Source organism: Haemorhous mexicanus, chromosome Z (genome assembly GCF_027477595.1).
Source record: "Haemorhous mexicanus isolate bHaeMex1 chromosome Z, bHaeMex1.pri, whole genome shotgun sequence".
NCBI lineage: Eukaryota > Metazoa > Chordata > Aves > Passeriformes > Fringillidae > Haemorhous > Haemorhous mexicanus.
Genome location: NC_082381.1, coordinates 57,934,313 through 58,078,491, shown reverse-complemented (window position 1 = coordinate 58,078,491; position 144,179 = coordinate 57,934,313). Strand labels below are relative to the sequence as shown.

At 37.8% G+C, this 144,179-nt stretch overlaps 2 long non-coding RNA genes across 4 annotated transcripts; one reads left to right on the top strand and one right to left on the bottom strand.

Annotated features, from left to right (window-relative positions):
• Positions 1-40,676: 40,676 nt before the first annotated feature.
• On the top strand, positions 40,677-77,158 carry LOC132322261 (uncharacterized). 3 transcript variants are annotated; one of them, XR_009485061.1, is made up of 5 exons: positions 40,677-40,844; positions 42,101-42,214; positions 56,249-56,429; positions 73,528-73,737; positions 74,077-77,158. It is a non-coding gene; the product is annotated as an uncharacterized LOC132322261 (long non-coding RNA). The 3 variants fall into 3 exon arrangements; XR_009485063.1 differs by lacking the exon at positions 56,249-56,429; XR_009485062.1 differs by lacking the exons at positions 42,101-42,214; positions 56,249-56,429.
• Positions 69,501-73,652, bottom strand: LOC132322262 (uncharacterized). Its single transcript, XR_009485064.1, has 3 exons — positions 73,520-73,652; positions 71,442-71,537; positions 69,501-69,592 (listed from the first exon to the last, which is right to left on the bottom strand). It is a non-coding gene; the product is annotated as an uncharacterized LOC132322262 (long non-coding RNA).
• Positions 77,159-144,179: the final 67,021 nt, after the last annotated feature.

Below are 144,179 nucleotides of genomic sequence, written 5' to 3'. Positions count from 1 at the left end.
GAGGAGGGATAGGCAATGATCTCTTCTCTGTGGTGACCAGTGACAGAATCCAAGGGAATGGCCTGAAGTTGTGTCAGGAGAGGTTTATGTTGAATATCAGGAAAAGGTTCTTCATCCAGAGGCTGGCTGAATATTGGAATGGGCTTCCCACGGAGGTGGTCATGGGGGAGAGAATTCAAGAAGAGTTTGGACATCATTTTCAGACTCACAGTGAGATTCTTATGGTTGTCCTGTGCAGGGCCAGTAGTCGGACTTTGACAATCTTTAAGTCCCTTCCAACTCAGGATAATTTATGATTCTGTTTTCCTAACAGTTTGGAGAATTAAGCACTAGCCTTCATTCAGGGCAACAGAAGAAAAGCCACGTCCTCTGACAAAAGCATAAGGACAAAACAAATTTGTAGTAAATACAATGAGGAACAAGTCCTGTGCAGCCTCCTGTTTTTGTTTCTTTTCTAGCCAGTACCAGATGCCAAACTAATAAAGATGGGAACATACAAGAGCGAGCAAGTTTAGCTTGGTCAAAATTCAGTTCCTCCCATTCTGCCTAGTGGCACCCTCAGGACTGCAGTGCTATGGTCCCAACAGCTTGGCATCAACCAAAGATATAAATGTCACTATAGGACGTGACGCACACACACCACTGTTCTCAAAGTGAAAAAAGGGAAGTTTTCCAAAAGTGACCATGGATTGGAGGGTGAAAGTGCCACCTCTCCAATGACACTGGACAAACCAGCAGTCCATCAAATTTCTCCTCCTCCTTAAAAGAATGAAAAACAATAAGTTTTTTACAGAAAGCGTGTGAGAAAGTTTGTTACAAGAATGTAAACATCAGAAGACTTAGAAAATCTTAAAAAATCAGGGCAACATATAAACACTTTAAAATACTTAGAATTATACATACTGAAAATATGCACCATGAAAGTAATAGAATTGCATATGAGTGTGCATTGATGGAAGCAATGAGATGAGTTTGACTGCTCATGTAGGCCAGACCCATTAGGCAAATACATAAAAAGAAAAAAATGCACATCGTCTGACTTGAAACATAGATTATATAGTTCATGTCGATGGTAAAGCCAGTTCAGTATTTTAATTCACAAAAACATGAATAAAACATAGTTTTAAAAGATAGAAAGTAGAGTCTTCTTATAATTTTGATGGAAAGGATTTTTTAAGTAGAGAGTTACTGACTGGTAAGTACAGATACAACCAAATATTGAAGGCATTTGGAAACCTAGCCCAGATGCAAATTTTGTCTTTGTGTCTGTAACGATGTAACTCAAAAGTGAGAAAAGAACATCACAGAGCCTGGAGGTAAGGTAGTAATAGAAACCTGGGTGTGAATTCTGGGATTCTGATATGTGTTTTCACACACATACTACTTTTGAGGGAACCCCCATCTTTATGTAAATGATGAATTCCTAAAATGCGTACCATATGATTTACAGAATAACAATGTCCCGGTTTTGCATAAATTAAACAGCAGATCCTGATAACTAAGCTTTCCCATTTACATTATGCCTCAGTTCCAAATCCATGGGATATAAATGAGAGCAGCATATGGTCCAGAATGGGAAAGCTGTGGGACTTTCATGTATGCGCCATGGGAGCAAATGGCTGTCCCACAGATGGTGCAGTATTTAGATGCATCTCCTGTATGATGGATGCCAACGCACAGGAGGATGAAGCCATGAGTAGCCTCTAGAGGTCCCCAATGGCAGGCATGCCTAGAACAGATGCTAGAGCTAAACAAAAGGTTTGCAAGGGTAGATCTTTTTATATCTTGGCTTTCTGTTTTCAGTGCTTGTCTGTATGTGGACATTTATGGCATAGCCGAATGATCTTTCCATAAAGCTGTAATATAGTTAGAATTTCTCTGTGACAGCAATAATGATAAAAAATAATTTTATTTCAGATTAATCTCTTCAGTTTTTACATGATCATTGCAGGGACAGACACACTTTTTGGAGTTTGTTTTTAACTCTCTTGGCCTGGGCCTGTGAAAAGAAATTCACAAAGCAGAATAGATGATAAAGAAAGGTCTGAGATGCTACTTCCATATTACAGAGACCTCCATAAGCACAAATTATATACAATGCCATTAACATTGACAGGGGTGAACATTTAGACACAGCCGACAGGAACAATATCACTGATAGGAAAGTCAGAAAAATCTTTATGTGAAAAGTAATTCAGTCCACTGTTATATTTTTAAATATCAGGTTCAGTTATGTGGAGAAGAGTTTGTGCAGTCTGCTTCAGTTATGTGGAGAAGATACTGAAAAGAAAAAGAACTTTCATTTCTGCTCTGTATTTACTTGTGAATCCATAGCCAGCTGTAAACAACAAATGAGTTAGCCCACAGGGATCCTAGCACACTGGTATGTGTCCCATCAGCTATAATCAAAGCACACATATAAAGCAGCAGAAAATTGTCACAACAAACAGATAAGAAAATACTTATGACAAATCACAGCACTGAACTTAGTAAAGCAAGGCACTCAAGGGTACAAAACTCCTCTCCCTGGTCCTCTTCCCATGGCTAACCATAACTCCCATACCCTGCCTGCCCTGCACGCATTTTCCTCCTGACCCCTCTCCCATTTCTTCCTCCTACAGCCATGATCCTTTGCCCTCCAGATGCTTTCATGAATACTTTATAGTGTTGCTGGCATCAGGATTCTTACAAATGACTGGGAACTTGATATCCTTTTGAAAATGCCAGCTGGGCAGCAAGGGGAAGGCTTCCATATGAGTTTTGGAGAAAGCAAGTGGTGGGAGCTAGGCCAGGAACAGAGAATATTGATCCTTCTCTATTATCAGGATGAGGATTTATGGATCAGAGCCTGGGGAGCAGAAAAGAGAGCAGACACGTGCTGAAGTAGGCATGGGTGCAGAGATGTGGCAGCTAACTCCATATAGTGGGTGTGATACTGTTGGGAAATGCTCTCTGCTGACTCTGCTTCAGACCCCAAAAACTTCTCCCACATGCTTCACACACACATGAAATATGTGTCTTCACAGTTTTGTCTCCTTATCCTTCTTCCCCCTCATTCTACCAAACAGTTTTCTTTCATAACAAAGTTAGCGTCAGCAAACTTCCTTATAAGAATTCACTTCAGCCCTTCAAAAAGCTGTGCTAGCATTTTCTAAGGATAAGGGTCAAGAAAGAGCAGGGATAGATCAAGAATTTTTTTGCCCTTGTCCAACTGTAGCTAAAATCCCAGTTCATCCACACCACATAAGATGGATAGATGGAAAATTTTATAAAATCTTGCTATGTTTAAGATCACAGAACAGATGTGGATCTCAGATGTCTAGCAGGTTCACTGCACTGTGGGAATCCAAAGAAAAGAGGTTTTTCTGTGTGGTCATTCTGTAAATCAAGGGCAGACTGTATGTATGGTATAAAAACTTAATACCTGAATTCCGCCCCCTGCTCCCTCCCTCCCCTCCTTGTCTTTCCTTTATCTATCTCTTTGTTATGTTTTTTTTTTCAATTTGTGTTTATAGTTAATTTTATTAAGGACATTCTGCTTCATCCTACTTTTTCAGATGTTCCAAACATCTGGCAGGTTTTTTTATTCTATTTTGCTTTTTCCCCTCTTAAATAGTGTTGAATCATTTTTCTCAGCCTTTTGTTAGTCTTTTCTTCAAAGTGTTTTGAGATTTTTCAGAATTCTTCTTTTCTGTGAAGACCTTTTCCCCATTTCAATTCCATTTTTGAGAGGGGATTAGTTTGATCTCTCTTCTTCAACCTTTCATTTTTTTGTCCTCAAAGTCTCACTAAATTTGAAATCTCCAGCCTTTATAGAGATTGCCATTATTGAAAACAATGTGTCTACACAGACTGAAAATTACAGTCATTCGCTGGGTATGGATCTGTCATTAAGATGCCATTTGGTCTTCAGCAGATCCATAAACACCCATACATACTAGCTAAATAAACACATGACATGTATAATGTGATTTAGTGTTCCATATTTAAAAATTTCACAGCTAAATGTGCATGACTGTATAAAGTCAACTGCCCTCTCCACTTTGAAAGGTGTCTCCTAGGGGACCAAATATATCCCGGACTAGTTTCGTAAGAGTCACTGAAGTAGCACAAAAGAAAAATCTGGCAGAGAGTATTCTGGTAGACATCAAAGACCCATAAGAGATCTAAATTTGTGAAGTACAATGAGAGTTTAAGAAAAAAAAAATCCTTGCATAACTGGTTACTATTTTTTCCTAATTATATAATTTGAATTTATATTATTATTTTTTACTGTTACATTTACTCAGTAGAATCTTCTACTCACAAAGTTTTACGCACAATGCCAGACAAGTTGTATTTGATACAGGGAGTGTCTTGAGTCAATTTACTTAAACATTTAATCACTAAACCAACTTTCACTATTTAAAAAAAAAAAAAAAGGTTGAAAGGCTAACTAGATTTCTAGGCACTCACAATAAATTTCCAAATGAAAAATGCATCATCTCTTCAGTTACAATAGTATAGATCAAAATTATGACCCTTTTCTTCCACCAATTTAATTGAAAAGGCAATTAATCAATTAATCTTAGACATTTTTTTCCATTTCTTTTCTTTGGATGTAAGATCACCTAAAGTTTGATAACTTCAGGAAAGCCAGAACAAGCAACTTTTTTCTTAGTGTAGAAAATGTCCTTTAATAGCTAAAACACAATAGAAAAAAAAAAATCTTTCTAGTCACGAAAATGTAGCAAATCAGCTCACTTCATTTAAGGCTCCAAAGTTTAAATTTGACCCACTAATTGACATCCAAGTAAGCAATGGAGGAGTTTTATTTGGAAATACACTTGGAAAGCATTCAACCCAGTTTTGGCAGCGATAATTTCACTGTAGTTTGGGGAGAATTTCACCTTCTCGGACTGTGCAATTTGCTGGCATTAACCCAGAAGTAATATATCAGAATTACACGATCTTGTTCTTAAACACATTCAATGAGTATTTTGGGAAGAGTCACTAAAAAGACACACAGTATCTCTTCTGTTTTGCATGTAGTTTATTATCTTTGGTCTCAAATGTAAAATGTCAAAGTCTTAAGAAAGACTTTTCAATCAAGGAAGTATTTTTTCACAATTATAATACAGAGACAGCACTTGGAGTTGAATTTACAGTTCACTCACTGCTGCCTCTCTCACTGGAATTATCATGGTCAGAAATGACTTCCAAAAAGAATTCCATCTCTGGTGTAATATTTTTTTCCACATAGTTACACCAGCTCCCAAACTCCATTTTCTTTTATTTACAAGAAACATAAATAATGTATTTAATAGTATCAGTCACGGAATCATACGATCACAGAATGCTTTGGGTTAGAAGGGACCATAAAGGTCCCCTAGGCCCAACGTCTGTACTGTGGTCAGAGGCATCTTCCAGTAGAAGGATCATAGAATCTAATTGTGGCTGAGGCTAGCCAGCACCCCTAGAGAGAGCCCAGTCCCACCTCTCCTTATTAGAGGCAGAGCAGAGAGCCTAGAGCAGAGACAGGTGCAGCATGTTGCCCAGGGGTATGTTCAGTAGGGTTTGATTATCTCCAAAGACAGAGACTCCGCAGCCTTTGTGGGACCTTCATCTGTGTTCAGCTGTGATTGCCATACCAAAAAAAAAAAAAAAAAAAAAGTTTTTTTTAAAACTCACATTTAAGCAGTATTTACTGCATTTCAGTTCAATTTGTAACCATCACTTCTCATTCTGTCACTGAGCAAAACTGACAAGAATCTGTCTCCATATTCTTGAGTGCCCCATCACACATGTTATACACGTAGATTAGTGCCTCCTGAGTCTTCCTTAGGGTAAACAGTTTCAGAAGTCTCAACCTGTTTTCATATGACAGATGCATCAGTACTTGCAAATTTTTAGTGACCTTTAGTGACTGTGATTTCCATAGTATGTCTATTTCTTTCTTGTACAGGAAAGCCCAGCACTGGACCCAGCATTCCAGAGAGGATCTCACATTGCTGAGTGGAGAAAAAGGATCACATCACTTGGTCTGTTTGTAACATTTTTTCTAATGGAGTTCCAGACACTGTCAGATTTCCACACGGGAAGGGCACGCTGCTGACTCATGGTCAGAGTATTGTCTACCAGGACCTCCTGTAAAGTAGCTTCTGTAAAGCTACTTTCCAGCTGGTTGGCTCCCAGGCTTTATTGCCAAATGGAATTATTTCTTACCAGATACAGACTTTGCTTTCCACTCATTTAAATTCATGGAGTTCCTTGAATCCCACTTCTGCAGCGAAGTTTCCAGGTCCTTCTGCACGGCAGCAAGGACAGCTGATGTAACTAGCAACTCTTTCTGGTTTTGTGTCTTCAGCAAATATGCTGAGTGTGCACTATGGGCCATCATTAAGGTCATTAAAACAGTTATTAAACACTGTTGGATCAACAAGTGACTCCTGTAGGAAACCTGTAGTGATTATCCTCCGGCTGGAGTTCCTGCTGCTTTTACATCTCTTTGTAAAGAGATTTTGACAGCTTTCAATCCACTTCACTGTGCATTTATCTAGCCCATACCTCCTCAGCTTTGTCAGCATTTTCTGTGATAGTGGCAAAACCCTTGTTAAATCAAGCTTAATAACACCTACTTCTTGCTCCCCCTACCTCCCCCCACTGGCCCTCATCCATAAAGACTTTTTATCATTGTAGATGACTACGAGAATGGTGATCTCACTTTATATATCCAAATGGATTTCTTCAGATACCCTGCTTGTCCTCAATACGCTTTGAAATAATTTTCAGAATTTTTAGTACACAATCTTCTCCAGGATTAAGGTGAGACTGAGTAGTGTTTCTCCAGGTACTTCTTCTTGCCCTTCTTGAATACAGGGGTGATATTTAATTTCTTCCTGTCATAAGGGATCTTTCCTGATCACCATGACCTTGCAGAGACAACCAAGAGTCATTTCACAGTGACCTGGGCCAGCCCTGTCAGATACATTTTGTGAGGTCCCAGAATCTGTGTATGCCCAATTCACTTAAATATAACCCAGCCAGATCCCCCTCCAGCAAGAGTAACTTTTCTTTGCTCTAGATTCATGTTTGTTGGTTTAAACTGACTGTTGCTTAAACTTTAAAATATTTTTCAGAAGGGATTTGGTCAAATGGGTCAGTAATTTTAATAATCCCCTAGACACAACACCCCTGCATCACTACTTGAAAAAATGACACTAAAACTTAGTAATACTACTTTTGCAATTTTTGGACAGAAAAGTTAAGAAAACTATTTTTTGGGACAAGCAGGAAGAGACAGGTTGGCTGAATGTTAAAACTTTTGAGAAAACCAATAGCTTAAAAAGTCCTTCATGTGGAGGTAAACATTTAAATCAATGAAATCAGAATGCAGTATTGAACAAATTTGCATCACTGCTCTTTATGAAATGGACTTTTCTCAGATATCCAAGATAAGTAAAAAACTTTTAAATATCCAAGTTGTATTTAAGCAAGACTCTGCAAGTAAAAAATTCTTTTTGAAAGCTGTACCTCCAGGAGTAGGTCAATACAGAGTCGTAGATATGTGTTGATCTGGTTCCCATCCATGCAGGAAGAGCTCACTTGGGAACAAGAAGACAGTGGATACTGCCATCAAAATTTCATCTTCTGCCAATACTAAGATTTTTTTCTACAGAAACAAGGTCTTATTTTGAAAAAATAATTGTCTTTTAAATATAAAAACTTGCCTAAGACAAGATAAAAAATAAGTGCCCCAAGCTTGAAGAGTATGATAAACCTATCCCAAAAAAGAAAAAAATATAATATGCAGAGCTTATAACAATGAAGCTTCCAATAAAATAAAACTTCTGTGCATCTGTTAGTGCCGTACGCATTATCCAATGTGGAATGAAGAACCACAACATTTATGCCAGACATGAAAAACTAGCTGAATCTCTGGAAATATAGCGCATAGGCAAAGATGAAGGATTAGATGGAACTTCACTGTCTGGATCAATCTCTTTTCTTTCTTTACATTTAAGCACACCACTAACTGCCATATGATATGTAGCTCAAAGTAAAACGAACAGTAAAAAAGTTTGATCCATATCAGCTGGCAAAAAGTTGGTTTTATGCCAACATTAGTAGGATGTGCAGGAGCTGTGTTGGGATTTAGTGGCTCTGCAAAAATATCTGCATGCTGAAAACATCAACTCTATGGAGTTATCTGCTTCTGCTGGGTGTTACCTGTCCGGAAACAAATGCTCACCACCCAGAAATGTACTTTGCTTTGACACAATTCAGGAAGGAATGTTCTTTGGGGAGAAGGAAAGACGGAAATGATCTGGGAAACAATGATAAACGTTGAAATCAACCATTAAATCTACATACTTATAAATATACTCAGTGTGAGATCAGGAAACAGGAAATGTGCATAGTGTTTATTGCCCACACACAGCAGTGAGACCAGCTGCCTACATGTCCTGGAGTGGTCAGGATAATCCTGTAATTAACAGTGCGCTTCAATAGGGAAAAAAAAAAATCTAGTCATCTCATTCTTGATGATGGATGTGTATAGGAAGAGGGCAGCAAAGATAATTTGAAGATCACTATTAGGAATTTCTGAGGAGCTGATTCCATGCCATGTTCACAAAACAGTTTTGCTGCGCACAAGCATATCCTCGAGCGGTCCAGATACCTTCTAGAGGTCCTGTGTCAGGACATCCTGTTTCTTAACAGCAGATATACAAGCTGTATTTCTCTTAGAAACCAAGATATTCTACTGTAGAATGTAACACTGGACCTAATGCTACTAGTACCTGGTGCCAACAGAGATATACAAGTCTGATAGCGATATAAAATTATGATTAACTCTTTAAAACATTATTTTTATGCTGCCACCCCTCACCATGAATAGAAAAGGATTTCTGAGATCTCAATAGCCAAAATGATGGAGATCACAATAAGGGGAGATCCCTTTTGTAGGGATGGCAATGCAGAATTCCTGTCTGGAAGACACAAAATTGCAAAACCATTACAATTTTTTTTGTAAGTGTGTAATGGATACTCTATTCATCCTCTGTGCATTACGGCTTCTAAGATGTATACTTTCTTCAACTTTAAAATTCAATATAATGAGACAAGCCTTTTTAGCGAACAGGAATTAAATATGCAGAACAGCTAGCAGGTTATATCCTCTACTCCTTCATTCATACAGACAGAAATGTTGCCACTGAGTGACAGAACATCTTGGCGTTGATTAAGGATCATTTGACTTTAGAAAAATTACTTTCACTAATTTTTGCTAGATATGAGAGAGAGAGTGGTTTGATGGCAGGACTGCATAAGAGAAAGCATGGGTTCAATGATTCATGACAAGTGAGACTTACCTGCAGTATTTTAAAGTGAACAAAATCAGTTCATGCAGAAACTGTCGTACCCATTCCTGCTTTTGTAAGGCTTTTTTTGAGTTAGACATCTCAAAACTCACATTCTGTAAAACATATGGTAGTAATGATTATTTATCTATCAGAGAGCAGCGCTACAAAACAGCCTCACTGGTTTGACTAAGCCAAGCTCTGAAAATGAGAAGGAGGGATAGCATTTCTGATTTTAGGCAGAGATAGCCTTAATTCCCTCTCTGCTTGGTTTTCACTTAACCCCAGATGCTACCTTAGAAGAAGCGCAGCCCAACTCCTCTGATGCTGAACAGCAGATGAGCTAGTGTAAAGACATAACCTCCAAAAAATACAAATCCTACCTTTTTTGGGGTAAGTGTCAAATATTGGTGCATTTTCCAGATATATTCCATCCATACAGTTAAAATCACTACACGATATTTCACTTTGCTCTGACTGATGGTGGGAAACTTAAGTTTTTTGGGGCTCCCCTCTACTTCCTACACCCAGAGAAGACAATAATTTTGCTGTTTATCCATCTGCCTTGATGCTGTATTTTGTTCCAGACTTGTGTTCATGACATGAATGTCAAAACCATGTCATTATGACCAAAAGCAAATGAACAGTGCACAAATTCTCAGTGAAGTTTCATTTATATACTGTAATGGAGACTTGAGTATTTAAAAATACTATGCTGTACTCTGCTCCAAGTGCCTGCTAGTGTAGAAAGACATGAAGGGTTAAAAATTTCTCCTTGTCCTTTCAAAAGTTCTGCTTTGTTTTTAAGCTTAAAATAGCCTCCAGTTCATCTGTCTCCCAAAAGAGAGCTGTTTGCAAACAACCCTTTCCTTTTATCCCTGTCTATTGCCCTGCCTGCACAGACCAGAGCCTTCATTCGCCCAGCCAAGGCAAATGGGTTGCAATTCCCCTTGGACTTCATCCACAAATCCCCTTAATTGGCAGGAGAGATTGCCATTGAGTGGTGTGAAGGACTCTTTCCTCCACAGGGGTTGATTGTGCTGCCTCCACAGGACTACCCGCACCTGCCAGCCGACAGAGCCAGGAGCCAGCTTTGGTCATCATCAGATAGGAGCCTCCTGCCTAGTTAGAATACAATGCTTTAAAGAGCATGTAGAAGACTACATGGAGTGCCCTTGAATACAGCATTATTTTTTTGTGACGAGCGCTCTTGCTCTTGGCACTCAAAACGAGTCAGCCGTTGCAGTACAATGTCCTTGGATGGACTGCGTGGACTAAATAGTGAGTATTTAATGCTACCTAAGCCTGGTGTCATCAAGGGACTACAGCCGCAGTAAAAGCAGGGAGTAAATGACAATGTGTCAGAGGTCAGCATTTTGTCTTCCACATGTATCACCCATAAGAGCATCCTTTGCAGTCCTCCTAGCTCCAGGATGGTAACTGCAGGAGAAAAGCTTTGTCCATAGAGGTATATAACCATGGGGAAAAGCAAGCCAGAGAAAAACGCTCGGCAGCATCGCTTTCTCAACTGGAGGGTACTTACCAGCAGTGAATGTGAAGAGCCATGTGGGTTGGCAGCAGTCAGTTCTTGCTTTCAGGACCATAATGTTCAATGCACAATAGTAACTCTTTTCAAGCTGGTGCAGCTGTTCAGCTCCATCAGGCACCTACTGAGTTGAAGGGTAAGTGCTCTATTTGAACACTGAAGTCTCCATTTCGAAAGGCAAATGAATTTCCTGAAACCTGCAAAAGCCTTAGCAAGTCATGCAAATACCATACATGAGTTGGTCATGGTAATTTGAACACTTAATTTGGATACCCGTTTTCTCAATTTAAAAAAAAAAAAGGAACAAAAAAATCCCTGTATTCCATCTGTCTCTAACTAGCTAGCCATTTTCAGTCTGTTTATAGGTCCACAATAAAATGTGAGCTTGGAAGGCAAGTGGACTAACCAGCTTTATAAGACTAAATAGAAACAAGCAAATACTTTGTAGAAAAATATTCATTTGGCAAATTTCTTACTTCAGCCATTCATAAAAGTCCTGTAATCATATGGGAAAGTTCTGGGAAAGTTTTCCCAAATTATTCCCTTGTGTAATTCTTTGCACTTCACCTGACAGAAAGTAGTTGGACTCTATAACTTTAGCAATGTGAAATTCAAATTGTCCTGTTCAGGTTTTGTCAGATGTACAGGAATTACACTGAGGAATATTAGCTAGCTCAACTCATCCTTCAAATTCTCCATTTAAACATATTGCTGGATGGTGGAAGACTAAGGCTAGCAAGGTATCACAGTCTTGAGTCCGTGTGTTTGGATGGTTTCTAGCAAGACCACAGATCCTATTCACAGTGCAATGGCCACGACCCACTTTCAGCTGCCTTGCAATTCATGCAGTAATTGTGCTAATGTCTAGCTTGGCTGCGGATGGATAACGGAAAGGAACATCTCACCTGGCAGTCAGTACCCCTGAGAGTAGCCATCAAACATCACTGCCTTAGCTGAATCTCCTGTAGCAGTGGGGTTGAACTAGATGATCTCCAGAGGTCTCTTCCAACACTAACTATTCTATGATACTGTGATATGGCTCAAACCAGTTCTTGCACTTTGATGGAGGAAGAGTTACATATTTTAAAAGTCATATCTACTGTTTATTCTTGCATCTACAGCCTTCATATTACTCCACATGATCACTGATGAATATGTTAAGTCCATCTGTGTACAACCATCACAGGAAAGATTTCACATTTGCAAGTTCAGTTGTTTTGGTTACCTGGAGATACTCACTTAAAATGTGTAGCTTCCAGCAGTAATCCGAGGCAAAAAATGAACAAGGAGTGCAAACGGCAAGCAAGGTAAAGTTGAGAACAAATTTATGTGTAATGCCCATGGGTACTGGAGAGAAATATTGGCCTTATCCCTCGTGTCGACACACCAGTCATTCTTGAAGCCGGAGTTAAAGCTCTCACTTCTCAAATGATGAATATTGAAGCTTCTTTTCCATGTGTGAGCAAGATCTCTTTTAGGACAATTTGAAAATTAGCAGAATGCTGCTGAAGACTGTTGTTCTGTTTGACCACTCACCCCAGAAATATTACATACAATGTAAGGTTATGTAAGGTCCCAAACAGGCTCATTGCACAAGAGAAAATTTTATCCAAAGAGAACAGAAGCTATGAATGCATGGAAAAAAGTGCTTCTGCATAGTTTGTTCTCTGGACTGGATGTAATTCTATCGAAATGTAGCAGTCTTGTGAAGAGAAATTAGGGAAATCAGTTTTGGTGGGGTATTTGTTTTGTTTAGTTTTACATCAGAGGACTGTTTGCGATTCCAGGATTCTATGAACATTATCTCAGCAAAAAGAGCATTGAGAAAAAAATTTCAAGTTGGCGCAATGGGTAACTTTAAACATGAGTGGTTCATAATTTAATAGGATGTTAGCTATTGAAGGAATTATTTTCTAAAACTGGTTTTCCCAATGAGATGTGATTTTATTTTTCTTGTACCGTGAAAAAGAAGGAAAGGAGGATGTGGTCACAAAATCTTCCCTTGAGAATGCCCAGTAACTTATAGCTCTACTTCTGCAAAAACAGTCTCACTCCATCTGCACAGTTTCCACGATGCCAGTCACAGCTTATACAATTTATACTCGTATCTTCTCTATCTACATTATATATGAGAAAGGAGGAAACAGGTTTAGAAATGCAGCCGTATTACTGCAAAGGGAAGAAACTCCTTGTTAATTGACCAAGCTCCTAGCTAGGGATTTCAGTTGTGCTTAAAACTCAAAAGAAGTTCACCTTTTTACACCTAGGTAAGAAATTATGTAATATGACAGCACAGTTCTGTTGAAAGTCATGGGTAATAGAATAAAAATAAGAATTGTAAATCTTTGTCAAACTTCTGTTTTAATCATTCCATTATCTCCATCTTGTCCTAATGTTGAGTTACTGCTCGGCCAATACTTACACATACATGCAGTCTCTGATGAGGTCTTCAATCATATTTCAAGAGGCCAATGCCCTCTTCAGGGCTTTCTTCTTAAGATAAGAAGATTAAGATAAAAAGTTCATTCACTAACACAGAGTAGTGCCACAGTTTCCTTGCAATTTGGAGGAAATAATATACTGCACTCGTCTCATAGGTAAAATTAATCTTTATTAAAAACAGTTGGGATTTTATTGAATATAAATTGAATATCACTTAAATAAAACAGTTTGACAGACGACTTCATAACATTTTCAGGCTATGTCAAAATATTTTGCAGCTACAGCACTACTGTAGCTGCAAACTCTACTGAAGATATTTGTATATATGAGAAATTACATTTATAATCTCATTATTAATATTGTATGGGCAGATACCCATGCATGAAGACTGATTAACCTGGACAAATTCCTTCTGAAGCTTAATAATAACAGCAATTTTATGTAGTTGTATTTAATGTTGTAGTTGTGTTTAATGTTGACTGAAACATGCAAGTTTCAGCCATCCATTGACACATTAACATCTGAAACTTTGGCTGGACAAAACCCCACAATTCAGTCCGTTAAATTCTGTGTTTGATAATTCAGACTTCAATCTTTTCTTTATTTCTTTGCTACAGCCATTCAAAATATCATTCAAAAAAAAAAAGAAAGAAAAGGTTCTCTTAAATGTGAAGACAAACATTGTAAACATCTGTGAATATTTGTTGCCTTTTTAACAGTTTTGACTAAATGATTAAAGGTGAAAGATTAATAGATGAGAAATTGCTTCTTTTTCTCTCCCTGCACTAGATTTCAGTTCAGCAAATCAAACTAATCTATTTGTCCTGCTGTGTCACTTCTCCATTTGTTCATCAGTATGTCAGTTACACACTATTTAAAATATTTATTGAATAAAGATCACCCTGGGCCACAGCAGTGTGTGAAAACTTCAGTCATTGATAAGAAAGAGATAAAAAGCAGGTAGTCAAGGACTAAAAATCATATTTTTGTAACCTAAGTAAACCTCTTTAACCTAAATTCCTTCTGCTAATAACGTGCAGGAAAAAAGTTAGTTACTACTTCTATTGTCGTGCCAGACTCAGTGGGTGGTTAATCCTAATTTGAATTTTAATTCAGTTTGAAATGAGTGTAAGGAGTGTGAAATATTGGACTAGAACAATTTATAGTGAAATAGAAACTCCGGGGCAGCCTTCATCTGCACATGCTTTTATCTGGATGCAAAAAACATTTACTCTTTATAGAACTTTTTTTTTTAACTTCATTTTTCTTCACAATATACAGTGATTATTCTAGAATGTTACAGAATCCTTAATACACTACTTTTTAAAAGAAACATGCCTGTTTCAGAAGCAGTTAAACACAAAAGTGTTTGGAGTTATTAAGCACAATTTTTATTTCTGTCTTACTTTCCTGTACTTTGTGTGTGTGATTTAAAAGACAGGCACTTTGTCAGAATTGCAATTTCATTTTTAAATAAGAAGGAAAAGAAAATAAAATAAACTGCTTTGAGTACTATGCCTTACTATTGTGTGAAGGAGCAGCATTCATCAGTGTGGTATCCTAATTTCTTACCTGCTTAGTTTTGAGGCATGTAAAATCATATCTGATGCTCCAAGACACAGAAGGCAGAGCAGTACAGTTTACAAGCTGCTTGAGAATTAAGTAGTCTTTCCTAGACAGTGTCCAAAGACAGCAAACAACTATGATCATAGTCAATGTACTTTAACTTGGTAACTTGGTTAAACAGTATAGAGACATAAAGGAACATCTTATTCTTTGATCACATTATTTTCAAGCAATGTGGTTGTAACACAGTAAGAATAAAGTAAAAAAAAGAATAAAGTAAAAAAAAAATTAATATGAAGAATTAGTTTAAATTTTGCAGGGCTCTTCTAAAAGTGAAGGTTTGGAACAGTACCCTTGTCTATTTTTTTTTGTGCTGTGGTCAATCGGATTGTACAAGTAAATCAAGCAACCTAATAATAAATGGAATCTATAAATTGTATGTCTGCTTGTAAAGTAAATAAACACATAGACACAACCTTGCTGTTTGATGCTGTGAGAGAAAGCAATGTATACTTGTGCACTCGGCCTAGTTTTCAGAGCCAGTGAACATCCCATTGAAACCTGCTACAATCCACATGAAGGAAAATTACAGGTGTCCACCCCCCATAGTCATCTGTGCCAGTAGCACACTTCTGTTGTACAGGAGTTACTGGAAAGCATCATCAAGGTAGACCAGACTGCTCATGATGATTATGAGGTAGCTCAGCTTTACAGGGAAGATGTCATTTCCCTGGGAGGATTCTATACCAGCAGCTCATTGCATTGCATATGCACTCATTAGGCTAAATTTTCATGGTAGACAGCACAAAACTAAAGGTGAATCTCAAGAGATGAAGAGTTCCTCATAAAGAACATGGTGTTGGGGAGCACATGGCCAGAAAAGAAACGAAGCTGATACTTCTTTTTTCCTTTTTTCCTTTTTCCTCTTAAAAAACAAAACCAAAATCAAACAAAACCCCCAAACAAACAAACAAAAAACAACCCCTCTCCCCTTTCCCCCCCCAAAAAGGCCTCATCTCACCAGGACAAAAATATGTAGGTTTGTTTATTATCCAGCTTCTGGCACAAGGTGGCCCTGGGGAGCAGGACACAGCTGTGTTGCACAAGACCCTGAATGCAAGCACAGCCCACCAAGTGCTCTTACTTTCCAGGAGCTCTGGCAGCACAGTCATTTATAAATCTACCCCTCAGCAACAGTTGTGTGTAAGGCAGGAGCATCCTGTCAGGGACATATGGGCTGGTGATGAAACCTGGGGATGCAATGGTCCCACACACAAACCGCCAAAGGGATCTGCAGGGAAACTCACCTGCCCCCTGGCTTGAGCTGGATCCCCCACACATCCCACTCCTGACCAGCCTGTCTGGTCCCAGCATTTGCGCACAGGGGTCTTTCTTCCCATAACTGACTTCTCTGACCTCTGCTCTTCCTTGCAGCCTGAGCACTGCCTTTGTCTCAGCTCTTATCTTGGCAGTCCCTCGTCCCTCATCCTCACACTGTAACCCACTGACTGGAGTTTCCTGTTTTCCACCCCTGCACACAGCAATCTCTGCCTTATCTCCCTGCTGATTTCATTCTCAGCTCCATCTGTTCATTTGACATTTATGAACCTCATCAAGCTTTTGTTTTCAGACCCATCCAAATTTAAATACCTTCCATTGTATTTGTGCTTGCTTGGTTCTCACATTTGTCACTGGGATGATAACTGTGCTGAATAACCTAAATCTGGTTTTAAATTTGGTTCTGACTTCAGTTTTTATCCTTTTCAAAAAGCCTGCTGTGCTGTCAAAGCCTCACAATGAGGTCCCCATGGCTAAAACAGTCCTTTTTTTGCACAGCCCCTGTCAGGCATTCTCCAGATTCATGAAACTTCTCATATAAGCATAGCTCCTCATCTTACCCCTGTCTTCTCTCAGCCGTAAATTGTATTTATTTGTCTTCAAACATCATCTGATTTTGTCAGACTCTCTCTTAGTTTCATGCATTTATTGATTTACACTCCTGTGAGAAGCATTTTTTATTGTTCAGGATGATTCTGCCATCTCTAAATTCCACAGGAAACCTTTTCTTCACCTGGCTTTCCTTCTCAGCAGAGGACAGGTTTGAAAAGGGAATACATTTTTTAAAGGTATATTTTTTAAAACATATATTCCCTCCTCACTTATGGTTATATCACTTGGATGCTTTACTCTCATCTGAAAATGTCTCGTTCCTCCATAATTTTTTTCTATAGTGAAGTGTTACATAGATAAAGGCAGGAAGGAAATATACCTAACTTAATTTATCCTTATTTTTATCTCTAAATCTGATTTAAATCCCTCAGTTATTAAATCGGCTCAATTCCAAGTATGCCACCTGCACAGGATACTACGAGAAATATGTTGCAATCAGAAGGCCAGCTCAGGAGCTGAAACTTAAAGAAAAAAATATCCTACAATTCCCCTGGCCCTGACAAACCAAACCTTGAAAGCAAGAAAACCCCATTTCAAACATACAAAGTGTAGCCTAACATTGATATCCTAACTTTCTAGATAATTTAAAAATCCACACTCTCTAGTCACCTCACTAAAGCATCCACAGAAAATCCATACCTCACTGTTGTGGGCTTTTTTGATCCATAAACTAGCTGGGATTTTTTTTTTAAATATTATTCTAGGTTCTTAGATTAGAGTCTTTGGCAGCATGCAAGTATCCTTCTGACTAAAGCAGCTATTTACTTCCAGCCTTCAATTTTTTGGGTTCCTGTGTTCCCTACAAATACCTGCTTTGTTCTTGTCCAGATGATTCTCTAGACAGACACTTTTCCTTCCCAAATACCTAGTAATGGTTCAAATAGGTTTAGTGAATATTTTTATCTTAATCCAAGGAATTTTAGTTCCATTGTCAGTTTCACTGCTTATCACTGAATTTTATTTAATGCATCTATCTTTCATTATTTTTAGGACTATTTAATAGTCTTCATCAAATAAATCTTCACTTCACCTCACCTCACTGACTCTTCACTTCTCTGATTTCCCAACATGCTATCAAAAAATTTTGCATTTAAAGATGTTTTTCTACTTCTCTCATATTTTCCAGCTTAGTCCACAAAGTGATCCAAAAATAGCCAAAGAATTTTCACAAACTGCCTAAAAATCAATGACACCCATTTTGCCAGTCCATAGAATGAAATTATGATTACAGCAGATACTGCTACACTATAAAGTCAAGGGAACTCAAAACTGTAGAAAATTAATTAACAAAAGTATCTTTCTGAAATTAAATATGACAAAGAACCACAAGAGTAAGTAGAGACAATGGCATAGTTCTGAACTTGTTATTTCATGACCAACACGTGAGCAACTAGCAACACCTGTATTAATAGCACAGCTATCTCGGAGTGACTTCTGACTTTTCCGGGGTATAACATGGGGCAGCAGGATAGATTTGTGCAATTAAAATGCAAACACCTGGGCTGACTTTTAAAGACCAGATGTGCTTCAATTAAACAAGCCCTGAGGTTTGCTTAAAACTAGCACCTGCTTCCTGGTTACATGCAGTCACCTGGATTTCTGTGTAAATTTTAAGTTTCGAATGTCTTTGGCTCTTTTTGAACGGGAAATGCCTCTGTTTAGGTACTTCTTTGCAAACAAGTCAAATTACCTTTTCTGCAAGGTATGTTCCAAATTTAATTCTCACCCTTCAGCTTCCTGCAGAGGTTTGCTCCTAGATGTTGTAAAATAGCCAAGAGCTAAAAGCTGCCTGCTGTGCTGTCCCTCAGTACCTAGTTTTTGATACTTTTAGTTGCAGTGAACAATGGCAGAATTGAAAGCAAACCTCTAATGAGTCAGCGCAGCTGGTTAAACTACAGCATCCCTTAGGCCATGGGAAAAAAGGCAAAGTTAGTAGCTGTAATCTAGTTTCTCTTGGCACCTTGCAGACATGTTCATAGGCTCTGCCTGGCAACTCCCTGGTTTATAACAAAACGGATTTTACTTTGGGGATGCGCACATATGCACCCTCTGAGTAGGGACTCCCTCATGCCATCTGTTGTGTGTCAGCTGTACTGAACTAGCATGCACCAAAAAACTCACACATTTTGAGACTTGCAGGTAAGATAAAGCTGACAACTGCCTCCTGATGAGCAGATTCATAATTAGAGGAATCGGGCTTTCCATAGACCTACAAAGTGAGCTCCGTTGTTCAACTTAATAAAGCTCAGGTTCTGCATCCATGCTGCACTTAAAAATCTATTCCTATAGAATAGGAATTCCTTAAAAATCTATTCCTATATTATATTTGCCAGGTAAGAAGTAAGCTGGACAATATCTCAGTGAGCATCTCTTTCATATATTGGAAGAAATTATGATTTCTGTGTAAATTACTGTCTGCCTACTTTCCTTTCAACCTGATTCAATGGTAGCTGATATAGACAAGAGTTTTAAAAACATCATTTTCAAACAAATTAGTGCTCAAGGGCCTCAGCTAGATTAGGAGCTGTTTGATTTTAGGGTGTTTTTAATGCCTGGTGGGAGCTATGACAAAGGGATAGGGCAAAAATGCAGGACTCAATTTTTTTTTCTGATAGTCTTTTCAATAGTTAGTGGAAAACTTCACAATTGGCAAGCATCATAAGCCAACTGGCCTAGTAAGTGGTCTAATACAACAGAGCAGAAATATCTCAGTGAATGAGCACTTTACAGGGCCTGTCCAGTGGCAGAGAAAAAACTGCAAAATAAAGCTGCAGCTGTATTCAGCCTGGTGAGGCAGGCTGAATTTTTATACGGAAGAAACTTCCTAGAGACTTCCAAGGTAATGCAAAAAGTGAAAGTGTCCTTGATTTAAAGCAAGCAGCTTGGGCAAGTGGTTCCTCAAGGTGCTTGTCTCAACTCCCTAAAGCATTGTGTCACTAAATAGGTTGACATCATGATTTTCAAACTATCTTAATTTTTATTCTAACTCCTTTTTTGATTGTTATTCTCAAACAAAAACAAAGCAAAACAAAACAAAACCCTCTTATGTTTAAACACAGCTTAGAACAAAATGACTCCTGAATCTGTAAAAATTGTTTTATCTCCAAGGCAGCCAAACAGCAGGATCAACAAAGCAGTCCATGACTATTTTTGTCTGGGTGCCTGTGGGGAGAACAGATATTTGATGATTTGCCTGGAGCATCAGAAGGCTTAGCATCAGCTTTCAAAGTATAAGATACACAGAGAGGGACATGAAATATTCAGAGTATGTTAGACTGGTCTTCTGCAGTGTCTGATGGAACTATGGGCAAATGGATCATTCAGTTTACCCAAAGGTGTTAGCTTGCAGAAGCCAGAAGGAGCTGACATCACTTCTTGATGTAAAGACTGAGCATAAGCATGAAGATGTTATGGTTCTCCATCTACAGCATTTTCAGAAGGCCTGACTTCATAGCTAGTAAGCTAGTAAGATAGGTTTTTCCCCAGCTGGTCATTTCTAGAAGGCAAATAACTTACCTCAGCAGCACTTGGTGAATTACAGTTTTTCCTGCTAGTATGTAAAAGACATACACATGACATAAGCATGCAGTTTTATATTCCTAAACACACAGAAAAACATCTATAAGAAAGAATGTGGAGCTAATAATGAGTTTAATTTGGTTTTCTTTTTCTTGTTTTTAATGAGCATGGTAAACCTCAAAAACACAGTACCAGAAACATCAAAGGAACAACAGAAACAATTTTGTTGGTATTTTGATAGCGTAAATCACAGAAATATGACTGAAAAGATCCTTTATTCTATTAACATAAAACCCCCCTTTTTTGTGCTAAGTCACCCGAAGCTGTAACTGGTGAGACTGTGCTATTCATCTGGATTAAGTGCCTCACATTGCTTTGTCTTGTTTGGTGATGTCTAGTTTAATTTTAGGGAAATTTTAGGGAAAAGGTACTCAGGTATTTAATGCTAGGATGCAGGTTCTCCTTTATCAAGGAAGCATCTGAAGAAGTGGACATAAACTCACCTCTTCTGTCTCTTTCCAGCACAAAGTTTCTGGTGACCAGCCCAGGCGAGAGGCAAGCTCTGCCAAGGACCCTCCTGCCACTTCTCCCAAGATATTTTTCTTCAGCAGCACCCTGCTGATGCTGAGGGCATGATGCAGTTTGGGGTATAGGAACAGGCCCTGCCCTCTCTTGTGGGCAAGACACTGCCAGCCACCAGCACCGTCCTCTGCTCCTCTCACATCCCCATGGACTGTACAGAGGTGAACACAGAGAAGAGGGAGAGCAGATAGAGAAATAATTCAGAGAGGGAAATAAGATCCAGTACTATGAAAATGGAGAAGAGAGTCATGTGGAGCTCTTTGCTCCCACAAAGCAAATTCCAGAGATATGAGCAAGAACTGAGTCTGCTCAGTAATTGGCATGCACAAGTAGAAATTATCCAGTGGAGGCCAGGTTTTACAAGATGCTTAGGTGGCCACAGATGCTGATAGACATGTAGCCCCTGATCATTGGAAACATTTAGTATTTACCTGTCTCTAGTAAAATTAAAAAATCTTAATTGAGTGTCAGTATCTAATTTATTTCTGTGGGTTTGGCCCTTGTGTCTTTTCAGAGAGGAGGCCCTTATCTTATTCCTCAGGTACATACCTTTACGAATCTGTCCTCACATGTCTAAGAAAAGATGTGAAACACAATCAACACTCATTTCATTTCCTCTAACCTGTATCAACAAGTCTTTTTTTGACAGTTAAAGCCCAGAACTTGCATAACTGTAACTTTAAACCTGACTGAATTGCTAGTAGGCTGCTACTTTTTAACCTCCACATTTTAAATTGGTTCTTCTATGAGAGTTACTGGCACTGGTCCATAGTTTTTCCTTCTGGATCTCATTCCCCTCAGTAATAATCCTTCCTCTCATATTTTTGCCTACAATCAGGACTGGATAATCTTGCTTTATATTTTGAAATTAACCACCAGTGACATTTTTTAAAAAGGGAGCAAATGTACATAAAATACTCAGACATCTGGATCTGAGAGCAAGAAGTCAGTGTTGCCTTATGATCACATGTAACTGTCACAGATCCATCTTACAGAGCACAGTTTCACATTCTGCATGTTCTCCAGCATGTATGAGCAGTCCAGTGCCTTTTCTTTCCTTGTTGTCAAAGCAACACACAGGTGATTCCCTAGTTTGGTCTTGCTGTGCTCATTTCATTTCCAATGTAACTTCATCCCACCATTCCTCTGTTATTGTATCCTCTGTTATTGATTCAGACTTTGATTTGTCTTTTCTTAACTATTGCAGAAGCTGGCATTTTGACAGCCTTGAAAATCATCAGTTCAGGGAGTAACAAGTGCAGGCATCACTGCAAATTTTCCCAATCCTGTTCAAATAGGATACCCCAAGTCCACAAGAGAAACCACTCTCAGCTCTAAAAGCTCTTTCTTTGCTCAAATCATTCAGGTCTTGCATTCCTTTTTAAGGCAGCATGCAAGCATAGACTGGTTAATGGTGGCTGCAGCAGTACCTCTCTGACAGCATCTTGACATGGGCCACATTCCTGATTTGTAGAAGCCAGCATCTGATGGCAATATATGTTTTTGTCACAATTGCCTTAGTTTGAATTTGAACCAAAGACCTGGAGATGAAAGGCAATGTTTTAGCCTCGAAACATTTAGTGCACCTTATCAGGTCTCCTTCTCACTACATATTTTCTTAAATATTTCAGGTTTTTTCTTCAAAATTTTTATTCATCTTCCTTGAACCAGAATTAGGCTCCTCAATTGAACACGAATTCCTCTAGAATATGACCCACATATTCCAGACTCTACTGCACCTTTGGAACTCTCTCTCTTGGTATCACTATGCTTTCCACGGACCAGAAGAGTTCCATGTCTTTTCTGTTCTTTTCTACTCTCTCTTAGTATAAAACATCCTATAAAACTAGTGGGTTTGGCGTTAATGGGTACAGTTTGATTCTGACTCTCTTTGACAATGCTAATAAACTTCCTGGCCATGTGGAAGGTCTGACTGTATTTCTTCTTGTCCTGCTTGAAATATGTGCCATAATATTAAATTAAATAAATATTGTCTCTGTCAGTAATACATTATTTTAATGGCAGGCTTAGCTATACTGAAGTATGATTTAACAGCAATGAAGGCACTTATAGCATCCAGCCTTATTATGAAACAAATTAGTAGCTGTCATAATGGTATGACATTGACTCCTTTAGACGGGGTCCTCCCCACTGTGTTTTTTTATAAATTCCAGAAATAATAAAAATAATAAGAAACAGCTTCTAAAATTTGCTAACTTCAATTTTTTTTTTTCTGAATGCACTAAGTACACTAGCAGACAAGATTTTTCTGGCCCCTCTTTGTCAATAACCTCATTCCAAATTAAGTGCACCATAGATATTTTTCTACATTTTTCTCTACTAGTTGCTTGAAAAAAAATAAAGTCAGCAACATATTTTACTGTATCCAACCTATTATAATTCCCCCAGTTACTCAGCTATAGCTTGGCATGTCAAGGACATGTGAGTCTTGAGCTCTCCTGACCACAGTGCACATGATTAAAACCAAGCAACACGATAGAGTGTTGGAGAGCAGTGAGCAATTGAAAGACAAAGCCTGTGACATCTGGCTGAACATGCTGTCCTTCTGGTGGAGATAATTTATGGTTTGTTTTCATTTCTTCACTGAAGTGCCATGGTGTAACCTTTCTGACCTCACATTTATGGGATTTCTGGTAGTTCAAATCATCATCAGGCCTTCATAAATGCTCCCACAAGTAACAACACAAAGCAATTCAACAGGAATTTATTGAGGAATTTTGATTAAGTCCTGAAAATGGGAATGGATTGACCTTTGCAAAATTTTAGCTGAGAAGAAAAATTTCTTGAATCCTAAGGCTTCTGATATTTTCCAAGAAATGTGACCACATAAAAAATTCAGTTATTCCCTAATGCTTAAGAATCATTCACTTCAGACATTATATTATTTTTATGCATGATGCCAGGTCAATATAAAATACTTGTGCAGTTATTTTCCTTTATAGTTTTCTTCTTCCCTTCTTTGAGGATTTCCTTTGAGTTTTATGTAGAATGTGTGTGGGTGCTGCAACTGTTATAACAATCATATTTAGTAATTTCTTTTTACAATGTTATACACAAGCTGCAAACAAAAGAGTCATTGATTCTTAAAAAGTAACAATTATTGTCTGCAAACTCTGAGTATTATTATTTTACCCATAGAATACAAAGAATTTAATCATGTATTCATGTTACAGGCAATAAGATCTGCTTTCTAAGGAGACAAACTGTTTAATATCAAAGTTAGATGATATAATGGAAGGATACAGAGCAGTTTTTCAATATTATCTCTTTAAGATATCAAAATCCCAGACAGGAAATATGTCTTAAATTATGGTGGGTTTTTTTCCATAGGTACAGCAGAGTGTAAGAGTGTTGTCCTTGTCTTGCTTGCTTTCTTCCCATCAAATATCTGAGGCTTAATGTTTTTATCATCTTAAATCATTTCCAATATATTAATATACTGCATTGATCTACCATTCATCTGATTGTTGAGAGGAGGACATTAATGGTTTCCATTAGTCCATTTTCTAATTTCCATGTGTTCTGATGATAATAAATCTTTGCCTCATCCGTTTGCAAGGAGCAGCTGGTTCCAGCAGAATGGACTGCATTGCAGATAATGGAGGTTTCTAGAAGGAGAAAATAAAGCACAGAGCAATGAGTATCTCTTCAGCAGGAAGAATGGCAGGTTCTTTTGCAGAATACACTCATGAGAAAGGGGAGGATGTGAAGACAGGCCACAAGGCTCACAGCTCTACAATGTGATTGGAAATCCGGGGACCAGCATCAGCCTTGTAAAATCAGAGAGGAAGGGTGAGGGATGCGGCTCAGTGTCAGGGCTCAGCAATGTGTCTCTGACATGGGAGGCTGCTTGAGCCTGGGCTACTCAAACTGGGCAGAGTCATCACACACCTACCTGAAAACTACACTATGGAATGTAGCTGTAATTCCTTGTGTATTTGTAGTCCCCTTGTTGTTGGCTTTGAACTGTCTTATTTTAGGACTAGCACTGAGTTTTCACATTTTGTGCAGTTCCTATATGTTTTCAGAAGAAGAGTGGGCATAAAGTTGAGTTCAGCTAATTATACAAGGATGTTGTTGATTTGATAGACCAAAAGAATAAACAGTGCATGTATTCACAGGCTTGCACAACACCAATACCATTAATTTCTTATCTTCCTTGCTTTTTCTTTGCCCCTCAGACTTGATCTAGGTATCTTCACTCCCTGGATTTCCTGCCAAAACCATTACAACAGCAGTAGTTAACGCATCACTATTCCAAAATCTTATTTTCCATTCTAAAACTTCAACACCCTGGAAAAACACTATGCTTTGGAGCACAGAGGAGAAAATTTGGAATGGTCTGTGAAGGAAAACATCTAGGCAGAAGAGCAATTTTGAAAAAATTGCACATTTTGTTCTGGAAGAAAGCAGTGATGTCAGACTGAGCTATAAACTCCTTGGTTCAGCCATGGCATCCTCTACTCTTTCACCCTGAGAGAAGAGCTGCATACCCAGGACCCCTCAGAGGGACCAAGGAGGCCCTCAGTGACTGAAGGAACCCCTGTGGAACCTACCTACAACAGGTAGGTTTCACAGGGGTCCCAGTGTCGAGGCTTCTGCCTTACAACAAGACAGCCACAGAACGAAGTGCCCGGACTCTTCACCTCATTGCCTTTTCTTAGAAGCTCCTCGCATTTCAGACATTTTGACAGGTGCTCATTTTCACTAAAAATGCATGTATTAAGTTGTGATAATGGTGGGAAGAAGGTGTATAAAATTGTGTCTTCTCTTGTGATCAGATTTTGTTCATTTTCATGTAACCACCACATGTTTAAATAACTGAATTCTATACAGTTCTGTGAATTCTGAAATGTATAAGAGTAATGTAGGCAGGGTGGGAATGAGGCTCATAAATAATGCAGGTTTCTGTTGCTATCTGGGAGCAGGACAGGAATATGCCTGTTTTCTTCACACTGTTCAGAAAAAGTGTTGCATATTGTAGTGTAGTGTAAAAAAAAAAGTAGCTAATGAATCACCAGAGCTGTTCCATGTACCAGACTTCTGCATTATAGAAAGAATCCTTCTTTGAAAGAGAATGGATTAGTCTGATCTGCTCTGTATCTGAAAAGCAGATGCCACCTCTGCTTCATCTGTTTTCATAGTGAAGGCCTGTGGCAGCAACGAGTAAAGTAAAGATGATTAGAAGAGCTTAGAGGTAAGATCCATGGAATCATAATTCTTCCTTTAGGAGCAGATAGTAATAAAAGCTCATGAAGTTGTTTTCCTTGGCAAGATTTCAGTGTTAAGTCTCTAAAACATAATGATTTGATGGTCATGACTTGGCAAGTCATCCTTAAAAGTAACTCATGGTCACACATATTGCTCAATTTGAACTTTGCCTGACATCATTAGTTTCAAAGCTGGACATAATATTCAGGATTTCAGAGTTTATTGTTAAGAAGAGGAAAAGAAAAAGAAACAGCCTTATCTTTAAAGAAGGCGTTCACCTACATCACAGAGAGAACATGCACACATGCAAACCTGCAACAGAGAAAGTAAGGGTATTAAGTAAGAGGCAGGAATTCTAATGCAAAATAAACTGTCTCAAACAAAGCATCTGCTGAACGTGGAGTGTTCATTTTGCCAAGATATTTATTGGAAGAATTATTTTAGCCATGGTGTTGTACACAGTGTTTTAGCTAACAAATTTTAAAATTGCTTTGAAGTGGATGGGAAGAACACAGACAATAATGCCAAGAAAAAATAATCATGAACTTGGAAAAGTTTTCTACCCCACCCTCACCATGAGTACTTCAGGAAGTTCTTGACATATTGTCAGACTCTGAGGACTGCATCTTAGTGAAAAAGCTGGGAAAGAAAGAGTAAGGAAAAAAAATCAGTAAAAGGATAAATATAAGAGCAAACAACAAATGTTTAGCAGCCCACTACCTCCTAGGGCAGATGACAACCTATGTGTGGCACATAATACACCGCAAACTGAGCTATTCCTGAGTTTAGCAGCTGAAATAAATCACAAGTGCAAGCAATAGAGTTGCCATGGCATAAGAAGCAAGTGCTATATTTTATGAATTGTACACTAATTTTAAAAACAGTCTTTGATCTATTTTAGCTTGAGGTGTGAATGCCTAGACTGAACAAACACTGTGAGCTCTGGAGCACCCTGCAAGCATATAGAATCTTCTTGGGAAGAAGTCCTGTCAAATGAATGTGTGAGCTTTGGGGGGGTGCTTCTAAATCAATCTTTTCAATCTGATGAAAAACTGTGGCCTTTCCCAAATAATTCTGTGTGGCAGTCATAGAATGATTGCAGAAATGGTTTCTTCTAAATGCTGTAGTTAATATGTGTTCAGCAGAAAGAGGAGATTGTAATTGCAGACTGAAGGAAGAGAGTAGTGAGAGACACAACCTGGGAGGTGACGTCTTTCCTGTTGCTGGGGAACAAAAAATTATTTGCATTTTTTCCTGACGCTAAATTTTTACTGAAGCTTGAAGAATTAAATGTGAAAAAAAAAAAAGGAAAAAAAAGAAGAGACATGAGACATGAATAGTTCACATTTACTATAACTTTACAAAATTCCGCAATGGATCATGTTGATCAAGGTTTATGTAGGGGTGACAAGGACTAATTAACCAGTCCAGCCCAGTGTCATCACCAAAAAAAGTGGAGAAAGATACTGAGGAGAAGATGGGGTGGGTGAAGACAGAGAAAGGGGGACTCTGAGGAGGAACAAAATGACCAGATTTGCACTGGCAAGTGAGATTCTTCACAGAATGAGCAATGGTGTTGGCATCACCAACCAAACAGCAAACAAGCTTCTTAACACCTGCTGATTTTAAAGTGCCTGAGTAACCTTGGGAAGCTTTGACAGGTTACTTGACATTGTAAAATATTGCTGCTTAGCTTTTGAGCTACACCTCTGCAGGGCAAGCATGAGGAACATATCAAATAAAGCTTAGTGGGAATCGATACAAAGTTGATTTAATGTCCTTGGGCTTGAAGGGGTAGTCTCAGTTCACCATTCTGCTCAGCAGAAAGTCCTACAGCTTGTGGTCACAGAACAGCAGAAGGCTACTTAGTTAAGCCTAAGTCTGTCTTTGCCAATGGCATGCTTGTTTGTCTGCCTGTAGCCATCAGGAAGTTCTGATTTTATTTAGCAGCAATGGATCTCCAGTCAGAGCCATATATTGATTGAGCGTATTCTTTGTGCTATAGTGAAAATTGTGACCCACATCTTATGATTTCAGTGGTTGGAAATAGACTTACACCAACTAAACCAATAATAATTATGCAATTAATAATTATGATCATTGTTCTTTGCTTTACATTATATTGAGTTTTATTCCATACACTCAGTTTCAGCATTTCTCCATGACTCTGTTTGTCCTTCCCTCATTGGTGTAAAAACATTTGTTCATTTCAGTTTGAAGGCAAACTGCAAACCTTAGTGCACACTGTTTTTACCCATTACAATTGAATATACTTCAAAAATCAAAGATGGATGGTGCTTGAGGAACTGTTCAAAAAAGAAAAAAAAAATAGGATTCATTCTCCATTGCCTTAAAAATCAGGAATCCACGCTACTAAATGATAGATTATGCACAACATGCAAAAGCTTTAAGTAGTAGAAGAAAGGGGTTACCAGTGATGAAAGAGGTATTCTCAGGAGCAATAAAGATTCTGGGAAGGAAGTCAGAAAAGATTAATTTCTAGTATATGTATGTAGTATGCATATGTGTAGTATTTGGAGTGTGTGAGAGGAATTTGCTTTCATATCAAAGGTACCCTGCACTTATGAACTGCTTGCAGATCTTCAGAAAAGACATACATCTGAAAAGAGCCTAGAAGGAGAGGTAGGAGGAGTTAGAGATTTTGTAGCACTAACCTTAAGGAAAGAACTTGTAGAAATATGGCAAAATTTCAGCTTAATGGAAAGAAGCAGTAATGTAGTAAATACAAAGGAGCAATAAAAATTCACTTGATGTAGATAGGTGAGGAATGGGAGCTGTTAGGCAGTTTATTCATCATGGTAAAAAAAAATGTCAGGTAATGGTGCTAAAGGAAAAAAGGAAATCAAGAGCATATGCTACGAAAGGAAGGATATGTTACACTAAACAAGAAAAATATCTAGCAGTCATAAGAGTGTGCCCTCTTTCAATTCACAAACAACGTCAGAAAACATCAAAAAATGACAGTGTGACAATTGTGCAAACTTCAGGAGAGGAAAAAACCAAAACAAATCATACCTGTTCTCTGCAGTTTTTAGTTTAAATTAAAGTAAAATAAAAATCCTTAAGAATGAAACCTGATATTGCAAAAAGTACCTTATGAGTACAAATTCCTTGAAACACACCTACAAATATACACACACACGAAAAGTCATCCTTCACTGAGTATATCAGCTCAATCTTCAAACTGCGTGGATGTCTCCTAGGGTGTTCCAACACAGATTGCTGATCAAGTGTGATAGCTTGTGTATTCTTCACACAGAGGCTGGATTAGAATTAGATTAACAATTTCATTTACTCACATGGGGCTGTATTACTTCCTCTCCTTCCAGATGGACCTTTACTCACACAAGTGTGCTCTGATTGGCTCGGAGCCAGTTTGTAAGAGGTTTTATTCTCCCATACGTGTTCATAATTATCACACAGGGGAAAGTCCTCCTTCTCTTAGCCAAGTTGTGGACTTGCAACTGTGGCAAGTTCACAAGTTCCCATTTGTGAGAGAGTCTTCAAGAGTTCCTTTCAGATAAGTCTTCTCTGTTAACAGTTATTCCCACATAGAACAGGGTGGAGACATGTAGGTGTGTTTTAGATCTACTAGAATTACACCATTACCGAGGGACAAATACCACTGCTCAGGGATCTCCCCTGAGGAGCACAGCATTAAAACTGGGACATAGCACAGACCCCTAGAGCAATGTCAGAGCAACACCCAACCAAATCCTGAAGGACGTGCAAAGAAAGGTATGCAACTCAAGGGCTAGTCACACAGAAATGAAAGTCTGATATATTCTAATATTGCAAGTATTATGCATTTGTTGTGCAGCAATAAATAACATATGAAGAACATCTCAAATGCCAGATGACTGTGACAACTGCCGCTGATTCAAGGCAAGACTTTGTATGAATGATGAAACCATTGGGGAACTACTGCAGCTGAAATAAAGAAAACTGGAAAGTCTATAGAGGCAATCTTCTCTAAACTCCAAGTCATCCAGATTTTCAGGAAGAGAGTCAACCTATCACAAGACCATCTTGAATAAATGGGAACACATGGCTGAGCCGCAGTGCAGATGTTCTATGCCCAGAGTAGGTGGAAACAAGGAAAAGCAGTAAGGGAGGACCATGGAAACATTTTCTAGGCATGCAGAATATTGTAGAAAAGCTGAGTTCAGCTAAGACTGAAATTGCCAAAGGACACCAAAGGCAGAAAGACAAACCTCCTTGCACAAGCGTATATAAAGAATAAAAAATAATCTTGTCATCATGAGGTAAAATGAAGCGCTAGAATTAGTGACAGTGGTCACATCAAAGGCTGAGATATTCTGTATTCATTTCCTTGGCCTTCATGGAAACAACATCCCATGTCTGCTCTGCCAGAGCCCCCAGGAAGACTGCTACCAGCAGTGCATGAACATTAATTCTCAACCTAGTTTGGCTATTGTGGTAAAAGGCAATAAAAAATGTTTCTGTACATAAATTCACAGTAAAAGAAAAGTCGAGAATCTCTATCCCTTATTTGGTTGTGTTAGGAAACAGTGACAAGGGATTAGGAAAAGGCTGAGGTACTGAATGCCTTCTTTTCCTCAGTCTTTTATGGTAAGAGCAACTGTTCTCTCCAGCTCACAGAGCTGGAAGATATAGGGAGCAGAATGGAGCCCCCATAACCCCAGGAGAAATGGTCAGTGTCCTGTTACACATACAAGTCTACAGAGCTGGATGGGATAACCCAAGGGTGCTGAAGCAGCTGCCAGAAATGCTCACTGAGCCACTTTCAGTCATTTCTCAGTGTCCCTGAATAACTGGGAAGGCCCCACTTTACTGGAGATTAGCCAATATGATGTCCATCTATGAGAAAGACCAGAAAGAGGATCCAGGGAGCTACATGCCTGTCCTTGGTGCTGCAGGAAGTCATGAAACTGATTATCCAGAGTGTCATCAAGTGGTAGATAGATGTAGAACAACCAGACAACCAGGTCCAGCCACCATGACTGTGAAAAGCAGGTCCTGCTTGACCAAGGCAATCTCCTTCTATGGCAGAGTGATTCACTTGTTAGATGAGAGAAGCGCTGTAGATGTCATCTACTTGGACTTCAGTAAAAAGTTTGACATAGTGTTGCACTATCTGTTGGAATTGTGAGACGGCTGGACTGCTGTGCCCAGCAGTCTCACGATTCTTGTCTTTGCCTCCTTTGCTTTGTCTGTCATCATTTTCTTCCACCTTCTCCTTATGTTGTTCAGCAATAAGACAAGCACTAGTGCTGAGATGAATCCTAGGAAGACAAGGATTGACACATGATGGATCAGAACAGTGGTCTGTTTAGACTAATTTGGTTTTTTTTGAGAGCAGGGAGTAATATGTGCTTTAGAGGAAGCTGAAAAAAGCGTAACCAAGGAGAGATTTTTTTTTTTTATCTACTGCATGTGGAGCTCCAACTAAAGTAAACAGAATGTGTACATACATGATTTTCCAATCAAGCCTCACTTCACCATGGAGATATAAGTCTTAAGTGCAGTGTCCTTCATTAGATCCCACTACATGTAGAACATTTAAAGCTGGTCTTCAAAACAATGTCCATAAAATTAAGCATGTCTTCAGAAATAAGAAAACTTTCAAATAAGACGTGAGCTTTCTGGTCCAGCCAGCCTCAGCAGAATGTGTGTGATTTCAGCTCTTTCAAAGACTCATCCACATCTATTTATGTATTAAAAAGAAATAGAGAGGCCTATGCTCAGCCACCCAAATTAGCCATTATTTTTTATGTCTTCAATACCTGCCATGACTCAAACTCACCAGTACCTGTAAACCCTCTTTTTTTTTTGATATGTGTATAGATATTTTTCCATTTTTCCCTACCCTAACATCTAATCAGCCAACTATCTAATACCAGGTAGAGCACTCCTCTAGATGTAGATGGGTCATCTGTTTTATACCAGCGTTCATTCTGGTTTCGCTGTTTCTCTTCTTCCCTCTTCTTACAGTGTGGAAGCTAAGGTGAGGTACAGCAAAATTCTTAGTTAATTCATAGTTCTTTCTTTGCAAGTTTATCCTGGTAAATACACTACTCCATTGTATACAATCCCTTAGTTTTTCATGTCTGCAATTGCCTACATCAATACCATTCTCCATCTCCTCTTTTAAAACTTTTCCAGTGCAAATGAGGGTGATGGCAAAACACTCGTGTTTGCAGGTGAAAAATGACACACTTTACATTAAGAGTCTTCCTCTTTTCTATCAGCTTGATGCAGCCTTTTAGAATTCATTCTTAAAGTTTTAAAAAATGCTGGAAAAAAAAAAAGAAGGAAAAAGGGTTTCATTTCATTGTGCATTTAAGTGAAATCTTTAAACCCCTTTGCATTATTTTATCACATCAGACTTGTCAAGTCACACTCATTTGAATGAGTGAGATTTGAAAACTTCTGAGTGTTATGTTACATTTTCCATTGATATATGCCGTGAATCTTTACGGCTCCATGAAAATGAAGCCAAAAGCAAAAGGAGACAGCTCACTTCAAATGAGTGAGACTGGATAGGTCTGTCATATGTTATTTCAGGTGCTCAAAGGATAGCAATTCTACGCAGAGATGGGTGATGGGGTTGACAGGTTTGCATGGATGTAGATAAAGGGAAACTTAATAGCAGAGACAGAAACAAAAAACAATGATTCCAATAGAAGAGTCATATCCTTTGAAAACTAAATTGAGTCTCATCCCATACTCAAAAAAATTGAAATGTCAGAGGTGAGGGCCCTTCTGGAGGTGCTCTTGCACTCCTGCAATGAAGAACTCTGTGCAGGAGAAAGCTGGCATCGCTTGCTCTGCAGGTCATTCTCCTTGGCTGGAAGGGGGAACTGTGACCCCATAGCCACCTCCTCCCCAGTGCACTAATGCTGTCACAGATTCTCCTAATGAGAAAATGTCTGTGTGGCAGAGACACTTTGCACATCTTGCTTGCACATTTGTTCAAAAGCCAGCCACAAACTGGACCCTGTTCCTAATTTTCAAGAATATTTTTCCTCTGATTTTGCGTGCAGAAGTTGAGTTTATAATTCTATATCTTGATTTTATAGTGTTCAAACAGTCTTGTACAAGTTTCTCAGAGGCTTTTCAATGGAGATTTGATTTCCTGTTCAAGTGAGGAGAAGAAATCTGGTACAAGACACCTTCCAGATCTGCACTGTGTAAGGAAGAGCCTCCAAGTTGATTTTTTTCTAGCCGAGGGAAAAGCACTTCAAAGAGCTCTTTACCACGTGCATGGCGTGTTTAGCAATGCACAGCTCGAGCAAAAAGGCTGATGTGAAAGACGCCAAAGGGAATCTCTTGCATTTAATGGGTTTGCTCCCACAGACTACGTGCCGGCTGCGCTCAGAGGGCGCCGGGACGAGCTCCCAAATAATCCCTCCAGGATCGCCCAGCCGCTGCACCGCCCTGCCGGCAGCAGAGGGAGATGTCGGCATGCCTTTCAGTAGAGGCTTGTCTCGGCTGGGACTTGCACTTCATTAATTCATAGCTTGAAATCAAACCAGCGTTTAAACTGCGCTGCTATTAACACGCAAGGGAGGACATGCAGTGTGGAGAATTTCCACTAAACTTGCTACACAACCACAATTTTTGTGGGATGTTTTTGGATAGTCAGTAAAACAGAGATACTCTTACAGCAAAATATTCTCAGGAAAGAGCTCACTGAAGCATTTGTTCAGCTTTTCTGAGACTGAAAGCAAATAAAATATAATGATTTGTAGGAAGACAGAATCAAACTTAAAATGCACATTTTTTTTGTTTGGGTATGTAAACCATCGTAACCATTTTTATGGAATAGAGGCATGAGGATGAGCATTTTTGAGTGATATAAATACAGTGGATAAGTATATGGGCGTATTTTGATGCCATGGTTGTGGTGAGATAAAACTTGATCAGTTTTATCTTGGAAAGCAGCAATAATAAGAACAATAAAATACAATCTTTATTCAGTTTGACATAGCCAAAGGGCCAGAGAAGGTATATCAAATTTGTACCAGATGAGAATTTTCTCTTTGCATCCAGATTTCATTCAGAGGAAGAAAACACACTAGTATTCTCACTTACTTTTCTGTTTGGGAAGATTATCTGCTGGCTTGGGATGCTGGAACTAGAGCAAGCATTAACTCTTGTACTGCTTTCAAGAATTAAGTGGAAGTTAGATTTGGTTTCAGATACCAGGTAGAAGGAGAAATAAAGAATTGGTTCTGTTTTGGCTGAAGACAGTTTCCAGTAGGGAGTGCTCCACTGAGTTGATAGTGAAGGTAAGTGTGAGAAGGGTGAGGGGCTTCTCTGCTGCTCCAAAGGAGGAGAAATGCCTTACATTGATAGCTCTGCTTTCCCAGCCACTCTGCAGATTTGCTTACCATGCTGTTCAACTCAGTTACTGTAAAACATGGACAAAAACTGGGAAGAAAGAAATTTAACACTTTTGTCTGGAAATTGTTTTGCTCATACTGTTAAAACTGATTTTGAAGGCACATTCCTTAACTTTGGGGTTACTCCTACTGATCACTATTAGCTTCTTGGATTTCCTTTAAGTGTAAAAGAAAGAAAAATGTTAGGCATTTCTTCCTACTGAATTCTTTGGAGGGGAAAAGGATAGAATTACCTAAAGATACTTACAGAGGTATCACTCTGCACTGATGCAAGAAGAACATGTTATTGAACACCCAGCTCCTTGGGAAGGTGGTACTTCAAGCCAATTAAATTATATCCAAGACTTACAATTTAGGCACCTACACTGAAGCACAAATCTGGCTTCATTCAAACTATGCCTGCCACTCCAATAGGGTAGGACAGGCAGCACAGGGCAGTCACACAGCCCAGGCTGCCTTGGCAGGTGGTTCTCACCCATGGAGGGCAGCTGCTGCCAGCAGCCAGAGTCAATGGGTGCTGCAGGCAAAGATCTAGCACAAGTATAACCACAGCTGGAATGGCAGGCAAAGTCCCCTCCCTCCACCCCCTCTGCCATGTTGGGCTAATAGCTGGTTTTGGAAAATGGTGGTTGCATGAGCTTAGGAAGCACAAGAGCTGTTCTTTTTCTGCATTCTGGTATTTCACTGAAAATTACAGCTGATCTAATTTTTTTTCCATTTTGTCAATGCAAAACTACAGCAGCTTATCCAAAATCCACAGAGATTCTCCAAAACTTATTATGATGCAAGCAAGCAAGAGCTATGGTAGGACCTGAAAGCCTACCAGGCAGCAAAAAAAAAAAAAAAAAAAATTTATACTCTGCCATACTATGAAGTTCAGTGGCAGCCTCCAACACAAGAGTGTGGGAGAAAATGTGGAGTGACACACAAACTAATGTCTAAGAGAAATGTGAGGGATACAGCCATACAGCCTACAGATTTTTTAAAAAAGTATCTAAAATGTAGGAGCACTGTGAGGAAAAAAAGACGGAATTATAATGAGAAAATTCTCTGCATTTCCTGGATCAAGTTTTTAAGTGGAAAATTGTAGTCAGAAGACATTGGGGTGAACTTAGCATTACATATAGCATTATTTTAATGTTAGCTTTTTTTTTTTTTTTCTCTTTTGAATAATAATATAAAGTCAAATTTAAATTGTAAATAGTATCCAGATACTACTAGTTTCCTGGCTCCAGTTCTTCAGCACATATGGCAGAAGCATAAGCTTGTGCCAGTCTGCCTACTTTGGGTAATTTTGCATGCAAATAGTTTAGTCCCTATACCGAGGTGCTAGAATGTGTTTAGTACACTTGAAAATATTTGCATTGCAAAGGAAGAGCTAATCTCCTGAGAAAAATCAAATTGATATTTTATATTAAGGGACTGCTTTGGACTTTGTGTGGCACTGTTATATGGAAAATTATGTTTACAGTACAGCTAGAATTTTTAATTGACCTTCAAGAGAGAAGGACCAACTACTGCTTTGCCAAATTTGAAAGCTACTGGAACAGTCTCTACTTGGCATTCACCACAATGCCCCTTTTCTACTCCTGAATCTTTCTGCTAACAATTTCATAACTTTGATAAAACTATTACCCATAAACAGGTTTAGCACTGATTGCAATGTTTTATATGTACTCAAGTGGTTGGAAAAAAAGAAGCAACTCTTATTAATGGTGTGAATAATTAGCACAGCTGAGTCTGTTCTAACTGCTGGAAATGTCTGCTCCATATTGGACATATCTAGAGGCTCCACTTGCCACTTCATGACCTTGCTTCCCATCCAAAGCAATGGAAATATATACATTCCCATACCAGTAAGCTGATATTCAGATGTATATTCCAACCATCTCCTGGCGAACAAACAAAAATGCCTTTCTGTTACTGAAATTCATCTCTGAAGATATTCATCTTTGAAGCAGGATGTGACAGGTGAGAGTAGCACCTAACACAGTGCTGGTTCATCTACTCAATCTATCCTCTTTGCAGCCTGTCCCTGTTGTATGTGGCTGGCTGTCATGACACAGGACTGAAACAACTCAGCTCATGCAATTTGTTAAACTCAGCTGGTACTAGCTGGACTCCATGGCATTAGTGATGCTGAAGTCATGCTTCCTCTGAAACTAGTCTTTCAGGACACTGGAAACAGGTCTGGATTCCCAAATATTTTGAGTCCCACCACATGTATGCTGTTTGTCAAGAAGGAACTTAAAAGGTGTTCTTTCTGAAAGTATAGCTGTACGTTCAGCCACACATTTCTACAGTTTCAGCACAAAGTGTACATGAAAATATTTTCATGAATATAGTTTCTTATGGTTTTGTGGGGGAGTTCAGTTTTTGAATTAACTATAGTTTATATAATTGCATTACTCGTGTGTAATGCTATTGTATTTAGAGAAAAGCTGATGAAGTCACAGGTAGGCTTTTTTTTTTTTCTTTCTTTCAGCCTGAGCACAGATTTTATTGCCCTGTTTGCTGATCCACATGCAAATACAGCTGTTTCTGCTGCAGGAAAAGCTCTTCTGGGGCCTAATTGTGCACTGCCTCACACAGCTGTCAGAAGCACTCAAGAAAAAAGGTGTAAGCGTCTTTGGAAATTCCTGAAGAAGAAACCCTTGACATGGCTGATAGCCTGGGACAGAGCAGGAGGGTGAGGGATGGTGAAGTAGTCAGTGTAGCAAGGTGGATGACTTCAGGGTCTCTTGCAGTAGGTCTATAAGCAGCAGAATTCATTTGTGGTAACCAAAGCTGTCCTGTATACCTTATTTTTTTCCTGGTGAAATATTGATCAGGCAACTGATTATTTAAGTCCCAATAATTTTAAAATGGCTATTGTAAATGTCTGTCAAACTCCAGCAGGTCCCATGAAGGCCTGTTGACTTTCAACGTGTGTGAAAAGAATTTAATCTGAACTCAAAAGTTGCGTAGATGCACTCTGTACCATGAATGAAGCCTTTATTTAATTTGAATTAGCAATTATGTTGTCTCTTTTTAGTGTTTGCTTAATAGTTGTAATAGCTACTAAAACAACTTTTAGACTTTTTAAAATTCAGAGATTTCCATTATCTTTCTAAGGAAGTAAGTTTTCTTGTTCTGTGTCATTCACAATTCAGACTAAGTCACCATTCATTGCAATATAATTACCATGTAATCCTCCAAAAATCCATTAAATTACTCTATTAAATACCCCAGGTACAAAACTAATATCAAGTTGCAATTTATGGGTCTTCAAACCTTCAAATTCTATATTTGAAGTCCTCTAGCTTTTTTATTTGACCTGCCAAAAGGAAAACTTTACATCCAAATTTCGAATATAGTTATTTGTGATATATAAACTTTTGCCTCCCAAGTTTTTAATTGAATAATGCTTAGATCTTTGTTTTGATACCATTTCTGAGGTGTCATGCTTGCTAAATGCTGGTGAGACAGGCAATTTGGAGGAAAACTCTCTATTAACTGCCTGCCACTCTTTGGCTGTGCCTTGTTAAGACTTCAGAGCACTTCTGTATGAATATGGGAATGCTCAGCGGACTTTTGCCACCTATTTGTGTACTAATGTGAATTATTTGACAAGAACCCTGTCATGCCATGAGAATATCCTTTCTCTTGCTATTTCATCCTCAGAGCTCTTGCAGGTGCTGTAGTATCACTGAAATAGCTGCCATATCACATGATTACTTTAATGCTCATTTCTATTAATGTATTTCTATTTGCTGGTGAGTTTGAGTACAGTTGGTTTTAAATATGCCATGTGCTGGTATGACAGAAGGAGCCACAGGGCAACTTCAGGCTCCTTGTCTTCAGGGAGGTTTTGGAGCTGTGCTCAATTTCTAGTTATCAACAAATAAATTCATTACCAATGATTCAGTTCAAGGTGTTGATAATCTTTTTTGTGTGATTTTTTATGCCAGAGGAAAAAAGTTGAATTCTGCATCAGCCAGCAAGTATCTCCTTCTCAATACTAGTAGCACAGTTGACTACATACTTTGTAGCTCTATTAGGCTATCAGTAAGTCTCTGAATAATACCAGCAAAGAGGCACTGGAAATAAAATAATAGTGACAGCAATGAAAGCAGCTCAGTCTTAGATCTACATGTCAGGCTGGCTGCAGATACAGGCCCCTGCTCTCTCAATTTCAATGATTATCTTTTCAGCCATATTTCTGATGAAAACGGAGATTCTCAAGTACAATTATTCCAAAAGTTAAAATAAAGAAAGCTGCCATTTGAGCAGCTGCATAATGACATTATGGGTCTTTGTATGAACTCATGTGTTAGCATAGATACTTCCATAGGAACATTACCTCATCATTGGTATGTTCAGTCCCATACTAACAGTATGATACCTGTCTGTACAGCAAGGTGCCAGGCTAACTACAGAAACAGTTTGATGAGAAGCAGCAGTGGTTGATTTGTGAGCACTGAAATGCTCTCTCTGATTTGCAGGGGACCAGCTGGTTAGAATCTGAACTGAACCAAATAATGTGCACTTTGGTGCACACCATCAGCTGTGCTGCTATTTGTTCTTCCATTATGTCAGATCAAAGGAAGCATGGTCAAACATTCTAAATATAGATCTGGGATCTTTTCTTTGTCTCATGTTATTCTTTTCTGTTGTTGTCACTTAATTTCCCAATTATATCCCTTCTATGAAATGGCCTATGACTGGTTTTGCAGCGTATTGTGAGACTTGCTTAGTTACATTTGTAAAACACTTAGAAGATCAAAACTCAGCAATAACAGCAAAACAGTCCCAGGCTTTTCTAAGGGAAAGCAAAAGATTCTGGTCCAAGCCCTATGCTCCAGCTAATTTGCTCTGATTTTCCACCACAACCTTTATTTGACTTTAGTTCTTCCTGTTGTCAGAAGCAAACCTCCAGAGGTGTCCAGCCAGCTGGAGCAGCCTGCCTGGGAAAGAAAAGAAATATGGAGCCAGCTGAATCTTCACCTTCAGTATTTGCTCAAGTAAAATCACGTACAGGTTTTACAAAGTCTTTCTTCTTTCAAATATATTATGATCCACCATAAGGTGACAAGAGAAGAAATAAAATAATTGTTAAAAACAAAGGTAAAAAGAGGTAATAGTTGTGAATGGAGAGTATGAGAAGGGTGGAGGAGCAAAGAAAGACTTCTTTTAGAAGGGAATATGCATCTTAAAATTAAAATGAGGTAGATAGATAGCTGCATGAAGCTGCAGGCAATGTGAAGTCTCCATTTCAGCAAGCCACACTTTAGCCCACTGTGCCTACACATTTCTCATTTAAAATAAGTAATACCAGATGGGATTGTAATAATTACCTTTCTTAAGTAATGCTCTGCTGTGTTTGGAAAGTTCTATCAGAAAGACCAGCATCCTCTAAGCATCCAGGCCAGTGAAAAACACTGTTTGCATTCCACAGCTTTATGCAGTATTTTGTTTGTATGGAGAGTGCTGTAATTCACAACTGCCTGGCGTCATCAGACTCTGTTTCAACTGACAGGCAGTCACAGGTATGTGTGCCAACAGAACAATAAGGAGTATGAACACAGAACAATAAGGAGTATCTGTCTTTGTCTGTTTGTGAAACTCCTGTCTGTTAGCAAATAATTTATTTTGAAAAACCAGAAATGAGGTTTCTGCTTCCTGGGAGATGCTAGCACATCAATCAATCCATTAGATATGTAAATAAAGCAATAACTGAAGAATAAATAACTTCTAAAATCCACCAATAAAATCTTCAAATATTTATGTTACCGGAATGAAATGACTAATGAACAATTTGGAGGCTACACTATATCTTCAAACATGGAGGGGGAAAAGATTTTATAAAAAGGAAAAGAACAGCAGCATCAACTGTAAACATTTCATCTCTCTCTGATCCTCCAAATCTTTCCTTTATTCCTCTTACTCACAATCTGTTGTAAGAAAAAAGAAAGAAACCCCCCCCCCCAAAAAAAATCTTTCCACACATTTCCTCTAGCATAGAGAGTGGGAAAAATAGCTGCCTTCACAGCTGATGACACCCTTAACTCCCTGTACTTGTTTGCCTAACCCAGAAGCACATGAGCCTCTGGAAGGTACAGCACACAGCTCTACACATAGAGTGTCCAGCTCTCCTGGTGCTGCAGCATTCTGTCCCTCAACAGCAGACACAATAGATATATGAAACCCAGCCTTCTGAATGATTCTTCCCTTATGTTGGGGGAAAAGCCACCAAAGAAATCATACATTTGCTAGTAGGTAAGTGCACAGCAATTCCTTTTAAGGAGGGAAGTCAATTTAGAGTTCGAGCTTTTTGTTTCCATGTACTAATCATTGGCAACTCCACTAGGTATATTTTGTGCATTGAAAGCCCTGAATGAATCCTTCTCATTGATTATTACTGCTATGATTACTGTTACTGTTGATAACCTTACAGCTTTTCAGCTTTTCAACTGGACTGTGCATCCCTAGTCCCATTGACAAGATCACATACTCGAGAATGCATTTCTTATGAGATGGGATAGTTCTAAGAAAGGCAATAAGATACTTAAACTGAAAGTGATTGCAGTTGCAAAGTTGAACAGAAGCCTAAAAATGAGGTTTTCATTCATATCATGATATTCTGTAGCCAAGACTTTTGTGGATTGGACCCTAAATTGTTTTAGTATAGCTTAAATACTCACTAATTTAACACCATTTAAATTGGCAATAAAAACACCCCCAGCTGTGTTGAGCTGTCATCCTGTTTATGCAAAATAGCTTCAAATCTTAATACTAACTATACTAAGTAATGCTACTGGGATGAAATTGATAGTGAATGTGCACAGCTTATTTTTTTAATATACTATGAGGCAGCCTAGCCAAGTGTTTTTTAATTACTAGTACTACTTTAATGTCACATAGTTATTTCCATAGTATAAACACTGGAGGGGAAAGTGCTATTTCTGCAACAACTTTGAAGCAAGAAGTCTTTGTGGTTAACCATTTCCAATTCATTCTGTACTCTGCCAAGATTTAAACAGCGCCTCTTTACCACCTTGCAGTTATGTACCTTCCTTTGCAATTTGCCAGGAGTGTGCTCTTATATAATTGCTTTCTTTACAGTCTGACTTGCAGGTTAACCACAATCACCTAACGTTAAGGGTGGAGGTAACATTCAGTGGATAAAGAGGGGAGGGGTACAAGAACTCCTATGCCTATCCCTGACAATCAGTCACTGAAGCATTTAATGGAAATTCTGACATCTGAGTCAATACATACCTGGGACCCTAAATAATGAAGCACACCTTGAGTTTTCCAAGTGGCTGGAAGTATTCCAGAGGAAGGCTAAATACTCTTAAATGAAACAATCCACACTCGGCAGTGTACTGCAATGCGAGATTTAAGTTCCTTGCTTATTCAAATGCTTCACTGACCAATTTTGCATAAAGGAGCAGAGATCTTGATGTTCTACCAAGCCAAAAGGCATCTCTTCAACATCTCTGGCTAACATATGATTATTCTACATTCTCCAGAGACTGGGCCGTTGCTCACTGCAGTCACTACCGGGAGCTGACAAATGCATTACATTGTAATACTCAACACTCAGAGGGAATTGCCCCACTTTTGCCAAGATCCCCATAAAAAAGGTAATCAATCTCTGTGATGACTTAAAAAATGAATTACTGGCACCAGTGATCAGGACTTCCCTGGTTCTGCTATAGCATATTTATAGATACTCGATATGCAGAAAGAATCACAGAATCATAAAAGGTCCTGGAGGTTGGATGGTCCATAGAAGGTTCCACAAGGATTCACAAGGATCATCAAAGTCCAGCTCTGGCCTTACATAAGACAGGCCCAAGAGTCACAACAAGTGCCTGAGAGCATCATCCAAACATTTCTTGAACTCTGTCAGGCTGGTGCTGTTACCACTGCCCTGGGGAGCTGTTCCAGTACTCAGCCACCCTCTGGGTGAAGAACCTTTTCCTAATACCCAGCTTAAATCTCCCTTGACACAGCTCCATGCCATTTCTTTGAGTCCTGTCAATGGAACACAAGTTCTAGAAGCCTGTGAATTCTCAAACAGAGAGAGACAGAGTGATGGGTGAAGAGAGAAAATAACATGTTTTTATTATTGCATCTCAAATGCTCTCCTTTTATGTTTTCCTATCTGTTTTCCTCTTCCTTTCTCTAGTGATGTAGTCACACCTTGACCTTTTCCCAGGCTGAATTCAGGCACTGTTTTAATGTATAGGTAGCAATAATTTTATTAATTAATTTTCTTAATTACTAACCAGAAAACTTTTTTTTTCTTCTTTAAAATATGTGGAAATTTGTCTGCAAGTCTAAGGACAATGAGTTACAGGAGATTCCCAAAATTCCTTTTTCATCCAAACAATTTCTGCAATTTTGAGTGGCACCATGAGCATGGACATGGAGATCAAAATCAGAAGTTTGAATAGCTGTGTAGGAATTATGACTGTCATGGTTATAGAACCTTGACAATACCTTTAGGACCACCAGCAGAATATCTACTTTAAGGACGTTGTTAAAGGATGCTTATTCAACTAATTCCTAAAATGCAGTATATGTTACAACTTTTCTATATACCCTGGTTTTTTCATCTCTTCATATTTAAGAAAGCTTTGACTGATAATCCAAGTTAATTTTCAACCCACTCTCTCTCAACACCCTCTCCTCTCTTCCCTCCCCTCTGTCCGCCATCACCAAAGCTACTGATGACAGCCTTTTTTGTAAAACCATTTATGTACTAAAATATTATCATTGTGTGTCAGATTCTTCTCAGGTTTTCAAACTGTATTAAATACATTTTTCAACTCTTTTCCTTGCCTTTCATTCTAGTCATCTTTTTTTGGAAAACAACAGTAACTTCTTTTTTTCTGTTCAACAAATTCTAACTTCATGTAAGTGCTACTTTTATTAACTTCACTGTGCTTATTTTACACCAAAATTACATACTGAAATTGAAAAGATAAGCTATTTCAGCACGAACTCTGATAATAACAAATGCAACCAAAATATTGTTTGGGTTGTTTTTTTCTTTTGGTATCAGCATGAGCAGCTCAGCATTTAGATAAAGAGCAGAACACATAGACATATAAGGGGTTTTAAAATATATCTGACAGAGATTTTCATATGGCAACAATAAAACAAACCTAATCCAAAATTTATAATGGACTGTTAGGTAAAATATTGCTTATTGGAGGCAATTTAGACACCTGCACCAATAGAATTTTAGTAAAGTAATATGTGGACACAAGTGCTTTGAAATGAATCTCAAACCCCATTTTCTAGAGGCAAGAAACATTTTTGAAAATGTTACTCCAGAGAAGAGAAGGTTTAATAAGGTTCAGCTACCAATTTTCTCCTTCCAAGAATGCTCTGTGTTTGTTTATCCAAATGCTAGCATGATTCTTTGTCACAAGTCTGTCACAATCAGAAGGACCATGTTATAACTTGCAAGATGTATTAACACTCACAATAACTGCAGTGAAAACGTTCAGCCAAAGGCTGTCATAACTGAGCCACATTTGTGCTCCAGCTCCTCTTGCCAAGTGTGGATGACCTAATCTGCTTTTGCTTAGTTTAGCTTCCTATTTCAGATTTCCCAGAATTTATGCAGGAGAAAAGTTCCTAATAAGAGGCTGCACTTATGTGCTGTCATGAAGTCTTATAAAAACATGGTTCCCGAAAAAGGGAAAATGTGTTTTTTTGTTGTAGTCCACAGATGCGGGTGCATTTGTGGTGCTATGCCTCCTGGAATACCTATTTAAAATGTATTCCTATAGTGTTTGTCTTGACCAAATACATCACATTTTTGCAGTGCCTGAGGTGTCAGCTCAGTGACGTAATTGAGCAATCATAGGTCAAATGACTGTGGATGCACACAACCTGTATAAAATATGAAGTAGAAATATACAATACAGTTCATCCTCTAGATTTCTCTTGTACGGAGCATTTACACCTTTTTTCCCACTGGAAGTTCTCCCAATTTCCAGATATGTTTTCCTTTTGTAATCACTCCCAATTCATACTGCTACATCCAAGAAACTACTTCATTTTAAGAATGGAGTGTTTCTATAGAGATCTTGAGAAGACAGATCATGCTTCTTGTTCCCATTAGGCCACTTTCTTTGAGACAAAGAAAAAGTTAGTGTTCTTGGTACAACAGAATCCCAACATTGGCATTCTGGTGTGTGTGCCATTTTAAAAGCATTTAGTGATAAGCAACAATAAACCTTTACTGGCAGGGAAGCAAGTCTTGCAACAGCCATGAGATAGTAAGTTTACTTCTTTACACCCACATCCTGTTAAGGGGAATTACTTCAGTACTTGTCTTATAATTGATGCATTTAATGTTGTTTACATTGGAACACTTTCTGACTGATTTCTTAAACTTGAATTTGTGTATAGAAGAGCAGATATTACTCTTTTGCTGAATAAGGTTAAATTTAAAGTGAGTTGTTTGCAGTTATAAATGGAGGTTGATACAGCTGATACAGATTTATCTCCTGCCAAACTAATGCCTGTGAGGTAGTCTATATGGATAACACAAAGTACTGATGAAGCTACTTTCTTTACCGTTCTTGTCTTTCTGTTTGCAGTAGACACATGTGCCCTACAAGACAGTAAAAATGTAATATATTCTGTTTTGGATTAACACAGATGTATTAATAGGATAAATAGTTCCTGGTCTAATACCTCTGACAAACCCTTTACTCTGGAAGTGTGAAATTAAGTACTTGCCTTAAAAGCCACTACTTGTTTATGCCAGTTTGTGAGCACAATAAAACCTTAGTATTTGTGGATAAGTCCACCAGAAAAAAAAACCCAAAAACAAAACAACTTTTGTAAAATCTCAAGGGAGGATTAGAAATATCATTCATGTAAAAGCTTTCATCATTTATATATCTACTACAAAACAAACACATATATTAAAGAACAGTATGAATCTTTATAAAACACAGTAAAGCTGAAAAAAACTACCACACTGAGAACTGAAATGGTATAATTTGTTTGATAGCACTCTGTCTAGAACGTGTAGAAAAGATTTTTAAAAAAGTCTCTCTTCATAAACTATGGATGAAATGGTTTTTTATACCTCTGTCACTGAGAAATCCACAGTACAGAACTTCTTTTTCTGGTGTTGAATGTTTTAGTTACATTTTTTAAACCCATGCTGTCTCAAAAAGATAATTACTACTGAATCACTAAACACTACCCAATGGAGAATGGTGACTCTTGGGAAATTGTATAGCTCCTCACTTACTTGCAAAACAAAAATTGATTGTTCACTGGATGGAAACTGAAGCTCCAATTTTCTCTTAATTGCTTTTATTAAATGGGCAGGTGGAGTTTTTAATTTCTTTGAAAAAGCTACTATAAAATCTTTATCACTCAAGAGTAGAATGAAGAAAAATGTGATTGCGGGAAATCCATCTTTTGGTATTAGATGCAAATTGATTTATATGTCATGGAGCAGGATGAAGGAAGGGGAATATTCCTTCCTTCCTCCCTCAACCATGAATTCTAATTTCCATCATACCTTACTTTTTGCATGAGGTCAGTAGGTCAAGAGTCTCAGCTTCCACTCAGCCCTCATCAGACCCCACCTTCAGCTCTATATGTAGGTCTGGAGTGCCCAGCACATGGTCCAGAGAAGGGCATGAAGATGGTGAGAGGGCTGAAGCAGTTCTAATAGGGAGACAGGCTGAGAGTGTTGGGGTTGCTCAGCCTGGAGGGGAAGGCTCTGGGGAGACCTCCTGTGGCCAGTAGTTAAAGGGGGCTTATAAAAAAGATGGACTACAACTTCCTACTTCTTCTGGAGTGATAGTGATAGGACAAGGAGGAACAGTTTTAAGTTAAAGAGAAATTTAGATTAGATATCAGGAAGGATTTTTTTATTCAGAGTATAGTGAGGCACAGGAACTGATCATCTAGAGCAGCAGAGGATGTCCCATGCATGCAAGCACTCCAGTCCAGGTTGGATGGAGCCCTCAGGAACCTGATCTGTTGGGTGGCATCCCTACTCATGTCAGGGGCTTGGAACTAGATGATCTTTAAGGTCCCTTCTAACAAAAGACATTCTAATATTCAGTGATTGCTCAATATGTGTACTCCACCCTTATTAAAAAGGTGTAACAGATATTGGACTCACTGTAAAAAAAAAAAAAAAAAAATTATCTCTACCCTGAAAAGCATTGCTTACTTCCCTAAATGCTTGGGTTCTACTGTAGAGCCACGGTATTTAAGAGAGATTACAACAGGCACAATATATTCTAAAGAGGACAAATTGAAAAGAACTGTATTTTTCCCAGTGGATTGTGATGTCTAAATTCAAGTTAAGATCTGGGAAGGGGTGTTTTGTTTTGAAAGTCAATGATTCCCTCATGACTAATTTATTACTGTAATGCTCTGTGCCATTGAGAAACTGATGTCGTACACTGGGATCATCAGGGCAGTACACACTGGCTTATTTAAGTTGGTTATATCTCTTCAGATTTCATTAATTCAGCAATAAAAATGTCATAAAAATAATAACAATAAATCTAGACAGCTTGCATTTTAGAGGAAAAATAACAGGAAAGTGTAGGGTGAGTCCACCATTCGCATGTTAATTTTTATGATGTCATAAATTCATTCATAGTGATCTGCAATGGCAACAAACTTGATGTTCAGTAGGGATTGATCCAGCAATCTTCAAAGGAGGACATTTTTAAAAAGAGCAATACATATTTTCTGTATATTTCTCAATAGAGCATTCTATTCTTTGTAGGGACCTAAGAAACCTAAATTAATTTTTGTGGCAATAAATCTACTGATAAATCTATTGATAAAGCACAATCTGAGTAATGGTCCAACTATTCTCTTGTGCTTTATAAAAAATTCTTCCCTGCCCATCCATGACTTTGGATTTATGAAACTGTGGCAAGCTGAAGGTAAGTTCAATAACTAGGTGCTTTTTGCAGCTGTGTTAGGAGAGTTGATTCTGTCATGCAATGTTGCTTCCTCAAGCATGTGCCTCTACTATGAATCATACCACACATACTTTCTGACACAGAAAGAGAGACCATACAGTATTCTACACAAGTTTTAAAACTCGCATAATTCTAAGTGTATTAGGAGCCTTAAGATAAATACAATTAAGTACTATAAATTCAGTCCTGATGTCAATAAATCTAAAGCCGCTTCCATTAAGGCCAACTTACAAGAGTCAAACCAGTTTTTGTAAAAGTTTTCATTAAAGGAGCTTTATAAGTCTTCTATCTTTCTGAAGAACTTCACAAATTATGTCTTGAACAAAATCCTAAACTTTAAAATATGCAGTAATTATCAAGTCTTGTTGTCACAGTCCAAGGGTGGTTACAGACCAAGGGTGGATATTTAAGCAGTCATGTTGATTTCCGGTTTTTTTCTCCATTTCATTTCTGACACCCACTCCCCGTTTTCCCTTTGTTTCCAAACTTGGAAAAGGTGTAGAGGACAGAATGCAGATTTCATGGCCATCATCTTGAGATAATCTCCATTATTACTATAAATGCTCTGTAGATTTCCAAAGCTGGCAGTTTTAAAATGTATCAAAACGGAAAAAAGTAAACCAAAACCAAATGAAAAACATACAGACAGCACATACAGCAGCTTCATCTCCTAAAGGTTATGAATGGAATTCACTATATTGCATTCAGTGAAAACAAGAAACAGAAGATAAAGAAGAAAACTAGAGTCTGAAATATTAAAAACACATGGCACCATCACAGACATGACAGAATATTTTCCATTATTTCCATTGCTTAGTGAAGAGCAACACTCATACCTGTCATACACCCACCATTTCCTGAGATGGGCTAACAGAGACCCACAAAGATCACATCTCCATAGGAAACAAGTCATTACCCTCCCCTCTGCAGCCTTTATACAACAGTTAGCCCCTGCTAACTGTTGCTCTTTTGACACATATTTGTCCATGCAGGTCATTCCCTGTATTTGTGGTAAAGGTCTTCAGAGTAGGAATATGGTAAGATATTTCTATCACGCAGTAAAAGAACAGCTAAGCTATCCATACTGCCCACATTGTTCTTCTTAGACAGAATGTCTTTGAATCCTTTGATCAAAATGCAGCATCAGAGAATGTTGTAGAAAGTCTTCACATTCAATTCAGCTTCCTCACAAAGTACTTAATGCATTTGTACTTTCAAATGACTTATTAGTTTAATGGGAAGAATGAAAATGTTCCAAGAGGTGGATCCCAAAATTAATTTGCGGCAGCTTTTGAAAGTCATGGTCTTTTCTGTACTGATTTATAGAAATTAATCCTGAATGAATCTCATCTAAGTTTGGTTGTCACCTCATAATGCATTTCACAATTTCAAGCTCAGAATTTCAGCAGGAAAAAAACCAAGCATTTATTCAAGATGTGAGTGAGTAAAAATAATAGTAGTGCACAGAAACAACATTCGCAAACCTTCCTAATCTAGTAAATTTTTATTCTCTCTGACAGCTCTACTCCTTTGCTACATCTTCTATTACAAGTCACTTTACCCACCCCGTCTTCCTCTATTAATAAATTGGACAAAATGTACAGGCCAAGCTTTGGCTTCCACGTTAATCAAATTCTGACCTCGTTGTTCAGAATATTTATTCTCCTGTGCCTGTGCGTTGGTATTTATGAACAAAAAGAACTAGTTTGTCAAAGTCTGTGTTTGAGATGTACGAATTCTGGCTATGGAAATGTTAAACATCCTAGGGCCTTTTTGCCCCCCTCTCTTAGTGGCCTTTCATGATGGCAGGCCAGGTGCTTCCTTTCAGGTGCTTCCCTGTGGGCTGCAAAGGACAGACCTTTATTCCATACTCCAGCTTTACAATAAGTATTACCCAAAGGTGTTGGAACACCTGGATAACTTGATGGCGCCCAAGGTATGTCAGAGAGCTTCCAGTGCAGGAAATCTCTCCCTTTTTGTTACGCATCTAAGTGAATTTGCAAGTGCCCTATAGAAAGGAAGAAACTGCTGGTATTATTACCTACAGTTTGTGAAATTCACTTTCAAATTGGGAAGTTGGAAAATGTATAAATCAAAATTAGTACAATCTTGCTCACGAGTCAAGTTAGTTAGTTACCTTGTGATAATCCATGTCTCATGCCAGTTTTCTCTACTCTGACTCTGCACTCAGTCAGAGAATAACAGCACTGTCTGTACAGAGATAATCTGGCAATATCCTTCCCACATCTTATTTTCTGAAATTATGACTGAGGATTCAACTAGCTCAACCAAAGTCACCTTGATCACAGTTTTGCATTGCAGTGATCCACTTGGATTTCATTCCCATGTTCAACCACCACGAGCACTTCCAGCATCTGCAGCAGATAAAGGCCATGGCCCATCATCTTCCCCCCCCCCCAGATGCCCGGGGAGGGCTGCCCAGGTCTCTTCCTGGTAGCCAGCAGATAGCCAGGGGTGGGAGGGCTGCTGGCAAGCACCAGTTGCAAACAGACACTGTGCCCACCCTGCTGCTGTCTGCCTGCTCATCCCACCCTTTGGCAGAAGAAAGGGCTTAAAGGGTTTCTAGTATAATCAACAGCAAGAATCCTAGGAATCCACTGGGAGCAGGCTCAAACAGAAGGCAGATCTTCTGTGCTCAACATCTACAGGGTACAGAGCTACAGAGGAGTCTGTGAATGCAGTTCATAGTGGGAAGTATGCTGAAATAAAATCCAAGCGCATTTGGATATCTTTGGGTGGGAGGAGCGGACATTATTTTATTTTTTATTTGCCAAGGTAGGTGGTGGCATGCCAAATCCAGGGCAGAATGCAGATCTTTTCAGATTCTTAGAATTAAAACAATTTGCATTAATATAGTGGTTAGATTTCACTAGTTTTTGCTGTAGCTTTCCCAGTCAAGTCGGATTTGTATTTTGTAGTGGGTTTTTGGAGAGAAAACAACTCAAATAGGCTACCTCGCCATGCATCCCCAAATATTTTAAATCTGTGTATAACAATGTTTAAATTGCCACAGTGTTTACAATAAATATTACTTATATTTAAAATACTTTAATTTGCACGAATTTTTAACAACACTATTGTCAAGGTGACAATTATGAGTTCACCAACGCCAAATAACAAATCCAGCTTGAATTACACTAAGCACTTTTCCTTACTTTCCTTTAGCATAAATGTACTTTTTTAAAAAGTTAAACAAATAAATAAGTAAATAACCCAAATGTTTAATTTTGTAGATATCTGATGTATTTGAGTTGATTTGGCTTTACTAAACTTAGACATTATTTCAATCCTGATGTATGTTATGTGCTTCTTCACAAAGATAGGCCTCCCCAAAAGAAAATACCTACAAACCTTCCTTCTTCCCAAACTGTTTTACTCTTTGAGAGAATTTTATTGTTCCCTTTCATTGCTATTCAGGGTAAAAGCTCATAAAAATATTATGAAGCTCAGAGCATAATTGGGCAGAAGCACTTGCCAGTGAATAACATCTGCAGCAATGTGTATATGTACTTATATTACAGTAAACTTAAACCCACTCTATTTTTTTTTTTCTTTTTCATTGCCTGTTTCTAAATTCTTTGTTCCAAGTAAAGCACTAGGCAAATGTATAAACCACACAGGCTATGGTACAGTCATTGTTGCTGAGTGCAGTGCCAAATATAATTTCATCATTTAACTGAGGTTCATGCCAGGGTAAACTATTCTGTGTTAGATATCTGCAAAATGCTATTTGCTCTTTTTATTATTTTATTATTTTAAACTTATCTGTGCTCTTTGGGCTCTTTGTGTGTGTCTGGTTTTGGTGCTTACTGCCTGCGCATGAGATGTCCTAAGTCAAACTGCATTTGGAAAACAAGCAGAGACTATATAACACTTACTGTCCTCTCCCAGTCTGTCTCTTACAATAAAACATAACTGGAGTCGTCTTGTAATGAAAATTTTGTCAATAATGAGAGACAGTCCAATCCACAAGTATTTGGATAAGCACAATGTCTTTCTGTCTTTCTGTAAACAGAAATGAAGTAGTCATTTCTATTTGACTACCTTTATTTGTGGAGTTGGGTTCACTGTAACACAATCATAAAAAAAGAGAAGGAAAGAGAGCTGTTCTCCTATTAAAAATAAAGAAAAAGACTTGTAACAGAAGAGAGAGGATTACCACAATTTGTGGCAGACACAATAGAACATACAAACCCTTCTGAGCAAAGCATGTTGACCTAGCCAGTCCATATAACATTTTGTGCAGCCTTGGAAAATTACATGTTTAGAGAAAAAGAGTATAGACACATTAAAAAAATGCTTAGGGAAATGGGCTGCAACTGGAAATTTTGTGGTGCTGAGGTTTTTTCAGGACTGTGTTCCTCCCTCCTTCATTGACACCACCCAAGAGCTCAAGCTCTGACATTTTGCCAAGTATCTGACATACACCTACCCATCATCTAACTGTCAATTGTTCTCATGCTTATAATAAATAAAATGGATTTCAAAAATATTTTAGATCCTAAGATAACAGATCTTAAAAAGACTCTGACTGTAGTTTGTGCCTTTAATTCTCTCATGTTAATCTTCCTCTTATTGAATACATTGTCCTCTGGGAATTGGAGCTTTCTCTGTTTCCAGATTTCCCTCCGTTCTCTGCCAATTTTTTCTAGATTGAAACCATTTCACTAGACAATTACAACCATATGCATTAAAAGTATACATTTTCCTGAATTAACTAATAAAATATATAAAAAATACAGGTATTCTTTAAGAAAGTTTGTGTGTTCTCATGCAATATCACTCAAAAACTGTGTTGATCAGGGAGAAAAGACAAGGCAGCAGCCTTCTCTTAATAGAGGCACTGTACCTTGCAGTTCTGACCTAGGCATTTTGGTATTTTTCACTCAAGCCCAGATCAGATTCTGCATTGCACAGCTCTCATCTCATCACCCAGTCTCTCCAAAATCACCACCACCGTTCTGAGTTTGAATCTCCTCTGGACTGTCTCTCACAGCCTGAGGTGACCCCATTTCCTCATCTTACTGCTAACATGCCTATCTCCATATGTGTTTAGAACATCATTGTGTTCAGGGTGAAAGAATGGATTCAGGAGGTTTTGTTTTGCTCCAGATGAAAAAGGTTTGCAGGCAAAATTAAAAAAAAAAAAAAAGTAATAAAAGACAAGGAAAATTAACTCATAGAGGTCAGAACAGAAAGAAAACACTAATTTGCTATTTGTGGGCCTTTGAGAAAAAGCAGATGAAGGCTTCAAACTATAATTCTGTTTCACCATACCCCTAATCAGCTCCAATTCTTCTAGAGCATCAGACCTGAGTTGGGAACTGGTGAATGGAGGAGAAAATATATTCTCTATAAGAGAGCTGTCTTTCCTTAGCAGAATTCACTGCCTTAAACTGGCTCAGACAATGCATGTTTAATACAACTCTGGCAAAATTAGACCTCTTAATGAATTTTTATATTACATCTTTAAAAGTCTGCCAAACTGGTGAAGGGACTTTGTGGTGCTTCAAATAACACAAAATTCAAGAGAAAACAAAGATAACTGATAATTTGTATTGGAGCAATAAAGGTTTGAACAAGAGCAAAATAAATTAATCTTCCATTCCTTCCTTCTCTTCTCTTTAAAAATGTGTAAAGATAGAAAAGGATTTATGTTGTATAAAAATAAATACTTATAATTCCTTTTATTTTTTATTTGACACCCTCTACATTCAAAATGTATAATGTTGCCAGAACCACTTAACTTCTAACTATGTCATTTTGGAAGTAATTCCAGTGGAAAAGCCTTGTTAGATTTTTTTTCAATGTGCCTCATTTTCCTAAAAAGGGAAAATCCAACAGTCTGCCACATTGTTCAGAAATTTAAATAGCAGAAATCTACCTCTAATGTGCTAGTCCAGGACTACAAAATGAGAAAAAACCCAGATTAAATTTTCAACTAGAATTTGGGGGGAGGCAAAAAGTTTTTTGGCTGTCTCTTTTATTTAATGGCTTTTATTTTCCTGGTGGGATGTAACTCCATGTACTGAAGAGAGCTACATGCTAAAACATTATATAAACAACTTTTTTCAAGCTTTTGGTGTGCAGTCATTGCAAACTGATTCTCCTGCAAAGTGTAGCAACAGCTGGATGCTTCTAGAATCTTTATCAAGGTGCAGACCCAACCCTTTGCAGCGTTGAGAATCCTCAGACTTGATTCCATGAAAAAGACATAGGATGAATAAAGTAAAAGGAAATCAGGAAATGAAGACACCAGTGCTACCATGAAGAGTAAAAACTACTTCCCAAGAAACCCTGAGAGACACAAGAGTGGAATTCCATGTTTCCAGATTAAAGATAGTGATGTATGCTCTTTCTTTTTTTCAACATGCTATGTTACAGGATGTGAAGAAAAACAGAGTCTGTGTTTCAAGAATAATTTTTTAGCCAGGAAAAGAGGATGAATTTTGGTTAGTTACGTGCAGGCAGACAGGCCCTGATCATATATTCCCATATATTTGTGTCTTCAGATGTGAATCACTGTTAATCACCAACATGAGATGCTCTTCCCAGATACAGAAGTTAAAAGAGAATATTCCTTCCTTAGACTAATCAAAAAGATACATTGAAAAACTATTTCTATATGAATCAAAACTGGCCACCAGAAAAATGGATGGCAAGTATTTCAATTATATCTAAGAAAATGCATTTCCAGAAAAAAAATCCATGAATTTATTTTCCCCCTTTACATCCATCCAAAGTCATCCACTTTTTAGATGAAGCAGTTGGGATAGAGATCACTAATGCACAATCCAGTTTAAACTGCAGAAAACAATCCTGCTAATTTAATTGCATATGTCATAGAAACAGTTAGTGAGAAGCCAGGAAATTCACAGCATCCCCTACCATTAAAAGAAAAAAAAAAAACTGGTGAGATTTTATCTTTCCCTAATAAATTTCAGTTAAGGCTTGAGGCAGCCCAAGAGAATTCATTCATGTTTTGCATGTGGCTGAACTGATCAAAATCCGAGAAGGGAATAAGCTTAAACAAAGGACTGCACAATAAATATATGTGCAGTCAGCTTTGTATTACCCTTGGTTATCTCATCTGAACTAGTCAGTGCCTAGTGCCACATGAGTAATAAGCAAGCTTCACTATTCTCCTGAGCTCTACTCTTTCTGTTACTTCTTATTCATTCATTTTTCTGAACAGAAATTTTAAATTGCTGTGTATTTTCTATGTCTTTGTTTTTACACAGGCTGTTCCATTTTATACCCATCTACATTCCCCAGGATGACTGAAACAGCTGTTTCCTTCCCAGTGTTACTTTCATTAGTTTCATTCTGGTTTAAAGTCTGCTGGCAGACTGCTTCAGCAGTTAGAGGAATCTCATTCTCAGTCCTAGTTACTGTCCAGTTTAGTTTTCCTGAAAGTTGAATGGAGCCTTTTGCACCAGATAAAAGTGGAGGGCTGAATTTTGTCTGTGCTGTTGAAGGATTGCTGTGCATTATAAGCCTTATTCTCATTCTTCCTAAATCAAGGCTAAGTCCACACAGGTCAAAGAAGGTAAAGAAAGACAGGCAAGAGAAACAGGACCTCAGCATATAATTTTTCCTCTTCAACATCAAAAACAGTGAGTCAGTTCCCCAGTGTTACGAAAGAGATGGTGTGAAAATGAATAATGTTGGTGTGATGCACAGCACAGTCACATCACATGTGCTGAGAAAAACAGAAGAGGGAAAGTGGCAGCCAGCTGCCACTGCCAGACAGATTCATTCCAAGGGCTGCACATCTGGATCCTGCAGCTGCCAAACTCATACTGATTGATTGCTTCCAATCCTGGAGTAATCAGAGGTTAAGCAACAGAAGCAGCACCATCCCAGTGCAATCAGAAAAGATATAGTAACTATTACTCATCAGTAAAAAACTATTTTGGTTGTTTTCTCCACATCCATAAGATGTTTACTAACATGTGTGTATCCAAACCTCTAGAACAGAGAATGGTGAAAGGTGTTTTTCAGTGGCCATTCTCTCAAGTATCACATCTGTCCTTAGCATAGCAACGCTATGCATGATCATGCTTTCTGGTTCAGAGAAAATGAGCCCTTATTCTCTGACTGGCATAACTCCCTTGTTAGAGCTGGGTTGAACACGTTCCCTCTCTTCCCTCTCTCTTTCCCTCTCCTTCTACTAATTTTCTTGTGTCCTATACCCCTGCTTATTTCCAATTAAAAATCAACATTTTTCAACAGAGGCAATTGCTTCCCATACAAGTAAAATCTAAAATAAATAGTAAAGGTGAGATTTTTTTTTTCCCCCCAAAGTTCAATTTAATCAAAAACTTAAGCAAAATAAACAGCGAAATGCATTCTTTGAAAGCGACACAATTTTTAGTATATTCAGAATAACTTTTGATTCATAATGCAGTGAAATCTGAATCAGACCATCAGAATGATTTTGCAGTTTTTTCCAATGTACACTTATGCTACTATTTCAGAGCAGTTAGAGACATTATATATGAGCTTTTTTAGGTTTCTATTTTCTTTCTTACATCAGTACAGTTGCTTAAAAATATATATTAATCACATCTGCTGACCATAAACATATTTTTAATAAAGAGTATGCATTTCAGCAATTTAAATATGCACACTGAAATGTTGATTTATTTTTCTTCCCAGCCAGATAAGAAATACACAAGTGTTCTGAGTGTGACTAAAAGGCACTCATACCAGTGAATTGTAAAAGTCTGAAAGTGCTATGCATCCTTTCAACTGGGGTACATCTTTCATTACCCTGAACAGTCAGAAGTCTCATCTAGGAATCAACAGCAAAGACACAACTCCTGTGAGGTGGATAAAGGTAATTTTGAATCCTATCTCTGAACTTTACTGATTTTACAGTAAAGATTTACGGTAATTTTCAAATTACTCATATCCTATCAGCAATTCCCAGCTATCAGTAAAACCCAGCTATCAGTAATTCCCAGACTACATTTTAGTGTTCCAATATTTCTCTGTGATGTTGCAACTGCAAGATCCTACTCAAAGGATTACAACTGTTCCATCTGAATGTCCTTATAATCTTTGCAATGATACTACTTTGTGTCATTATGTCCACATCACATGTACTGGATAAAATGAAACATTTTTGAGTATCATTTACAAACTGTCTACAGTGGGAAGTAGACAGAAGCATATGTAAATATTCAGGATGGCAGTATTAAATTAGAAGCAGTACAATGTATTTGAGTCATAGAATCATAGAATATGCAGAGCTGGAAGGGACCCCCAAGGATCATTGGGTCCAAATCCTGGCCCTGTGCAGGACAGCCCCAAGGATCTCAGCCCTACCACGTGCCTAGGAGCATTGTCCAAATGCTTCTTGAATGCAGACAGGCTAGTGCTGTGACCACTTGCCTGACTTAAAATGTGCTCTGTAGTGAATCAGTGTCCAAGCTATGAAAATAATACTAAGTACAGACAGAAAATTTAAAGACATATGCAAGTAGAAATGTAGAAATAGTTTCAGGCTACTTTATTTACTTGTGTGGTTTGCTCAATTCATTTCATTTCACTGGACACTATGATTTCCAGTATCCAAAAGGATGATTAACCATTTTTATCTTCACCACATGCACTTGAGGCAGGGAAGAACTATCCTGATTTAAAGACAAAGATTTATAAACTAAGTGAATTGCATCAGATCAACCCCTGTATATGGCACAAGATGGGATTTTTATGATGTCTTCAGAATCTTAGCTCAACAAGTTGGCTAGACTGGAAAACCATATTTTAATATTTCAGAGAGTTTCTTCTTGGTTGTTTGGATGTTAATTTTAGCCACATTCAGGTTGTTGATCCACAGCTTTATGAAGAATTGGTGGAGAGAATGAAAACTTCTGCTTTGTGTGTCTAAAGGTGTTTTCTAATATTTCTGGTTTAAAATCTGTAAATCCTGGGGTGCGCAATGCTAATTTTTATTCCAGTTTTACTAGAGGAGGACTTAGAATGAATGACCACTTCACAAATTGTGTAATCAGAAAACAGTGTAGAAGTGCCATGAAATACTGCACCAAAGTGGGTTCTGTTTGCTGCTGGACTACTTGTGCACTGGATTGAGGAGCCTAAACGTGAGATTGGCTATGGCAGCTAAAGTCATGCAGAAGGAAGTCATATGAGTTACTTAATCATAGCTGCTAGGACTGAGATATTCCATAAGCTATGTGAACATAGGAGATTATGTGTGCCAATGCCTTTGCCCATGGCTGGGAGGTGCTTTTTTGACTGATCAAAGATCCTCAAGCAGTCAGGACTGCAAAACCATCGGCTAAAGTACCCCCACTTATTTCTAAACCATGAGTTCTTGTAAAGAAACATCCAGGACCAAGCATCCTTAAAGAACAGACTAGAATTGTCCCAGGGGTATCACTTTTCAATTCTTGGTGCTCATACTGTAAGCCAGAGCTATTTTATTAATCAGGCCAAAACTATTTGCTTTCTTTATCTCTTACCAGACATCTGTAAAAGATGTGACCCTTTGAAAAGTTAAAGGACCAGAGAAGTCAATATTGAGGATCTCCAGCAGCTTTTTCAAAGCAATAAAAGACACCTCTGAGCAAATATTCACAGTATGATATGAATAACGACAGAAATTAATAGAGTGAAAAGCAGTAATGACCAAAATTCCATTAGATGCTGTAGCCTTACACCAAATACTCTTAGCTACCTTTCTCAAAAACACAACATGAAGCAAAATGTAGCTAGTCAGTCTCCATGTTTCCTGTCTTATTCAAAGGCCACCTGCTTGATGCCTCTGATTAACAGCACTTCTTCCCTGCATCGATGTTATGTTCTTTCCTTCTACTTCTTCCTTCTGATATTTGCTAGCGTCTATGTCCCTTTTGCTGCATAAAAATCATAAAAATTGAGATTATTTTGAAGATGTGATCACCAAAGTAGAAATTGTCACCTGGATTTAGTTATCTTATGTAAAGGCCATGTCTGGTCTTCACGGGTCATGAATCACCCATTGTACATGTCTCTTAAGCAGAATTTGACCCAGTGAATGTAACAAGGAGCTTTCATTTTGTCTTTTTTTTTTGTTTGTTTCATTAATTACATAGTGGAATTTATGACTTTTCCCACAAAATACATCTCAAATTTTGTTTATGGTCAGAAGAATAACTGTAGAAATTATGTGTATGCAACAGAAATGCACTATATTTGCATTGAGTTACATGTGCTTTGTGTTTTGAACAAAAATAGACTTTTTTCTTCTCTTTATTTCACAGAAACTGATCCATCTAGGAGACAATAAGCTCGTTTGTTTCATGATTCTTTCATTATCAACACAGTTGTTAAGTGTTTACAGTTGCAGATCTTTATTTAATACAGAAAAATGAATGAAATTAGTCAGAAAAAAAAAATCCAGCTTACATTCCAATTTCTCTTCAATATCCAGCGACTATTTTTCAGTTACGTCTTTTATATTTGGCTAGAAATCACATGCACATTAAACAGTAAAACTTACCTTATGGTTTATGATAAGAATGTGGAAGAAGATTTAAGAGAGAGAATAAGCCTACTTTATAAATGGAAGAAAGAACAGTTTTAACAATATTTCTTTTCAGAGCAAACCCTGTATTTTACCAGAATTTAGTGAGGACATTTTAGGATGTTCTTATTACTCTTTTAAATCTCTTGGACTATCAACAGTGTTCTTGGCCTATTAATTTAATCCAGCTGTAGAAACTAATTTTATACTTGTTACCCATCAGTATCTTCAGGCAGGAAGATTGAACCAAAAACATGGTGTGGAAAATCAATGGCTCTGTTTTAACAATACAATTTGCAGTGCAAAATTCACATCCTATTTCTTCAGCAGGGGAGGGATTTTGGACTGGCTGAAAAGGACATCTGAACTGAAACAAATTTCCTTGCTGTTCAACACTCATAGAATGAACACACATTAAAAAAATCTAACACTGATTGCTTATTAGTTCACCAACTTGCTTTCGTATTTATTTTTCTCCTAGTTGACTTTATTTCTGTCATTACTCCCTTTATCAAGGTTTGTTGCCTGGAATGCAGGCATAGCAGATCAACCAGTACTACATCTCCAATTTATTATCAATTTTACCTGTAGCAAGAGATAATCTTGCTGGTATAAAGCTTGCAAAAAGGTTGGAGTATCAAACATTTTTAGACCTTCAGCATCTATTTATTTGTTGGTTTGCATTTTCTCAAAACTCCCCTTAAAATTAGGAAAAATTTATTCCTATTGGATTTGTATTATCCCAATCCTGTTTCCAAGGACAATTTCATGGTTCAGGAGGTTTTTTGTTGGTTGAAGAGTGTGTATTAAACCTCACAAAAGCCCAAACAAGCAAGAAAATCAAACTCATGGTAACTGGAGGACAATAGAGAGAAATCCTTTTTATGCAAGGCTCCAAGCATGTGTTATACTAACATTTCTCCCAAAAAAATAACATGAGCTTTTTATTGCTAATTATGAAGTGTCCAGGAAACGCATTTTTCCTTGTCCAAAGCGAGAGTTTTCTGGAGATTTTCTGTGTCTTAAAAGCCTCCAGCACATGTTGCAGGGAGTGTGATTTTTGGTTTCACTGTACCTTTCAACAAAACTGGCTAGGTATGTATTAATACATGCCTTGAGGAATGTAAACAGCACATCTATTTCCTTTGCAATCTGAGAATTAACTAAAAAAGAAATAAACCATCCTTCAAGTGGGAAGATGGCTAGATGTTTATTTGAAAGTAATATCTTCAGGGAACATTATGCATATACAGCTTTCCATTCTTAAGTCAAATACTCTCCCACTTTAAATGCATGTGGATAGAGCCCAAAATTTAATGACTACTTGAATCAAAGTAGCATTAAATTTTGGGGGTTTCCTCTTTTGATTGCAAATTAAATGTGATGGTAGAAATGTGCTCCTTAATTGTAACTTTTGTAACTTGTAATTCATGTGGGGTTTTGATAAACCAGTTTCCATGGTGTGGGACCAGTTTAAGGCCAGCAGCACCTCTGCCAGCATTTGGTCTTCAATCCAGTATTTAGCTTGGCTAAGTGCTAATAGGTGTAGTTCTGTTTGCCAGTTGACAAGCTTGCATTTCACAAGCAGTAACAGTAGAGAGAAAAAAACAACGAACCAACCTCAACCAACCAACTAAAGAAAAGCCTTTTCCAAGAAAAGAGAGATTAAACTCCCCTTTAAAGTGAAAACAGTCATTAAAGCAAATCTGTGTATTGGAACTTTTTTCCCTGCATTTTTAAGAGGGAAGAGTTTTAGACTTACCTATATTCAACAATAACAGACTGAAAAATACTTGATTTCTTTCCTAACAAGAGAAAGATATAAGCCATATTTATTAGAATGACAAATAGACTTTGTATTCTCTTTTCTTGTTACATTCCAACCAAGTAATCATGTGTAGGAACATTAGCTGTAACTAGGAACTTCACCAAAACCAACAAAAAATTACTTGCATTTGGTTTTTCTTCATATATTTTCATGAATGGGACTGGTTTAATGAGTCTTAAACAAAAATTTGCTGGAAGGAAGCTTAAAGACAACTCTCTGAATAATAGATTAGGTTTAGCAATCCCATTTATAAATTTGTTCATTCTTCCCTCAGCATTACAGAAAATAGCAGCTCACTTTGCTTTTCTTTTAATTTAGAGACTTCTAATTAGTAACCAATTTAGTTGTTTGGGCAGCAAAATAACAGCTTGATTAAAAATGTTATAAGCATGTTCAGAACAATTTGTGATGAAATACATTATTCCTCCACATGTTCAGAACAATACTTAGAGGTTAACTCTATGCTTTCACAATCATAAATGTGGACCTCAGTTTCTCTGTGACAGGTTTAAACACAGTATTAGCTACATGTTCTTCCTAAATATCTACTAATTACTAAATGTCTCCTCAATATCTACTAAACAACAGCCAGTGAATCTACTTAGCAGATTTTTTATCAGTCTTAAAGTATATTAACTCTTACATCATGACTATCAGGTGAAAAACCCCACTGTTCAGAAACCATGGACTGTATAGAACTATCCTTATGTAGGCACAATATTTTTTGGGGTATTTGAATGTGTAAAAATTAATAATATGAAATAGCAGAATAGTGAGCTTTAGAAAGAATAAATCAAGCTCCTATACCTGTAAAAATTGTGAGAATGGCTTGATTACTTGAAGAACAAATACTATATTTGTATTTGTTTAAATATTATTTTGCATATGTCTCTAATTTTCTTACTTTATATTAGGACTTTTTGAAAGTGATGGTTTCTCTTTTGATTTATGAAGCCTGAAATGAAGTTTTTTAATAGTCAAAATATGTCTATTAGTTTTTTCTATGGTATTAACAATATGTAAAAATCAACAAATTGAAGACACTGTCCGAGTACTATTAGGTTTTATGATTTCACTGCATCTTTAGGTTTTAAAAGCTGAAAATCCTGAAAATAATTTTCATAACTTGCATTTTTTATTAATCAGTGATGTAATTATGCATTACAATGACCTACTATATTTATATATCTCTGAAATGTATTTCTAATAGATAATTCTATGAGAAAGGAAGAGAGAAGTGAGTTTGGGTTCAGATTTTATTCTTTTTATTTTATTATCAAGGGATATTTATTTTAGGAAGGACAATTGTGGTTTGAAACCTGACCATATATTGCCAGTTTTCCCACAGAAATAATTTGAATGTAATGACTCTTGATTATTTAGATTAAGAGAGAGTAATTCTCAGATGAATGCTGAAAACTGTCAAATTTCAAGGGTTTTCAAAATAAATGCTGGAAGAACAACACTGCCCAGATATTAAGAAAGTCTTTTAAAATCCTGTGAAATTCCCATCCAGATTTGTCAGACACTTGATGTAGATTTACATTTTACCAACATTGCTAACATTTAATTCTTCTGGTATGGGCTTCAGAATAATTAATGTGCACCTGAATAGAGAAGAAAGAGCTGTGGTGTTGAGTCAGGCTTGATGCCATGTTCACAATCACTTCTGCAACAGCAGCAAATGATAGTCTGATTTAGTTCCCAAGAGAAGGAAAAAAAAGAATAGCAAAGCTCTGAAAACTGTATTTCACAAATTTCACCCTCTGTTTCCATGTCAATTCCATCAACATCAAATTTGGATCCAAATTCTTCTGAAGTAATCAGACTGGTTTTCCACCCAGCGATATTTCTGAAATTCGAATGGTAGTGTCAGCTACTCCTGGTCATTCTGTAGCACGAGTATGCAAGTCACAAATATTATGCAAGTTTGTCATCTCTACTAGTGTTGCACCTTTGAGTGGTACTCTCCCCTCCCATGGGTTGGAAGGGACCCATCAGGTGGAAGCTTGTACTGTCAGTACCACCTATGTCATAAGAGCTTTCTCTGGCTACAGCATTGCACACTAGACTGCCTAAGGCTTGTTTACCTCTGGGTGTGAAATTCTGTAGAGTGAAATAGCAAATTTCATATATACTCATGTTGAATGTCCTTCTGACGGTGGCTTGTTTGTCCATAGACACAGTTATTAGTTTAACAAATTGTGGGCAAGTATCCCACAAAATCATCAGCTTGTTTCAAGTTGACTATGGACCTGTCTACTGCACTCCTAAAACCAGTAGTTCTTTTTATTTTGCACTGTTTAAGTACGTGAAATCCACTAAACACACAGCAAAATAGCAAAATATAGTTAGCATGCATGCACAAGTTTCCTTTTTCTTTTTTTTTTTTTTTTTAATTAAGCACTCAGACCTACTTCAAACATAGCACAAATATGCAAGTCAACTTTATGATTAATAGCTTCAGACTCAAATGTGCTTTTATTTTTGGTCTTCATGGAGAATCTACTATTTCCACTGAGATTTTTTCAACAACTTTAGCTGTATTTAAAGTTAATGAGCTTTTTCAATTAAAGCTTCAGATATTTAGCCTTTGGATAACATTTAGATGAACCAGGGTGTATCTAATTATGTTGGGTGAATTCTTAAGAGGCTCTGCATATACTTCATTCATAGCAAGCACATTTTATGTTGTGGGCACGTACTGGACTTCAATCTAGACTGAATGCAAATCACCCTTGTGAAAACAGTGTTACCAACAGGTCTGAGAGTTCGAGGAATGACTGCACTAGCAAATGCCCTTGAGAATGTACAACATCAACCATTCTGAGTGGCAGAGAAACCAGGACTGCCATCAGGGTAAAAACTTAACAAAGAAAAGAAGGCTGGGTAAGGATTTAAGAACATTGTCTAAACTGGGCAAAACATGTCAGAACAGCATATTGAAATCTCACTGCTTGCTTATAGAAACTAGCAGCAAAACCAACAAAGGAATTTAACTAAAACCCCCAATAGTTTAACATAATAAAAAAGAGGGTGGGGGGAAACTGTGTAGTTTTCAAATTCTGTACTTTGGTTCAGATGTAACGTGGAGGAAACACAGCTTTACACACTGGATTCCTGGGAAATGATATCTTCTGCTTGGGGAGTCCTTTGTTTCTAATCACTCCACCAGACTCCTGGGTGCAGAAGTTATCACACAAGATCGATAGTCAGACTAGACTAGAAGACTGGCACATGAAATTAAGTTGTTGACTTTTATTCAGGGCAGACATTTAAACTGTCTCATGTGTAACTTTTACAACCCTGAGATCACCTATAGTGTCCCATTCTTGAGTCACCACTAGCACAAAAAGGCGGCCTTACATCTATAAAACATCAAATGTGAGGATATTTGCTGGAGCAAAGGGCTTGCCACAAGGAAAGACTAAGATAAATACCTATCTAAGCAAATAATAAATAGTATTAAACTAGAAAGTTAATCTCCAAACTGGGATTTTTAAGATTTTGATCCTAGGGACCTAAGTTGAGCAATCGCCTGTGTATTCAGTTCAGGTTTCTGTTACATTCTAATGCATGGCTGTCCAATTGTATAGTGTAGAAATGCCTTCAAATAACAACATTCCAAAACCCCAGCTCCCTTCTGTAAGTCTGTGTTTTAAACACAAAATTTCTATGTATCTTTATCTAATTTTCCACATGCATGGTTTTCTCAGCTCTACTCTGTGTCTCTTTGCAGGTTGTTTAGTTTGGTTAGATAGACTTAGCACACTCAGGGGAGTCTCTGACTTGTCTGGGCAAACTTTTTGTTGGGGCAACCTGTCAGTATAAAAAGGGAAATGAGTTGCAGTTGTTTATCCTCCATGGAGAAATGCTGATAAAAGCATATTATTTTCTGTCTTTATCAAATTTTCTGAAGTTGACCACAGGCTGCAAAACTGATAAATAGATTCAACAGCTAAGACAGACCAAGAAACAGATCAATAAAGAACTACCACTAAAGATCCTGATCTCATTTGTCTCTTCCATCCAACCCTGCTTTAGCAAAGCACTAGAGAAGCTGTACTAGGATACAGTTCTGAAGTCAGCACTTGTAAGACAGCTTTCTGATACTATGAATGATTAAAGAAGAAATTGCTGTCTTGTGACTGAAGCCTCTGTCTAAATCAGAACAAAACTGACAGCTGTTTCTTCAAGATTATTCTAACAATATATCTGATCCAAAAAGAAAATGCCACTTTTCTCATCAGCAAATGTTGCATTGAAGTGGAAATGTAGCAAAATTCCAAATGAACTTGCCAAAAATTGTGAGGGCAAAGGTATTTGCCTTAGGAAGAAAAATATCCACCATGTTCTCAGCACTGGAGCGTAAAATGGCTGTTTTCCTTCCATCTGAATTTCCTGTGGTTTCTGTTTTGTTTTAGTAAAAACAAGGCAGAAAAAATCTTGGAGGCTAAAAAACCACACTTTCATATTATTTCTTTTTTGAAGATACTTTGTACGTAGCATAATCCAGATCCAGGGTCACACTTCCTCTCTTTATCCGTGGAATAGCAGAGGCTGTGTCACTAGCGCTGACTTTTCATTGCTAGGTAGCAAAGCCAGTTTTGCTTGGCAGACACGGTCACAACTAAGTCATCTTCAGGGACTGCCTCAATGCACAGGAGATGTATTTGCCATACAAAGCCCCATCCTGGACAGTTAATCCAAAGGCAGCACTTGAGTGCACACTGGGTGCTGGAGCCGGGCTTGGGCGTTGGAAGGGAATGTCTCACACTAAACCATATTTGAGAAGCCACAGTCTTCATTGGTATTTATAGTCGTAATCACTGATTTGGCCTTTTGAAATGCTTCGTGTGACTTGAATGCTTTTTGTAGCTACTTGGCTTTAACTGCACTGGAAGCAAAAATACATTAAAACAGTAAGCCCAGTTGGAGCTACAAAAAAATTGAAAAAGGTGCTTTCAGAACTTACCAAGATACCTTTGTCACTGGTTTTTGGGCTCCTGTCCCAATGACTTCAGCTTGAAAGCATTAAAATGAGTTCCTTATACATGCTTTGCAGGTGAGGGTTTTTTTTGAGCTTTAATTTGCTGCTTGATTTGCCCCGGGATTTTCAGGTGTTGCATGAGGGAGTAAAGAACAGAAAGTACCTCAGTTCTTGGTTGTCAGCCATTGGATGATGGCCACAGCATTATTAAACCATCCAAGCATGCTGGGTCTCAACCACAAAATTTAATTTTCCCTACTGCAGGGACTAATCAACTACCAGAGGCACTAAGTCCTAAGGAGACTGTTTTTTATCTTTTTTTTCTCTTTCAAAGACTGAAACACAGTTAATTTTACAGTTTTGTCTATCCTCAGGCTTACAAACAATGACAGAATCGCAGCTTGATGAGAAGCAGATAAAAATTAGAAATTATGCTTATGCTATGACATAAATTAAAGAAAGATGAAAGGTTTAAATAATTAACAGCACCTCTACAAGTCAGATAGAAAGACCCCAGATTCCCTTAAGTAAAGGAAAATAAAAGGACAGAAAGGGGAATAAAGCAGGCTGAGCACTATCTGCAGCTACTTCTTGCTTCATGTGAAACTGAGAAAGAAGGTTGGTTCTTAGTGTGATTGTTCATTTCCACAAAACCACCTCCTCCGCAAACTGAATTCACATTTTCAAGTCTTCAGAAGGCATTTATAGTAAACGCACATTTGTACCTCAAATTTGGTATTCCAATGAACTGTTTGTCATGGATTCATGGCATAATAGTCCTTTAGCTTTTTAAGCAGTTGCTAAAATACTGTTTTTTTCAGGAAATCTGCGTGTATGTTCTCCACCCTAGAAATGTGACTAGGCAATTGAACCATTTTTATTTCATTTACTGAGAAGTATAGGGTTTCATCCAAAGAAGGGAAATCTATGAGGGAAGTAAAGACAGCAAGGAAAGGAAAGAAATACTGCAGCTCAGCACAACCTTAATATTAATCTACATTGTTTTTAATCATAGAAACTGTTTCTTGGAGTTCTTCCAGGAAAGGGGAGCAGTGGGGAAACTCCACAGTGAAATAATGATACCTTAAAATCTACCAGTACTGAAGATAAAGGCTGTACTATGCACATGTTAAATTTATCAGAAAAAGATGGTTGTGAGGAGCAGTTCACATGACTAAGAGAGAATTCTTTGAAAATGACGGCTATTCAGGCTTTATAAGAAACATTAGCTTAAAAGAAATTTGGAAATAGAAGAAAGTTCCAACCAAAGAAAACAATTATAAATATTCCTAATTGCCTGGAAATAATTTGTCATACAAAATTGGACTGAGATACATTTATACAAAAGCTTCAGATGCGTTGATGTTGTAATGCCTTTTAAGAGCCCAGAATATTTTTTCACAGAGTGTTCCAATAACACATTGCAGAAAAGGATATGACTTTCACTTTTATCTTCTGTCTCCCTTCCTCACTCCATTCTCCTCTACTTTTTTCACTTCACTTCTCCCTTTTCTTTTTAATTTTTTTTTTTATTTTGCAGGGCAGGGGGGAGTATAAAATGACTGGAAGACACAGTGAGTGCTACTTGGTGTATTTTATTATTTCAGGAATTCATTCCAAGATGAGCTGCAATTACATCTAAAACTTAAGAATAATGGGCTATTGACATGTATATAGTTTTAGAAATATAAGGCCTCATTTTCTCAGCTGGAATTTCCCCACAATGTGCATTTGCATCACATTAGAGATGCTCTTTCTTAAAAGACCATAGCGTATTCAGACATTTTGACATTATCTGGGTCACAGGCAACATTTAAAAGCAATAGCCCTACATCTACTGTGAATCTCTTAGAAGCACACACAATGCATTAGTGGAAATGAGGGGAAAACTGAGAGGTTTTCCATATTAAGCTATAGTTTATGACATACCTGCTTGCACCAGACATTAATCTGCAGGAGATAGATTGTCATGGTCATGGTCCCCTGCTCTACTCCAATTGCACATACATTACCTAAATTGAAATCTGCACTTCTTCACACCATGTGCAGTTTGATGTGACCTAGAAATGGTAGGATGTGTAAACTAGCAGTTTTCATGGTGCATATAATCATCTTCCATGTATTTACCTACATATACAGCAGCTGCAAGTTTTTTCTTCTGGCTTAACAATGAGGACTTTATTTTCCCTTAGCTTAGCTGAGGTCTAGCTAGTTTGTCAGGCTCAAATTTGCATGGCAGTGGTTAAGGATATAAGGAACTCAGTACCTTTCTTGTTCCCAGAAGTGCTTAAGACATAACAAGAAAGGAATGCAGAAGTTTTTCACCTGTTACAATTGTTTTATAAAGCCCTTACAATGTATTCTTTGTCATCTTCCAAGAATGGGTCATTTATGATGGTAATGCTTATACAAGTGTGTTTCATGAATAGAAAGATCTGTGTAATTGGTGTGGTAATACAAGTGAAAACCCATGGAGGTTGCACAAGATGTATTTAACTTTCTAATTCACCACTTGCAATATTTCCAGATATCAGATGTTTAATTTGTCCATCATTGACATATTCCATTCTAAATGAAAAGGACTCCAAATTACTACTACCCAAATGTAATTATATGAGATATTAAAGCCAGAGTAAAATATGGAGTGTTCTTCCTTTCTCTTTTCATGTCTAAAAAAATATTTTCATGTCTAAAATATTTTCATGTCTAAAAAAATATTTCTTCCCACTCCCTCTTCCATCACCACCACAAATTTTACCTTTTCAAATTCCCCTTTTTTAATGCTATTCCTCTCCTTCCTTCTTAAAAATCGGGCACCACCTTTGTTGTCTCTTGGCTCTTGACTTTTTCTAATCCTGGCCAATCCCTAGCACACAATAGATCTTTCCTTTCACTTTTTTCGCTGCCTTCAGTTGTTTTTTTCAGCCTGTCCTCTCTTCCTGTTTCCTGTTCATTCTACTGTATCCCTTTCTAACCAGAAAACCACAACTGTCAGTCCCTCCACATCTCTCTTTCCTCTTCTTGTGACTGAACCCTGGATTTTCTTTGATAAACCAGTCCTTCTTAGTCACCTGTCCCCACCTCTCCTACACCATCTGGCAGAATGATATCAATCTTGCATTCCTGTGCTTGACTTTCCAGCTCTAGTTTCTCCAGAGCTATTGAGCCAACAACCATCACAAAAAAAGCTTCTTAGTAGAACCACAGAAATATGTCCAATAGCAGGTGGCAATCCCCTCCTTGACTTCTGGAAAAAAAGAAAACCCTAAAATCAGAGGCCCTGCAAGGAAGCTCTAAGGAGGACATGCCAGAAGACTGAAGCTTGTCATTCTTTCAGGTGGGGAAGGAGGTTAGATAGGATCTGGAGAAAGGACAATTTGGGGTGTCCTTTTCCATGTCTCAGTGTCAGGAACTATCACTTTTCTTCCAACCTCTGCCGGAAAGTTCAACTACCTCTCCCTTGTGTTTGGAACAAACCTAGGCAAAGGAATGTGCTCTTCTTCTGGGGAAAGGATCTGTTGACTCCTAGGACAGCAGAGAGGGAAGACTTGTTTACATACCACATTGGGTTCCCTGCTCCACCAACACGTGAGGAACTGCATCACAGTTTTCTTTCCACAAGGCAGAACAACTGTTACAGGTCTCTCTCTCCTAAGTGGAGAAGGTGTGGAAAAGTGGGAACAGATGGAACAGTATTATTTTTTTTCACAGCAAATAGGCAGTTCTTTTCTTTTCCCCAGATTTAGCTAGCTGGCAACCACTGTTCTTGTGAACAAGCATTCTTGCTAACACATCTGATTCCTATGCTGTGTCCCATTAGACAAGATGAAGTGGTTTCACGTTGCTCCACCATGAAATGCCAACACTTAGGCTGCCAGGTTATGCTAGGAAGCACAAACTGTCTCTGTTTTTCATCACATTTTCTTGCAGGTGAAGACAATACCTGGTGCTCCACACAGGGCTGGGAGACAATACAATTTCTATGTGATTCTATTAGCAGTACTACTCACCCCAATGCCTTTGTGATGGAAATTAACCCCTTTAAAGAAGTTATTGACATTTTAAACATGATTTTGTGGATTTAGCACATGACAATTAGTGTTTTAAATAGAAATTGTGGCTTAAAATATGTGAGAAACAAAAAGACTCAAAGAAGGAAAAATTCAAGGAATTGTGTGTTAGTGACTAAAACCAGCAGGGAATGAAGCAGGAAGTGACAGTGGTGATTAAACAGAGACTAGATATAGAAATTAAAATGCTTTTATCTTAGTAAAATCCTTTTTTCAGATTGAGAAAGAAAAGAAAATATTTTATCATTGTTTTTAGGACTTTCAAAACTTGAAATGAAGTAGAAAGATCTGTTCATAAAATGTATAAAATACAAATTGGAGGGAAATTCTTTTGAAGCTATATGACCCCTTGTGTAAAGAGAAATTCTCAAATATTCCTGGGATGAAGAGATATCCCAAACACACAGAAAGGTTTTAAATTGCTGATAAGCAGCAATAGCAGATTATTTTGGCAATTGTAAGGCAGATAAATAAATATTTTAATATTTTTGTAGCATAAGCAAATTGGGAAATTAATATGCTCTGACAAAACAGAGCCTGAGGTGTTTGTCACCTGTACTGTCTCATGTGGCAGAATAGAAAAGTTCTGATCGAGATTAAGCAACACATCACCAAAGATCTCTGAGGATGATAGTGTGACCTGTCTGCTGTCTGCTTTGTGCCTGAATCAGTGCTCTAGGAAATATGCACCATTCCTTCATGTAATTTTGCTCCAGGAACAGGTCTTCTTGTGTTTAGCATATGAACAACTCTTCCTTTTTGGTCTAATAATTATTTCTTATGATCAGGAGTTTTCCAAGTCCCTTCTGCCCTCAGAGTTGACAAAATTTTACTGGCAATTTGGAGCTCACTTCTGCTGGCTTTGCTTGATTTTCCTTTCTTCCTTAGCCCCTTCAGTGCTTAGTCTCATAGTGACTGGGGCATTTTCTCTGCAACAATCAGTTATTGCTTCTTTTAAAAGTAGAAGCTGTTTGCTATATGTGGAAATCAAAAATGATGTCCTGACCATTCCTTAAGCATATTTATAATGCAAAACTCCTGGTAACATGGTTTAGGGCACAGTAAATCAAAGCCAAAACTGCTACAATAGGTAGAATTTAGGCAGAGGTATTCTGGCTATGATTAAGTGCTACTAAGACAATCACTTGAATCTGGTTACATTATAGTTTGAAAATAGAAATTTTCACTTGTGCAAATGCAGATGCAACTGATGTGGGACTAAGTATTCTAATTGTTGACAAACACATCTTTTATAGGCAGACGCAATTCAGAAAAACTAAACAAAAAATATTTTCCACAAGAATGTACCTGTCTCAGTGAAATTGTAAATACAGGATGTTGTTTGTTCTTTGAAAAAAAATGGAAATACCTCCAATGAAAAACAAAACTTTGATAGGCTGGTCATTTACCTGATAAAAGGAGACATTTACCTGATGAAGGGAGCTGTGGGAACTCAAATCATGTCCCCCTCATAACAACTCAGCTGTCGGAATCACAAGCAGTGGACGGTTTCCAAACCAGTTCTACTGAGATGTAAAACAAGAAAATGTTGGGGGAACAAGAAGATAAACTTAGTTCCTGAGAAACAGGCAAGGGAGTTGGCTTATTCTTTTCTGTGATAATATCTCAAAGATACTGCTGACTGAGTTATTAAAATCCTGTGTATCTTCAGAAGTCTAAAAGTATGCATCAACTAAAATGGAAAAATTAGCAATTATCGATACGCCAATATTTTTTCATTGAAAACTATGGAATAACTGACAAATTTCCAATACACGTGATCTTTATTCTAACATTTTGCCAAGAAATTATAAAAAATAACTTGAAAATCACATTCTATTTTGTATAAACTGTAACCACAAATTGGAAGTGCTGATACTTTAAGACCATGTTCTAACAGCTTTGTCTGGATGGGATATTTCATTAGCATTACAGACATCACCAAATCTTGTAAGCTTGTCATCATTTTGAAAAAAGTATTGCAGAAAATTATTTGCAAACCCAGTAAAATCACTCTTTGCATTACAAAGTCAGCACCAGTCTAAGGGTTTGCAGTGTAGTAAAATATCTGCAGATATTTCAGCTGAGGAGAATGACAGGCCTTCCTACAAACCATAATCCTGCAAGTCCTTACTGTCCAGAGTCAAAAACCTACTGCATTCTTCCATGGGGACTTCATGCTTCCCATCTGAGATGGCCTTAAAATGAGCTGCCAAGGAAGAATCAAGCGAAGGTACACATAGAAGGTACATATCTGTATCTGTATCCACATGTCTAAATCCATACACCTGTGGCTGCACAATCACACAACATACATAGAGAGAGAGAGTACAGCTTGTTCTTTGGAAAATACCCTGTGGCTTCTCATTTCAGCATTTGATTCCACAGCAGTAGCACTCCTGGAACTGCAAAGAGTTACAGGTTGCAGTCTATTGCAGGTAAAAGCAACTCTCTAAAATCATCCTTGTAAGAATTCCCAGGTAAAGAGTTGTGAAACCATGTCTGATCACCTTTTCTCTGCTCTATAAAGGATTGCAAAGAAAAACCACATTATTTATATGCTATTATACCACGTTATTTACATGCTATTTCTCATACACAACAGAAAAAAATCTTTGAGCTTTACAATTGTTGGCCAAATAGGGAGCAGAAAACTTAGGAGACTAGTAGACAAATAATTAACACTGGTGGACTTAATTGCTGAAATTATTCCCCAGGGGCAGCTTGCAAGTAGTAGCTGCTTAGACCTTAAACAGCAAAATGGGAAACTGCTTTTACTGATCTTATTGAATGATAGATGAGCGTAAAAATCCATCAGTGTAAGAGTGTGCAGCAAATCAGTGTACAGACAAGTTGTCTAAAAATTCCCTTCTCAAGAAATACTATGCATTTCCTTAAACCCCTTCTAGTGCAGGGGGATTTGATTTCCACTCATCTATTCAACACCAACTTAATCACTGCAAAAACAACAAAAAGGCACAAACAGGAATCCTGAATAACTATAAGGTGCATTTCAATGCACTTTTATAAATAAATCATATTTGGATCTAAACAAAAGCAAAGACAGCATCTCAGCCACACTACATAGAGTCATAAGATGAATATTTATACTTACAAGTGCTGGTCTGACTGATTAAATGAGACCAAAAATGAAGCATAAAGAACTATAATTTCAAAATAGGTATGTCATATCCTTCTTTAACAGTAAAATTATTAGTCCAATATGATTGTCTACATAAGGTCATTCACAAAATGGTGAAATACAAAGTAGATATTCCAGTCTGCTCCATATTCCGGAACTGATTTCCTACAGAGTCTTTTTTTAGCTGATAACATTTTAAAATTAGATCCCTAAGAGAAGATTATATCTGCCAGACTCTGTAAGTACTGCACACAAGGTCTTCTTTAAATTGTATTACAGAAGAGGAACAAAACCAGATGGAAACATGAAAATAGGTCTGTAGTTTTTTTTTAAAAAAAAATGTTAAAGACTTAGTTTATAACTTACATTTGCAGGACTAACATCAGAAGAAGTCTTCAGCCAAATATGATGACTTGGGCCCAGACAGTTTCAGCTGAGCAGAAAGACAGTGATCTGGAACAAGAAATGGAACCAGGCTGGACCACCAAGCTTGGAGTATGCTGGTAAACCACAGCCAGAACTGGATCAGACAGAGGATGCCAGGCTACAGTTAAGAGAGAGGCACCAATAGGTGTGCTTAGGATGTGAGTTTGTTAGATATAGAATCATGATTAAGTTTGAGACCAGAAGAAGAAATAAGATTTTAGATGTGAAGCTAAGACAGAGAACAAGAATTGCCTAGTTGTGGAGAAGTTAGCTTCTGGAAGGAGTTCACTCACTGTAGTAGTACAAGAACAGGAATTAGAACTGCTAGAGCTCACCTGACTTACTGATCTGTCAGGAGCTACCTTAGCATTAGGATTCATCTGGTTCCTGGGGGATGTCCATGCCTGGATTTCACAGCCTTCATTAAAGGGTGTATTACTATGCCTTCAGTGCTCTTTTTTGTTTTTTAATTGCCTTTTTTTTTTTTGTTACTGCAGAGTCTGCCTTCAGAAGATGTGAAACAACAGCAGATCGGTCTCTGTATATCTAAGGACTTTATTCACTGTTCTTAAAATGATATATAAACCATGTCTACCCAAACCCTGCCTACCCATTTCTAACTTATTCTTTTTATAATGGAAGGAACCTGAAGAGAAAAATTAGCTGTATTAGATATACCTGTCTACCAAACAGACAAAATAGCAAAATTCACAAGTACTGGTTTTATTACTGGTTTTTGCTCTTCTCTGTCTGTGCATTAGCTGTCCTGCTTTTCCAGCAATAGAGATATAGTGTGTATCCTGGAGAACAGCCATCTACCTGTTATCTATGAACACTCTGAAAAAAATACAGAAGCAGTGGGTCATTTTGAGCCTTTCTCCACCAGTTCTAGATCTCACCCTTTACCATCCTATGATATACCTCAGAGAACTTGCTATCTCCGTGTCACCCGGAGGACACATCTTTGCATAGCTTCATTTCCATCCCCCACCTCCCCCACCCTGCATTTTTTTTATTTTGAAAAAAGAAAAAATATTTGTGATCTTTTTTGGAGCTCAGCTTGCATCTAGTACTCATTTCCCCAAAGCAGAACTCAGTTTTCATAGGTAAATAAACCTACACTTTCAATTAGAGCATCATTTTGTTGAAGGCATGGTAAACCAAGGTGGGGACAGGGGAAATTTTGCCACAATATGTTTTTATGTTTTGAAAAAACATACACAAAACTGGCATATGCTTCTAAGCAGAATTTGTCTCAAAAGAAAAATACTGTGTTTGTTATTAAAGTCTGGGGATTTGCAGCCCTAACCACATCATCAAAGTCTTACGGAGTCCAACATCATGAAAAGATGTATCAGCTAGAGACAGAGAACATCCTTACAGACATGCAATAAGAAAATGTGATTGAAACACAGGAAACACAAAGCAGGCAGAAAGTGGCTGCTTTGAAAGAACAGATCCCACTGAAGGCTGTGCAGCTCTTCTCACTCTACAGAGCTGCAGTTACATAGGATGGGAGGGAGAGGGATAATGTACTCATCAGTGAGTTAGGGCAATGCCAACTCAAAAAGACAGGTATTTTTAATTCTGAAATAGTTGTAAACTGGGTAACAAAAGCTATGGTGTAGCTTTATGAAGACTAGCTAAGTGCAAAATATCAGGCCATCTTGAAATGAAGAGAAATTGTCTTTATTCTTTTCAGCCAAACCAAATTTCACTCTGGTGTACTGAAAAATTCCTTTTCCAGTCTTGCATCTATGATTTTTTTTTTTTCTAGTCCAGTTGTGGTTTGGAACAATTATTCCTTTGTCTTTTGTCTGGCAATTACTTGCATTTTGCCAGCAATGTTATATTTACTGCAATTAAAGAGCTCGATACCTTTGCTGCCATTCTACTATGAAGACATTTTTTTCCACCAAAGCTTTTGCCTGGACTCATCTATCAACTATCTCTCATCCAGGCACCTAGATCAGTGTTTCCCTGGTGTTTTCTGAGTAAAAAAGAGCTTCTTCTCAGGCGCTCTGTTTGTCTATCTTGCCGCAAGTGGGAAGGTGAGTGGGAGGTATGTCCTCAGCCATCCCAGCCCTCTCAGATGAAGCTGTCTACAGGCTATATAACATCACTATGTAATTTACCTTTTAGCAATAATTTTAATTTGGATGAAGTTCATATTTCTCATGAGTTATTAGCTGACTTCAAAAGCAATAGCTTCACAGTCCCCTCAAGACATAAGGACTGTTACACAATTACAGAAGCTATCACAGAGGACACAAGGTATTTAACAAGTGGCATATCCTAAGGGTTTTTTAACATAATTTTTCTTCAGTGAGGATAAATCTTGACTGTGAGTAATTCACAGTCAATATGTCCTTAGGAATAAATAGTTTCTTCTTTTCATAGGCAGAGGAGGCTATGGAAGGGGTTAACAGTAATCAGCAAAAAACTGTTCCATAAGGGAGAGATTGTAAACACTAAGAACTTCTTCCATTTCTTTCCCTACTGTAGTTACTCCTTGTTTCAAGAGAGCAGTTTGGCAATCCTGAAATTTTAGCCTTTATTTCTAGTGATAAATCAGAGAACCGTCCCCTTACCTTGACAGTTACTATACAAAATCTCTTTCTTGCAAGTTTTTAAGTGGTCCAGTGTATGAAATCTAAGAAATTGCAGAACACATAAATTTAAGGTTTTTATACTCAAGTCAATGACTTGCATTCAACATTATGCAGACAGGATACTGAAATGTAAAGATTGAAGGTAACAGAGCCATAGTAAAAATTATTTTCATTTTTCCTTCTTCTGCCTGAGACAGTGTAGAGACATTTACATCTACTGTGACAAAAACACTTTTAAATATCTAATTGAAAGATAAGAAATAATTCAGACATAAACATTATTCGTGCATGGATTTGCAAGTGAAGTATCAGTGCTCTGATCCACATTTATTAAAGAAGCCACAGAATTTCCCTGTTGCAGAGGCCAGAAACTGCTCAGACCTAAAAATGATGGTAACAAAGGATTAGCAGTCAATATAGGCTTTCAGTGAGTTGTGTTCACATTGCACTTTCCAAATGAGAACTCAGAGCACTAGAAGAGCAACATATGTCCTTCCCAGTATACTGTGTCCCTAAAATATTAGTGTGATGACTTGGATAATCCACCTGTGGAAATAAACAAGAGTTTGTTTCCAAAACTGATGGAGGAGTTTGCTGGGTATGTGAGTCCTCACAGGCAGTAAACATTTTATTACTAATATCTCACTCTTCATTGCACCTGAATTTCTATCTATTAACAGTTGGATATTCATTATATAAATCTGAATGGTGGCTCTGTTCTCTGCATTTCACTTTTCTTTTTAATTGGCTGAATTGAATTGAATTGGCAACATAATCCTGGAACAATCTACCAACACTTCAATGACTCCTGGGAAATTTTTTTAATGTAAGAAAAAAGTGATTTCACATCCATTACACATGCCGTAGTAATATCCATTAAAAAAAATCTCATTGCTTGAGGAAAGTGTGGAAACATGGAAACTTTGTTGGAATAATCCATTTACACAAATAAAGATAAATGTATCTGTTTGTGTCCTTCCTTTAGAGTCTTCTGACTTATAAGTCAGTATGACTACCACCCTGGGCTCAGAGTTATGAGGTCTGTTCAGGGCCATACCCACCTCCTGCTGATGGTCCTGGGACTAATCTGTATGGGACCTTAGCTGAAGCTGAGGGATAGACCTCATCATGGGTCCTGACCCCACAGCCAGTATGGCTTCATCCATGGTTGCGTCCCATGGAACTCATTTGTCAGGGAGTTTGTCCAAAACAAGTCCAGGTCACAGGATCAAGTCACAGCCCCATTGGCTGACCTTAACCCATTGCACCCAGGGCAAAGCCTGCCCCTCAAGTCACCAAATGCTTTAATGAGGATCTGGTGAAGGGACCAAGGTTTAATCTTCAATGCTGGGTAATGCCTCACCTGCATGGCAGACACTAGCCTATCTTCAGCAGGAATTTTCTATCCCTGCAGTATGGCCAGCCAGGTGTCCCTGCAGGCGGACAGCAAAGACCTCTGCCCCGGGCCCCAGGCTCACTGTTCACTACTCTGGAGCAGCACTTTGGAAATGGCAATCTCACAGCCATTGCTGAGACTTTCTTGCTAGACATCCAATAGAGTGGTCAGTTAGCCACCAAGAACCCTGGTTCATGGAGGTGGTTACAGGAACTGGCTAGGAGGGAGAAAGTCCTTGTGGCCCACTACACACCATCACTGAGAGTCTCACTTTCCAGATGGCTGGGGTAGAGTCCCGTGGAGCTTGTGAGAACTCCTGAACCTGGCACTTTGGAGAGGTACCTGATGGCATGCAAGAGAGTGCACCAGAGCCCTTGGGGAAGCCCAGTCACAATTTCTTCTACTTACCATCCACAGAGGAAAAGCTGCGGAGGTGGGCACCACCCCACCTCATCCCACACCCCAAGAGTAGGGATATGAGTGAGAAGGAGGAGAATGCTTTGGTTCTGTTGAGAAATGCCACAAGAAAAACTTTCATGTCCAGACCATTGTAAAGGCAGTACTGGTTGGGAGGCATCTGCACCAGCACCCTGCCACACAATACTCTCTGTCTTATGCTTTTGGGACAGAAGCACTGTCTAATCCACTGTGCCCATAATTCTGCAGCCTCCAAATACGTACGGAAGTCCAGATGCTCTCTTGGCCACAGCATACCTCAGCCAAGTTAATTGCTATGAGTGGGAGCTGCAGAGATATTCTGCTTACAGTAAGCTATGGGACCTGGACAGGCAGAGGCTGCTGTATATCCCCCTCTACACTGTTATCCTCAGACTGCCCTGGCTGGAGGAAGCGAACCCTTTTCCCTGACTGCTGGCTGGGATCCTTGTTCTCACGTGTCATTATCCTCAGCTTCTTACGGTGCCAGCCCAGTTTTTCTGCTTTCTGACTCAGAAGAGTTTCTTTGCCCTCCAAGCTTTGGATTTAAAACGCATTCAGTGAAAATAGCAACCAAAATTAGATGATTGTCCTCTCACTATCACTCATTAAATGGGCTCTTGGGTTTTGTCTTCTTTCCAAAGGATAATTTACTTGTCACAAAATCACACCTTCAGATGTCAGTCTTCTCATTGAGAAAGACAGAGCTAAAAGATCTTGGAGAGTGAAGTGCCATTTCACTGTAAATGCTCCATAAAACCTGAGCTCCACAAAAGACCTGATGGTATTCTGACATTGCTGTACCCATGCTACACTCAGCCTATGGATATGTGGCAGACAGCAAGTCTCTGAGTGCTGAATTTTCCAGCTTCTTTAAAGAAGCTCTTTCTCTCTGCCCAGTAACTTTGTGGGCAATTACCAAGGTCAGAGGCCTTGAACACCTTTTCTCTCCTTCCATACAAAGGTTAATGGACAGTTCTTATCTAGTTTTAGTGTGGTATGGTGACTACAGCAGAGCCTAGCCTTTGACAAGCATGTGTGAATTTAGCACTTGGATTCCTTGGAACACCATCTCTACAGACAGCTTTATGAACCTTAGACAGAGATAATTTACAGAACAGGTCTCTCTGAAATTTTCAAAATTCAAAAGGAAGAAACTGAAAATTCTTAGATAGTTTGCAAAAGAGTAAAAACACATAATATTTGTATTGAATATTGATATGAACCTGCATGTCTTTATAACCTAATAGTTTCATCTCAGCATGTTTTAGTGTGTTTAGCAATATTCAATCAAATTCAATCAGGCAGTATTGATATTCAATCAAATGAGAACTTAATGGCTATCCTCTTCGAATCCCACCATTTCCATGAGGTAAGTCTCTAAATAGTAGGAGATAGTTTTTTAACTCATTTCCATGAAGTTATGTGTTTTCTTTAGCACATCCTCCATTTCTTTAAATAACCTTTCCTCTCTGGAAGTCATTTTCTTTTCAAAACCACTATAGCTAATTCTGTGTGATGGTTCCTTAGTAGCACGCCTAGAACTGCAAGTGTTGGGCTACAACCACTGAGATTAAACTTGTGATATAGTTGGCATTGTTTGCTGCAAAGCACTAGACTCAGAGAAAAAAGAAAAAGGCCAAATGTCTGTGACACACAGAATAGAGAGGACAATAACATAACAGATCTACAGCTGACATGTATGACTCCGACAGAAACAGAAGATGAAAATCTGATGCAGATTATGTAATTACTAGGTATCTAGTAACGTGCAGCTGGTTAATATTCCTGCTCTATACACATACACAAAAATGATTCAATTTTTTCTACTCTAAAATTCTGGGTGAGCAAATTTATTAATTGGTCTCTAGTCTCACTGCTATTTAAATTTTGGTCAGAACGAATTCATCCTCAGGAACAGGTGTGCTATCTGGTTTCTGTGGAATAAAAAATGATTGAAATTGATTTGAACAGTTTTCTTAGCTGCAGAAAAACCAAAACCATTCTGAACAGATTTTGAATATGGTGCTGTTATTTTTTTCCCCCTGGCTAGAAAAAAGCCTCATTAAGAAGTAAGAATTACTTAAAGGATCTAAACAAAGCTGAAGTTTCTGAGACCGATTTATTTATTACAAAGAGTAAATTCATTAAATGACCATACAAATTATCTTCTATTTTTTTCCACATTTTATTTTATACTCAGCTGGTGTATTAAATAGAGCAGGCCTAAACCTTTCCATCTTTTTGACAGTGGCAATTTTATAGCTGTCTTCATAGTGACAGATATAAGCAGAACTAGAACTTTTCAGCTGGAAATTTGATTACACTTTAGGAAAAGTATATAAATTCTATTTCTTTTTCCTTAGCCTACAATTAATGCTCTTGTAATACAGAAATTTATGGTACTGTCCATTTACATTATATGCTGATCCAGCTCCTGTGTTACCTTATAAGAATGCTTCCACAGAATGCACTGAAGTACAAAACTACCTCAAAGCCAGATCCAAACATTCCCAAGCTTTGAAAAAGTTTGGAACTTTTTCCAAATTTTTGACTCAAATCCATCTGCCGTTAAATTACAAAGTAATGTCTTGGTTTCATCTTAGACTGCAGTACGTATTCTAATTATGCAAAATTTTAGCAAAGAAAATTAGGCTAATAATGACATATAAGGAGCTGGTATTATGCCAAAGAAAATACTGCATGATTTTAATTGGCAACTTATTTTAGAAAACCTATTGATTTGTTTTGACATCAGTGAATGTTTCATTCACATTTTATTTTATTGCTTATACTACTATTTCTAAAAAACTGGTTAAATTTAGGAAGACAATTGCTCTTGCTGTTCAGCTTTTATCTTTTTTTTTCTTGAAAACTCAGCTCACATTTAAGACATAAATAACAACCGTGCCAATTCTGCTCAGTTTTCTGAGTAGGATCACTTCTTAATTGCTCTGAGTTTGAATTAATTGTATCAATATGAAGAAGATAGACTTGATCTATTTTACTCACACAAATCTCAATCTTTATTCCCACAAAGCATATAAGAGATGGATGGCTTAAAATTTTATACTCTGGACAAAGTGTACAAGCAGGCAAAACCTTTTTGAAATGTCACATTCCTTGAGCAATCTGAATTTGATATTTTCATCTGAAAATATGAATTCATTGAAAAAAACAGACATAAGTAAGTATTTACAAGACAAATTGAGCTGTCACAGTTTTGAAAATCCTTACTTTTGCCAACAAACACAAATCTTTGACACTGAGTATAAGCATGTGGAGTGAGTAGGAGTGTTTTTCAGCCTGTTTTTGTTCTCTGTTATTAAAGGTTTGCAAATGACCATCAGGTTTTTTTCCTAAAATGAACCAGTAGGTCCTGCTAAAATAGCTTTTTATGGCCGTGTCACAGGCACTGAGAAAGAAACACTAAATTTTAATATTGTAAAAACAATGCATATAACAGTAAGAGAATATACAACTAAGGAATCAGCTGATCCTGCCCAAAATGTACAGAATCAGAACAGCATTTCTGACCAGTCACAAGTGCAAAGAAATGCACTATAATGTGGAAGTATCCTTATGAGAACAGCCATTATGAACCTTTTCTCTCATACCATGATCAACAGTGAGTAAATACTTCGTAAGCTGTTTTATTTCCCAACAGAAAAAATCCCAATAAAAAAAGATACTTGTTAAAAAAAGTGCTTGAAGTGAAAAATGAAACAAATGCTTTGTTAATGAAAGTGGATTTTTATGCTATGGAGGAACATGCCTGTTGCAATTTACTATAATTTAAAGCAAGAAAAGCTTAAAGGCTCTGATTTTAAAATGTGCCAGAATCTAATAATGACCTAATATTGTGTTTTACTTCGGAAGTTGGGCCCCAGATGCTTGAGCATGCCATCCTGAAGGTGCTTAGTGTTTCTTGGCTTACACTCTACCAACTCAGCATAGCCAGAAGCAAACATGCTTGTTTCTATCATGAGACATTTTCTTCTTGTGCTGAGTTACTTTGTCTTGTTATCATCATAGTTAAGATAATCTGGCCTTCTGTTATATTTTTTGTTATCATTATGCTTTTAGGCGTCTAATACTTAGAACTCATCCAAGAAGTGCATTCTATGTGTAAAGATCATCAAGCACAACAGCACACAAAACAATAATACTGTAGTTCAGACTCAGCAACTGCAAGCATACGTACAGTCACATTGTCCACAGGGTGCATGAAATTTCATTATTTGAGCAATACACATCACCATGTATATGGAAATATAAAATAGAGAGATCATTTTCCTGTACAATAACGTGGAAAGGAATAATTAGAGCCCTTACTTTGCCAAATATTACTCTACAGAAAAAGGGTCACTAAACTAAAGGGAAAAAAATATTTTTTCCATAAGCAACATGATACAGCATGTGATATATTTACAGCAGGATGTGAATGTTTGAGGCTATAAGTTTGTAATGGGGAGATCATTTCTCCCTCTCCACTGATATAGTATTTCAAACAGTGGATTATAATTTTTGGATAGAGTTCAAAAAGTACAGAATTCAAAGACTGATGACATAAGTTCACTTCATCTATGGTTTCATTTAATAGGCCTGGCTGTATATTTTTTTATATATATGACTATAAGTTAGTTCAGTTTATATAAAATGTACCCCATTTTCAGTTTCTTGACTTTACAAATGAGCTATTGTACTTTTGTTAGAGTGTGTGTCCTTGTGTGTGTACCTATCTATACAAAAATATATACATATTTATCTTAGAACACTCATTGTTTTAAATTTCAATCACGAAAAATAACTGCAAAGTGCTTAAAGTTTCAAATGTTTCCTTGAGTGCTGCAGAAATAAAACCAGAGAAGTTATAACAATGTTTAGCAGAGATCAAGTGCTTAAAAGTACAGGGTTTCATTTTGCTGCGATAATCCTTTGAAATATGTCTTATCTTCAAATCAGTTTAAATGCTCCTAAATTAAAAAAAAAAAAAAAAAACAAAACATAGAAGGGTATTAGTTCAAGGATAAAAAAGAAGAGCAGAATGAGATGACTCTGTCTGGTTCCACTAGGCCTCGCAACCATCATTTACACAGAGACTGCACCTTTATCATTTACTTCCCACCATATTTTGGAACAGACCTCAAATGCATTTGGTGCTTGCTGTAAATCTCACACACTCTGGGAAACTTCATCCAGGACACTTCCTGGAAGCTTACTCACAGAATTCTCTCCTCATGTCTGGCTTACGTTCCACATGAAAAAAACATGGGACTTGCACTTGGAACAGACTTCAGCTTACTTCCTAATGAGAACTGTTGACCTGTTAAAACTACACATGCAGATCCAAAACTACAACTACAGGGCTTGAGAAGGTCTTAGGGTCATACAAAGGTTTGGGTTAGAAGAGTCCTTAAATGTATACCTAGTTTCAACTCCCCTGCCATGGGCAGAAACACCTTCCACTAGACTAGGTAGTTAAGAGCTCCATCTAATCTGGCCTTGAACACCTTTGGGGACAAGACATTCATAACTTCTCTCGGCAGCCTTCTTCTGGGCCTCACCATCATCACAGTAAATATTTTTTTTCCTAATAGTTAATCTAAACCTACTCTCTTCCAGTTTAAAGCCCTCAAGACCCCTTGTCCCGTCACTCCCACACTCTTGTAGAAAGTCCGTCTCCATCTTCCTTGTAGACTCCCATTAGGTACTGGAAGGCCCCAATTAGGTCACCTTCTCTATTCCAGGCTGAGCAATCCCAATTCTCTTAGCTGTTTCCAATTCTCAGAGCTGTTCCATCCCTCAAATTATATTGGTGTACCTCCTCTGGACTCTCTCCAACAGGTCAATGCCCTTTTGGTGCTCAGGATGCTCCAAAAAATACATTGAAGGTTTTTGCTTTCTGAGTTGCTATCCTGCCATCCATACACATGAGAGGTGTAGAAAGAGACATAGGAGACAGAGGTAAAAACATTGTTGAGTACCTCCTCACCTGTGGTTTCCAGTTTTCCAGCATTATTTGGAGGATTACATTCTCCGCCCTTCCTTTTTTTTATTTAACATAGCTGTAAACACCATTATTCTTTGCATCACATGCCAGGTTCAGAACCAGCTTCACCTTGGCCTTTGTCACCCCACACCTACACAACCAAACTTCCCAGGTCACCTGTCCTAGCTTCCACTGCCTACACATTTTCTTCTTTCCCTTTAGTTTGTTGAGGGGTTCCCTACTCGTCCAAGCCAGTTCTGTGTTAAGATATACTCAATGTTTTACCATATGTGGCTGGTCTCATATGCCATGGTGTTTTACAGAAAACACATTAGATTTACTTATGTTTGTTCTCTCTCTTGGAAAGATCACAGACTTACCTCTATTTTTATCCAAACATTTTGGTGCCTTTCTAAAAAGCTCTAGCTATGGGAACAATTCTTTTGAGAGCATCAGCTCTTGTCAGAATAACACTCTTTCTCCCCAGGTTATAAGAGCTGGAGGAAACAGCTTGAAAGGTTAGGGTAGGTATTTTGAAAATCCTACAATGTCTACATCAATTTAATTAATTGAAGGACTGCTCACTTTTACTGAGCAACGAATGTTCAGCCTGAGTTCATTGTTGATTTGTAAATTCTCTTTTGCACCACACAGTGCTCTGTACAGTTTTTATCCCGAGGCAGACTGCATGTTGCCTGTTGAGTCAGGAATATTACCACTTTGAAGCAGCTCCTTAGTACTCTCCAAACGAGATGCCATTATAAAGATGAGTGGCAGATGGAAATATTGACATGCCTGTATCTCAGCTCTTAATTTCCTGGACATGTTGAAAAAAAGAGAGTAAGAATCAGCTGGATATTAAGTAAAAGTTCAAGAAAAGAAAATTCACTGTCACTAAAAATACAAAAGTGTTTTAATATGCATTATAAACTGAAGAAGTAGAATCATTTTCCTTAAGAATACACAGTTTGTATAATTGGAAAAGCAAGTCATTTTCAAACCTGTGCTGCTTTTAAACAGCAAGAAAATCATCAAATTAGTTTCAACAATCTCTCCTGAGACAGAAAAAAAACCCAAACAAAATAAAAAAATACTGCTTTTGATTCAAAATCATAGCATTTAGAATCAGGGAAGGAAGGATTTTAAAACACAAGCTACATAGAAGCACATGTATATTGATTTATTTTCTTTTGATTTATTTGTCTTTTTAACTTTGCTCTGTCTGGCTTTAGCTCCTGCTTTTATTCTACAGGAAAACCAAAACATAAAGGAAAATATTTTAGCTGACAATAGTAGGAAGGAATTCCTTAAAGGGTAGAAAACAATAAAGATGCCCAAAATCACAGCTCTGACTACAAAGTGACACACTTTCCTCTAACCTATGGGAACAATAACTATGGAATTACTAGAAATCAAAGCTTTTAGCAAAGAATTTCAGAAAAGCTTCCCACCTTCAGCCATGTGCATTTCAAGGTTTGGAGTTTTGCCTTCTATCTTTTCTCTTTTGCTCTTGTGCTCCTTACAATTAGCAAATATATTTCCTGTTTGAGATATACTAAAGGCAGCCAATAGCTCTCTGAATGTTTCTTGCAGAGCTCACTAATATGCAGCCTGCACTGATCTCAAGGCTTTCTATAACTGATCTTAATAAAAGGAACAGAAGATATTTCACAAAATAATCAGTAGCCCATTGCATTATGTGTATTTACAAATGTAAATTCTTAGCACCTAATGTTTCCTGCTATGCATCTTATCAGACAGCAGTGAACTAAGGTCCTGAACCAGTGACATGGCACAGCAAAGACAGAGACTTGATCTGGGGAAACTGCTCTGTTCCCAGGCCCTGGACTAATGGGGGTGGGAGTCTGTAAAAAGCACTTTGCTTGGGGGAAAGAACAAGAGGCATTACGAAGCAGATGCTCTCAATCTCTAAAAGAAAGCTGCCATAATCAGTATACAGCATTCTCTCAGTCAATCCAAGGCTTTACAGGGGGCGGGGGGAAGCTCAACGAAGTTCTTTTACCTCAGTGTATAAAACTAAGAGGATTGTCAAACTGGATAGGCAGGAGTCTATCACACTAAAATTTATTATTCAAGTTTAAAGTAAAGCTTTGTTTAGGTTTTAATGAAAGCAAGAGAATTTTAACAACAGAAGTACTGTTCTTTCTCTCTTTCTCTCCCTTTCCACATTCAGTTCCTCTGCCCCTGCACCTGCTTCTAGTTTTGGCTTCTTGGCAGTGACACTTAAAGAGACATCAGCTGGCAGTGGCAAACTGTTAAAAGCTTCCCTGCAATGCAGCTTTGCAAATGCCAGCCATTTATTCACTGGTGCATGCCAGCTTAACACAAGGTTTCTTTTCCTCTCGCTTCTCTGCTCTCAGGTTTCAGTTCCAAACAACATTAAGCAGTCTGAGTCATGGCCTAGCTGTGTGAGTATCCATTAAATGTGGTCAGTGCTATCTGTTGTCGTAATATTTTGATCCAAAGGGTGTTGCTTAGAATTTAAAGTATAGCACTGTTTCTTCTTTGCAGACATAGCTGTTGGACCACAAGTTTTGTTTTATTTTAACATTTTGTCCTTTTAAACAGATGGTAGGATAGCTAAGCTGCTAGACCCTGGAATTATTTTGTTGACTTTGTATCTTTCCTCCTGCTTTTCCAAGTCCATACAGCTGCACTGAAAAAAGAAATACAGAAAAAATGGAGACAAAGGAAGTGGCAAGCGGCTTAAGTATTCAATATAAACTGACTGTTTCCATGCTGCCTTAGAGATCACCGTTCACTCTGATCTCCTGTGCCCCAGTGCAAATTCAGAGCTATTAGCAGAGTGATATCCATTAGACTGACTCTCCAGGATTCTATGTGTGGTAAGATAAAAGATTCTCCCCCACAGGACAATTTTCAATTTACTGCATCACTTCAGCAGAAAGTGAGAAAGAGCCACAGATAAATTCCACTGTATATTTTCTTTGGAAATTTCAAGTTTATCTATAATCTGTGTTGTCTGAAGGTTCTTTCTAGGCCATCTGGGGAGATAAGGAATGTGATTTTCATAGTTTGAACTACTGAAGCTTTTCCCTGTATTCCAAGAGCTTTTTACAGGTAGTTATGGGTGGGAAAGTGTTGTCTCAGGGCTGTTAGCATGGATAGGCTAAAAAAATAAAATTTCACTGCAGCAAAATTTTGGCATGGGACAGAAACCAGAAACATTATGGACCTTTTGATCTCATATTCTCTTTCAATAAGACCTGAACCTATTACCATTTGTCAAAAGATTTATGTTGACTTTCACTGAGACTGGGCCAAGTCCTTCTGTGAAGAAGTCAGCAGGAGCAGTGTAGCCTAACTTTCTGAGTCAATAAAAGGGGTGTTTTAGAAGAGCTACAATAAACCCATGAGGAATAAAATATCTCTGTCTTAGAGAGAGGTTGGGGAGAAAAGAAAAACCTCAGGTAGATAGGGCCAGTATTACCAGCAGCTGTATCACTCAGCCAGATTAACATTTCTTTATTTAGCTACGTAAAAGCTTTAAAATATATAATGTGTTTGAATAAAAGACACACTACTAGTCAAAGGAAGAATAAATAAAATGCATCCTAGCCCCTATTTATTCACCTTTGTGTTTGAGAAATTGTGAGTTTCAAAGATTGAGAAACCTAGCAGCCTACAAGCCAGTTGAACTGAAAAATCTTGACATGTGTCTGTATTTTGACTCTGGTTGCTAATATTCATGTGCCCACTGCAATCTTTTAAGATATTTTCTCCCTGTTCTATGTAAAAACCAGTCATTAACCTTGAAGGGTTTGGGTCATGCTATCAGGATGAAGGTCCATGAATATAACAGCCAGCTTGCAGGCAAAGAAGCCATTGAGCTTTGGTTAAGTACATTCTCAGTGGAAACAAACATGGCCCTTGAAATAATGTAAGTGCTCTTTGCTGCCCAGAGCGGTAGCACAGAGTGATTTGATGTGAATTCATCCTCTGAAGGATCAATTGCCTCAATGTCGAAGAAAAAAAGAAAATAGAGCAGCTTGATAAAAAAGGCTTTTATAACAGAGAATGGGAAAAAAAAAGATCAAATTTAAACAGGTTTTATTATGAGGTGAAAAAGGTTGAAGGTGTGAGGAGACTGCTACCTTCTGCTTGATTTCTCCATATTCAGAGGGGGAAGAAGGAATCTATCTTTTCTTTGAACAAGAAAGATATCTGGTTCCATACCACCAAACAACCTTCTAACCTGATTTTTGGCTAAGTGTTTGGGCCACAAGAACAGAGAGGTAGAATAAGATCAGTAGGTACATTTCTGCTTGAACCTTTGAATTTGAACCTAAATCAATGGTCCGTTTACACTAAGATCACAAGATGACTGAGTCAAAGGATGCAGAAAACAATTGTTGACAATCACATGTTTTTTTTTAGTTAAACAAGGTGGAGAAGAAGAGCTCTTGCACTGTTTTCACTTACATGTGTTTCAGAGATCTAACTGCTCCAAAATAGTGCAGCAGTAAGTGTGACATACTCCTGGTTTTGGAAAGGTATTTATTTGGTAAGGTAGATGAAGCAGATAGTTGTCTTGCTGACTCTGAAAAACAGGAACAGATTTTTTAACAAACAATGTGCTTGGCTCAAGTTTGACTTTGTAGCAGAAGAGCTTGGTCATGTTTGTTGTCCTAGATAAACCCCAAGTAGGGTTTCCTGAACAATGGATAGCTTTGGAAACTCAGAGGCATCACAGAAAACCTAAAGATTTGACAGAATTATTATGATATATTGTATCTATTCCATCTCAGAACAGCTTCAAATATTGAATAGAAAAATTAAAGGCCTCTGAGCCTTCATAAACAGATGACTAGAAAAGAATTTCTGCAGTCCCCATGTGGACTACGTTCTCCAAATTCAACTATTTTGATCTTTTCAGCCCATGTCTGTAGTAGGGTTTACCATCCTGACTACTTCTGATGTCACGGTGCAAGAATGGCCCACTGGGCCATGAGGCCCACAGCTGAATTCACATCTATCTACAATACCTCTGGTGAGGTGAAGAAGTCAAGCTCTTCAATGACAATTTTAATAGTTATATACCTTTCAATAGCAGTACAGGACATGCTTGCAGGCCTTTACACAACCAGAATATCAAATGCAGCAGTTTGGCTACACCTGTTCTTATTTCCTTTTCAATTAGAAATAAAGGAACAAGTTCTGAAATTTTCCCCTTTTAATTGTTGGCTGTACAATCAGTCATATTTAAATCTCAGTCTAAAATAGCTGTAGTAGGTGTAGGCACAAGAAGATGATCTTTTCTGTCTAGTGAGTAATCTAGATGCTTTTATAGGAGCAAAGAAGAATACAGGTAAAGGTAAAATCACCATGGGTAGATAGAAGGCATAAACTTTGTTAATGTCAGCTAATGTCAATGGAACTAACCACGATTTTTCTGATAAAATTCCCTAGACTTGAAAAGTCAAAAAAGAGGAAGCAGTCAGTTAAGGTTTCACTACCTATGGTAGGCTAAATAATGGAAAAATCCCCAAAGAAATACCAAATTATTCATACATTTTAAAGACCATACAGGAAAAATCCACAGAAAAATGCCATGGCAATGGAATGTTATTATCTGTTCTTCTGATTTAGGTCTCATACTCTATGTATGGGGTGTAGAATTATTTAACAGGAAAACAAAAATCAGGCAAATGCATATTAATAATTAATGTATTTTTACAAATTATTGGCAAAAACTTTTATTGGCAAAAGACTTTTAAAAGACTCTCAAAACCCCAATCAGCTCTCTTTTGTTACTGAAGGTATACTACTGCATAGGGTGAGACAGTTATCAAGGGCTTCCCATTTATTCATTTTAGTTAACATATAAAAATTTTAAATCAAATTTATTCTGATGACTTTGGATGTAATGACAACTTCAGAAGACATATTGAATCTTTAATCCTCAATGGTTACATTTGGTGGACAAAAAAGACGGAGGAGCTTGTGCAAGTGTACCTTCCTGAGTAACACTGAGTTTATAAAATGCTTTGAAAGAGAGAATCTGTAATAACAGCTAGACTTACCAGATAATAACACTTTATATCTGAAAGGCAACATGCAAGAGTGGCATTTAAAATAATTATAGCATATAAAATTAATCTTAATTTTTCACTCAAAACCACATGACTTCATGCAGGTAAAAACTAAAATATGTGGAAGGGCAATGAAGGCTCAAATGAGGTCTTGGAAAAGCGGTATCAAGATGAGACATTATTAAAACTTCAAACCAGACACATAACACTACCATATTTTGTAAAATTAAACAGTGTTTGGCAAAAAAAATTTTTCAAACAAGGAAAGAAAATTTTAATCAAGACAGATTTTTTTTTTAGTTTTTAGATGCTCAGTGAAGTTGTCTAACCTTTAAGTATTATGTATTTCAGTGCAAATTAAACAAATCAGGTGTCTTCTAATTTTTTAATCAAATTACAACATAAATTGCAATGTTTCATCTAAAAAACGCTATGCTTTGAACTCATATGTTGTGTTATTCACTTCTCCTTAAATGGAAGGCAGGGTTAACTGGGCACTACCAAACAGCTGGCACATTTCAGCTCAGAGGTGGTTACACTTCAGAACAGGCTTAAAAGTAAAACAGGATGGTTTCCGTAATGTTTATTTTTTAAAAAGTGCTTTTAAGAAGGCTCATGGGAATATTCATATAATAGTGGGTTTCCTTTCCAGGGGCCTAGGTGGGTACCTTAAATGGGTACTAAATTGCTCAGATATTTTGGCAATATACACCACTAGTATTTGCAATCATTCAGAGCACGTTGATTAATCACATGCCAAATTTTCAAGCAAAACCACATTGATTTAATTGTAAACACATTTATAGTATTTAATTTGCATGTGCATTCCATCTACATTGATAACTGCTCCACATTTACATATTCCTTCATCTTGAAGAGCCTTGAAGCAATTTACATACAGCTCCAGAACAAGTTGATCTAAGACAAGCCACACAAACAGATCTCCCATTTTCCACATGCAGTTGAGGAGGGGGAAGGGCATCAGCCAGCTGTAGAGCATTGGATTTCCTCCCTGAGACTCTGAAGAACCCCGCGCACTAGATATGATGGCCATGCATGGGAAGAACATAATGAGAACCCACATTCCTTTCCTACAATATCAGCAGGGAATTCACAGCAATTCAGGCTGGCTGGAGCCCCAGAGGCAGCCCAGGCCTGTTTTTTACTGTATGTCTTTTTCCCCCTTCCACTCAGACCTGCTTTTACACTTGTGTTGCAAACCTGAAGGGCAGACCAGACCATTCTTTTTCAAACTGCCTCCAGCATGGTGCAGCACATCCACCACCTGTACTCCTCTCTAGCCAGAGAGGTAGGGCCACCTAAGAGACCTGGCCATTTCCAGCCTCTTATTCTTCCTGGGAGGAAATCTAGGGATATGAAAAGCAGGTCAAATGGCTTTCAGTAGCTCCTTTCAAGACATTCTGCTTACATATCTGTTCATGCTGGATGTTTTTAGTTTCCCAGGTCAGTGACTGCAACCTTTAAAAAAAATATGAAGCCTATATCTAGCATTTTTTAAATGGCCTCTGTAAAGAATTTCATGGTTGATTTCTAAAGGCATTTTTCATTCCCTTTGTATTTTAATCCCCTGAGAAGTACCAGGGGATGCAAAATGATAACACAATACATGTTCCTGTGTCTTTTTTTTTTTTTTTTTTTTTTTTTTTTTTTTTTTTTTTTTGCTGGGGTACCAGGATTTATTAAGTGTTTCATGCGGATTTCTGAATTGTTGCATTTCTGTGTTAGGCATGGACAACTCTGTGTCTTACTCTTAAAACTTAACTTTCAAGGACAGTTGAAAAACATCAGCTTCAGTTCAGCAAGCAATCTATCATTTTTTCATGTAATGAAAACAATCTAGTACTCACTGACCAAATGCTTCTTCAATCAAAATCTCTTTTTCTCTCTGAATGTGGGTTGTTTTTCTGTGTTTATTACTAATAAATACAATATTTTGAAAGGATAGCTGAAAAGTAAATAAGCAAGTAGTTAATGCTTGTAAATGGGCAAAAATAAATTTCCACCTATAAAACTCCTGTAACTTTGGAGTCATTACCTTACTATGAGCAGAGGCTTACAAAGCATCAGACTGGAATTCAGTTTAGAAGCTGGTATTTGCAGCTCTTTTGATATGATCCTAGAAATATCTACTTTGTTAATACCAGACAGTGCTTCCGATTCCACAAATCTTGGGGTTTTTTTTCCTTTTCTTTTACCTGATCAATGACTATCACCTCAAAAAACACCAATAATATTCAGTTCATGTTCCTAGCACTGGCTGTATCATGCTACAGAATTTTGCATGCTCAGGAGACAGTACCAGCTGTCCCTCAGCAAGAGGACTGTCACTGTTCTTTGCATGTTTTTCTTAGGGTAGATTTGGCAGGTCAAGGTGGGTCTCAGAAACCTGTAAATGAGAAGAGTAAACACAGTAGATGGAAACCAGCCATAGGAAGCAAGAAGGGTAATTTCCCCATGAATTCCTTTTTATTTCCCTTACTTTGTTATCTCAATTGGATTTTTTTTCCTTCATTGCATATAATCATGGTGTGTACATTGGTTTGTCTCTTGTATGCACTCCTTACTGGTGAAGTTTTGGTTTTAGAGAGAGAAAAGTAAAACAGTTGAATTTATTTCCTGAATGTGTAAAGACTGATTTAAAATCCTCTGGCACTGAGAGAATAATTCTCTCTGTCTTAAGCCAGTTTTGGAAAGGACAAAATATGATCTTTTGAACAGTCCGTTCATGTTTGCCATCACACCCAGGATCATATATTCTATTCACTCATGGCTTTGTTAGAATTGTCTGTGTGGAATAGAGTTCAGTGTAGGATGTCACTGCAGCAGAGCACAATAGAGGGCATTAAAGTAACCACAGTTGTCCTCTAGTAAAGAAATGTGCCTGTGTGAGGCTCCCCAGGTTTCTGAGTGAAGAACTGAGGTATTATTCACTTAGTTTATCTGGAATGGGGCACATGGAATCTCTTTCAGAGTTGTCCTTCCAAATGTTACTGACATGAACTCTCAACTCAGAATCTGAATAACCTGATGAGCAATAACTCATTTGTGGTGGTTTTAGATTGTCCATAAAGTGATTTTTCTATAAACATTGCCACGGACACAGCAATGCGGTTTATCCAGAAGAAAAGCTAGAGTTAACCTTAAAATGAAACAAAGGCAAGGAAAGGGAAAACATATATACAGGACCTGAACAAGCCATTACCTTCTATAAATGTCGATAAACTTCCACAAAAATTACTGATATACAAGCAGCAGAAATCTGGCTTTTTTAACTTCATCTTACAAATACATTGGGCAACTATTTACAAAGATGTAACTGGTCATGAGAACAACTAAATTTCATCGTATTTTAGTAATCCACACTGTAATTGGAAAGTTATCACTGTATCTGCATAAAGTTCTCTTGCCTACTTCTCTACTTATGTGAAATTTCATGCATGGAAGAAAAAAAAAACAAGTGGATGGAGAGCAGTAAGGAGAACAGCAACATGCTCTTTTCCCTGGCAGGCTGGAAAATACTCCCGGTATCTGCTGTATCCAAGAATGAGACAGTGGCTATAGTCCCTGACCCTTCCAGTCTCCACTTCTCCCTCCTGCTTCACCACTTATAGTGCGGGTTGCAGGTGCTTGCTAACTTTATTAGCTTGAAGACTTCAAACTTTTTTTCTTTTAATTTATCAAACATCCTTTTTGTTGGGCGCCTTCATCCTTTCAACAACAAGACACACATGCAAAGTGGAGAAATCACAGCAAAACTCTGGCATATGCAAAAACAATGACTCACACATGTATTCTGTACCAGTTAATATACACACATTTTTAGTTTTATTTAATCCATTTGTATGTAGATTAGATAGTCCTGCATGCATGCAAACAGCCATTTTAGATGTAGAGAAAAGATGATGTGAAAAATTATTGAAAAGATTTCTAAAAGGATACAGGGGAGAAAAAAGACAAGGAGAAGAGCAGAGAAAAGAGAAATCCTTGAAGAAGATGGGGAAATGTCCAGGAGACATGAGGAAAGAGCAGTATCTCTGCGTTAGGCTGACTGCTTCAATAGGAGAAGCTGGAGAAATGCCATGGCATCCCAGAGCAACACATTTTTCTTGAGGACCTCTTGGTTATAAAGGTTTTCTTTTATTTTTCCCTTTACTCCCCCTTCCCACATCTGTCTCCTTTGGATACTTTCTTTTAGCATTGGAGCAGGCATATAATGTCAATTTTCACACTATTCTTCAGCTTTTTCAAAAAGGAGGAATTTCTAAGAAATGGAATCTCATGTGCAGGCACAAGCACAAACACATCTACCCTTTTCAGATAGAAAGGAGTAATTTCAGTTTCTAGCTTTACACATCCCAGTCACGTCTCTGTGTCTTGTTCCTGGGTTCAGCCATTTCCATAGTTACTTTATTTAGATTCCACCACAGACATCATGAAATTAGGGACACTCAGTATGTAAAACCAAATTACACTTCTTTTTTTCTCTCCTAAGGGCACCTTGCACAAGTTGTGCATCTTGTTTATGCAGACATTATTTCACAATAAGCAAGCACTGCTGCTCAACTAAGCTGATGGAATATTGATTGTCTTTTCTTATCTCTCCCTCCTCCCCCTTATCCTACATCCTCCTCTTCCTTCTCCCTTTCCCTTCTGTTTTGCACTTGCCATAGAAAAAAAAAGAAAAACAAAAGGAGAAAAAAGCAACAGAAAAAAAAGGAAAAGAGGCCTTTGGGATTCCTTAAGTCTGTGTTGGCAGGACTCCTTGTTTGTGGTGCAGGTGTGCAGGAGACCTCCTCCATGTCATCACCACAGCAACCTGTCTGTCTAATCTGCTAAATATAAAAAAGAAATAGACAGAGAAAAGCCATCCACCCCCTTTTACTCTGTCCATGAGCCCAGCAGAAGGATATAGTTTCCAAGCATTCCTCATAATTCCCCAGCCATTGCCCAGGCAACAGCCACAAGGAGCTGGCAGGCCCTGTGGAGAGAAAGCAGTCCCTGTCTGGAATTCATTCCACCACCAGCACCGAACACCTCCCTCCCCCACCTCATGGTTCTCTGTTCTTTGCCCTACACAAATGTTGCATGCACGTGCACACCCAGACTTGCACATGCAGAGCTTAGACCCTTGCATGTCACTTCAGACCTTCCCCCCTTTGTAGCAGGTCAGATCAGGAGCACATGCATTTCATCACCCTTGACTTCACGTGACCTCCTGTTACCAGAATAAACACAGGGAGAGGCCAACAGAATATTTCAAAGATGTCATTGCCTGAATATTTATTCTAAAATGACCCCATGTCCCTTCTATTGTGTCTCTTTTAATGATTCACTGTTACCAATAACAAGGTAAATGTTAGATCTAACTTTGTAAAGTTCAGCCTGCCATGGGAAAAAAAATCTGAAGTTTTACATTACACAGAATTGTTGAGCTCATATGGCTCAGCAGCCAGATACTGTAGTGATAGATACTTCAGCAATGCCAGCTGGGAGCTCAGCAGAAGAATTTGGGAGAGGTTATAAAAAGAGGGGGCTGGAAACCTTTGAAGGTATTTAAATCTCTAGTCACCTTTCAGATGGGCTGCTCTGCTAGAAGTGTGTTTATTGTCTAGAGAAAGGATTGGTGAGAGAATACTCCTTATCAAAGCTCATGGTTTAAAAAGCAGTCCCTCACAGTTTCAGTTATGACAGCTGTTTCTGGGATATGAAGAGATTTTTCAGACTGTGGGCTCTCTATCCCCTGTATCCAGCAGTGAAAGCTCTCATTTGTCTTCCCACCATCATGTTGATGCAGCTGGGTTTGACGCTGCTTACCTCAGCACTTTTTTTTTGTTAAAAGACAGAAGGCTTACTTGTGATCCCAGCCTTTTCCTATCATATGACACTCAGCTAGTGGTTTTGGTGACTTATTTACTGGCAGGAACCCAGTAAAAACAAAAATGAACGTTCACAACTAATAAATCCTTGAGCCCAGATAGCTTCAGCTACATTAGCAGGATTACATCAAATTGTCCAGACTGATACCAGTGTTCCCTGGGAACCTGAATTCTAGCAAGTACAGTGGGGGTGTCTATTTCATCCTCACTTGAGCTGCTCATTGATAATGTAATGTACAGGACAGCTAGGTGTACAGTGCTAGAAAGGGGTGTGCATAAAAAATAAGAAGTTATCTTCTTCCCTCTTGCTTGTTGGATTTATTTAGACACTTCTAGTAAACTAAACAGTATACCAGTATAAACAGTCTGCAGAGCATAATAGCATCAACACTGCCAGAGCTGGGGAGACTGGAAGAGAATTTCCATCTTTCTCAGCTGAAGTGAGGGACACCATTTTACTGCAGATGAAAGGTCAAAAATGTTTAGCTAATGCAAATCTGTGCTGTGCTGTACTGAGTACAGGCTGAGGTCAGTCCCCTCTGTAACATTATAGGAAGTAAAAGCATTCCTTCAGTGTGCTGATGATAACATTGTTTAGCATTGCATTCCTCTTTCTGATCACTGTAACTTCCTTACAGATCTGAAGTACAGTATTTCCATCAGTGACAGAGCTCTGCTCCCTAAACCTTTGACACTGCTCCCTTTAAAATCTTTCCACATTGCAGCTCAGTGGGGACAATGTTGAGCAATTGTTCTTACAGCAAAGAGTATTTCTATTAACTTGCTGGCATGACTCTTCAACAACACATTAAACAGTTCAGTGCTTGGTAGTCTAGGATGTAGGACTCTCATCAGGCATGTGTTATTTTAAGACAAGGAGTTTATTTCATTTAATAAGAAAGCAGCTACATGAAATGCATAAAACTGGCTAGCTTTTTTGCTCTCCGGCATGGTTTACTACTTTCTTCTTCTTACCAAAATAACTAAGATTACTTTATGTGCTTCTTGAGAACTGGCATGCAAGTGACCTCTTCTCCATGCTTTATAAATACAAAGCAAAAGACCCACTGCTGCACAGAACTTCTCCTTGCAGTCTTCACATCTGTCTAGCAAAATGACTGGGAGAAGAAATTAGGGCGTGCTCTGTGCCCAGCTGTGTCTTCTAGAAAGCTGTGTGGGAGGTATGTAGATGAAATTTCACTGAAGGGGAAAGTAGTGGAAGTATTCTAGGTCTGACATAGGCTCTTAATAAAAAATGTTTGATAAATCAGGCATTCTGCCACCCTATGACATCCACTCACCAGAGCAAGACATGAAAAAGTTGAGAGAAGGTACGATGAAAGTTTCTGCTAAGAAAAAGTTTCTGCTGTTAAGCTTGGCAGTCAGGAGGCAGCAATTCAATGTCTGTGCTGTCACAGGTTGCGTGCATGACCCTGGTCACAACAAACTGCTTAATCTTGCATTGATTCCATTTCCCATCTGCAAAGAAGGAATAATTCCTTGTCATACCTTTTTTTTTTCTTTCTTTTTCACCACAAATTCAGTCTTTTGTTTATTTAAATTTCAGGACAATGATACCCTCTTGCATGTCTGCAACAGTGCCTTACAGATTGGAATTCTAACCTCCTATGTGGTATTTACATAGATCAGATATTTCAAAATTTAAAATTGGGAAATCTGTGCAGCAGAAATAGGCACTGTCCTGTAATTAAAAATACAGTATTTTGAGAAAGACAGCTTTCTTCCATATGGTACAGTTAAAACCCTAACAACTAGTGTGGTTTCCAGGAATCTGGAAAATTGGAGTAAAGGTATGAATTAAATTACTGCAAAAGCAGAACTCCAAGAATCTGAAACAAATCCATAGTAAATTATTTAGGATTACTGCTTAACTAAGCTTTTTCTTAAACTTCTTGAACTTACTTTCTTTTGTCTGTTTTAGTTTCACTCACCATTTCATCTGTCTTTGGGATTCAGCTTCCTTGAGGCAAATCAGAGGAAGTGTTCTTTTGAGCAAAGGAAGAATAGTGATTTAATAATCAGAGCAAGAGTTCTCATCTCTGGAAATGAGCTGTGTACAGGATGTTACCAGCATGCCACTACACTTCTTAGGTGCTTGAAACTACATGTTCCCCAAAGGAGAGTTTTTTATTTACTCTGGCAAGTACAGCCACTTCAAACAAGCAGTACAGTTGTCTTATGATAGAGAGTGTTCTGGTAAGAGAATCAGGGAAAAAAGATAATCCCAAGTTCTCTTCAACATATATGGTACTGTGTAAATGTCAGCATATTTGCTGACCACTGCAGACGTCCCTCTATCTGAAAAAAAATCAGCTCTCATACATTCAGCATCTGTCTCTGTTATTTAAGTGTCAATTTATAGCTCCATCTTTCTGGGTATAGCAGCCTTACACCACTTTCACAAAGGAGAGTCCTCATTCTACTTGTACACTGCTTTATGATTCATTACATGAAAGACCACTGATTTGAAATCCTGCTTGCTTTTTATGAGATAAAGAAAATGATGGTTCCTTTAACACTCCATCCAGAAAAAAAGAAAATTTTATATTTTTTGATCATCCAGTATTCACTTGTTTTCAATTACATTCTATTAGACTTCTATATAGATTAAAGTGGAGACAGGAAATAAACCTGTTAACTGCCATGCCCTCATTAAACAAAAAGTCCATAGGCTATAAGGTGAGGAGGGATCAATGTGTTCATCCAGGCTGACCTCCAGCCCAAACATACACCATTAGACTTCCCTAGAAGCCCATGATTAATTGCACTAGATCATGTGTTTGAGCTGAGAATAGAGGATTATACAGAACAGTAGCTTCTCCTTAAAAGACCCATCTTCACAATCATTGTTCAACTGGAATACCAGCTCTAACGCACATCAAACAGAAGTTTATTCATCAAAGGGAAGGAAAGAAGCTTACACTGCTGTGGCACTGAATATAGCCACAGTAACTCTCATAAAGCACACCTGCCTTCCAACATTTCTTTGGAAATGTTTCTTCAGTTTTATGAATATTTTGTTCTCCTGGTTTTTTGCTTTCCTCCGCTGCAAGATAGTCTTACTGACTTTTTTGTCTTTTCTTAATGTCTTGACTGTAGATTTAGTTGAGAATCTGGATGCAGTATCTCCTAAATAAGTATGGGATCTAAGCAAGAGAAGATTAACACAAGTACAAGTTCAGTGATGTTTCAGAGGCCCAAATAAACCCTGTAAACCTTTCCATCTATAATACCTTTCTTGGGCTTAATCAGACCAGAAGGAAACGGCTTTATTGTGAACTTTGGAGGTAATTCCCTGCACTTGGAGAAATATTTACAATATCCCTGGTCAGCAGAACTTAGGTGACAAAAATGAAATAGTAGTACATTAAACTTTTCTGGTCCTTCTCTTCATACATGATGCTAGGAAGAAATATGCTTTAGATCTAGGTGTACTAAAACCAGCAGTCATTGAATCACTGCACCTAAATAAGTCACTGCACCTAAATAAACACTGACAGTGTACTCAGAGGAGAACTATAATTCTGCACCTGCAATCACTGGAGGTCAATGAAATGTATGCATTGCCTGGAAGCTTTGTTTTCTGTCAATCACAGACAGAGAGTACTGCATTTCTATCCTTAAATGCTTATTCAGCAAAAACATATGTACAGATAAGAAGCATTTAGAGACACTGGCAAAATTGAAAATATGAGCAGAATTAAACAAAAGAAAAGCCCCCAAAGTCTCCTAATTTATATACACAAACTCCCAAGTAATTTCTTAAAAAACCAAAATTATATATTTCTATCCTGACATAAGAGTCAGGATAGAAAACACATTTTAATGCATGGCTATTAACCATATAAAGACCAAATACTGACATAGGTAGTTCCTTAAAAGAAACTCCTTGTACTTAAAAGAAAGTACAAATAGAATTTATTTATTTTCCAAGGAAATAAATTTCTTTCTCATGTCAAAAAAAAAATAGAATAAATAAAGAACTCAATGCTGAACTCTTTTTCATTTACTTTTTGCCATCAAGTCTACAGAGATGGGATGCTGCAATTACAAAGATAAAATCTTTTAGCTAATATCTAAGCAACAAGGAAGGGTGTCCTAACAACTGTCCCCCAACAATCCTCTGTTAAGATGTACCCGCACTACATTTCTCAGTTACCTTTTGCTGTGGGATGTATGTTTCTAGTTAAGGAATAACTCAGACTTAAGGGGGATCATATGATGTTCTTAGTCCATTGCCAAAGAATTCCAGTGCAGTTTTAGATGTTTTCCCTGATCTCTCTGAATTGGTCTTCGATTGCAGTTCCTGTTGTATCTGAACAGCAGCAAGAACTAATCTACTCTTTATGTAGATAGAAGCATGGTAAGAAATATGAGAGGGGTACTGTAGTCAGAACTCAGTTTCAATGTAAATATCACTCCAAAACATCAGCAGAATTTAGGCAGCATAGCTTACCTTGCTTTCAACAGCTGCATCCCGGAATCCTTGGAATATCTTGTCCACTAACAGGAGTTACTAGACATGTTTCAATAGACATGAAAAGTAATTTCCTCCTAGTCACATGTTGTCTCCTCAAATCCAGCAAAATGTCTTTTGATTCATAAAAACAAGCTAAGACATTAAATTTGTCACTTGTCTCAAATTCCCATAGTGCATGTTCAACTAGTCTTCATTAAAAATAAATAAGGATACACACACATATAAATCCTCATGTAGCTAGCAACTGCAATCATTAGAGCAAAACCACAACAGATCCAAAATATATGTTGTTCAGTTCCTCTGTATCATGAAAAATTTATTAGCAGAAGCATTTGATCCTGTGTTCATAGCAGTTGCACTGTGGAATGGCATATAGCTCTCTCTATTGTGAACTGAATATATATTTCAAAGTTGGGTTCTCAGAGAGAAAGTCTTTGTGTCTTGACCAGGGAAAGCAGATTTATGCTATTTATTCTAAATGGGAGGTGAAAACCTCACTGAGTCATACTGATCAGAGGATCAAACCAAATAAGGGAGGCCAAGCAAGTACTTGAATTCAGATTAATAGATAAGGGTATTAAAGTTTCACTGTTTTTCAAATATATGAGTCTAATCCATAACAGAACATTCAAAACTCTATCTGGAGACGGCCAGACTCAAAAACTGATGCATTTTCTGAGTACAAATCTCAAAAGCAATGTTCTCTCTTGTCCAGGCTTGGTGTGGAACATTTAATTTGAAAATATTTTCCTTGAATTTTTTATGAGTGTGGTCTTTTTGCTATCATGCAAATGGAGTTTGTGTTCATAGCCAACAAAAAAAACCCTTGTGCTAAATTTGCTCTTTATTACTTTTCTTGCTGCTAGCTCTCTTTATTTTCTTTGTGCTGAGTTATGCTTCTCGTCAGTCACCAGAAGCAGCACTAAAATAATAAATTTTCAAAAAGAAATCAGGTAAAATAATAAAACATTCTCTACTAAAATAACCAACACCAGCAGGAGTGTTCATTAATTAGATGTAAATGTGCATAGTAGTAAATCAAAGCAGAGCAAGACAGGGAGAAAAAAATTAAATAATCTCACCTACACTTTTAAATTTAATATTCTATTAAAACAGAAGGAGATGTTCTATAGGCAAGTTATGATTTGATAGACTTTCTTGAATTATTACTGTGCTATTATCTTTTTCTCTCAAGTAACAACATAAGAGATGGCAAAGAAAATATTGCTGTGATCTTACTGTTCCTTTAAAACAATTTACAAGTGAAATTGGAACATGTTTTCTTCCCAAAAGGTAGTAACTCAGTAGTCCAGTTTCATCATGCGTTCCTGAGAATTGCTCTTTCTCTAAAAACTGTAGTAGCAGAGTAGTAGCATTTCCCATGCTGGACAATTCACAGCCCATCCTTGCTTCAGAGCGTATCAGAACCTTTGGAAGGAGGCTAAGCTTACTAAACTTAAAGTTAGTATTTGGCAGGTTCTACAGGACTGCTGTTTGGCAAACAGAGTATAGTAAAAAAAGTGGCACTATTTTTGATCATATTTAAAAATATAATTCCCTAAATACTAAAGGGTGCTGTGGAGAATGAGGCCCTGAATTAGTTTTTCCCTTTTTGCAGAAGACTCAGTTTCTAAGAATGAGTTCTGTTTAATTAGTGTGGCAGTAGCCCCTGTTTTGATTCTGGTTTTTCAGCTGTTTGCAACTTCCTGTGCTAGAATTGTGCCTGGAAAAAAAAAAACAAAACAAAACAAAACCAAAACCAACCAACCAAACAAAACCCACAAACCAAAATAAACAAACAAAATCCCACAAAAACAACCAACCAAACAAACAAAAACCAAATCCAAATGGACTCAAAGAAAAGGAAATGGAATTTATCTTTCTTCTTATGCATCTACTCACTTGCAGTGCATAGGAAATTAAAAAGCTCTTCATTTACAATAAGCTATACTTAGCAATAACTAAAAAAAACAGTGTGTTATCAACACTGTTCCCATACTAAATCAAAAACACTGTACCAACTACTACTAAGAACATTAACTCTCTCCTAGCTGAAAATGATCTTTTCAAGACAGACTCTTAAGGGTTATCCACTGGGGAGTAAGTTGTTTAGCTATTATTATTTGAATAGCTTTCAGGTCCACTGATGTGCCAAGGTTAACAAGACAGTTCAACTAAAAATAGCCTTAAATACAAAGAGTGGGGCTGGGGAATCCTGTAGTTAAAAAAAAAAAAAAGAAAAAAAGGTGAACTGTCAAGAACTGGCTTGTGCTGTGAAAGTCTAAGACATCAAAAGTTAAGGCTAGAGCTATGTCAATTCAAATTATGATGGAAGATAAATAAAAGCACAGTAGGACAAAGTAACAATGTTAGCTTTGATTTTCTGACTTCAGCCTAGGGCTCATAAGTAGAAGAACTGTTAATGTTGTGGAACAGAAAGGAATGGATAAATTTTAGTATTCACTTTATAGTTCATATTCACATATAGTTCACATAGTAGCAAACAACTAAAAACTCTGTGTAAGAAAAATAAAATGCTTTAGAGTCTCTCATCCTGTGATGCCCACACAGAGAGATATAAACTGGACACATGATTATTTTGAAGTCCACATAACTGCTATCTAAGTCAATGTTACGTTGTGCTCCAGTTGGAAGAGAGACTTGCATGTACATCTACATATTTTCAGAGCAGGAGTTCTCAATGGGTTCCAACTCTTCATTGCACATACAGCAAACACAGTCTCAACATAAATGCACACTAGATCAAAGTCCTCAGGACTAGTTCAGACTCACTCACTTCTGCTAGAATGTGGTCCCTCATAAAAGCTTACATCCTCACTATCTATATATAGTATATATATATAAATATAGTGTATTATTCTCACCTAGAGAACTGAAGACAACTTATCCTCACAGAAAGCTACAAACAGTTCTCTCCAACACTTATATTTGCTATGGTTTCTGTTACTATTTGTTAAATATGCTGTCATGAAGGTTTTGGGAAAATACCCAGGACATGACAAAGAAAATAAAAAAATGCAAGACATAGCTGTTTGCAAAGCATCTTAACCGCAGACACATGAAAGTTGACATTAGTTAAATGCGTGTACTTGTTTCATAAATGTACAAATCACAGACAATGTAGCTCAGTCAAGGATCAATGACAAGAATGTGAACACAAATGCAGCTCCTGAGGTAATGGTGAGTTCTCAGAGAGTGCTTCTGACTGTATAGACCCAAACTGACAAAATCTACTTCTATCTGGTGGCTTGCTTTACATCACATGACAGTATTTATCACACACCTCTATAAAAACAGATAGGTATGTCCTCCTCCCAGAGTCTGCAATTGTAAACGTTATACTGCCTGTTCACTGCAGTGCTTCCATTTACTAAGCCTGTGGAAGGCTTGAGAAGTACTGAGTGGCCCCGTGGAATAACAACAATTCTATCTTATTTCAAGGGCCCCAAATAATCAGCACTTTTAACAAAACCATGAATCCAGCAGCTTCCAGTTTTCTGAGTATGCAGGGTGCATCCCTCGAAACACAGAACTTGTTTCCAGCTGTTTTATGTTAGATGCAAACATCCCACATCACAGCTTCTTCTGTGGCAGTTACTACCACGTTAAAGATTATTCTGCCCCAATCTTTTTCTTGGCTTCATTTAACCACATCACAAAGCTTCCTGTTCAAGGGCCATCCAATCTTGTATTCTATTGTTAGCCCCCACACACTGCTCCCCAGCTTGGATCAAAGTCTTTCTTTCAGCCACACAGATGCTACTTTGCCCACTCCACACTCAGCTCCCGGTAGCCTCCCTCAGTCCTGCTCCTAGGATATTCAAAGAGGGCTTCCTTCCAGAGTACACTACTCCCGCTCTTCTCTACCAGTTACCTCTCCTTTTACTACTTGAGGGATTTCAGATCCTTCTACCACTAATACTTGCACAAGGAGCTATCAGAGAATCCAGGATGGAGCCCAGAAGTTTCCTGTAACTGTGTACAGATGGGAAGAAACAAGAGCAAGAAAGGTGATAAGCCATGAGACTGGCTCTTACTCCATTTTATTCAACTATGGATCAAGACTATTTCCACTAAAATCACTCAGATTAGGTAAATCATACCTAACTCATACCATACTGAGCTTTCAGAGAGGTCATTTTCTTGCTTCCTGACTCCTGAATAGTGTGTTTAACTGAATGTTCTTGCAGGCTGCATCAGACATCGTTCAGTAAGTAGTTTTCTCTCCCTGAAAGCTTTCTGTTGTTACTGTTATCAAAGCTCTTCTTTTTTTGATCATACTACAAAAATGGCTCTCTCCTGGATGAAATGCACACTAATTTCCCTATGGAAGATAAGAAAAAGGCAGCTAAGGGATAATTTATCACAGTAGAGTAAGGCATAAGTATTGACTGACCAGTCTTTTAGATAGCTCCTATTCTTTTTATTCTTTCCTTTTCTAAAAGTTTTTTGATCCTACAAGTTGCAGCTAAAATTCCTTCCAGAGTTTTTTAAAGGACTTAAGCACATACAGTGAACACTTACAACATGAAAAATAGTGCAAAACAACAAAAACATTATTTCATTTCTTCCAACAAACTGTTTGCTTCATCCTCTACAATCTGATTGATAAAACCTGTTTCTTCTACCTTACAAATCTACTCATCCTCACAATTTGTGATCTCTCTGATTCCAACAACATTTCTCCTTTAAATTCCTAACAACAGTCAAAATGCAAAGCTTAACATCCCAGCTGTTTGAGAAACTTTATGGAATTTCTTCAAATAGATGCATGTTGTAAGGACATTATTGTTTCAAGAATGAATATGAGGATATAACAAACCTTTTTCCTAGAATAAACACTATGTAGAGCATTAAAAAATGCATGATTTGGAGATGTTTTGCTAGAATGTGACACTAAGTTGGCTACATGCACTGAATAACCTTTATTATCAAGTGAGTAGTGCTTTTGTTATGAATTCATTGCACATGCAAAAAGAGTATTTTTTTCCTGGATTAGAATTCATCCAAATAAAACAGTTTTTTCAGCAGAACTCAGAAGATATTAATCTATTAGAGCAATTCCCCTTACGAATTTTCTCTTTTCTATCTTCTCTTTTTTAAAAATGATTACATACTAGAGGCAACAGAGTTGTTGAAAGAGAACACTGAAAATCTTGGTGTATAAACAAACTAAATGGGCACTGTATTTTTCTACTCTGTTGTGCTTGGGTAAAACTGATTTGGCTGAACTCAAGCATTCATTTACAAACTTTTTCCAACAGAGAAAAGATAAGGAAAACTTAGCCTCGGCCTCTATGTACATTTAAGAATACATTAAGATCAATTTTTCTGTGACATTTTCATTACACAATTTTCTTACCATCATCCAGATAATTCATTTTCCACAATATGGTCACAGCTACCACCCATAGCTATAGTACCCATTCATAAGCTTTCTTTACACTCCCCAATCCCAAAATTGTCCATTACAAAAAGCTAAAAATTTGAGCTATCTATGCTACCCGAGCAGATTCTACATAGATTAGAAATCAATACAGTGCCCAGTACCACAGATCTGAAATTTTCTGTCTCAAATTCCTCATGATCAGTACAGGTTAGGGACTTGCCTAAGTGTGCTCTTGCTAATTTAAAAATTTGGGACTTAGACCTGTACAGTCTAAGCTACCTGTCCCAACTCAAAAAGGATGTTTGCATTAGGAATGGAACCTAGCTCTTGCAAACTGCAGAAAAATATCTTATCTGAAAGGATCATGCTTATCTATGCTCTGATTAAGGTACAAGTATCTATATACAAGCAAGTTTGTTCTGCTCTTAGGTAAAATGTCTTCAGTAGCCTTTCCTTCACATAAAAATACCTATACATCTTTTAAATTTTGATTAACCCTCAAGTCATGATATTCTACATGGAACTAGAACTAGCAAGGATACAAGACCAGAGCAAGAGCACCCTTCAGTACTGCCTTGTCTGTTTGGATGTCAGTCAAGCAACCAACTGATACAAGCAGCAAATTCAAGTATATGCATATGGGACTCCTAGCTGCCCCTCCTGCCCCAGCACCAGTGTAAGCAGCAGATTTCAACAAGCTTCTAAACTAGGCACATAAAATTAATTCATAGTTATTTTTAAGGTGCTGAAGTCCCAGGCCTTCATTCAAAAGTTTGGAATACAAAATTCAAGCCTGCCACGTACACTTCAGTATCTAGACCACAATGTCTTTTAGAAGCAGATTACTTACGCGTGCAAGTTTTTCATAGTACAAGAAGTGAAGAACAATGTAGGAATTATAGAACAGTTCACTTCCCATGACCAAACCACAAGACAAAATTTACAGGAGAGGCAGTACGACATGCTGTCTCTCCAAACACATACACCATCTGTGTTCCTCAGAAGCAAAAAGTTTATTTTCCAGTATGCCAAAGAACATATTTCTTCTGTTTTGGGTAACCATCTCAAACACTGACATACATTTCCAAGGCTGCATCCATTTTTTTAAACATCTCACTTCTGAAATATTTTGTGTAATTATATATAGAAAAAGAATTAGCATTTCTAAATGCAGTGCTTCTGAAAACTATCTTACTGAAAACTGACCTTGGTATCATTAATTCTGGAGAGTTGAATTTTTTTCGGCTGCACAGGTTCTATGAGGATTGCTGTAGAGAAGTAAATGCACAGAGGAATTTTCAGTCAAAAACTGAGATTCTGCTTCTCTTTGACTTGAGGGATGATGCTTTTGTTCACAAGGAGCTCCCCCAATATTAGAATCTGCCCAGAACTAATACAGTGAAGACAAAGTTGGAACCCAACATAACAGAAAGAAGAATTGCAAACACATGGGACAGGTGAAAGACAGAATCTAGACTGCAACAATTAGATTAGAACCTTCCCCGAATTACAAGCAGTATTCCCTTAAGCTGTCATTTAGTTAAAACTTACTGAAAAGGTAGAATAAGATCAGTACTACACTGGTGTTCAGGAGAGAGCATTTGCTTAACACGGCTAGCAGAGATTTTTAAGAATAGTTTTAACACTCCGTGATATGCAAGATAAATAATAAATTGATAAATAGGTATTTTTATCTCCAAGTTTTAGCGAGCACTACGTCTGGACTCTGTCCTGAAGAGAGCCAATCCTGAAACCAAAAACCCGGAGTTCATCCTGGGAGTACAAGTTTATAAGCAAAAGGCAGTAGTGATGGTGATTTCCAAGTGGATCCACACATGTTCTTCAAGGGTTTCAAATAATTATCCCCTCAGACTGGTAAAGTGTATTGATGGAGCATCACTTAAATTGACACAGTTTGTAACTGGCATCCTTTTTTAAATGTTACGATGGCAAGAACAAGACTTCATTTACTTGTTTACATCCACAGTCATTGAATTAAAGCATCAGCTAAAGGGCGGGTACAATTGTTCCTGTATGCTCAATAGTATTATTGAAATCAACAAAGAAATGGGAACCTCCCTGGATAGTCACAGAGGGCTTCTCTGGCATCTTTGTCATCAAATATTCTCTTTCTTTGATTACAGACCTTGTATATCATGCAGTTAGGTGTCTATGGTTAACTTTAAGGAATGTATAATCAAATCCATCTGTTAGCATATTCCCTTGCTGGTTGCCAAAAGAGTAATTAGAACTAGAAAGAAGGTGCTCTATTGCTGCAGGTCTTCCTCATCTGACCAAAAGTGAAACACTGATATGAGCATGTACATTTTAGATAATTTCAAGAGACCTTTCACTTTAGGTGATTTTTTTCTATTTTAGAGTTAAATCAAGAGACTATGAGAAAACTGTTCATGAGAAAGTCAGACAGCTCCATAGCATATAACAACCTCACCTATCACAAAAAATCATATATAAGATCAGAGGCATGAGTTCAGTTGTCAGGCACAAGGTATGCATAAATACACCCATCTTATTCAGAGGACCATCTGGATGGGATCATACCTAGATGTTGATGCAATCAGGACTGAACACAAGATGATGTAAATCTGCAGAACAGCAGCAGCACCCTAGCTACTCATCCTTTTCTTGGTTTTCATCGTCTTGCTTTGTTCTGTGGTCTTTGCAAATTTTCAGCTGTATAATTTCTCAAAAAGAAAAAAAACAGATTGAACGTTAGACAGGGTAGGAGGTTTATTTACATTTTTTAAGATTTCCATTTCAAGCTTTTTGTAGTGACTCTGAGAACAAAGTAGTTTCCTAACACACAGATCTGAATACTAAGACTTTTATGTCAGTATAGGTAAAGCTTGAAGAAAGCAGCAAATACTGCAATTCTTTTTCTAAAGATCAGATATTATGGATTCAGAGGTCTATAAAAAAAATTACAATCAGGTTTTATGCATGTTTTATACATTTAATGCAGAGCAAAGATGTGGCTTGTACTCTGCTGTTTTAAAAGTCAGTTTTCAGAAGTGAATTTTTACAATTATTTTTTCCCTTCCACTTCTTCATTTCTGTGGCTACGTAAATGCTTCCAGCTCTCTATCACTCCTATTTCTGTGTTAAGTACAAGAAACTTGTGCAGTTAATTAATAAAGAAATCATCTTCTGATGGCAGTTCTGAAATGGTACTGAACTGTATTTTTGTCATGATTTAGGAATGGTATTCCCAGCTTAAGTACTCTCACTGAAAAGAAAGCCACAAACTGCTTCCTGCTCCCCTACCTCCCAACCTCCCCTCCTGTAAAAGGGACAAAAGGAGAAGAGTGAGAGTTGAGAAAAGGAATAATTTACTGGAAACAGCAATGATATAAGAAAACAAAGAGTAGCAACAACAATATTAGTGTACCAGAGATGGTGATTCACGTGCAAAAATACCCACCATGCCTGACCTGACAGCTGCTCAGCAGTAACAGTGGTGGATGGGCTCACCACAGCCCTGACCCAAAAATTAACTCTGCCCTGGCTGAAACCAGGATAATTTCTCATCAAAGTCATATCTGGGATCTTCAACTATGACCAAAATAAGCTGAAATCCGAACTTTGTCCAAGTTCTAAACTAGCAGCATTCAGGATGCCCTTCCCCTAGCACATTAGTGCTGTCATACCTGTGGAGAATCACTGGTCCATCTATGCAACACTCACAAAATAAAAGTTTCAAAACAAGCAAATGCCAGCCAAAATGACATCAGCCGAGGTTTTGCAAAATCTTTACAGTTCCCTTTTTCCCATCCATTCATAGTCAACGAAGACTGACTCCAGCAGACTTATTGCCTCACATTTTGTAAACTGAAAAGAATGATAGGAGAAAGAAAAGGGTTAAAAAAGAGAGTATTTCCTTCTTTTTTTTTTTTTGTTTTGCAGAAAAAGCTTTTGCACCTGCGAAGTAAGTGACTTCTAGTTTAAAGAAAAATGTGTCATCTCCATCTGAGACCAGATAAAGCCTACACATGTGTCTCTTCCATTGCCCTCTCCTGACAAAGGATTTAATAGATACTGATATGAGTGTAACATCTATTGTTCTACAGTAGAGTAAGAACCAGGAAAAGAAGATATAAAAAGAAAGTTGTTGTCCATCATTTTGCTATCTTATTCCAATTATTTATTATATAAATTTTATTAATCAAAGTATGAGGCATAATTCAATATACAGAAAATACTTGTCATGGCTATGAGGGACCAGAAACCTGGGTTTCTGATATCTCATCCTGCTTAATTCTCAGAGCAGTGTTTTCCTTAGAGGAATCAGAAGAAACAAGACAAGAACTCCTATGATGACCAAAGTAGCTCTAATAATCTAGTTTTTTACCTTACTGTACTGTAGTACCTCTAGTTGCAAAACACAAGAGCATAAAGGCATAGACAGAATATTATGGAGGAAAGGGAGAAGGGTTTAAAAAAAATATTTGAGCAGAATTATTGAGAACAAAACATCTTACAATTCTGGCAAACTTCCACAGCTTACTTTTTTTTCTACTCTAGAATCACAAGCAGATGTGAGCAAATGCTGTGTAAAAGATTGAGCTGCCACCTTAAATGGAAGAAAAAATTCAGAAACAACCTAGCAAGGAGCGCCTGCAATACTGATACTGTGAGAACAGTTTTGAGGAATTGAAAGGTTTGGATAAATTTCAGGAGAACTTCTTAACTTTCAACTGCTTCTTTGAACAAAAATGTGGTTTACAGGACTTAAGGTGCCCACCTCAAAATGTCCTTTTCTGTGCTGAAAAGCATTTAATAACAATACAATTAATAAGAGAGGAAAACTTGCAAAGTTCGCATTCTGCAGTTATTCTTTAAATAACTGACTCACTGACTCCCAATTGTTTCCCATCCTCTGTCCAAAGGAAGTTTATAGATAAATCCAGAAAAAATTTTGTACCATTGTTCATCTTGTAGAATAAGTGAATCTGCACAAGGAAAGGGGTCCATAATAGGGTTTTTTTTTCAAGGAAAGCACATTTAAGCTGTATGAAAAGTTCAGAGAGTGGTGAAAGAAGAAAAAAACAGATATATTCACAACAATTCAAACAGGAAGACCCAATTCTTGGTGCCTATTAGAAAGGCCACTAGTTTAAAATAAGACCAAGAGAACTTAAATTAACTGCTACGTTTAATGGTAAGCACTAAGTTTCAAAATGCACTTACGCTGACATACTGAATTAGTTTTCCTTCTCAGTACTGGATTTTCTCATCTGAAATTTTTATGGTATTCCTTTAATTTCTCCAGAGCCAGTTAAACCTAACATAACTTGAAATTTTCAGGACAAAATAGAATATAGACATAGTTGCCTGTTTAAATGAAACCTAAAGAATCAGGGTATCTGGGGAAAGTGTGATACATGTATATAGAAAAGTGTCATAAAATTTCTTCATTTTGCAATGAATGCTAGTTTATTTTTGATTCTCAGCTGCTCAAGAAATTTTGTTTGCAACTTTTCATATCCCAGTCACGCAGCACGAAAAAATACTGAACTGAGAATAAACCTAAGTGCAGATCACTAGCTCCTGTAATCTGTAATAGCAAACCTTTCATTTTTTTCAAAGTCTACAGCTACCAGAATCAAGCATATATAGAAGGGAGTCTCTGACCTTTATAATTGAAGAAAGCAGCTGAAAATATATGACAAGGATACTTCAACTCCTCAGACAGCAAAACAAATTTTAAAGCCTCAAGGTACCCTTCCCATATGTTTTTTGATGAAGTCAGGTGGGTCTACTACCTGGGTTTTCTTTATTTTTTGTTGACAGTACTACAAATTTCTCATCTCCTGCAATTGCAGTAAGGAGAAAGCTCAGTAGAAGAAGCAGTGACTTTTAAGCTGCTAAGCCCTATCAAGTCAAACACACCTGCACATACCTTCTCAATGAGTCTTGTCTCACGGCTAAGGGGAAGGGTTAGAAACACTTCTTTATAACACAATCTGGCAACATGTCAGAGATGTCAAGTCAGCTCTGAACATGCTCTCACAATTGTCAGGGATGCTAGTTAGCTGCAGCATGGTGCAGGCTGCCCAGGGAGCAGGACTTTGCCTGGAGTCAGGCAGCACTGACACAAGTGGCTCTTGAGCCCTGCTCTCTTTGCCAGGACACGGGCGGTCTCAGCAGCCCGTGAGAGTGAGGCTGGTCTGCCTGTGGCGGTTCAGCAACCACGTCCACACGTGCCACCATAAAATTCCCAGGGATGGGCCTAACAATGCAATGAAGGATTTACTGACAGAATGCAGTTAAAGTAACCTATGAAGGATAGCTCCAAAAGCTTCACCACCAGAACATTTCCCAAATCTAAACACTTCTTTAAACCTCATTTTCTGATAAAAAGTCTAAAGAAGAAGGAAGATTTTCAGGAGGAACTACAGGAATAATCAAAAAATATTTTTTCTTTCACACCTATTAAGTGGTTTTGGTTCTTCTGGATGCAACATATCACAAGCAAGGGTTCACAAACCCTGAGATTAAAATATTTGGGTGCTTAGATTCTAGTCCAAGTCCAAAGTCATTTACTGACCTTCAACAAGGTGTGTTTTTAACAAGTTTTTTAATTAGTAAAATAGAAATAATTTACATAAATTTAGGAGTATTTTTGCTATTGTTAATAAAAATTTTGAGAATATAGAATAAACCAGATGCTATAAAAAATGTCCTTCTAAAATATACCCTAGCCTTTCTGTTAGATGTTACAGGGAGAGTGAGAAAAAGGCTTCTAGAGGTCTTCCTTCCAGAGAAGAAAATGACAAATATTCAGCAAGGTTCCTGAGATAGCTCGTAATCACTAAGAATAAAAAAATCAGACCGAAATTTATAAAGTAGAGTGAAAATCAACATTTGTTTTGGAAATTCCCTTGGTTATTCCTTCAGGTACTTCCCAATTATTAAAATATAGAGTCTGGGAGAACTTTCTATCCTAGTTTGGTGTCCATGAAAACAACATCTTAAACATCTCTGTACAATTGCACGGAGGCAATAGGTACAATTGCCTCCGTGCATTTGTACCTATTTTGCTATTAAATAAAATATGTGTCTCTTTTACGCTTACAGAGTTAATGAGACAGAAAAGAACAAGCACACAAGCAGAGAGACAAGAGAGAAATATGCAGACAATTCTACCTAAATTTCTTGGTTTCCTTTGTTAGACTTTGTCACACAAGGGTTATTTTTTATGGTTCTCAGCTAATACCTCCAGTATCCCATATAGCCAGATGTAGAGCAATTCACTCATTTTTTGCAGCCTTAGTGAAAAAACTCTGGACTCCTTTTTCCTCAGGTAGGGTAAAGGGAAATTTGTAGTCTAGAGGATCTTTTAGCTGCTCAGAAAAGCAGAGCTCGACAAAACATTAGAATAAAAAGACTATTAGGGTTCAGCAGTGTCTGACTTTTGAAAAGGAGTCAGTGCAGAAGAAAAGCTGTTGTACACAGACCAGGGTCTGCACTCTCTGAATGGTTTCCAGTGTAATTTATGCTGCCATGTGATCTGTCCTTATAATTAACAGTGAAGAAATGGGAGTAGGGAAAAAAATGAAAGGTTTTAATATGGCGGGGGTTTTTAAGAGAAAAAAAATAAGCAATCAGTCTACTGAAAACTGTAGCTTGTAAGGAGATTGGAGATTGTTTAGATTTTTTTCTAAACAAGAAAAAAATTCTGGGGGAAAAAAAAAGTGCATAGAGATATTTTTTCCAGAATCTCTCACTTCATTATCCTCACAAAAACACTAAAAATTGTAGAATTATCTTCAGCCATTGTAAGTCTGTTTATTTCCAGCTGCAAACTGTATAGAAATGCACAGTGTTCAAAATTTGGAATTTATTAAAAAGTGGTTAACAGCAATGTGAGTATCATCCAACTGCAAAGAAAAAGGAATACTATTAAGCTAGAAAATATTGTTATTCCAGCCTCTCTCAGCACCATAATTTCAATCTATTTACAGAAATGAGATATGAACTAAAAAGAATTGGGCTTCGGTTGTCCTGTCAGCTATGCTAATCTGGAGAACAGAATTTTGTTGGAGAATAAACATCTCTCATGATTTTCAAAAGGGGCTGAACATTCGCCTCCTTCTTAAACTCTTTTTTTTTGGAGTGGGTGGCAGGGGGGGAGAAGAGGGAGGAGGGAGAAAACAGGAAGGAGGGAGGCAGGAGAAGTTTAGAGATTAAAATCACTTTTGTTTAAATATACGGTGTGTGTGTGTTTAAATATACAGCGTGAGTATATACGGGGCATTCAGTTTATTAGGGCACAGGAATTATAAATCAGTTTTACAGAGCCAAAACTCGTGTGATATAAATGCCCAGTTTGTCAGTCTCTTCTTGGAACAGGCTATACATCAGAAACGTGTCAGTAAAGCTAAAACATTATGAAGATCTAGTTGTCTAAAATGCTCATTATGTTTATTATTGTACCTGTTTCTGCAAAGTAATGGGAACCTTCCTTTCCACATAAATACTCCTTTTTTACCTCCTATTTTCTGAAGTTGTACTCAAAAGCAGTATGGTTTCTTAAACTTATCCTGGTCCCATCCCATATTCTATTGCTTAGAATACTATTTTTTTCATTTCAGAGATAAGCCAATGCTGTTATTAATTATATGCTATACACAACAACTGTCTTAGATCTGTCTTCAAAAGCCAGGTGGAGTTTAAAAGTAAGATCTGAAACTCCCTAAACTGTACCTCTTCCCCAAAGACATTCACATGCATGCATACTTCTTTACTTAGTATGGTTATATGCTGTGAACTCTAGACTCTGTCATAAATAAAAGTGAGAAAATGTAATTAATGTTAGTCTGGGAACCATAACTTCAGCATTTTTTGACCATGTGACTCAACTCATTAACTGGGGTTATGGAAGTTTTTGTAACCTATGTACATTCTCGTACACATCAGGAGGCATGCTTCCATTGTAATGTTTTCAATCAATTTTTACAGAAGAAACCACAAAATATTTCCAGCTGCAATTTCTCTGTTACATTTGTTCTTTCTTTTCTCTTGCCATGTCATACCTTTACTTTCTGAGATTTTGTACTTCTTTTCCTAGAACTGTTCTATCTCACCTTTTTCTTTTTACCTGGCATGTTTTTGCTCTCAGCTTAATCTGTCTGTAAATTTCTCTCCACCCCCAATTCTTCTAATATCCTTTCTATCCTAATCCTTACTTTCTACTTAGAACTAATGAGACTGTACATGGAGTGCTCTTTCCAGCAGTGGGCTTCCCAGTGCAAGAGACATGAACATACAGAGAAAGACTAGCACAGGGGCCAGAAAGACGATCAATGAAGTGGAGCATCTGTCATATGAGGAGAGCCTTGATAATTTGCTGCATTGCCCTTAGTTTCCTGTAGGTTCCTGTGGCCTTTTCCCACAAGCTTTGTGTGTGATTGTATTTAAAGTCTGTCCCTTCTGAGAGACCTGCATATAGCCCACTGCTGAAAACAGACAGGTAAATCTGCAGATTTCTGACTCATTTGAATTCAGGAGTGTGAGCTCTAAGCTTAAAATCATGAAACTGGCTAAATACAATAAAATTGAAACCATCTCAAGCATACATATCTTTCAACTTGAGGGTTCAAGAGTTCAGTCAGGGTTTAGAAAAAAGGAATGGAAATCTAATCTGAAAGCATTTTAGGACTTGCATTTTGTATAAACATAACCAGAAATTTCTGCCTTAGAGTCAAGGGTGCAATCAGTATGCCTGATATTGTATACAGTCGATGTGGTAAGAAGCACTTGGCTCAAAGAGCAGGCTGTTGTAGTGCTTTTTCCCTTTTAATCCCTTCACCCATGCACACAATCATATACATTGGCTGCTTCTTCCAGGCTACCCAGAGACTTTCAAGTGCTTCAAGAGTTTAGGTCTCCCCGCTCTTCTGAGCTGGGGCACAACTCTGCAAGAACATTCATTCTTCAGTGTCTTGATCAATAGGTAAGTTCTGGAACACTCACTGGAGAACCCAGACCTTCTTTTACTCTCCCTTTCTAGGATAGAAAAAGCCAGATAGGTTCAATTACCCATCCTCAAAAATGAGCTTCTGTGTTCTATTGTCTAAGCAGCTTTCTACAAGAAATGGAGAACAAGATACTGAAAATGAAAATAATGTCATAGAGCATGATTTATAAATGAAAAATATCTAAGAATTTTCAGAGCTGTAATCCAAGTAGTACAATACTTAATTTCACACACATGCAACCTTTGAAACATTAGTGCTTAGTTTCATGTAAAATATAGTGAAAGTAAGTCTTTTTTCCTTTCACTGCAGAAGCATTATGAAACTAAGTTTGCATTTAGTTTTAGATAGGATATGCACCACATATATATGTATTTATATTTAAATTTTTTTTTGCATTTCTCCTCAATTTTAAACACAAAACACACAGGAAAACTTGCTTGGTGTGAGTTTCCAAGTATGCAAAAAATGTTTTCGCAGCATCAGTCTCCTGATTTGTGTCCACAGCTTCAGGTATGATGCCAACAGCCACAATGTACTATTTGTTGCTTGACCTCATCAGTGACTCTGAGTTAGCAGTAGATCAACTGTCACACAGACACACTGCTCTCCAGGGGAGAAGGAGACACTAATTGACTCGGTGTTGTTGTGGGATATTAGGGCAGTTTTCTAAAGCAGGTGTCGGACCACTAAGAAATGGAGTAGAAAAAGAAATTATATACCATGAAACTTTGAAAGAGACTAGTTCCTGGGCAGACTCCCCTTGTCTAAGGGATGATGGAAAAGGCCATTCAATGATTGTGTCTCATCCTACATAGTTGCAGGCATAGTGGTTTTACAATATATAATGTTATGAGGGCTGGACTCTGATATGGTAAATTATGGGAAAAATCGTGGATTAGCCACAGTAAAAATGTCAAAAGCAATAGGAATCATAGTTTAAAAACCCAGATAAAATTCTATACACGAAACATGTTTGAGGTCAAATTACCATTTTAGACCACCTGTGGTTGCAATATTTATTTATGCAACATAATTGATGGGACTGTATTGATAAAGAGAAGACAATACCCTATGCTGAAAGTTTAAAATGTCAAAAAACCAATCTTGTCACAGGACCTTGTTCAGCTGTAAGAGGCCCTAGAGACAAGAGCATTTTTGCTGGATTCCTCCAACACTCACACATTCCAAACCCTTGCAGCTGAGTCTTTGATATTGTTCTAGAGGTGCAAGGAGGACAGGAATGCAGCACAATTGCAACACAGGCAGGAATCAGTCTGGCTTTTCTAATCCCATAACAAAAACAGAGGAGTAGTCAGGCAGTGATCACCCGTATCTTGGCTAGTCCTAAAGCTCTTGTGGGCTACACGATAGACACGATACAATATCCAGAATGAAATTGGTGCAAAACCACTTACACTACCATCTGCAGGGACACAGGCAGCACTGAAAGCTGAGCTAGAGATGCACAGCTACCTTTTGAAAGATGAGCTACTAGCTGAAGGAGCCCATCAGTCATGCGTGTCAACTCGAACAGCGTTTTGCCAGGGGCATTAACGGATACGCTAACAGTCGTAGCTGTAAGGAATCTATCTTCCTCATGTTTTATTAGTCCTGCTGTAGGCTATCATTTAGCAAATAAAAAGCATCTCTAATACAGCTTTTGGAGGAGGAAGCAGGAAGAATAGTTGAATAGGTGAATCTTATGTAAAATCTAGAGTTCCCAACTTTTTCTACATTTGCCTTACACTGATCACTGTAAAATCTGTGTTGTTGGGAGAGTATGTGCTAAAAGCAAATACTTTGTGAAATACCCATGTCATTGATAACTTGAGAACTACAATTTGAGTGGCACCATATGGGGATGTCAATGTTATGACAAGACATTGTTGGGGTGGGAATACTAATGATAAAACTTTTTACTGAATCAGTAGCATTAGTAGCACTGATAGTACCAGAACCAGTTTAAAGTGTTTTTATTGCTTGAGACAATTGAAAATGGACAAATAGGGAACCTGATACAATTAAATAGTTTTATTAAATGTTAAATGTTTTATTAATTTTTATTTAGTGAAAATTTATTTTTTATTTATCCTTACAAGAAAAATATCTGAAGGGCTAGGAGCTATCATGATTTTGGAAAGGAAAGTTAGTAAAACACACTTTGAAATTGCAGGAAGTTCTTTAGACAGTAATATCTTTCTTGCTCATTAAAACACCTAAATTTTGGGCTATAAGTAAAAATAAAAACAAATTACTAATGCCTGAAACATATTAATATCTGAATTACTTATAAAACAGTACCATTGCTCTAAGATGTTTATAATTAGATGGCGGTCAGAATGCCTGAATGTCTGTGAAAATAACCTCTTGCATTGTTGCCACAAGAATAAAAGGAACTTTTCTTAATACTTTTTAGGGCTGATACTTCCAAATTTTTAAAATTTATAGACCTATTGCAGAGAAGCCATGACAATTTTAGAGACACTTTTACAATTGTATCACTTTCCGGGATGTTGAAATTATATTCCTTAAGATAGTGCCATCTGAATTTTTTTTTTATTACAAGTACTAGTGATCAATTCTCTCGTGAAAGTTTGATTGTCACACCACTCAAAAAATATACGACAATAGGTATGTAAAACATGCTAAAGTTACTGCAAGTTACTGCAAGTGACGCACGAAAAAAACCCAAAAAACTACAGGGGGAGTAACTGAAGAGAAGGAGAAATAAAACAAAATTCCCTGTTATTTCTGGGAAGAAAATATACCCTCTATATTTTAAAACAATAGAGCCTGCAAGGTGCATGACATTATGTGCTCCAAATAAGCAGTGCCCTCTTTTCTTCCCAATTTACCCTCAAAAAAGGTGTTGCTTTTCTTTTACTACAGAAAAGATTGATAACTACAGAAGGTCACTGCTCTAGCAGAGACAAAAGACTAAAATAGAAATAAACAATTAAATACTACTATTACTACTATACTAGCAATAAATTTAAAAATTCCTCTCCACAAGGGTTAAAGTAACATTACTCAGCCAACTGGACCTCAAGAAACCTCTGAAGTTCAGAGGAAGGCCAATTTCCACATCTCAGGCTCTTTGATATGTTCTCTCTTATTAAAATAAGAGAACCTCTGTTTTTCATATACATACTCATAGACTTCTGATTTCTATTAAAGTGTTCTCCTTTCAATAGGAGACAGCATGTTGTAAAGTTGAAATGCTTCCTATTGACATGTTAGCTATGGTTTGCATTTTGATTTGGTTTACAAAGGTTTGAGAAAGTTACCTACAAGTATATTCTGATTTAGTTTGCTTGTTTTGTTTTAAGTAGTAGGGCCTTGAGTCATGTACTTTGAGGAGTGATACAGTAAAGTGTCAGAAATGTGTGGTATATATATGGTACAACATGTTTTACTCAAAACACCCCCCATTTTTCTTTTTCACATATCATCTTCTCTACATTAACCCATTGTCCTGCTTTCAGCAAGGACAGAGTTAATTTCTTCTCAGTTACTGTCACAGTAGTATATTTTGGATCTGTTATGGGAATGGATAACACACTGATGTTTTGGGTTTTTTGCTAAGTCATGTTTATCTTACATCAAGGACTTTTCCTTGTCTCATCCTCTGCCAGTGAGGAGGTTAGCAAGAGAAACTAAAGGAACACATCTGGCCACCCAAACTGTCTGAAAGGATATTCCACATCATGAAACATCATGACAAATTTATAAATTGGGGGAAGTTACCCAGAAAAGGAAAATCTGGGTTCAGGAAGGGGGGGTCTGGCATCAGTCGGTGGGTGGTGAGCAATTGGATTGTGCATCACTTGGTTTTTTCCCTTGTTATTATCCTTATTAATATTTTACCATTATTATTAAATATTTTCTTAAAAAAATTATTTTCAATTATTAAACTGTTCTTATCTCAACCTACAAGTTTTACTTTGATTATTCTTCCCATTCCACCAAGTTGGAGTAGGGGAAGAGAGGAGAAGTTGAGCAAGTGGCTGCAGAGTACTTTGTCTCCAGCTAAACTTAAAATGACAATACTGTGTAATACATGACAATACTGGAAGTAAATTCTACCAAGTAAAGTCAGGATAAAACTGGGATACATAATTTGGCGTTTTCTAGAGGGTTTTAAGGTCATATAAGGACAACTGGAGTCAAGGAATAAAATTTGATAGATAGAGAAGAGAAAATAGCAACCAATGTAGATGTCAGTATAGCTTCAATTGGTCAGGCAGCAGAGTTCACACAAATAGGAACTGGGAATCTTTCTCCATGTCACCACTCAGAGACAAAATTTCATTCCAAACCAAATGGCTGTTTTAAATGAAAAACATATTTTCTCATCAAGATTAATATATTACTATCAAGTTTTTTATCAAGTTCTAATAAAAACATTTTGGAAACTTGCTGTGGTCCCTAGAGTTGCTCGAAGCATTATATTCCAGGATGCTTCAGGAATGCTGATCAGCTGCAAAACTGTGATGAGAAAGGAAACTTCTGACATATCTGTATGTACCACAAGACTTTCTCCCTAAAGAAGCTGTTCAAGAATGTGGTATTCTTTAAGAGGAATACCACAAGTACTGTGAAATCTAAATTTTCATTGAGGGCTTTCAGTGGCAGTTTTAGTTAAAAGTGGCTGTGTAAGATTTCTAGATTGAAAACAATTGTGTCTGCTGGTTTTAATACAAAAATGTGGAGTTATATTTAACAAGCATCCTTGCTGGCAGTCATATGCTATTTGGTAATTTAAGGGCGTGTATCTGAAACTATGAAACATCATGTCAAAGTCCAAGGTACTGGAAAACAGTGAATAAGAAATATTACTGCACTTTTTCTTTATTAAATGATTGTTGGGATCACTGTGATTTCATTTTTCTACATCAAAATATAGAATAAAGGTAATCTCTTTTAAATACAAATTATATAGTTTTGATGTTTTTCTCAATGCCTCTGTACAAGTCAGGCTTCTAGGTGAGAAAAAAATGAGCTGAAAAGTTTGAAAACAGAAAATTGTTTGAGATTTTTGCTGCTTTCTACATCTGAACAGTCTCACAGTATTAAGAGAACCAAGCTTTCCTCCCAGTATTTTGGCACTTTTAGTTTATATTCAAAGCAAATGACAGAATAAAAAGCACAGAATATTAAAGATAATTCTGTCTAATGCTTCATGGCTTTGGTCTCTGTTTAAGTAAACTTTGTACTTTTCCAGCTCTGTAAAGTATATGCAAGTGGCACTCAACAGCTTTCTATGAAACTTGCTCTTTACCATCAAGACAGAATTTTTCCCTTTGCTCTTTATCTTATAAAACCTTCTGCTTTATCATAAAATGATGGTACAGCTTTCACTTCAGTAGTAATATTATTCCTTGTACCTGGAAGGGATTGGTAATTTTCTTGGTACCTTGAGACAAGGATAACTGAGATGAGTACAGCCAGCAAAATCTTATTCCATTTTCAAGTTACCCCAAAATTCTAATTTGAAACCAAGGATCTTTCAACCTGATAAACATCATTACTGATGATCTGGGTAAGGGGATTGAGTCTTCCATTAGAAAATTTGCAGAGGACACCAGACTGGGGTGTCAATCTGCTGGAGGGTAGGAGGGTTCTGCAGAGGGAAAGGCTGGATAGATGGGTTGAATACAACGATGTGAGGTTTAACAAGGCCAAGTACTGAGTCCTGCACTTTGGCCACAAAAAACTCCATGGAGCACTACAGGCTGGGGCAGAGGGGCTGGACAGTGGCCAGGCAGAAACAGACCTCGGGGAAGTGAATGACAGCAGCTGAACATGAGTCAGCTCTGCCCAGCTGGCTAAGTCCCCTGTATTTGGCACTGGTGAGGACACACCTCGAGTGCTGTGTCCAGTGCCAGGGCCACAAGCTGAGGAAGGATGTTGAGATGCTGGAGTCTGAAGAGAAGGGCAGCGATGGTGGGGAAGGGTCTGGACCACAAGTCCTGTGAGGAGCAGCTGAGGGAGGTGAGTTTGTTTAGCCTGGAGAGGAGGAGGCTCATGGGGTGACCTTTCTGACTGACTGCCTGAAAGGAGGCTGTAGCCAGCGGGCAACCAGCACTACGATGAGAGGACAGAGGCTTAGGCTGCAGCAAAGGAGTTTTAGGCTGGAGATTGGGAAGAAATTCTTCTCAAGAAAGAATGACTGGACATTGGAATGGGCTGCTTAGGGAGGTGGTGGAGTCACCATCCCTGGAGGTATTAAAGACTGAATGTGTCACTCAGTGCCATGGTCTAACTGACACAGCAGTGTCTGGCCAGAGATTGGACTCCGCGATCTCACAGGTCTTTTCAACTAGCTGATTCTGTAATGCTGTGACAGGAGGAAAAAAAAAAACAAACAACAAAAACCCCCAAACCTGCAGGCCTGCACTAAGGTCAGAGATTTTAATAGAGACCTGTTGTGGTCCCTACCTACCTACCCCTCTTCTCCTTGAGCAGAACTCCTCAGGAATTCTTGTTAGGCCTCACAATGGTTAATGGCTCCTGGGCAGCTGAGCTCCCCTTGAGCTCCCTGAGCTCCCCTGTCCATATCCAGGGACAAATAACAACTGGAAGGCATCTGGGAACCCTAGTCTTGCAAGTGGAAGACTATCAACTATTACTAAATATAGACAGGAAAACTTGTGGAATTTTTCTTATGGAGTCTTCTTCATATAGATTGAAGTTACAACCAGATCATTCTGTATCCTGGCTTCACCCTGGATAGAGTTAAATTTTGCTTCTCTTAGTAACCAGTGAAGTGCTGTGTTTTGGATTTAGTATAAGAAAAATGTTGATAACACACTGATGTTTAAGTTTTTGCAAAGCAGCTCTAAATCTATACCAAGGACATTTTGACTTTGTATACTCTGCCAGATGGCTGGTGCAAAGAGTGCTTTCCTCTGGCTGCCCTGTGAGGAAAGCAGTCTTTGCAAAAGCAGAACCTGATGCTTCATTTCAAATCCAATAGCATTGCATCCAGGGAAACCTGATATAGTTATGGAAAATTTATCACTAATTGCAATTTTGTCTCTCACTTTAACTATGTCTCCTGGCCTGCTTCCTGGGGAAGGTAGTGATAGCAGTGGCATCAAATGCAGAATTACTGCATGGTGGATTTGTCCTGGATCATGAAAGAGGTAATCCCACGGCCTCTTCCCAATTATTTTCTTAATAACAGTCAGCAACATGTTAGAAAAAAAGAAAGAGGATCTGTACTTAGAGAGGCATGTGTGGTTCTGCCTCACAATGTTTGAGAAACGGAAAAACTGAAGTTAAAATTATCCCCATAACAAACACAGAAAATACCACCTTTGGGCTTGGATGCTAAAAGGGAGAACCTCCATTTACCAGTTCAAAATTGTTAGTCTACAGTAAGAATGTAATAAATTTATTTTATGACTAGGGCTTCTTATGATATCTGTCTCCACACAATAAAATATCAAAATTTCAGCATCAGTGAATTTCCTAGAACATCATTCTCTAAATATGAAAATTTAAATAGTGTATCTTCATGTTTTAGTACAGTGTCTTCACAACTTTATAAGGAGAACCCAGAACTTATATTCCTTAAACACATACCACTGTACAATCATAATTAATTCTCTTAGCTCTATTTCCAAGCAAAACAAATAAACAAACAAACAAAATAAATAACATTTGTCAGACTGTCACTTCTAAAGAAAGGGAAATCAGCTCTTACAGACTCCAGGCAGTAAAGCACAGAACCTTGCTACTGCCTCACTCATCTAATCACCACAATGTGGTTTTTAAGAACTCTTAATTTAGCCATGATTTAGCCATGAAGTCTGTTCTTCTTTCTGATAATAAAAGATATGTGAAAGTGATAATAAGAATGTGATAATAGAAGAGTTTCTACTTCGCCTTTTTTTTACAACATAAACTCTAGTAGTTTTCTAAAGGTCTGGATACCTACAGAAGGAAAGAAAAGGTGGAGAAAAGTACAACTTCCCATTCAGCTTGATGCAATATAATCGCAACATTTTGTGAGAATGCAGTTAATATTAAATTAACTATGATAATCTACATGACCTGGGCAATGTTTGAAAGAGTTTTGAACTTGCCTTTCATCAAGATCACTTTTCTATACATATCAAACCTATGCCTTGACAGATATACTTCTCCACCCTTCTTCCTCCCCAGTCACTAGCAGGATGCATCTTATCTTTTTCTTTGTTTTCCTGTTAGACAGTAGGAGTGTTGAATATTTTGGAAGAAAAACAAGAGAAGGAAGTAAGAGTGGGCTTGATTTTATGCCAACTAAAACTGAAAGCAGATTATCCTGTCCTATCAATCTGATGTCTGTGTTATGGCATTCAATCATGACACCACACCAGAAGACTTGATGGGTGCTTGCTAAGTGGAAGAAGAGTGTTGAAAGAAGAGAGAATAAACCAGAGCTGCTTTCCCTCTCTGACTGTTCCTAGAAGCCTGAACTGGGTGGCACTGGAACATCACATCATCTTCTCTAATAGCATGAGTAACATATCTGTGGCTCTTACTCTCATCTCTAAAAATTAATTAATTAATTATTCTACTGCTTAAGATTACCACCTGTGAAAACTGAGATTTAAAAATTTCTGGGCTTTTTAGAATAGATTTTTTTGTTTGTTTGTTTGTTTTGCTTATATGCAACTGTTCTGTAGGCTGTCATATACATGTTCTATTTGCATGATATGGCTCTGGAGTTGCTTCATTGGAACAAAAAGAATATAGTGCAGAATAAAAGGTAATTTTATCCTCCTTGCATGAATATCACAAGTAATTCCAGTTCATAATTACATAACATGATGTAAAAATTCAGAAAAATCTTCCTTTCAGAGGGAAAGGGCAGTTGCTGCTGCTTCTTTCCAATAAGTCTTTATTTCCTACAATTTTCTCAGTCTGCAAATATCTTTTGTGGCCTTCATCCTCCAGCTTTGCCAAAATAACCTATGCAGACAGATCCAAAGCCAAGCAGATCCTTATTGGTCAAGTATGGCCTTACAAAGATAAAATGAAAAATACACTGAATTTCTGCCATTTTTTCCCTGTTCAGCTGTGAAGCCTGCAAGACTGCCTTTTAATATGTTTTGTTAATGGAATCATGAAATATAAAATTTTAGGGTCCTTGAGTATATATGAGAATATATACATTTTCAATGGAAAAAAATTTAGATAGGATTCTACTGACAAGGCTGTTTGAAAGACATTTGTATTAATAGTCAGCTTCAAAGTTAATTTGAGTTTTTCTCCTAATGCTGAGTGATCTGACTCAGTATTGTCCCATTGCCTTCTGATTTGAGTTTGCTGGTGGTTATGTCACAGAGTTGCTGCACAGATATTTTACATTTTAGATTCAGGAACACTCCTCCATCATGCCTCTGTGCTCTAGGAAATACTAGAGAATCTGGAATTCAGGATTCTCCTCCCACCTTTATCAGTGGTCTGATGGGTTTACTTTAATCAGTTTGCCTAGCAAACTGTCTGTTTCTCTGCAATCTGAGTCTGATGATACTTTATAAAATCAGTGAGACCTACTGATAAAAATTACTTACAAAAAAAGCAGTAAGTGCTTTGCTTATGGTAAAAGTTATTATCAGCAATACAACCTAATATTTGCTGCTTGAAAGCATCTTATTTTTATACATACCCCTTTTCCTGAGCCTTCTTATTCCTCCTGTTGCTACAAACAGCATCTTTATACTTTTGGAGCTGCATGTAAGTATCAGATATTACGACTTTTAGTCAACTTCACCCATTCTTCCTATTTTCACATGGAAAAGAAAAATCAGCCATTTGCTTTTTTTTTTAATTCAATGAAATACTGCATTTACTGACATAAGACTTTTGTAAGTAATTTTGTTAAACTGAAACATTTTTCCATTTTTTCCCAGTTAATCTGTCTAGCTATATGTAAAACTTAAATGAACACTTAGGTAGGCAACAACATTTAATATTGGAATCTGTCCCTATGGAAGTGTCTAGGAGATTTCCTATGATTCTACTGGCAGTATAAATCTCACAGTGCTATTTTGTCAAAAAATCTTGGGTATTCAGATTTCAGAGACATAAAATTTCCTTCTGATTTGTGGGTTTTACTGTCTCCATTTTTGTATTTGCTGCATCTTACCTTTTTCTAGCCTGCACTAGTCTGAGGAGAGTAGCAAGAAAAAGAACAAATTTTTTGTTTTCTAATTTCAATAAGGCTTTTCTATGATGAAAAGGACCAATATTCTGGTATGGTAACTGAACAGTCTTGTTTGTTTTTTGAGGAAAGGATGGATCCTTGGGGGACTCACAAATCCACACTCACCCTGAAGAGGTAATCGAGGTTTCTCCACTCACCAAAGTCCCTAAATTACTTCAAATGATGAAGTAGAGTGCAGAATATTATCATGAACCTGTGTTTTGTTCAAACAGAAAGAGTATGTCTTCTGGGAACCACTGTAGCATGCTAAAAAAGAAAGATGACATACAACCATAATCCTATGCCCAGTGCTGTCACACAAACTAGCATCAGTTCTGCTTTCTTCCAGTGATACTAGACATTGAAGAAGATTTCTCTGAAGATACAATTTTCTTGAATAGAATGTCCCACTGTTACGTACTTCTCAAAAACTAGGACAAAAATTGGTAAAGCATTATTAACATAACAGAATTCTTTCCCCTCAGAAGTGAATTCTTTCTGGACATCCCTAGAGTAATGACATTAATCAGTGCTCACTAGTGATTAATTTGTTTCATTAATGTTAACAGTTCCAAGTACTCTACTGGCAGGCTGTCCACTGTCTTGGTGATGTTCAGGAAGCTGTTCCTCTGGATATCTGCCTTTAATCTGTGTCCTGTACTTCCACTTACAACCTCATCACTTCTGAATGTTATCTGTTTGAATTTTTTGATATGTGTATGTAAACATCACTTGTTAATAAATTACTACAACAAACATGTACAGGACATATGAAAAAAACAACTAAGAAATGGTCGACACTTCCTTAAAATTCAAAACCAGCACCAATTTATTAAAAACAACTCCTCCAGAATGTGGCCATAAGGAAAGAGTTTTTACAATCTGTTCATCTGCATAATTAGTAATTGAGGACCTGAGAACAGTTGGAACATTGCTGTGGGCAAGCCAGGTCAGATCACTGATAACGTAAATAACAAAGATTCAGATTCCCAAAAACTATAAACATCAGAATGGAGCTAACAACAACTCTAATAAGAAGAGAGAAAATAAACAGAAAGATGGATAATTCAGGAAGCCATGAAGGGCCATAAGACTACTGGAAAAAAAATTACCATTGTAACGTAAGTTCCATCTGAGGCTTAAAAGAAACATGGGACAGGAGCATGGGAAAGAGGTGGGAGGAAGGGGGAAGAGGAGGAAAAGATAGGAGAAGAAAAAAAGGAAGATGCATGATAAAACACAGTAACTTATTTTACTTATTATGTGCATAACAGTACAAGTGAATACTTCTGCCAGACACACATTAAGTATTCCAACTCATTATTAGAAAAAAACCCAATTATTACTATTTATAATAATGTAATAATATGACTAGTAACTTCAGGAGCAAAAATTTTTGTAGCAAGAATGGAATCCTTTGCTTTCACCAAACCATAGTGAAAAATCATGGAGCACACAAAGCGCTGCAAAGCCACATGTTCCACTTTGGGAGATAAGGAGTAATGCAGGTAAGGTACTGATGCATTAATCAGCTGCAGATCCATTCTTTCCAGTTATTTAGTTTGCTGCATCTTCATCAGATACAGGCATCAGAAGACCAAAAGAAGGTAAGTTCTCCTTCCTGGCTCTAAACCTTTCATAAAATGGCTTCAGTTTGTCAGCCTTGTTTCTTATGTACAGTATGAGAGCATTCTCCAAAATAATTGGCTATCAACATGTAATTTATTGATATTTATTTATTTCACCCTCCTGGCAAATCATAAGTAATAATAACACAATTTAAACACTGTTTATATGTGTTGGCAGAAGGATAGTTTTGCATAGGATCATAAGATTACTTTTTTGTTAAATAAGGAAAGTAGCCTATCTGCTTGAGCATTCACCAATGTTTGATCAATATAAATCCTTGAGAATTTTAAATGTCAAAAAAAGTAAAGGAGGCACTCAAGGTTCTTTCCATTTACAAAAACCAAGTTTATTCATGTTACAATGAGGTGACATAAAAAGTAATATCTGAAGGCAACACTATGTTTGAAATTCTGTCCTTTTCAGAATATTATGTTGTTTGTAATTGGATTAAAAAAGTGTTTGGGACTCTAATGTCTTTGACCCTCGAGTGGATAAGGTGAGATATTAGAGTAAAGGATGAACTGAAAAACAAACAATGCCAGAAAGAGGAATATAAAAACAACTGCATTAAAATCAGCTGCAGTGAATATAAATACCATTGATTAAATAGTAATTACAAAGGCCACTGTTTTTGTTTTATAACATTTAATAGCCCTAAAGATATATGCCTACTAACATGACAACACTATCAGGTACGATCGGCAAAAACCTGTATACCTCCATTCTCCCAAACCCAAATTCAACAGGTAGTTAGCCCAGTCTTTTGTGAGAGTCTCAAAAACAGGCACATAAAAACTGCAGAAATCGCTCAACATGGAGAACCATACAGCACAAAAATGAAGTTCTGGAAGGCTAAATTCTAGAAATTCTTTTTAATGGAGGAAAAAGAAATTACTAGTAACACCAAGAGAAATAAACATTCTATGTCCTGCAAAATTTGCTTTACACAGATGGGCTATTGGACTCCCCATTTTGAGTCAAGGAGCAGCTGTAGACTTTAGTTTGAAACACAGAATAAATGTTCTATCTAAATGCACATTACTTTTGATACAGGAACACTTGATATGTGCAATACCATTTCTTGCTATTAAGTGGAAATAGCAAACTATCAGACATCGCTCTCACTCTTGCTTCAAATTAAGCCATTTAAGGGTTATTAATGCTTTGAAAGGTTGTTTTTGTTATTATTGTTATAGTTGTTATTAAAGGGTTAATTATTCAAAAGATATTATTAGGAAGTTGTTATTATTATTGTTGGTAGTAGTAGCAACCAACAATAGTGGTAGTGGTAGTAGTAGTATTAATAACCATTAAAAAGCATATTAACCCTGTAATTGATTTACTCCATGAGGGTCTCCTGGTCCCTCAAGACCCTCAGCTCATACTGTTGAATGAAAAAAAAATTGAAATAATTTAATGGGTCAATAGGCCAAACCCTAACTATAAATTAAAATATTTACATAGGTCTCATTTGTCTTTTGAAGTTTAAGACTTTTCGAAGCAGTGTACCTTTTAATTATCATTCATTTCACCCTTATTAGATTTTTTTAGAATTGTTTCATACCAGTACGTCTTACATACACCAACCAAGTCCATATGCTTTTTTTCACCTATCTCTGATGATGCTTCATGTCATAGTTTAAGCTCAGCTGCCAACTACTCACCACAAAGCTGCTCATCCATAACCTCCCTGGAAAAGGGAGGAAAATCCACAGTAAAACCTGTAGGTTGAGATCAAGACAGCTTAATAATTAAAACAGAATAAAATATAGGAACAATAGATGATGATGATGATGATAATATTAATAATAATAATAATAATAATAATAAAGGAAAAACAAGTTATTCACAAAACAATTGTTCTCAATCCATTGGCCAAAGCCAGACCCCATCCCCAAACCCTAATCAGCCTCTCCTCTTTGCAACTTACAGAATTTATAGACTGGACATGATGTTCTAGAGTGTGGGATATTCCCTTTATCAGTTTGAATCACCTGTGTTTGCTTTCTCACAACTTTCCTATTTCTACCTCCTCACTGGTAGAAAAAAAGACACAAAATAGCCCTTGGGATAGGATAAATACAACAACCAAAATATCAGAGTGTTATCAACATTATTCTCACACTGAATCCAAAATGCAGGACTGGTCCAGCTATGGAGAAGGAATTAACTCCAACCCAGATGAAACCAGGACACTTGGCCAGCTTGATCACCTTCTCTGATGAAGCAACCATTTGATAGATGAGGAGAGGGCAGTGGATATTACCTACATGGATTTCAGTCATGTTTTTGATAGTGTTTCACATGAGATCCTTGTAGATAAACTCTGGATGTGTAGGGCGGATGAGTAGGCAGTGATGTGGATTGAAAACTCTCTGAATGGCCAAGCTCTGAGAGTGGAGGTCAGTGGGGGCAGAGCTGGCAGTCAATAATTAGAAGTGAACCCCAGGAGTCAGTGATGAATCTCATCCTGTTTAACATCGTCATTAATGTTTTGGATGATGGGAGAAAGCATACCCTCAGCAAGTTTGCTGGCTGCACAAACCCAGGAGTAGTGGTTGATACACCAGAAGTTCACCCTGCCTCCATATTCATCACCAGAGCGATCTTGACAGGGTGGAGAAATGAAACAAAAGATATTTCATAAAATTCAACAAGGAGAAAACCAAAGTACTACACTGAAAGAAAGAGCAATCAAATATATCCATCTATCCTAAGGGTCATCAAGAACCCATTTCAGAGCTACCATAAAGGCAGAATTTTCTTGCAAGTCACATTTCTTCAACAAGTGGAAAATTGGCCACCTGTGACTTCTCTGAAACTCTCTTCACTTTCTGGGAATATAACATACAGCCAGAAAGGGCACTGCTAATCAGTTTGCAACAAGGACTATGTAACAGTTTTCGAAGCACTCAGTTTACAAGAAAGATAGTTCTAAAGTACCCAAGGTATGTTATGTTCCATCTAGTCTTCAGAAGGCAAAACCATACATAGTTATGGATGCTTTTTTTCTCATAGTGCAACTGATTACAAATATCAGTTTTCTGTTTCTGTACTAAATTGTCTAATTTTAAAATAAATTAATTCTAATGAAAATCAATGTGCACTTAAAATTTTTACACACATGGTTTTTTAAATCTTTTAAAGATTTTATGAATCTCAAGTCTATTCCTGAGTACCCAAGGACAGCCTATGCTTCCTTGAATATTATGTGTTTGTTAAATTGGATTCACACTGAACTCACCACTTATTCATGGGCGCAGTCTTCAGTCTGGTTTTGGTTTTGGAGATCATTTTTTTATTACAAGTCTGCCAGATCCATTCATCTGTGATCAAGACAAGCTACCTGTCTGGATGGGAGAAGATAATGGTATACATGAAGACCCATATGCATGAAGTATACACAGTGGAGGTTGTGGACTACTTTATCCTTAATTCACAACATACAGCTACTGAATCCAAGCCCAGGCAGGTCAGAAACTGAACAAGAATGTGGAACTCTATACCTCAGGAAGCTCCTTCAGCCAGCACATTTAATTTTCCCAATTAAATGGAAATTAGCACCCCAAAATAACTGAAAAGGATTTCTTTAGAAGACAGTGAGAATATGCATTGACAAGCTTGTATTGGTTTGGAAATACCATGAGAATCCTATTTTAAAAGCCAAATTTACATTAAGGATGAACATGTTTAGAGTAGACTAGGTGAACAAAGTCAGCTGGCCTTGTACTATACATAAGACAGATATTGGGAAGAGAGAGGAGCAGTTAGGGTTGGAAACTATAGAGATACCTGACATTCTACTTAATGGAGAGGAAACGTTTTGTCATGTATTTCAGTCAATGCCTTCTGAACTCATAGCAAATGTGAGGCCTTGAGCACCTGTTATTGCTGAAGATCCACCAGCACCCTTTCCAGCAGTGGAGAAAGTTACCTCCAGTGTCTTGGGCAGTTTTCAACAACAGTAATGATACTCTGCCAGCACAATTTCCCTTGGAACTGCTGTTGAAACAGATATTTTTTACTTCCTCCTCCTAAAAAGACTGTTTTGGGTTTTGTGGAATGGAGGAGCTGCTGTGCTTCACCCCAGAGATGGTTATGTTTCACTGGCGGTTGAATTGATCTTTAACTGTATACAGCTGGAAACTGGAGCCCTTTCTGGAACAGAAGACATTTTGAAAGTATAGAGCAGTCTTAAGAAAGTAGCACAAGATGAGATGCTATATACCAAAGCTCTGACTCATTTCTTGCTCCCTCAGTTTAAGTAGATCAGCCCTCGAATCAGATTAGTATGAAAACATATTTTGGCCTTGAACAGTTGGCACAATGTCTACGAAGAATTACAGGTTTTGGCTTGTTTACCTTTTCCTTCTGTGACATAGGATGCTACGTATGACTCGGTAAAAAATATATTAATTCAATACACCTATCTGACTTCCTTCTGCTTCTCACAAATACACACACTACATGTTTAATCCAACTAATCTTAATTTAAGAAACAGCCTTCGTGGGTGGCAGTTTTCAAAGTAGCTTAACACAAAACACACAACAGAAATATGAAAAATTCTCTGGTTACTCTGTTTGGCACTTAGTGATTTGGATCAGTGCCAAAGCCAAGCCACTGAAAAAATCCTTCCACTCTAAGACCTGTACAAGGTGACAATACCTCCTTTATTCACATGATTTAGCTTGCCAATTGTTCTAATCTGGTAAATCATGTATTGTTCAGATGTGTTTTGAGACTAGGAGAGGGAGGAGATGTGAGAAGTTAAACTGTGTGGTTGATGGGGGAAGAGCCAGCCCTTTAGACCAAGAGGCTGAGCACACAATTGAGTAAAAATCTTTTTAATATTTTGTTCATTTCAGCAAGCAGCAACAGGAAAAATAATTTTCTAATCTGTCAGCACATTTCAGCATCATTAGTTTCTGTATCAGATTTGCTAGCATTCAAAAATGCATCAGGATACAAAGCAGGAAGAGTCAATTATCTTTACTGGAATCTGAGGTCTGTAAGGAGGTGAAATTGGATTAGATCTGTGGAAATAGGGACAGTTTACATTACCAGAGGGGCCCTACCTGTCTCTTGGCTTGACAATGAACAATGCCTTCAGCAGATGGCATTACAATGGATTAGTGATCAAGTGCAATTAATCCTAATATATCCTCTCTTGAACCTCAGTGGCTTGTTAGTTGGAGAAAAAAAATCTGCTGTCCCTAAAGTGTCAGGTGAAACTCTCATTTGAGGTAAGGCTACCATGTGGAGCTGTGCCTCCATCTGGTGACTCCCTTTTGTGATATTCAAACAGAAGGTGTTTTAATGAGGCTTTTATGGCAGGCACCACCTGCCACTGATCTTCCTCTCTAAAAAGCTGCAATTAGAGGATTGGTTTTACAGTACGGCTTGAATCTTAACCCTGGGAATTCTTCATGAGATGCAAATCTGGGAGTGATGTTGTAATCCTAAAATACTATTTTGGCTTTTGGTTTACACTGAACTGGTTGGAGAAAATTGTGGTTTGGTTAATTGCAACCAGTTATATGTTGGCTTCTCCCTTTTCAGATGGATTCATAGAATGTCATCTCAAAATTAAATATCTAAGCCGATGGTGACCATACGTCTCCACTCAAATCCTTGTATATCAGCGATACAGCTAACCTACTAACATGGTAGGGTGGGAGGCAAGGATGGAATTAGGAAAAGCTCCACAACTGAGAATTATGGCGTTTAAACCATGCACTTCAAGAACTCTTACAAAAATCACTGTGACAAGTAACTAGAGGACAGCACTTCTGTGATTTTTGAACTTCAGTTTTAAGGTCAGTTTTAATTATGAAGTTAAAAGAAGGAGAAACTTTTACTCCAAAATAAAGTAAAAAATAACTATTTTCTGCCTCATGGTATCTTCAAGTCATTGCCTGGGTGTAACAGCTGGAAGGGTGCTGCTATCTTTCCTGCCATGACCTCAGGAAAGAAGATGATGATGGTCCTTGCTTTGCCTGACAGAACTCCCTCACACTTTCACTACCCAACTAAACTGGCTTCACATGTTGGCACAGTGCACCGCTCCTCACATTCACACAGTGTGAGCTGACTGGGAACCATGCACACAACAAGCAGCTCTTTTCAGAGCTTCAAGGTTCAGAAAAACAAAAGCCAATTTTTTGTTCAAGGGCCCCCAACGACCCTTCTGCAGAGACTGTTTCCAGGCCTAATGCTCATGATAGAAAAGAGTAGTTTCTTCTGTATACATAAATCTTTCCCCTCTGATGCATGTGCTTTTTTTGGAAGAAACAGGCAGGAAGCAAAGGCATCAGACTCACTTTTCAGGCAAAGAAGAATGTTTCATCACAGCAGTGAATGAAACAGAAGCAAACCCAGAAAATACTGCAAAATCTTAGTTGTGGACATAATGAGTGCCTATGTATTTGCACGTGTCACAAAATCGCTGTATTCAGATGATGCTACGTAGAAAGAGAATGGGAAAAGAAAGTAAAGCACGGACTGAGGGAAATATGAGCTGCCTTCCCCGTGTGCTCACATCTTTAATGGCCAGTGTCCAACAACCAGTAGCCATTGTCATCAAATCATAGGACAGAAAATTAGATTTAGCAGAATCTTTGTTCTGCATTTCATAGAAGACATACCTTGCTATAAAAATGACAAGTCTACAGATGTGAATTCAAGACCCCTAACGTGGGATAGTAGAAAACTTCCAAGTGTTCTAGAAAACAAAGGCAAAAATTACTTTTAATAAGGCTTGCTTCTGTATTATGTTGCCCAAAAGGCAAGAATTTTCATAGCTTTAGTGCTGGATTCAGCCCTCAGCCTTCAGTAATAGGAAGTTAGCCAGCTACACCATGGTGCAAAGCAAATTACTTTCACAAGGCTTGTAATATGTCATTCATTAAGATGACTCTCTTGGCGTCCAGTGTGGGTGTCCGCTTGCTCTACTGTAGAGCTTGAGGGAATATGAAAGATGCCAAACCACTAAAAGAGCTGAGCATTAGAAGCCACTGTGGTCACAGGGCTAATGCCAGCAGCAGAGGAATGTACCATCCAAACTGCAGATGTGAACTCTGGCTATGTAACTCAGCATGCAGGCCTTTCAGATTAAATGAGCTGAAAAATTACAGAAGTTTCATCCTCTAGCCCATGTGTGTATGCCTAAGTAGGCCTATAATTCACTGCTGCTCTATAAGGCCTTTTAATTTTCTTTCATATTCACTTCTCCTCTCAAACTTCCTTTAAGCAGGCTGATTTTTTAATGTTTAACATGAATTCCAAAACTGCTGTGTTAGAAATAACCTCCCATTTATATAAAATAATACTCTTACACACTGAAAGCTGAAAATATATAGATATGGCCAGCAATTCTTTAACTTAATTAATGTTGTTTAATTCCAGATACCAATTAACTACCATGTAGGCCCTTTCTCACTCTTCCCCTGCCACTGTCTCGTGGGGAGGAGAATCGCAAAGTAAAAGTAAACTTTGTGGGTTAAGAACAATTTAATAGCTGGAAAAAAATACAACAGTAATAATAATTGTTGTAATTACATGGAGAGGGAGTGAGAGTAATGCAACCCAAGAGGAACAAGTGATGCACAATAAAATTACTCACCACCTGCTGGTTGCTGCCCAGCCCATCCCCCGAAAGTAGTCAGGCCCTTTCTGTGTAACTCTCTACAGTTCACAGCAGGCACCCCCCTTCCACATAACTCCCCCAGTTTATATACTGAGCATGATGTTCTACCAGATGGAAGATTCCATCTCATCTGACCTTTCTCCCTTACAGCTCTTTATGTAGCTCTTCTCCAGCACCTCATGAGACACTGAAAAGTCCCTGACTTCAGGTAAACACTACTTACCAACAGTCAAAACATCAATGTGTTATCAACATAATTCTCATCCAAATCCAAAGCAATGGACCAGCTGTTAAGAAATTAACCCTATCCCAGCAGAAACCAGGACAAATGCACAAACTTATTTTCTGTGGTTTTATGTGTGTAACAGTTCAGGCCTCCTGAAAACAACCCTCTGAACTGGGTCTAAAGAAACTAAAAAACATGAATGTTATAGAAACTGGTGTATTCATATGTCAGAATTGCTCCCCAGAAAGTAGGTAATCTAAGGTTTTCACTTTCATGCTGTTACTTCAGGCGAGTCTAAAACAGAGCTATTTCTTTTAAGTGCAATGGATAGCATCAAAATAAAGGCTGAATTAGACAAATCAACTCAATCTCTATAGTCTGAATAAGCAGTTTTTATAAATCTTAAGTTGAACAGTAAAACAGAGATACATAGACTTCTTTAAGATGGGTGAGGAGACATGAGAGAAGGATTTTATTTATGCATTGCAACTCAAGCTCATCAGCTGTATTTCTTAGGATGCACTAGGAAATGCTGATCCTGTTCTTTGACTAAATTAACACACAGACACCACTCATCGGTTATCTCTTACGTAAAAACAGAATCTGGTATTTGTAAGCATCTCTGTTTAAATACCTTACATATAACTGGAAACACAGTTGTGTAAAAGTGAACACAGACATTTTGTTGACTTCACATTGGAAAGCTTACTCTTCATTCTTGGACAGCTTAGAAACTATTCCATAGTATAGTATTTGATGATATAAATCAGAGCAGAAGTAGAAGTAAGCTTTCAAGTGCCGAGTCATAAAGGTTACACCAAATGCACTATCTGCTAAGTTTGCAAAATAACCTCATGGCGTCCCATGCTTACATGGCGTCCCATGCATAACAATCATAAGCTGGGAAAACAGACTTCAAGACTGAAGACTGAGATGGTTTTGTAGCCTAAATAGAATTATTTCCATGGGACACCTATAAGCAGCTAAACTCACCATCTCAGAATATTCTTTCCCTTCTTCCTCCTGCCTACATACATCTTTCATTCCTGACCCTTTCCCTGCAACTCAGTACCCAGAGCCATAGGCTGAAGCCCTGCATTTTGGGAGCCTACGTGCTCTGCTGTGTGATTCCTCTCTGTTTGATGCCAACTATTTCACCATGAGGGATATAAGCTGCTATAATCACAAATGCCACCATTTGCAAACTCCCACGGTTTTATTACAAAAGTTGCAATATGTGTTTTTAATTAAAGTTTCATATGATACTATAATTCCTAGCTTTCAATGTCCTGATTTTCCTTTATTTGAAATGTCAGTCACTATTTATCTCTGTTAATAAAGCCACATTTAAGGTATTTTCCTTCATTGCATCTTCATACATGACAACAGGGCTACACTTCACTGAGATGGTGACCAGCTCCCTCTAGTTTCAAATTCAGCTTGACCAGGTTAAACTGAGGATACCTACAGAAAAACAATCATCCACTTCCTCACATACCGCTTTATAAGAGGCAGATGATGCTAACAGCTGGCAAGAGTCTCGAAGCACAGGACAATCTCTGCAAGTGATTTAAAATAGGGGGTGGAGGAAAGGACATCAAAGAGAGCAGCACAAGCACAGTCTGTATACATTCACTTTACAGAAATCAGGTACTAATAAAAAGCCTAAATTCTACCGTATTCCAGAGCTCCTACATTTTCTTGCGCCTTGATTTTTGTACAAATTTGACAAAGCTTGATAGTGCTGCTCCTCTGCTATTTCCAGGAATGCAGGTAAAAAACAACGTTATCTGGGAATATCTCCCAGGACTCACCAATGAATCTGACAAGTAGTCAGAGCTGGAATCATGCTCTTGCACCTGCAGATTCTCTAGATTTCCCCAGAGTTAGCAAAGTTTTCTCCCACCACTTTTTTTTCTGCTTTCAGAAAGAACAAGGGAAATGGGCTTAGTAGATCAAGTTCAACATTCACCTAAATTTCTGTTTGAAATATAAGAATTTTTTGAGAAAAAAACAACCCCTTCTGTCCAGGAACATAGTCTACGTGAGCTCCAGAGCATCTGCCATTTCAGGTAAAATTATTTTCTGTATCTGGAACTGAAATCTTTGAACAAAATGGTGTCAAATGTTTTATACCTGACATTCAGAAAGACCATTGATTTATTTTCTTTTACATTCTAGTCCCTTCATTGTGTTCAGAAATAAATCTTCTACCTTTTCCTTTCATGCCCTTTTTCTCACAGCTCCTCTTCCCCTATTGTCTTGGGCTCAAGGTATTATTTTCTTTCACAATATGGGTTTCTCCAGTTGTTTCTTTATATTTTCCCATATGGCTCAGGGGAGAATTTTCTAGGCATCAAGGGATAGAGTTGCAATTTTAATTCCAGTGGCAAGTGTCCAGCATCAACATGAGATTGAGATTGTAGTTTCCAGGACTTTCATAGAACTCCTTGGTTGGCTAACTGCATACAGAGCAACTGGAAACATATTACCCACAGCTGCGTCCTGGGACTGTGGTTGGACTCAAATTCCTCAAAATGTAACTGAAAAATATTTATATTATAGCCACATTATCCAACACATATTGTACTTTATTATTCATCTCCAACACTGAAAAGCTCCAGACCCTGATTGGAGAGACCAAACTCAGGTGAGCACAGGGTTCTTTCCTAACAAGCAGCACTCTGTCACTGCAAACAAATGTGTCCTCAAACCTGTCATATAACGCTTTTGGTATCTGAGGGTAAAAGAGAAGGAAAGGCCAGAGAACTCTGTTTTCTTGGGGAAATTTCTTGAAATGGGTAGTAGGGGATGGGTTCTTATCTTTCGAAAGGTACTTGAAGATTCAGTTTGAAAGAGGAAACTGAGAAAGTCCCTCAAAAAGGTCTCTGAAACTGTCTACACACTGGGTTCTAGAATAATCCAAATGCAGAGGCAATCACCATGTGTGCAAGCTTATTTAGTCTCAGTTAAGATCTTGAAATAATGTTTGTGCTGCATTTGAGTGCTGTACAAATACTCTGGCCCTCATCAGATTTTTAAGTGCCGATGCATCGGTGACAAATATAATCTGATTAACCATAAGAAATTAGCTGTTGAATGAGGTCACTTGCTAAGAACAGTATGGGTTAAGGGGGAAAAAAATCTCATCTGTAGCTTTGCAATTCTTAGCTTTCTTTTTTTTTAATAAATGTTTCATCTATTCTTGCGTCACCTAGAAGATAAACTTCGATATAATAAAGAAGAAATCCTTACTGAAAACCACATATGAAATCTGTTTGAATAGGTTTTAGGAGAAACCTATCCTCTTTTTTCTTTTACTAGACAATAAAATTAAACAAGCTGGTGGTATTCAGGTCACTTTTGTGGAGACTAAAACTGTAATGGCTGTGATAAGTGTGTCGTTATTGCTGCTTTAATGCAGTGGCAAATACCACCGACCTTAGCCATCTATCTCTTATCACCATAATATCTAACCACACACTGCTTTCATTACATCTGCCGTGCTGCTTTCTCAATGTAGACAGAACTGGCGGGAGGAGAGGGGATGTTCCCAAGGTAGTACAACTGAAGCCCTTATTCTGCACAGAGACTCTTGCAGAATCTTCCAAGTAGAGCCAAGGCTGGCTCAGATGGGAGAAGGCACAGCTTCAGGGACAACCAGCATCATTCCTGACATTGGCAGGAGGGGATGAAGAAGATGCAACCAGGCTCCAGTGTTGCTTGGTGGGAAGATGGAGAGGCAGCAGCACAAGCTGAAACACACTGAGGTCAGGCTGCAGAGAAAAGACCCTTTCCCCCTAAGTACCACCCAGAGATGGGACAGCTGCCCAGGGTCGTTGAACTGTCTCCATCATTGGGAACACTTTACACCTTGACTGGAAGAACACCTGAGCAGGCCAGTCTGAGCCCACAGCTGAGCCTCTTTGGGTAGGGCCTGGGTCTGGAGACCTCACCTTCTTCTAGAATATACTGTCTTGTGCTCTCAGTACACGGTTATCCTCATCATATTTCAAGGAATGGAAGGGCATGAAAAAAGTGTGATTCATCCTATGATCCAAGTTTACACAGAAAGTCAATTGCCAAGCAAGGAATTTAGCTCCAATCTTCCTCTAATCATTAAAATTTGGATTCCACTGAACCCAAAGACACAGGTTTCAAGACTCTCAAACATAAATGTAGGTAAAGTTGTGTTCAATGTGGTCATGTCTGACGTCCTAATTTCTGCTCTTAGTCCTCAAACATTTATGTTTTCCTTGAAACTGAATTCTCTGGGAAGTGAAAGTAGTAGCTGATTACTCAAGAGATCAAAGAAATTTATGTGAGGAGCACTCCTGCATTTGTATTTACAGTGTGTCTGACTGGAGCTGTTTGGGAGAGGAATGGCTGCTGCATGTGAAATTTAAATGTTGGGTTTGGTCAGCACAGTCTCCTGTAAGAAACAAAGGCTAGAGCCAGCACTTCTGCACTATAGATGTACTACCTTGCTATGTGATAGAAATGGGACTGGATGTAACAGAGCACAGAGTTAAAAAACTCACAGCACAAAGCTCCCCAAATTTTTGATACCTAATTAAAAATTACAGAAGATAGATATTAGGGAAATAATTTAAGAGTGGACTTTGGGGCTGCGACAGATGTGGTTGATCTAAACAGAGATACAGCAGAGGATCTGATCCAAGGACCATGCCCTGACAGTGAGCAGGACATTAGCAAGATATCTCCTACCTCCTTCTCATGATTCTGGGACATGGTAATATTAAAGACTGACTAGGCAAAACCAGAAAAAAGGAGAAACACTGAAGGCTTGACTGAGAGTTCTATAAACTGAAAGTCTGAAGAAATATCACTTACTCAATGCCAGTGTGAAAAAAGGATAAAAATTTAGTATGTCAATTGTTTCACACAGATAATTTCCTCTAATATTGAAGCATAGGTTTCCAGAAAATTGTGTTAACATATGGGATGCATATGCAGAATTCAGAAAAATTATACCTATTCACCTAATAGGTTTTGGAACTCAAATGATACAGTAAGGTGTTTTTTTTTTTTTTGGGGGGGGGATCCTGTAATTAGTGTCTGCTGTAACAGCTGATTTTATATTTTGTTAACACTTTCATTTTTTCAAATGTTGTTATTTTGTTACAGTTAGTAATCAAACTTACTGAAAAGATGGTGGCATATTCTATTCAGCAAGCATGCTCCCAAAACCAACGCTCCCTTTGTTGTTCAGGTATGTTCCAGAATTTTAGTTAAGTAATTGCTGACTTATTCCCTAGTCCTGTGGCTTTCTTGGACAGGTGAAATAAAATGTTTCACAAGTCCTTCACTTCTGACACACCAACTACCATCATATGGTTATATACCCAGTGATTAGGGCTCTGTGGCTTGTGTAACTGTCAGAATTTTGTGGTTTTTTAATAATGGATTGACCTACATGGCACCAAGTCTGCCGCCATCAGACAGGACTTATCCTTCTCAAAGGAGTAAGAGGACTTTGTTCACAACCTTATTGACAGAGCTTTAAATAAGACTTGAGTGGGGGGAAGGTATAACATCAGGCTTGGCCTGGGTATACACCAAGGTTAGAGGGAAGGACAATAGTGAGGGCCCTCAGTCGTTTGCCCTGAGATGTGCTGAGTACACTGGAGTACGCTTGAAGCTTAGAGGGGCTCCAGAGGAGCCAGCAAGGTAACAGAAGTTAACAACGAAACTCCCAAGAAATATCTCAAAGAAATTAAGCGGTGGTCCACCAAGGCAATACAAGCAACAGCCCAGCAAAAGGGCTTCTCCGCCAATGCATGCAGCATGGGCAGCAACCAGGAGGAGTTGAAAGCCGCTGTGCTGCTGGAAAGCTACTAAATAGTTGCCAGTACTGCAACTTGTTCAGGTGAATTCCATGGCTGGAGCGTAGTGATCAATGGCTACAGGCCGTTCAGAAGTTACAGGAAAGAAAGGCGAGATGGTGGGGTTGCCCTCTACATCAAGAAGTGATTGAGTGTGAAGAGTTTTCTCGGAAGAGCAGCTATGAGTGGGTCAAGAAGTTTATGGGTAAGAACTCAAGACCAACACAACAAAGGCATCATTGTGAATGTTGTCTGCTACAAGTCCCTCATCAAGAGGAACCTATCTGTGAAGCCTTCTCATTCCAGCTACAAGAGGGATCATGCTTGCAGGCTCTTGTTCTGCTGGGGGGCTTCAACTACTCACCATCTGCTGGAAAGTAGCACAATAAACTGCAGGCAAACCAGGAGATTGCTGGAATATATGAACGATAAATTCTTAAGCCAGGCAATTGACAGCCCTACTAGAAGGAATGCCACACCGGATTTGATGGTCACCAGAGAAATCAGATACATCAAGATTGGAGCAGCTTGAGCTGCAGTGATCACACACTGGTGGTGGTCATAGTCCTAAGAAATATGAGTCAGGCAGAGTAAAATCAGGACGCTGAACTTTAGGAAAAACAACTTTCAGCTCTTCAAGAAGTTAATCTGTAGAAGCCTCTGGGATCTGCCCTCAAGAACAGGGTAGCAGAACAGATCAGGTACACCATTTAGGATATTTTCCAAAGAGCAGAAGAGCTCTCAACCACCAGGTGTAACAAGAAAACAAGGACAGCATTTTTAACAGGACTTGTTGAGACAGAGAAAGCAGTAATCCTTTTAAATCATAAGAGGGTAAATTCAGACTAGATAAAGAAATTTTTTATTATGAGGTGGGTGAAGCACTGGCAGGTTGCTCAGGCAAGCTGATCGATGCCCCATCACTTGACATATTAAAGACGAGGCTGGAAGGGGCTCCAAGCAATCTCACTAGTGGATGCTACCTCCGCTGACTGTAAGAGGGTTGGAACAAGGTAATATTTAAAAGGCCCTTACAACTTAAAGAAGTTTAGCATTCTATGAGAATAATTAGAATATAAATTAATTTTCATATCAAAACACATATGATAATAGTTTTTTACTGAGGAATGTGTAGCTGTATTCATTTTTAACTAAAATATGCCTGTCACAACTGGATAGCCTAATTCCCAAGTGCTGCTTTCATATTTCTCACTCCATCTTTTGTCCCCCTGAACAGAAACAGAGGATAAGAGTTGCATGGAGAACATGATTTGCCATCTCTGTGAAGCCCTGTCTGTCCCCACACACCCCACCCCACCCCACCCACAAATGTCAGTGCCTTGTTAATCTCAGATTCATTGACTCCTTGGAAGAAAAGGTTCCAACTGAGATGGTGGCATTTTTTGAGCTTTCAACCTCCATTTGGCTGTGATCCACTGGCCTTAGGGAAGGGGATTAGATTTTACATTTCTTATCAGCCACTAGTCTTATCAGACTCTTTTTTTAAACTAGAGTCTGTCTGCTAGAATTTAATGAACAAAAGTGCTTCTATGAACTACTGGTATGTGTAGTCAGATGTAATTCTGTTTATTCAAGACAGTGCAAGAGAATAGATCCCACTGTATTTAACAACTTAATCTACCAATTGTATAACAACATTTGTGACTCATTTTCCATGAGCACTGTAGCTCTAAACAGAAATGGATTAGCCACAGTATATTAAAGCTTTTTAGTTTTGTACAGAGTTCAGTATTAAACAGAGTTGTAGTGTGCTTCCGGGGAAGTTGATATGGAATTTTGTTACTGGAAAATATTTTTAAAGACATATAAAGCCAGTAAGTCATTGGACCTCTCTGTCACATAAAGAAAATTTTCCTTCCTATAATCGCTAAAAAGAGGTTCAGGGAAGACAACACTGCAAATCTATCAGTAAAATGTGCACATAAAAGTATCTGCTTTTGTCAAAATAATAACTGCTAGCATTATACCAGATATTCAGGAAGAACCAAATGCTAGAAACAGTCACTATCACCCTTTGAGCAAAGGAGTAACTGAAAGGGTATCAGAAACATTTTCTGGAACTCATCTCTTTATACAAGATTGCTGAAATTTGTTAACAACATATGTTATCCATGTAGAGGGAGGTATACTTAAACTTTATTTTGAGGTTTGATGTCTCTCAGATTTGCTGAGTTACTTATGTGCTTCTAGATTTATTGCAGGTTAGAAAAAAGAGTAAAAAATCAATAGTGGAAGTAAAAGTTCTCCCCCACAGGCTCACTATCAGATTCCATTATAAATCCTGTTGTTAGCCAGTTTATTAAAGGGCCTAAAAGAGTTGGCTTGATAGGGAAGTTACTAGGTGTAGTCTGAAAGACAAGCATAATTTTTCTGCAAAGTTTAAAAAATTCTGGCCCAACTTTTTAATGTGCAAGCTATTACTCTGTCCAGCTTTAACTAGCCTCTTTCTTCTTTTTATATCCTTAATAAAATATTACTATGAAACTATTCATCCAGATGTTATTTATCTTTAAAATGCATTTAAATATGTTAGCAAATCTAATTTCAAAAAGAAGGTGCAGTTAGCAGGTTACTGAATTGTTGAAATCAAATAAGTCAGTAGTTAGCTCAGAAATCCTATAAGCCTTTCTGTTTCTAATGGAAAGGTATGAGTTGATTTCCTTTCATATAACTGGTGAGGTTAATTTTCTTCCTGGGAACCCTTGAAATACAAGAT